Source organism: Coregonus lavaretus (genome assembly GCF_964263955.1).
Source record: "Coregonus lavaretus genome assembly, chromosome: 37".
NCBI classification, from domain to species: Eukaryota; Metazoa; Chordata; class Actinopteri; order Salmoniformes; family Salmonidae; genus Coregonus; species Coregonus lavaretus.
The window spans coordinates 24,561,080-24,705,258 of record NC_140024.1 but is presented as its reverse complement, the minus strand read 5'-3'; the positions used below and the strand labels follow the sequence as shown (position 1 = coordinate 24,705,258).

Here is a 144,179-nt window from a genome sequence, read left to right as displayed (position 1 = left end):
GAACTGGTCCTAGAGCTGTGCCTAAGGGCAAGTTGAACACAACCCTTGTGTCTGAGACGGCAGACGTTTTCAGAGTTGAATGCCTATATACTAATAGGTGTCTGCTGCCATCTAGTGGACTGTGTTCAGATAACAGCTGTAACAACCAACAGCATACTCGTCTGTATCCCACCATTTACAGTACACGTGCACACACTCGTACACACATACACACACTCTCTCATTCTTTGTTTCAAAGATTTTTCAGTCAAAATTATTTCCTAAGGATTGCAACTTCAAGTTGGAGGCTCTGTAGTTATCTTTGACAGTAAGTTGTAGGTACCCCAGTCCCACTGATTTATATAAGCTCTTTTCAATTTTTTGTATTGCCATTTTATTACCCAACAGCAGTCTGTCCCTCCTGAAGTTACTCTGCTAACAGTATATGATTTCTCAGCTTCGTATGGAGCTGAAAATTCAACACATATATCACTTCTTCATTATGTACAGAGATGTATCTAACTTTGGGGCAAACCCTAACTTCCACTGAAGTCGAATTTTCACTTGGTGTCCCATTGACATCAATGCATGACTAAGTGAAAAATCTACTTAACAGTTATTATTCACCCCTATGTTTCTAGTGATGAACTATTACCATGATCTGTGTTTTTCCAGGTATTACTTATGACACTGAAATGACCTGGGAACAGTTTGTATTATACAGTTTGTTACTTTCAGACAGAGGAGCTAATATTAGAGACAGACGACTAGCGAAAATTATGGTAGAGTTTGTTTACAAAAACAAGGTTAAATTCCTGGCCACCTCAAGACACCCTTGTGTCGACCGCACCTCCTGCAGCCGCTCACATAAAACGCTATTTTTACGTCTCACTTTTTTTATGACAGGAAACGCCTACAAAACCGTCCCTGCTCCTCCTCTCCATCGCCCCCCTCTGTCTGGGGCAGGAACTACACTGACTGAGATCACACTTTGGGCACTATTCAATCCAAATGGGTATCCAGTTTTCCATGGTAAAACAACAACAACAACAACATTATTCCTAAACTAAGAAAAATAGAGTTTGTATGTGGTGGTAAATAGAAACTGTTTACTTACAACTTTCAACAGTTGAGTTTTTGTCTGTTCCACATGTTTTAGATGCCGTTGCAATTTTGAGTCTGCTACACAATAAGGATGATGTTTTTGTCTTATTAACCGGGACACCTGGTCTGTGTGTTTGGTTGAACAGTTGGTTGGGGTGTGTTGAGGGACCAGACAGCCTCAGGTTGGGGTGGGGAGTGTTGAGGGACCAGACAGCCTCAGGTTGGGGTGGGGAGTGTTGAGGGACCAGACAGCCCTTGTTTGGGGTGGGGAGTGTTGAGGGACCAGACAGCCCCAGGGTGGGGAGTGTTGAGGGACCAGACAGACCCAGGTTGGGGTGAGGAGTGTTGAGGGACCAGACAGCCCCAGGGTGGGAAGTGTTGAGGGACCAGACAGCCCCAGGTTAGGGTGAGGAGTGTTGAGGGACCAGACAGCCCCAGGGTGGGGAGTGTTGAGGGACCAGACAGCCCCTGGTTGGGTTGGGGAGTGTTGAGGGACCAGACAGCCCCAGGGTGGGGAGTGTTGAGGGACCAGACAGCCCCAGGGTGGGGAGTGTTGAGGGACCAGACAGCCCCTGGTTGGGTTGGGGAGCGTTGAGGGACCAGACAGCCCCAGGGTGGGGAGTGTTGAGGGACCAGACAGCCCCTGGTTGGGTTGGGGAGTGTTGAGGGACCAGACAGCCCCAGGGTGGGGAGTGTTGAGGGACCAGACAGCCCCAGGGTGGGGAGTGTTGAGGGACCAGACAGCCCCTGGTTGGGTTGGGGAGCGTTGAGGGACCAGACAGCCCCAGGGTGGGGAGTGTTGAGGGACCAGACAGCCCCTGGGGCAGTGGTGGTTTCTAAGGTTGTGGTCTCATCTGTGGTCCTCCTTTCCTCTCCACCTCATGTCCTCTTCTCCTTCCACCCTCCTCCTCTCCTCTCCTCCTGTCCTCCCCTCTCCTCTCATTTCTCCTCCTGTCCTCCCCTCTCCTCTCCTCTCCTCCTGTCCTCCCCTCTCCTCTCATTTCTCCTCCTGTCCTCCCCTCTCCTCTCCTCTCCTCCTGTCCTCCCCTCTCCTCTCATTTCTCCTCCTGTCCTCCCCTCTCCTCTCATTTCTCCTCCTGTCCTCCCCTCTCCTCTCATTTCTCCTCCTATCCTCCCCTCTCCTCTCATTTCTCCTCCCATCTACCATTTTCTCCTCTTCTCCTCTTTTCCTCACCTCTCCTCCCTCTTATTTCATCACCTCTCCTCCTTCCCTCCTTTCCTCCTTCCCTCCTCCCATGGTTCTTGTCTCTGTATTTAGAATTTTGGCCGTCGGGAGGAAAAACAAACCTCTCCTCTGCAGCCGCAGCCGCTACCGACTCCACAGACACACAGCTGTAGATGGTGGCATACTGTGTCCATCTGTGTGTGTGTGTGTGTGTCTGAGTAAACCATGATTCAGGATGGTGAGGAGTGGGAGGCTGCGTCTCGGTCCGACAACACAGGGCCTCTCCTCACACACACACACCACCCGACCCCACCCCACACCACATTGCTGGCCGGCCCACCTAAACAGGATATGGCTGTCAGAGGCCACAGTAACAGGACTAATAGATGCTGCATCCTGTTCTTATTCCTCTCATACGTAACGTTACCATTTGGTTGGCATGGTAGTATTCCACACTGCCTGTCTCTAGCCATAATATGATGTTCTGCTTGGTATAGTGGGTAGTGGTGTGGTGGAGCTGGAAAACTTTTCTCCTTGTGTTTTGACCAGAGCAGAGTGAGGAGAGTTTTCCTCTCATCCCAGGCTTGTGTGTTTTCACCAGACCAGAGCAGAGCAGGGCTGAGAGACTGTGGGTAGTTTTCCTCCCAGGCTGGTGTGTTTTGACCAGAGCAAGGCAGAGATGAGACACTGCCTGGGATAGTGGGTATAGTGGTGTGATGGATCTGGAAAACATGTCTGGTTCTGCTGGTGTTTTGACCAGAGACCAGAGACCAGAGACCAGAGACCAGAGACCAGAGACCAGAGACCAGAGCAGGGCATGACAGAGTCAGTCTGCATCCAAAATGGCACCCTATTCCCTCTTTGGTGGGTGCTTATATCTGTCCTATTTCACACATGTACTAGTGTGTATTATATGCATGTGTGAATTGGAAATGTGTTTTATGCATATCCCAACTCCCCCTGAGACACCCTCGGAGAGTTGGGTCACAGCCAGGATCTTTGTGCACTACTCCTATGGGCCCTGGTTAAAAGTAGTGCACTATTTAGAGAATAGGGTACCATTTGAGATGCAACCTCACAGTGAGGCTAGATTTCCTCCCATCCAATGCCTGCCTGGTCTTATATAACCATGACCAGGCCAGACGGGCACAAGGGGAATGTGGGTAATTGAGTTGCCCAGGCTGACCCAACAGATGGAGAGGACTATGTTTTTAAAAAGTTAAAAAGATGTTACAGTCAATGTGCCCTTAGAAAGCTCATACAGTATACTATATATCTCTTCACTGTGAGAGGATAAGTCAGATGTCTCCAGCAAGGTTAAATTCCATTTCATTTCAGTCAATTTAGGAAGTGAACTGACATTTTAATTCTAATTTTCCTCATTGAAAAGCACTGGAATTGACCAGGCCAGACGGGCACAAAGGGAATGTGGGTAATTGAGTTGCCCAGGCTGACCCAACAGATGGAGAGGAATATGTTTTTAAAAAGTTAAAAAGATGTTACAGTCAATGTGCCCTTAGAAAGCTCATACAGTATACTATATATCTCTTCACTGTGAGAGGATAAGTCAGATGTCTCCAGCAAGGTTCAATTCCATTTCATTTCAGTCAATTTAGGAAGTGAACTGACATTTTAATTCTAATTTTCCTCATTGAAAAGCACTGGAATTGACCAAATCCCAGTCCAAAAGGTGAATTGAGATGTGTTGTTATAGAGGTGAGGGTTGTTTGCATCTCAAATGGAAACCTATTCCCTACATAGTTGTTGTCTTCTCTAGGCTAAAGACCTCTTCTCAGTGATAAACAATCTTGTTGTTGTTGTCCCTGTCTGTGTAATTACTGCCCTGATATGTTACACATCTTAGCAGCAACAGACTATGGTGAACCACAGGAGGTATAGAAGACACTTTTACCACCAACCCAGACTCTGGGTTAAACCTTTACTATATCATCCCTGGGTTGGCTAGCCAAGTGCTGGGTTTACCCTCGACTTGGCCTTTGGTTGCAGTTAGTGCTCAGTTAGTTGGATTAGTTAGTACTGTTTTAACTCTCTCTAGCCCTCAGGCTGTACCGGCCTTCAAGGTGGGTTTTTCAAAACAAGTCAACATTTTAAGCTCTTTTTTTAGTTTCCCACAAAAATAACTTCTGTGAGTCCTCAAAACAAGGCTTCAGTAAAAAGCCCATTAGAAACAGCAGGTTTATAAATCAGCCTGGTTTCAGTGGGCTGGGATTTGCTGCTGTTAAACTGGTAAATATAGCAATGTGCCCTACGCAGATGGGTAACTGTGGTGGAGGAAAAGGATGATTTGATTAAACCAATGTGCCTTGCCCTTGTTATTGCCCTACATTGGGTAACAGAGAGAGGATAGAGAGAGGGAGAAGAAGAGAGAAGGAGAGAGAGAGAAGGAGCATGTTGACTATGTACTGTGGGAGAATCAGAGAGTTTGTTTATTCAGACAAACAGATATCTTTCTGTTGTGTCTGCAGATACACAGTCACACAGTCACCTCAGAGGCCAAGGAGAGATGTTGCTGGGTTCTGGTCTTGTGTGTGTGTGTGTGTGTGTGTGTGTGCGTGTGCGTGTGCGTGTGTGTGTGTGTGTGTGTGTGTGTGTGTGTGTGTGTGTATGTGTGTGTGTGTGTGTGTGTGCGTGTGCACGAGTGGACATTTAAGTATATGATATGTGTGCACGTGAGTATATGGCTAGATACTCTCCAGTCTAAACCTAACCTTAAACAGTAGAGCAGAGTTAGCCAGTAGTCTCCACTTCAATTTATGCTGTTGTTTATTCTCTTTCTGAGATTACCACAGACTGACTACTGCTTATCCTGCGGCTTCCCTCAGGACAGACAGGGGAGAGGGGGAGAGGGGGAGAGGGGGAAGGAGTAAAGAAAGAGAGAGAGGGGGAGGTAGAGGAGAGAGAGTGTGGGAGGTAGAGAGGTAGAGAGAGAGAGAGGTAGAGAGAGAGAGAGAGAGAGAGAGAGAGAGAGAGAGAGAGAGAGAGAGAGAGAGAGAGAGAGAGAGAGAGAGAGAGAGAGAGAGAGAGAGAGAGAGAGAGAGAGAGAGAGAGAGAGAGAGAGAGAGAGAGAGAGAGAGAGAGAGAGAGAGAGAGAGAGAGAGAGAGAGAGAGAGAGAGAGAGAGAGAGACCTCTCTCAGACCACAGTAAAATCACAGTGTATCTGAGAAGAGCAGAACCCAACCATGAAGCATCACGGCCCAATAAATTACATGCTTCTAAACAGACCTATAGATGGAGTGCAAACAGTACAGACATCTACCAAAAAGCAATTAGTAGCCAAAAATTACATTCTCTCCTGGACAACTTTTTAGCCTTAACATTCTCATACAGCAATGAAGGTGTAAATTTGGCCGTTTGGAACATAAACTTTATATTTTACAAATTAGCCTCCTTGGCTAATCTAAAGAAACATAAGAGCAAACCAAAAAGTATAGATAATGAAAAATGGTTTGATAATGATTGCAAAAATCTAAGAAAGTCCTTGAGAAATATATCTAATCAAAAACACTGAGACCCAGACAACAAAAATATACACCTTCAATATGGGGAAACACTGAAGCAATACAAACAAAAAAGAACAAAAAAGGAACAGCACATTAGAAATCAGCTGGATGTAATTGAGGAATCCATAGAATCAAACCACTTCTGGGAGAATTTGAATAAATTAAACAAACCTCATAATGAGGAATTGGCTATCCAAAATGGGGATATGTGGAGAAATCACTTTGCAAACCTCTACAACAATATAACAAAAAGCCCAGAACAACAAGATATACAAGAAAAATTACAAATCCTTGAATCAGCAGTCAAAGACTATCAGAATCATGTAGATACCCCAATTACAGAACAATAATTATTGGAAAGACTTTGCACTCTCCAACCCAAAAAGGCCTGTGGTGCTGATGGTATTTTAAATGAAATGATCAAATATACAGACCACAAATTCAAATTGGCTATACTCAAACTCTTCAACATTATCCTAACTGCAGGTATTTTCCTTGATATTTGGAACCAAGGATTGATCACACCAATTTATAAAAATGGAGACAAATTTGACCCAAATAATTACAGAGGAATTTGCGTTAACAGCAACTTGGGGAAAATTCTCTGCAGTATCATAAACAGCAGACTACATCATTTCCTTGATGAACGCAACATCCTAAGCAGAAGCCAGATTGGATTTGTAAAAATATATCGAACAACAGACCACATTAACACCCTCCACACTCTAATTGACAAACAAGTAAACCAAAACAAAGGCAAAATCTACTTGTGACTTCAAGAAAGCATTTGATTCAATTTGGCACAAAGGTCTTTTTTACAAACTAATAGAAAGTGGTATTGGAGGGAAAACATATGATGTTATTAAATCAATGTACACTAAAAACAAATGTGGGGTCCGCTCTCTAATACTGAATTTACCAAATGGGACAAACATCCAATCGAAATACTGCATGCAGAGTTTTGCAAGACTGTATTGCAAGTGCAAAGAAAAACTCAAAATAACGCATGTAGAGCAGAATTGGGCCAATACCCCCTCCTTATTCGAATAGAAAAAAGAGCCATCAAATTTTACAACCATCTAAAAACAAGTCACCCCAAAACATTCCATCACACAGCTCTACTATGTCAAGAGATGAAACAAGAGAAGAGTCCCCTCAGCCAGCTGGTTCTGAGGATCAGTTCACTAACCAAAACCAACCTCATAGAGCCTCAGGACAGCACTCAGAAAATCTGGCCCAACCAAATCATCGCAAAGCAAAAAGAAAAATATATCACCTATTGGAAAGACACCACAAAAAATCAAAGTAAACTTCAATGCTATTTGGCTCTAAACAGACAGTACATGGTGGCAGACTATCTGACCACCGTGACTGATAGAAAACTGAGGAAAACAATGACTAGGTACAGACTCAGTGAGCACAGTCTGGCTATAGAGACCGGTCGTCACAGGCAAACCTGGCTGCCCAGAGAGGACAGGCTGTGCTCACTCTGCCCCCGGGGAGAGGTAGAGACAGAGCTGAATTTCTTATTACACTGTGACAAATACTCAGAGCTAAGATAATCTTTCTCTCCCAAAATTATCATTCAGTACAAAGAATTTGAAACTATAAAAGAGGAATAAAAAATCAAATATTTATTGGGTGAAAAGCCTAAATGTGCAATTTTGGCAGCCGAATATGTGTCCTCCTGCCACAACCTGAGGTACAGCCAGTGAAAAGTGTAATGTAATGTCAATAATATTTCCTGTTTTGTTTTGGCTTTCATACCATGTCATGTGTCCTCTCAGTCATGTTGAGACTGGTCGACTACTATTGCTTTACAGTTTTTCTCAATTGCTAAAACACTAAACCCTATTGTCTGAACCAAATGCTCAGTTGCCTGAACCCACTGATTGAATCAATCACTCTTTTGGCAAAACCATAAGCACTTTTCACCTGTTTAGACATAACTTGCCAACACATTTTCATTGTGATGCACCCGTGCTGCATAATGGTGAGCACAGGTGACAAAAGTCAAACACAATTAGAGCACAGGTGTCACCACTTGAACACAACAACTCAAAATTGATCACACTTGTGGCTAATGATGTGAGGGAACATATACAGTAAGCCAGTTCAGAGAGCACTGGTTTGTGAGGCCCTACAATGGATAGAAATCTGAGAGGAAGAGTTCGTGTGAGAGGAGGTCGAGGTGGTCGAGGTGGTCAGCGAAGACAAAGAACAGTAATATCTGATGAAATCAGAGCTACTGTGATTGACCATGTTCTTGTCCATGGTATGAGCATGAGGGAGGCTGGACAAAGGGTACAACCAAACATCAGTAGATTCACTGTGTCCACCATAATCCGAAGATTTAGAGAAGAGAACAGGTAATTACCTTTTTTTGACATTATAGTACAGTATGTAAATGTTGACAGCAATTACTGTATGACATACTATAAACTGTACCACAGTATACTGTAAGTAAATATATGTTTCAGTACATCACTGTACCAATGGACTGTAGTATTGTAATGGAGGGTTGGTCTAACTGTTTGTAGGCCTAGTATTCCATGTATATTTTTTGTAACTCCATGTTCTCTTTTTGTAGAATTGAAAGACTGCCACATGGGGTGGGAGGACAGGTATGTTCTCCCCACACCAAGAGACCCTAATTGTTGATATGGTCCGTGAGAACAATGCCATTAAACTGAGCGAAATTCAGCAGAAGATCATTGAGGACCATTTAAATGTTGAGGGTATCAACAGTGTCAGCCTCTCTACTGTTGATTGTGTCCTCAAGCGCAACAGACTGCGCATGAAACAGCTATACAGAGTGCCCTTTGATCGCAACTCAGACAGAGTCAAAGAGCAAAGATTCCAGTATGTACAGGTTGGCATATATCCAGACACATTCAATGTTGATTACTCTAAGTAGTGATTTACTGTAGTGGCCTAAATCACTTTTTCCGTATCACTTACAAAACTATATCTATTTCTACAGAGGGTTTTTCAACTGGATGCAATGGAAAGACCCCATCAATACATCTACATGGATGAAGCTGGGTTTAATCTCACCAAAAGGAGAAGGAGAGGCCGTAATGTGATTGGCCATCGGGCCGTTGTTGGTGTTCCTGGGCAGCGTGGTGGCAATGTCACATTATGTGCTGCCATCAGCAATCATGGGGTTGTCCACCATCATGCCAACCTGGGGCCCTACAACACTCACCAGCTCCTCATTTTCCTCAATCACATGCGAGATGCTTTGTTAGGGCAGCAGGATGAGCATCCCATCTATGTTGTTGTTTGGGACAATGTGAGTTTTCACAGAGCCCTCCAGGTTAGAGAGTGGTACAATATGAACCAAGGTTTTATCAATCTTTGCCTTCCACCGTACTCCCCTTTCCTAAACCCCATTGAGGAATTCTTCTCCTCATGGCGGTGGAAGGTATATGAACGCCAACCTTACACCAGGGTAAATCTCCTGCAAGCCATGGGACTTGCCTGTGGTGACATAGGTGTGGAGGCATGCCAAGCCTGGATACGGCATGCCAGGGTTTTTTTCCCCCGTTGCCTGGCCAGACAAAATGTGGCCTGTGATGTGGATGAAGTCCTGTGGCCTGACCCAGTACGGAGACATGATGCTGTGGCTGAGTAATGCACTTATTTGTATATTTGTGTACTTTATTTTTACATGGGCTTACTGTACACAAGTGGCAAACGCATAAGATTTCTGTTTGTTTTTACAAGTGCTACATGTAAATGCATAGATTTCTGTTTTGTCTTTTTGTACAAGTGCTAAATGCACAGGTTTTTTTTGTTTGGCAACACGCATTTAGCCTACAGTGAACAATAAACATTTATTTCTCCAGCTTCATGTCCTGAGCATTGTGTTTTCTATTTTTCTACGTAGTGTTTAGTGACTGTTCAGTAGTGTTTTTTATTTTGATTGACTTGGGGCACGATTTGACAACATAGTTCAGTTTTGAGCACAGATTGAACTGTTTTGAGGTGAAAGTTTGGTTTTGCAAGAAGAGTCTGAGGTTTTGTGAATGTAGCTTGAAAATTGGGTTTTGTGTTCACAGTTAAGAGAAAAGGAGAGCAGCTTTCAAGAAATGTGTCTTAGCAATCGAGAAAAACTGTAATGTATTGTTATTCTCATTAATATTGTTGTTGTAGTTACTGTTAATGGTAATCCCATTTCCACTACTACTATTATTATTGCTGTTGGTCCCCACCATTTTTGTTATATGTATAATTTGACAATGTAAGTAATTTAACTTGCCATGTCAATAAAGTCTATTGAATTGAATTGAATAGAGAGAGAGAGAGAGAGAGAGAGATAGAGAGGTCAGAGGGGGAGAGAGAGAGATCAGAGCGGGAGAGAGAGGTCAGAGAGAGAGAGAGAGAGAGAGAGAGAGAGAGAGAGATAGAGAGGTCAGAGAGGGAGAGGTCAGAGCGGGAGAGAGAGGTCAGAGAGGGAGAGAGAGAGAGAGAGAGAGAGAGAGAGGTGGTGGGAGAGACAAAAGGGCAAAGAGGTACACTCTTAGAAAAAAGGCTTCCAAAAGGGTTCTTCGGCTGTCCCCATAGGAGAACCATTTTTGGTTCCAGGTAGAACTCTTTTTGGTTCCAGGTAGAACTCTTTTGGGTTCCATGTAGAACCCTCTGTGGAAAAGGTTTTACATGGAACCCAAAATGGTTCTACCTGGAACCAAAAAGGGTTCTTAAAAGGGTTCTCCTATGGGGACAGCCGAAGAACCGTTTAAGGTTCTAGATAGCACCTTGTTTTCTATGAGTGTAGAGAGGTAAGGAGACAGAGTGGCAGAGAAAGAGAGAGAGAACGTGAATGAGAGAGAGGTGCAGAGCAGTTTGTAGTCAGGGGGCATTCTGGGGCAGCCAGCCAAGCAGCGCTGCAATTATAGACATGTTTTAATTTTTTCCTAAGAGGAGCACCACTTCTTACATAACTGCTTATCTGACGCTCTCACACGGCCTTATACTATCAGATATACACAGAGAGAGAGCCTTATTCTAATGTATCTCCGGAACATTGTGCTGTAACAGGAAAGGCCTCTTTATCTGTGATGTCTTCTCTTTGACCTAGAACTTTTCCACCTCATTTTAAAGTTATGTCATGCTGGGGTACGAATGGGGGGTTGTGGGAGTTTACTGTATGAGTGGTGGGTTGTGTGAGCGTATGTGTGGTGGGTTGTCTGTGTTAGGGATTTTAAGTGCAGTGTTATCTGAAGCGTGTTTTACTGAGCCCAGCAGTGTAGAGTGCAGTGGAAAGGCTTGGCGTTGACAGATACATAATTTCAGTGTGCAGGATATGGGTAGATGTACTGCTAAATTACATGTGCCAACAGTTGATATGGCCTATTCAGTTATTATGACATTCTGTAACATTTACATTTTAGCAGACGCTCTTATCCAGAGCGACTTACAGGAGCAATTAGGGTTAAGTGCCTTGCTCAAGGGCACATCGACAGATTTTTCACCTAGTCGGCTCGGGGATTAGAACCAGCGACCTTTCGGTTACTGGCACAACGCTCTTACCCACTAAGCTACCTGCCGCCCCCGTCTTCTTCAAGACCTTTAATGTAACACGATTTAATACACATACTGGATATTGTATCATAAATGATACACATGACTTTTATTCATTTAATCATTTATCTCAATCATTAAATCACACATTCACACGTTCCCCATTTGACCTTGTGAGATCTTGTAATGACACAGGATCCACTTGATCTGATGTACTTGATCCAGCTTGCTGGTAGCCATGTTCATTCTCCCCCCTGCAGGGTCGGTTTGTAAAGCGTCATCATGTGGCTCCGGTGAGCTGCTAAAATAGCCACTAGGAAATTCCCGGCGTGGGTAGGATTGCAACAAGATCGACTGCTTACCGCTACACTGCTCACACGCACACACGTACACACACACATACAGTACAATACAATACCCATGTAGGCTACTTCCACAGCTTTACATTGCAATGCCCACAGGCAGGCATGAGAGAAAACCAAGACTGACAAAGTGAGCATGTTTCCATGTGCTAGGGAATCCCTCACAGCAGCTGCTGCAGGACAGTATGTTTCTCTCTCTGTCGCAAGTGGGACTGAAAAGGCTCTCTGTCCATCCATTACATTACACACAAACACGCAGACACATTCACACAAGCACACAACACAGTGAAGCTGTTTGTCTGTGTGTCATCAGACAGGGATTGCCTGTTCAGACACGCTCTCTCTGGTCGACCAGGAGACACAGTGACAGTTAGGTTACACTGTCCTTAACTTAGTTCACCGTTTCAGCTGGTAACTCCCTGGTATTTACTGAGAGATTATGTGCTTTCTGGTATTTACATGCTTTCTGGTACTTCAAATAGTACAACACAATTGATAACTGACAATTGATGATGATTGGTTAGAGATTAATTTCAAAGCAACTAAAGCATGTTTAATTATTATGTAATAACCATTTTCTCCTGATATGATTGATTTTTGTTTTCAGAGGTTGCAACTTTAATTTCATTGTGGTTTGAGGTGAATGTAATGGCATAATTTATACAATGGTGTGAATGTGGGTTACCACATGTTGGGAGAATGCACCTGGCACACAGACAGAGTTATATTATTGTGTTATTTTGTGATGTGTTACATATGGAGTGTGTGTGTTTGTGCCCACCTGGCACAGAGTCAGAGTTGTGTTATTGTATTGTGGTGTTGTGTGGAGTGTGTGAGGGGAGTTATGTTATTGTGGTGTGTGTTGTTGGATGACCTCAGGGTGACTCTGGTGACACATCCAACACACACGCACACATGCAGACACACGTAGCAAGTTCAAATGTGTCAAAGGGGACCGTGTGTGTGTGTGGAAATTGTTGCTGTGCTCTGTCACCGTGTGTGTGTGTGTGTGTGTGTATATACAGTATGTATATGTAGCATATACAGTGCCTTCAGAAAGTATTCAGACCCCTTGACTTTTTCCACATTTTGTTACGTTACAGCCTTATTCTAATTTTACACACAATACCCCATAATGACAAAGCAAAAATAGGTTTTTAGAAATGTTAGGCAAATGTATTAAAAATAAAAATTGGAAATCACATTTACATAAGTATTCAGACCATTTACTCAGTTCTTTGTTGAAGCACCTTTGGCAGCGATTACAGCCTCGAGTCTTCTTGGGTATGACGCTACAAGCTTGGCACATCTGTATTTGGGGAGTTTCTCCCATTCTTCTCTGCATATCCTCTCAAGCTCTGTCAGGTTGGATGGGGAGTGTTGCTGCACAGCTATTTTCAGGTCATTCAGATGTTCGATTGGGTTCAAGTCCGGGCTCTGGTTGGGCCACTCAAGGACATTCAGAGACTTGTCCTGACGCCTGTGTGCTTAGCGTCTTTGTCCTGTTGGAAGCTGAACCTTCGCCCCAGTCTGAGGTCCTGAGCACTCTGGAGCAGGTTTTCATCAAGGATCTCTGTATTTTGCTCCGTTTATCTTTGCCTCGATCCTGACTAGTCTCTGCCTGACTAGTCTGACTAGTCCCTGCCGCTGAAAAACATCCCCACAGCATGACGCTGCCACCACCATGCTTCACCGTAGGGGTGGTGCCAGGTTTCCTCCAGACGTGACGCTTGGCATTCAGGCCAAAGAGTTCAATCTTGATTTTGTCAGACCAGAGAATCTTGTTTCTCATTGTCTGAGAGTCTTTAGGTGCCTTTTGGCAAACTCCAAGCGTGCTGTCATGTGCCTTTTACTGAGAAGAGGCTTCCGTCTGGCCACTCTACCATAAAGGCCTGATTGGTGGAGTGCTGCAGAGATGGTTGTCCTTCTGGAAGGTTCTCCCATCTCCACATAGGAACTCTAGAGCTCTGTCAGAGTGACCATCAGATTCTTCACCTCCCTGACCAAGGCCCTTCTCCACCGATTGCTCAGTTTGGCCGGGCGGCCAGCTGTAGGAAGAGTCTTGGTGGTTCCAAACTTCTTCCATTTAAGAATGATGGAGGCCTCTGTGTTCTTGGGGACCTTCAATGCTGCAGAACATTTTTGGTAACCTTCCCCATATCTGTGCCTCGACACAAAACTGTCTCGGAGCTCTACGGACAATTCCTTCGACCTCATGGCTTCGTTTTTGCTCTGACATGCACTGTCAACTGTGGGCCCTTATATAGACAGGTGTGTGCCTTTCCAAATCATGTCCAAACAATTGAATTTATCACAGGTGGACTCCAATCAAGTTGTAGAAACAGCTTAAGGATGATCAATGGAAACAGGATGCACCTGAGCTCAATTTCGAGTGTCATAGCAAAGGGTGTGAATACTTATGTAAATAAGGTATTTATGTTTTTTTTTATATACATTTGCAAAAATACATTTTAGAATAAGGCTGTAATGTAATTAAATGTGGAAAAAGTCAAGGGGTCTGAATACTTTCCGAATGCACTGTATATGTGTGTATGTACAGTATGCCTGTGAGTGTGTGTCAAATCAAATCAAATCAAATTTTATTGGTCACATGCGCCGAATACAACAGGTGCAGACATTACAGTGAAATGCTTACTTACAGCCCTTAACCAACAGTGCATTTATTTTAAACAAAAAAAGTAAGAATAAAACAACAACAAAAAAAGTGTTGAGAAAAAAAAGAGCAGAAGTAAAATAAAGTGACAGTAGGGAGGCTATATATACAGGGGGGTACCGTTGCAGAGTCAATGTGCGGGGGCACCGGCTAGTTGAGGTAGTTGAGGTAATATGTACATGTGGGTAGAGTTAAAGTGACTATGCATAAATACTTAACAGAGTAGCAGCAGCGTAAAAAGGATGGGGTGGGGGGGCAGTGCAAATAGTCCGGGTAGCCATGATTAGCTGTTCAGGAGTCTTATGGCTTGGGGGTAGAAGCTGTTGAGAAGTCTTTTGGACCTTGACTTGGCACTCCGGTACCGCTTGCCGTGCGGTAGCAGAGAGAACAGTCTATGACTAGGGTGGCTGGAGTCTTTGACAATTTTGAGGGCCTTCCTCTGACACCGCCTGGTATAGAGGTCCTGGATGGCAGGAAGCTTTGCCCCAGTGATGTACTGGGCCGTACGCACTACCCTCTGTAGTGCCTTGCGGTCGGAGGCCAAGCAGTTGCCATACCAGGCAGTGATGCAACCAGTCAGGATGCGCTCGATGGTGCAGCTGTAGAATTTTTTGAGGATCTGAGGACCCATGCCAAATCTTTTTAGTCTCCTGAGGGGGAATAAGCTTTGTCGTGCCCTCTTCACGACTGTCTTGGTGTGTTTGGACCATGATAGTTCGTTGGTGATGTGGACACCAAGGAACTTGAAGCTCTCAACCTGTTCCACTACAGCCCCGTCGATGAGAATGGGGGCGTGCTCAGTCCTCTTTTTTTTCCTGTAGTCCACAATCATCTCCTTTGTCTTGGTCACATTGAGGGAGAGGTTGTTGTCCTGGCACCACACGGCCAGATCTCTGACCTCCTCCCTATAGGCTGTCTCATCGTTGTCGGTGATCAGGCCTACCACTGTTGTGTCGTCGGCAAACTTAATGATGGTGTTGGAGTCGTGCCTGGCCATGCAGTCATGGGTGAACAGAGAGTACAGGAGGGGACTGAGCACGCACCCCTGAGGGGCCCCCGTGTTGAGGATCAGTGTGGCAGATGTGTTGTTACCTACCCTTACCACCTGGGGGCGGCCCGTCAGGAAGTCCAGGATCCAGTTGCAGAGGGAGGTGTTTAGTCCCAGGATCCTTAGCTTAGTGATGAGCTTAGAGGGCACTATGGTGTTGAATGCTGAGCTGTAGTCAATGAATAGCATTCTCACGTAGGTGTTCCTCTTGTCCAGGTCGGAAAGGGCAGTGTGGAGTGCGATAGAGATTGCATCATCTGTGGATCTGTTGGGGCGGTATGCAAATTGGAGTGGGTCTAGGGTTTCTGGGATAATGCTGTTGATGTGAGCCATGACCAGCCTTTCAAAGCACTTCATGGCTACAGACGTCAGTGCTACGGGTCGGTAGTCATTTAGGCAGGTTATCTTAGAGTCCTTGGGCACGGGGACTATGGTGGTCTGCTTGAAACATGTTGGTATTACAGACTCAGTCAGGGACATGTTGAAAATGTCAGTGAAGACACTTGCCAGTTGGTCAGCACATGCTCGGAGTACACGTCCTGGTAATCCGTCTGGCCCTGCGGCCTTGTGAATGTTGACCTGCTTAAAAGTCTTACTCACATCGGCTACGGAGAGCGTGATCACATAGTCATCCGGAACAGCTGGTGCTCTCATGCATGCTTCAGTGTTGCTTGCCTCGAAGCGAGCATAGAAGTGGTTTAGCTCGTCTGGTAGGCTTGTGTCACTGGGCAGCTCGCGTGTGTGTTGCGTACTGTATGTAATAATATAATTTCCTTACTACCTCAAAGTGTATATAGAGACAAAGCATGCTCATAATGTATGGACACATGCACACACACATATTCAATGGGAGAGACAAACAAACAGTTGAACTCTATTCATTTGAAAAGTGGGCCAGAGGCCAATGCTTGTTCTCATAATCCTGCATGCTGACTCACACCCCCATGGCCCAAGACGTTCTGTCTGGTTTAGGGTTCTGGTGTGGGTTGGTGGTGAGGGCCTTTTCCTTCCCCTGTAGCATTACTTATACTTCTGACATCTTATTCCCATTAGAGGGAAAAAATGCTTCACATTGAGTGTATATGAAGGACACATTTAAGACATATATGTGGACATAGTCCTATTTAGCAGAGAGCTAGGAAAGGGATGTGTATCTGGACGTGATCTGCAAAATGCCCCTTATATAAAGTATGTGTACAGTAAGCAGCCTCTAATGCATCATTTGAATAATTTAAGATAGCACATCTACTCCAGTTGTTTGAGCATAAAAAACTATTTTAGACCAGTAGTATACTCCTATCATAGGAGGAGTCCTATGGGGAAATATTTCTGACATTACTAACACTAGTTCTCATCTATTTCAAGTTCAACGTTTTCATTTATCAAATAGCAGACAGCACACCGTCTAAAATATTTGATTTAACAGAAGAAAAGATTCCAACTCCAATTTATAGGCCTATGGTCTTATGCAGTTTCCTTGAAAGGTGTTTTGAAAGGGCCATAGATCTCTGGTCAAAAGTAGCGCACTATATAGGGAATAGTGTGCCATTCGGGATGAAAACAGTCTCTATGGAGCAAACTACAGTTATTTGGACCTCTCCCAGCTGTAGGTCAGTTTGGTCTCTTTCTATAGCCTTGTGGAATACAAACTGAGCTGCCCTGTTTCTTTAGTGAAACAGAGTAATTCAGTGTGGATTCCAGTTTACCGTTTCTCCCTAAACTGACTAGACTGAAGGTGTGGCATTTATACTGCATGTCGTTGTACATGTAGCCTTGAATCCCAGGCTTCTCCCCCACCAGATTCAATTCAGTAAGCAGAGTGACCGAGAGTACACAACATACCAGTGGCCTAATGGTCTGGGGCTAGATCCAAAAACACACAATAGAGTCTTTATTGAACAGTTGCACATGGAGATCTGTTTTACTATTGCATTATCTGTTGAACAAAACAATGTTCTTCCATAGTTTTGGTTGGTTTTAACAGCAAAGAAGCATTTTTAATAAACTCCCACTGTCATCCAAGAGTTGCTGAATTTCCTTTTCAGTAACAAAACAACCTTGACATATAGGCTATCCAGGGACAGCACATAATGTTTTAGTCTAGAATGTACTAAATGTAATGAGCTACTTGTTGCCAATGATTCAGCAATGTCAACAAACAAACGCAGTTGTGACCAGCCAATAGCAACAGAGCATGAGCTGGTGATGTAGCAGTCTTTTCCTGGAGTTCAGTTTGTTCTATATAAGTTCTGGAGTTCAGTTTGTTCTATATAAGTTCTAGAATCCACTATCTATGAAGTCAAAACTCTGTAGAAATAAGCATACTGTACAGCGTGGCTAAATCCTGAGAAAAAATAAATAAAAAAAAGAGTTGATTTTCCAGTGAAGCAGATCTTAAATGGTTGTCAGCAAAGTCACAGGGTAGTCTCGTGATCACACCCTGCTATCACTCGTGCCAACTGTTGCCGGGGGGATAGATAGCGAGCGTTGCCGCAGAGACCTGTTTAGTGGTGAAAGTGCGAAAACCCCAACGAGCATTTAGCTCTGCACTGGCTGGGGATGTGTCTGAGCCAGACGTACACACACTGTCAATGGAAGGGTGGAAGCGGAACTACAAGTCATACTACAGTAAACAAAGTGAAGAGATGTCTATTTGGAGCGATAGTCATGGGATTAAACTCCACTATGTACAGTAGAACTGGAGAGGAAACCTTCATATCCTGCGCCATTTCAACGGTATATGGGTGCACTTCATGTCAACAGGTTGAATAATACAGTGGAAACCAACAGTTATAGAAGACAACAGAGAGTAGAGTCTGTTTAGCAGGAGGATTGTTTATTGGTGTTGTGCTTTGAGCTGCAACCCTCTCAACTGTTCCATTGTCATCTCTGTGACTGACTGCCTGGTGGCCCGTAACAAAGCAATAAATATGGAGGATATAAAACCATGCCAGCATATAATAATAATTTACACTAGAAAATAGTAATATCACGGTGGCAGCAGCAGCCGGTAGAGTGTTGCTAGCTGCAGGTCAGAAAGACGTAGGAACGGTTAAGGCAATGCGCGCCTCTCCTTCTCCTCATGTAGCAGATCCATCCTGCTCTTAGCCGATAGATTGACCTGGAAGAACACAAACCTATTAGTTGCGATTTATACAACACATACACCTAGTATATTTAGATGCACAAGTATTAGTTGTTTGACACAACAAAACTATCTCTCACACGTTTATTTTCACAACGATTAGTTTATTTACACACAAACAACTATTTGTTAGGATTTACAGGTAGTGATGTTTTCATGGTTTTGAGGCTGAAATGAAGGGACAGGAAGGAAACGTACCTTTGTTGCTTACAGACACTTCTGGATGTTGTTCAGGACATCTCCGTAGACAACGTTGTACAGTTGTTCCTTTGACATAGTTCCATCTAGCTGAACTGTAAACACCACACCCAAATAATGACTAACATGAAATCAGATACTACACATGTATAAGTAGGAGAACCAATAAGCCGTGCACACACACACAGAAGAAGCATTACACATTTATCACAAACACCACATGATATACTGTGCACACATAAACCAGACAGACACTTACCAACATCAACGCCTGATGTTTCCATGATGTTCTTGTGTTTGGTGTACATGGGCCAGACGTGACCATCAAACAGACCGGGGGGATCTGGTACCTTGTAGTTTCTTGAGCTGCACACAGGACACACACACACACACACACACACACCTGGGATTAGCTGAAAGGTTCCTTCACAACAGTAAAGCAGCAAAAAGCTGGATGTTCAGGTAGATATGTCTGTGTTTGAATCTCAGAGTTTTTACTTACCACCTCCTCTTTTTGCATTCTTCGTATGGAATGGAAATAAAATAGCGTTGGTTCAGTACGTCGATCAAAGGTCTGCAGGAACACAAACATAATTGGAAATATTATATTTTTAGTTTTATAAGTCTGACAGGTCTTTGACAGAATGAGATGAACGTACGTCTCACTCATGTGAGGAATGCACCGGCCCCTCACCCAGAGTTGTTAGGAGAGAACATACTCCAGACAGGGTTTTCACTTATGTGGGAAAGAATTTCATTTTCAATGTACATGCTTATTACTTATTTAAACAGGAAGAAATATTCAAAGTATTGACCAAGTGTCCTGTTGTTACTACTACCATATTACTGTGGTATCACATTTGACATATATAACAAGATCTAGAACTACTGATGCTCTACTAAGAGACAGACACATAGAAACACATGCTGTCCTCCTCACCCATAGTTCAGGAGCAGGAAGAGAGGGAGGAGAGAGAGATAAGAGTTCTCACCCGTAGGTGTAAAGCAGGAATCCTTCCACGATGAGGATGTGAGTTTCCTCATCCTTGTGGTCAGACTCCGGGAGAATCTCGGTATCCAAGGTGTTGTTGACGCCGTGCGACCGTTCAAACTTCACCGGGTCGTCAAACCAGGCGTAGATGGTACTCATCATGGCGTCCATGTCGAGGGCAGTGATGACTGGAGGGACGGAGGAGGAGGGATGATGGCAGGGAAAAGGCATATAAAGGAGAGAGAGGGTGAGAAACGGAGAGATGTACAGCTAAAATCAGCCTCCTTGGTTAAGAAGCATGATGATTGTATTGAGTAGTAGTGTGTTACACACCCACACACTGTCAATCACACACACACACAAACAAACTCACCCCCCCCCCCCACCACACAACCCTTCCAGAAAGAACCCGTCTTACCATCATACTGCTTAAAGCCATCTTCACCAACTTCAATCTGATCTTGTGGCTGAAACATACATGAATGAGATGTACCCAGGTACATTCTAACATTCTGCCATATGAACACCTCTCAGGGTCTGCCAACCCTCTCTCACGCCTCTCTCCCAACACACACTGAAGGAAACAGGCTAGGCTACTTTCCACACTAGTTCTTCCAAGCAATGATATAGATTCAAAGCTCTGACGAATCTAGCCCATGTGCAATGTGCGTTTAGTCTTTATCACTAGAATAGCGACCAACAACATAGTAATAACAACAGTAATACACTCATAAAAGACTCACCTTGAAAAAGTCATCCTGATGAACCACACAACAGTTGGGAAGGTTCTTGATCAGTTTGTTGGTGAGGGTGGTCTTTCCCCCGTTGGTTACGCTGTAAAGACATACACAATCACATATGGTCAGAAACACCACGAGGGAGGGCGCTGTATTGTACAACGTATCACAAAGGCGCTGGCATTACATATGAATGGTAACTAGCGGGCAGAGGATCAGAGAACTATTTGCACACGTTTGTATTATTTTAGCGACGCTGGCAACATTATTGTAGTGAATTTCGTTACAATGTTACACAAACTTTTAACTAGCCTCTTCGCCACAGACAGAAGGGGTTAGTTATAAATATATTGGTATTCGCTCCCGGAGCGATGAGACTAGGCGGAAACGTCAGAGATATCGAATAGAACATATCAGAACCATATTTTTGATATTTATTAGACAATGGAAATGTACTGCTGAAAAGGGAAGGGCTGTACAGTGGCCACGATGACGGAAAGATAATGGACAAGCCGTCTTTCTATGGAACGCGCCCAGCCCCACGTGCTGCGGCCTAGTAGGCTACATTACAAGTTATTTTAAGACACTCACCCGCCGATGCCGATAATGTACTTCATCTTGTCAGACAGTGAAAGTTCAGGTAACTTGCAAAAAAACGTCAACAAAACCAGGACCGGTCAGCTCACTAGGAACTCAGTGATCAGACGGAAGAAAGCTTCAAAAGAGAAGGTTCAGTTAACGTCAACTACTTGATTCTTCCATGTTTCAGAATATGGTGAAAGGTTGGATGATGTCACTCCGCTGTGCACTTCCACCAAGAGAGAAATGTACTGCTAGGCTCACTTCTACACGTACTGCCTGTTCAACGGTGATTGGCTATATAAACACTTCAAGCCCAGCGGAAACAAAACCCACATCCAATCAGGAAGCGTTTCAGCCTTCAGCCCCCGCTTTCCGCGGCCAACTTTTTTTCTAGTGACTATTAAAATATAATTTATTGCAAAAAATAAAAATAGTTATTTTGTTGTTGTCTGTAAAAGCAAAATAATAAAACACTTGTTCGTTCTTTGTCACCTCCCAATTGCACTATCGTTTGTATCGGTTTGCTATGTATTTGTTATTGGCTTTATCAGATAAATTAATCTGCTGATGAAAATCATAGTTACATACAATCTGTCCTGAGGAGTGACATGTAGGTACGTGTTCATTGTACACAGAGTACACACAATATCTTCAGCCATGCAATGTAACAAGTACATGTCAAATGTCATTTTCTATGTCCTGGACCTTCTTCTCATTTCCTGAGAGACTGTATGTTTTCTGAGGTTGGAAACCAAAATATCTCCTACAGATGGTTTTCTGCCCCCTCAGAACCTCAGCTATGAGGAGTTGGCTGCCAACCGTATGGGGTACTTCCCAAATGGCACCCTATTCCCTACATGGTGCACTACTTTTGATCAGGGCCCAAAGATCTCTGGTCAAAAGTAGTGCACTATATAGGAGATAGGGTGCCATTTGGGACGCTAATGAATAAAATCCGGTTCTGACTTATGTTGTGAGGCGGCTGTCGACATACTTTGTTTAAAAATTTTTTTCCTTGTTAAAGTTTACATTGACCATCAAAAGCAAGCCATTAACAACTAAAATACCAAGATAGAATGTGTAAACATTTTATAGCCACTTTCTCTCTTCCATTTCTATTCTGTGACAAAACAACTTAATCTATGGATGTACCAATTAAAGCCTTTTTAAGTCAGAATTCTGGTTAGAGTACCTTGGTCTTTAGGATTAGCTCCTCACACACTGAGCCTTTCCTTTCCCAACACTTTCATGTTTTATTTGTGAACCTGAATGCATTCCTCTCAACAAACATGAGGGTCGTTCCACCTCAAAAAGCACAACAAAATTGGATTTTGACACCAACCATCTCAGATTGTTTACTGAAATTGCTTCGGGGGTTAGAAACAGATAAGATTAGCATTCCTGCAACATTATTTAGTTGAAATATAATTTGATCTTTGAGAAATTAAGTTAATTGATTGCACCCAATTTGGCCATTTTAATTTATAGGATTCATATAATATTCAATAATTATAGTAATTAACATCTGATTTGGACCAAGCTTTTTTCTAACTTTGAGTAAGACATGAGGAATCCAAAGAAGTGATCAAAAGCCATCCACGGACCCCCCACACCCCACGCTAATCCCACCCCAAAAATGAGTATATACAGAACTGTAGTATCAGTTATCTATGTTTGACAAGTAATATGGAGATGCAGCTTGGAGTATTATTTATTCATCCAATGTAATGTATTCTCAGTGAAATTGTTAAAGGGATAGTTCACCCAAATTACAAAATTATATAAATATTGGTTTTCTTATCGTGTAAGCAGTTTATGGACCAGGTATAACAGCAACCCATGCTTTGGTTTAGTTTACCTGGCCACTGTTTCAACTGCTAACTAAGCGTGGAAATGCTAATATAGGTATCATTCACTTGCATTGGATTTATGCCACAAATGCAAAAAAGTTAGCATTTGAAACAGTAATAATAATAATAATAATATGCCATTTAGCAGACGCTTTTATCCAAAGCGACTTACAGTCATGCGTGCATACATTTTTGTGTATGGGTGGTCCTGGGGATCGAACCCACTACCTTGGCGTTACAAGCGCCGTGCTCTACCAGCTGGGCTACAGAGGCCCACAAAAAACAGTGGCCAAGTAAACAAAATCAAAGCATGGGTTGCTGTTATACCTGGTCCATTGACTGCTTACAGGGTAAGAAAATCAATATGTAATTTGGGTGAACTATCCCTTTAACAATGGGGGTGGGGGAACAGCACCATCTAGTGGTCAGAACCTGGTAATATCAGGATGTAGGATGGGACATAAACCCAACAACTTCAATGACTAATTTCTCTGAACAGGGGAAAAAAACATCACCAAATTGACTTAGAATACATTACATAGGATGAAGAAACAATACTCTGAGCCGCAGCTCCATACTACTTGTCAAACATAGAGAACTGATACTATATACGGCGCCATTTGGGACGTACTGTAGCCTGTCTGTCAGTCCCAGTTTGCAGCGGGACAGATGCCATGGCCATGCTGCTGTACATAGGGCTCCCAAGTGGCGCAGCGGTCTAAGGCCCAGCGTCGTCCAGGTTAGGGGAGGGTTTGGCCGGGGTAGGCTGTCATTGTAAATAACAATTTGTTCTTAACTAACCTAGTTAAATAAAGGTTAAAGAAATAGAGACATGTGGAGCTGATTCAGCTGGCTGCCATTTTGGCAAACTGTGGGGCGCATTAAATTTTTTTTTTTTTAAGGAACTCAGTCCGGCTTTCAACTTACTCTTGAAAGTTGTAATAGTAGAATGCACAAGGTGCAATTTCGAAATTGTAGTGCATCATCAGTTTTCCTCCCTCTTGTCATGTCAGTCATTGCATACCTTGGAGAGCTATTTATAACTTGTCAGAAATGTCCAGATCAACTAGCCCATGTCAGCTAACGTTTTTTAGCTAGGTTTTTTAGCCCATAGATTTTGTTGTAATGTTTGAGTCACTCAAATATCACATGAATAAACATTAGCCATAGCAAAATGTATAGAATTGCAAGAAAATAAGCTTTAAACCTACAACATTTTCTCTCTGCCAACAAGAGGGGTGTGAACAGTGGCGCAGTGGTCTAAGGCAGTGCTAGCTGTGCCACTAGAGATCCTGGTTCGAATCCAGGTTCTATCGTAACCGGCCGCGACCGGGAGACCCATGGGGCGGCGCACAATTGGTCCAGGGTAGGGGAGGGAATGGCCGGCAGGGATGTAGCTCAGTTGGTAGAGCATGGCGTTTGCAACGCCAGGGTTGTGGGTTCGATTCCCACGGGGGGGCAGTATAAAAAAGAATGTATGCACTAACTGTAAGTTGCTCTGGATAAGAGCGTCTGCTAAATGTAATGAACAGTGCTTGTGCCCATATAAATAGATGTGGCGTGTGCAAGGGGGGCACGGGATGTTCCCTAATGCTGGAAGGGGGGCCTGAGTGAAAAGGTTTGGGAACCCCTGATTTACTTTATTACAAAAGTAATACTGAATTGTGGTTGGTTGACAATGCATCCAAATATGCACATTTAAAGGAGATGTATCTACTGCTTGGATCTGTGCCACTGACTTAGTCTGGCATGAATTCCAGTTTGTCTACAAATTAATGATATGTTGGATTCACGTCTACTTTAAATAAAGTTTGATTTGATTTAGTCCTATTCTTTAACTTTGTTTTTTGGTTGAGATGGAGACATGAATCCAACATATCAATTATTAATTTTAAAACAAACTGGAATTAAAGACAGACTAAGTCAGTGGCACAGATGGAACTATCCAAACAGAAGATACATCTCCTTCAAATGTTGATATTTGGTTACGTTGACAAGCAAACACAATTCAATATCACTAAATATCATTCAATTTGAAATAAACCAGAGCTTGAAACCCTAGGCTTATTGAATTGTCTATTTTTAGTTTAATTCTGGGTTGAATTGAAATAATAGCTGTTGATGACTTTGCAAATGCTATTTAGGGCAAATAGCATAATTGATGACATAAGAGTGATAAAGTATGGTCTCATTTAGTTTGCTCTGTTAACCCTTTTGAATGGGTTCGATAGCAACAGTGAATCTATTTAGTTTTTAATTAGAGATCTCTCAACAATCATTCTCACGATAGCACATTGGTAATAGTCAGTGACAAATATCATAGCTTGGGCTTGGTTGAAACCCTGGATGGGAGTAGCTGTAGATAGATAAATTCTCCGGTAATTGTTTTTTTCTCTGCTAGTGGATATAATGTTGAAGATCTGACGTTGTTTTAAAAGTACAAATTCAACATATTTTACAAAAGGTTTATCCATGATGACACAATCCTGTGGATTAAATTTCACCATCAAAACAATGGTTGATAACTTTTTTCAAATCCAATGTATTTTCCACATAGATTCCAAGTCACAATAGGTTGACAAATTACGTTGAAACAACCTTGATTCAACCAGTTTGTGCCCAGTGGGTTCCCTCTGGCTATACACTCATTGCAGGTTTTGAAAATCACTGTTTGTCTTACTTTTAATCCTACCCTGTGATGTCACAGAGAAGCATTTTTAGGAGCTTTCTTCTTATCTTTTTAATCACAGATCATGGAAATGTGTCGTTTTCACATATGTAGACACTGGAATGGTGCTGGAGATAATGAATATGAAGTTATAGTGGTAGAATTGTCCCAAATGGCTATGGGGCCTGGTCATAAGTAGTACACTTTAAAGATAATATGGTGCCATTTGCTACAGCACATTCAAATTACCTAATCACTCCAGGAGCTACACAACTCACTGCAAATCCAAACATATTAGACAAAGGAGGTAGATCTATTCCCTATGCAAAAATGTAATCCTTATGGAAAGAATCCTCAAACTTATCGGATGTTTCAGGGTTTCTTCCCTGTACTATCTCATCTGGTGTGATGAGATAAACCTTGGTCTGTGCATCAGTTTACACATCTAAATGTATCTAGCTACGTTTAATGTATAGCTATCACATGATAGGAGGAGTAAACTAGCTGATGACTATATGTGATGGCATACACTTATACACTCCATGCGTGGTGTAACTAACTGTTCCTGAGTCAAGTTATGCCCAGTTGGAGTCATTGTGTAGAGTGAGTGAGATAGATCGCAATACACCTTCTATTTGGCTACAAACCTTTTTTGATTTTGTGAGTAGGTCTGCCCTCTGCTGGGCATTACTGAGACACCACTAGTGACGTGAATTTGATGAGGCTTGCCTTGCTGTCACCCTCTTTAAAGGTAAAATATGAACCATTTCCTGGTTGCTAAAATTCTAATAGTTCGCCTAATTTCAGTTTATGTGAATCATTGTACCATCTAAACCGCCGTGAAATACATTTTCAATAACCAAAAATATTATATTTTCAGCTGTTTGAAGACTGAAAGTAAAAGATGCAAAAAACGAAACGTAATAATATAATAATAATAAAACAGGAAGCATAGAAATAGCATACATAGAACATACCACTTCTTAGAGTTGCCTTCAATGAGAATGACAAATATATAACTCACATTTCTATGTGAATTTGGTTGGTCACCCAAAAAGTTACATATTGCAGCTTTAATAGAGCTCACCAGCTTGTAGACCAACAACCTGGAAATTAGTTACTTCTGGTAATTCCTATGGTGAAAATGAATGGGGAAAGAATAGGGTTTTGGGATAAACGTTGAAAATAATGTCTGAGGTTAACACAGGCTTAGGAGATCTTGTATGTTTTGTTCTATGCGATAATATCAGTCAGTTAACATTACCTTTATTAATTATGATCCCTTTATGTGCTTTTTTAGGGCGCGTTCGTAAATTCACTCTGGCTATCTACTCCGATTTCAGAGTACTCTCGTCTGAGTGTGCCAGAGCGCAGAATAACTGATGAATTTAAGAACGCTCAACACCCGTTGAATATGGCCGGTGTCAGTAAACATTGGCAAAAAAAGCTTAATTAAATTGTTGCCAGCAGCACAGTTACAGTCACCAACGCTCTGGATAACATGAAAACAGCCTAACCAGCTCTGCTAGGGCAAGTAAAAGGGTCAAAGTGAGGTGTTCTCTCATTTATGTCTGGAAGTAGCTAGCAAGCTAGCTAACTTTAGCCAGTTAGCTTCGGTGCTTGACTGCTGTTGTGAGGTCAGAACGCTCCTCGGCCAGAGCTTCCAGTGTGTGCTCTAAACGCTCTGAATTTACGAACGCACAGAGCGCACTCTGAGCGCTCTCTGGCACCCCAGAGTGAATTTACGAACCTACCCTTTAATTACATAAAGGCTTCAAAATTCACAAAAAGTGACGTTAGCTGATGAAGATGATCTCATAGAACCAGACCTTATTACAACGAAGACGCCATTACTATTGCTCTCTATTCCTAGGATAGAAAACAAAAAACTGAATCAAGCAATAGCTCAAAATTGGGACAATTGGCCATTTCTATTAGTAAAAAAAAAAATGAAGGAAGCACGAGTTTCCAAAAGATTGTCTGTTTTCTATTGGAGAAGTCTGCTTTTAGGTAATATCGTTTCATTGAACACTATATCCCAGAAAGCATTGTGCCAAGGCAAAGCAGGAAGAGCTTTTTCTCGTATGCAACTTCGGGAAGTTAGCCAGCAGGTATGTCTCTTTTACTTTCTTTTTTTTTTTACCCCCCAAAATCTATCTAATTAACCTAAAGCTCATTTGAAATTAGTTCCAACCTTCAAAGTTCACAGCTACGTGTAGATGTATTTCCATAATTGGTCCTCTTTCAAGTTTCTGAGTACAGTTTACTGAGTTAGCTACCGGTAGTTAGCGGTTAGCTAGCTACTTAGCTGTCAGTTTGAAAACCACAAGTCGAAGCTCGCTCTTTCCTGCTTGTGTCTCCTCTGTGCGCTAGAAAGCCTGAAAGAAGTTGCCTCTTCTTGGCCTATTTCAATTAAACGACTTTGGCAATGAAATAGCTATTGAGAGTAAGTACCTTCTACTGTAAGAGATTATCGAGATAGCTACAGTACTACAAATATCGCCCCTCCCTAGTTATTGAATTGTTTGTAAACAATACAACCCATAGTTCAGTCTCATTTGGTTAATCTCTGAGATCAATGATTCTAAACCTCTTTGGGCTTCAATGTCATTAACAGCACCTTAGAATATTGTCAACCAACAAGTATTTTTAGCTACTCAACGACAACCTATCCTGGTCTTGAATTAAACATGTTAATGGTTAGTGGATTTGTAGACTTCTCTAGTTTGTAGTAGAGATGGTAAAAACACTAGTTAGTAGAGAAGACGGTATCGAGTAATGACATAGTCTGTCTCAACTGTTTCAGGGTGAAATGAATAGCCTAGTTCCTTGATTAAACTAAAGTATTTTATTCTAACTCCACCATCTGTGTAGGGTGAGGCAGAGGCGTCTGAGCTCACACCGCTCTGGGTATTTTTATAAAGTGGTCATGTGAAACTACAGACAACAAATGAGAGATGTCTACTGTCTTTTCTTCCTGGGCCACAAGATGAAGGCTCTGTCTGTCTGTCTGTCTGTATGTGTCGGTCGGATGGATCGGTATTATAGAGCGGTATTTGTTAGACTATGTTTTACAACTGAGAAGACTGGGTGTCAGCATGTTATTAAATACAGAATAATAGATGTTTTGAATGTTGAAAACCGACCAGTTAAACTTGCTATTAAATCCGCTATCTATGCCAGTGTTTTTTTTCTTCAGCAGTGGTGGCAAAGGTAGTGTGGGCCGAGGGGTGCATCGCTACTAGAGGGGGGGGGGGGGCGCACCGCTGCTAAATTAATATAGAGGAAACACTGTATGCTATTGTCCATTACTGTACTTTCACTGGGTCCCCCCTAAGTCTCCTAGTCAGTCAGTGGACTATTCTGTAGTATGATATTAAAGGGGAGTTTTGCTAGATTACATTTAATGGGAAATCTACAGTTTCTCTAGTAGGCAGGTACAGTAGTGTGTTACTGGTGCTTGGCGGCATGTTGCTCGAGTTCCTTCCTCTTTTAAGACTCGGTTAGTCTCTCTCTTTTCCAGACCCGCCTCTGTGTCCTTTTTATCTTTACCACAACTACAAATGCACCCCTGTCTAGCTAGCATACCATGCTACAACTAGGCCTACATAGCCAGGTCACAGAATCTCCTGGCCATCACCAAATCTCACTTGATATTTAACATAACTAATACTAAGATATGCCAACTGTCCTCTGATTCTGTGTGTCCACAGGAGTGTGTTGCTCAGGCCCTGTGGACAGTGGTGTGTGTCAGTGTGTGTTACAGAAACACCAGCAGTGAGTGTATGTCTGTCTGTAATCAGCTTCCGCCGGCTGTTTGTGGCATCGGCTGTGAAGTGAACAGGAAGACAGAGGGCTGAAGAGAGAAAGAGAAGAGAGAGGAAGCTGCCGTCAGCATGACTGAGTTCTGGGTGTGTTTCAGCTGCTGCGTTGCAGAGCAGCCCCAGCCTGTGAGTATACACACACACACACACAAGCAAGCAATCACTGTTTTGTTTACTCCTGACCTTTCAGTCTATGAAGTGTGAACACTAAAGGGGAAGGTGCTAGACACTGAAGTAGAACCAGGTCTTCTCATCTTCTGTACTTCTTATCAGCCTGTGTGAGTGTCTGTTAATAAAACAGTTGACTATTGTTGCCTGTAGTAACACTACTATGTCTTTATTGCTTTACAGAAGAGGCGGCGGAGGATAGACCGTTCAATGATCGGAGAACCAACCAACTTTGTTCACACAACACACGTAGGCTCAGGAGACATGGGCATTGGGCTGTCATCGGTACGTACTGACCTCCTACCCTCACACAGAGAACAGAGCCTTATGTCATATCTACTAGGTAAAGAATCGAAGCAGTTACAAACCGTTATCCAAGTCTTCTGTTCATTATGACGGTGTGTGTGTGTAGGTGAACTCTGTTCAGGCCCAGATGAAATCTAAAGGAGGTTATCACGGAGGGTCTGAGAGCAATCAGGAATAATGAGGTGAGACACTTGCTGCTCCCTGTGTTACAATGTGTTATCAACGTGTTACTACTATGATATCAGCGTGTTGTCAGTACTGTGTTACTACTGTGACATTGACGTGTTATCATTACTGTTACTACTGTGATATCAACGTGTCATCAGTGCTTTGTTATTACTGTGATATCAACGTGTTTTCAGTACACATTTGCCACGCTGATCCTCAACACGGGGGCCCTCAGGGGTGCGTGCTTATTCCCCTCCTGTACTGCCTGTTCACCTACGACTGCGTGGCCAAGCACGACTCCAACACCATCATTAAGTTTGCAGACGACACAACGATGGTAGGCCTGATCACTGACAACGATGAGACAGGCTATAGGGAGGAGGTCAGAGACCTGGCTGTGTGGTGCCAGGACAACAACCTCTCTCAATGTGATCAAGACAAAGGAGATGATCATGGACTACAGGAAAAGGAGGCCCGAGCACGCCCCCATTCTCATCAACAGGGCTGTAATGGAGCAGGTCGAGAGCTTCAAGTTCCTTCATGTCCACATCACCAACAAACTATCATGGTCCAAACACACCAAGACAGTCATGAAGAGGGCACGACGCCTATTCCCCCTCAGGAGACGATTTGGCATGAGTCCTCAGTTCCTCAAGAAGTTCTACAGCTGCACCATTGAGAGCCTCCTGACTGGTTGCATCACCGCCTGGTATGTCAACTGCTCTGCATCCGACCGCAAGGTGCTACAGAGGATGGTGCGTATGGCCCAGTACATCACTGAGGCCAAGCTTCCTGCCATCCAGGACCTCTATACCAGGCGGTGGCAGAGGAAGATCCTAAAAATTGCCAAACACTCCAGCCATCCTAGTCATAGACTGTTCTCTCTGCTACCGCACGGCAAGCGGTACCGGAGCGCCAAGTCTAGGTCCAAAAGGCTCCTTAACAGCTTCTATCCCCAAGCCATAAGACTGCTGAACAGTTAATCAAATGGCTACCCGGACTATTTGCATTGTACCCCCGCACATTGACTCGGCACTGATACCCCCTGTATATACCCTCGTTACTTTTTTAGTAAATATTTTCTTAACTCTTATTTTTCTTAAATGCATGGTTGGTTAAGGGCTTGTAAGTAAGCATTTCACGGTAAGGTCTACACCTGTTGTAAATGGCACATGTGACAAATAAATTAGATTTTTGTGTTACTACTGTGATATCAACTTATTATCAGGACTGTGTTGCTACTGTGATGTCAACTTATTATCAGTACTGTGTTGCTACTGTGATGTCAACGTATTATCAGTACTGTGTTGCTACTGTGATGTCAACTTATTATCAGGACTGTGTTGCTACTGTGATGTCAACGTATTATCAGGACTGTGTTGCTACTGTGATGTCAACGTATTATCAGTACTGTGTTGCTACTGTGATGTCAACGTATTATCAGTACTGTGTTGCTACTGTGATGTCAACGTATTATCAGTACTGTGTTGCTACTGTGATGTCAACGTATTATCAGTACTGTGTTGCTACTGTGATGTCAACGTATTATCAGGACTGTGTTGCTACTGTGATGTCAACTTATTATCAGGACTGTGTTGCTACTGTGATGTCAACGTATTATCAGTACTGTGTTGCTACTGTGATATCAACGTATTATCAGTACTGTGTTGCTACTGTGATGTCAACGTATTATCAGGACTGTGTTGCTACTGTGATGTCAACTTATTATCAGTACTGTGTTGCTACTGTGATGTCAACGTGTTATCAGTACTGTTAACATGCTCCTTGTGTCTACGAAAGCTTCATTCAACGTTTGTGTAATGTGTGTTTTAAACTTTACATGAATGTGAATTTGCCAGCTGCATTAATGTGATGTATGTATGTATTCTTTCTCCACAGTCTGATAAGAAGCCTGTGCTAACTACTGCTGTAGATCTGAAGAGGAGGCGTTGTAAAAACACTCTTATCTGAACCAGACAAACGACCAAATGATGAAACAACTGCTCTGCTCCCCAGGAACCTGTATATAATTCATTTATATTAAATCACTGCTATCTGTCTGTCTGCCATGCTGTTGCACTGTAAGAGTAGTGTGTGTGTGTGTGTGTGTGTGTGTGTGTGCGGCTGTGCGTGTGCCTGTGTGAACAAATGTTTCCCCAAAAAATGTTCAGGAGTGTGTGGTCGTGTTTTTAGGTCTTGCCTGTATTTATAGTCGGATTTGTGGAAAAATTACCTTTCGTGTGGTGGCTGGGCCACTGTGGAGATACGAAGCACATGATTAGTAGTATCTGGTTCATTATCAAATCATAAACTAGAGACTTTTTAAACAATGTCTGTTTGCATCCCAAATGGAACCCTATTCCTTATATAGTGTGCTACTTTTGACCAGAGACACATGGGCCCTGGTCAAAAATAATGCACTATATAGGGCATAGGTTGCTGTTGGGGACATAGGCCATGTTAACTGCTTTATTCTGTTAAATATCCCATATTCTTTGAGTTGCCTTCAGGAGTAAATAGAGAATGCTGTTTTCCAATAAACTTGAAATGTGTAGGTAGGGCACACTGGACCATTTTGTTTCTTGTACACACTTGTTCAAAAGCTTTTAAGCTTTTGCATTGATTTCAGCCAATGTGTTTTTATACATGTATTTTTCTCATTCATTAGCTAGAATCGTAATAAAAATTGTTTTCTATGCCATCTTAGAAAAGTCTTTCTTTGTCAGGTTTGACTGTAGCAATATAATAATAATAATAATATGCCATTTAGCAGACGCTTTTATCCAAAGCGACTTACAGTCATGCGTGCATACATTTTTTTGTGTATGGGTGGTCCCGGGGATCGAACCCACTACCTTGGCGTTACAAGCGCCGTGCTCTACCAGCTGAGCTACAGAGGACCACCAATATCTGATCGTCCTCTCTAGGAACACTTAAATGGCACCCTATACCCTATATTGTGAACTACTACCCTATGGGCCCTGGTCAAAAGTAGTGCACTATAAAGGAAATGGTGCAATTTGGGAAACTCAGATGAATGACCCATCACTATGATAAGTAGATTTTATTAACACTTACCCCTCCTACATGGACAATATGGGGACAAGGAGAAAATCTCCTCGTGTTGTCTCTCCTCGCCTCCTCAAAACCCATTGGAGGAGAAGGTCAGAGAGGAGGTACCCCGGGCTTTCTCTTCCAATGGGTTTTGAGGAGGCGAGGAGAGGACGCACGGAGTATGCAATTGAGATTCTACTATTGTCATCTGGCATGACTTTGACATTTGTCTCACAAACCACAGACAGGCTGTGGGTTGAAATGCCGCATTCAAAAAAACTGGGAACTCTGAAATCTCTCACTTCCGAAATCAGTGCGTTCAAGACAACTGGGAACTCTGGAAAAAATCAAGCTCCGACTGGGAAAAATCTTTTGAATGGTCATCCAACTTGGAATTCCAAGTCGGAAACTATGGCATCTTTCTAGAGCTCCTTCTTTCTGACCTGAAGCTCACTGACGTCATGATTTGACCGAGTTCCCAGTTGTTTTGAAAGCGCCATAATCATACAGTCTTTGGTTGTAATGGATGACTTAGTTTCCCATTACACTCACAGACAGAAGGGGTAACTCGGACACATCACAGGTGAACTATCTTGGGTTAGTTATAATTATATTTGGTACACATGCAGACAGTTACATAATAAACAACTTTTGTCATGATATTTATACTGAGAAGAAATATTGACATATAATGATATGGGAACAGTGAATGCATTGATAAAATGCAGTGCATGTCAGCATTTGCCAAGATGTTGTCAGCTTTCACGAGATCCATCCGCATGAGGAACAGGAAGTGAATGGCTAACTCTGAAAACGATTATGCGAGTACAATAAAAGGGACGATGTTGAAACTAGTGTCGTGCCAAATCACAGATTAGCGTTTTCTTTCTGAACACGATTTTTACTCAATCACGGATGTTACCGACATGGCAAAAACTCCGTGGATTATTATTTTATCAGTCATTCTCCTGTCATCTCAGGTAAAATAGGCAGTTAGCTGTTATTGTAGGTAAAGCTAGCTAGCTAACGTTATTTATCATAACAATACAGAGGTAGCTGTAACATGTAGCTAGCTAGCTAGTAAGCAAGCCATGTCCAACTATGTCGACATGTAGACAACTATGTGACATTTATTTCACAAATACTATCGACAAATGGATAATGTCACCTTTACAATTGTCATTTCGAGTGTCTTTATCCTGTTAGGCAGGTTTGCCATCTTCATGTAGCTAGCTAGCCAATTAGCCCTCAGCTAAATTAGCCAGCTGAGCTCTTTTATGGCTTGGCTATGGGGAATTACCTAACTTTCCAGGCAAGCTTCGGAATGGAACAGATACTGACAGTGTAATGAAAAAGTGTTACACTGCTAACACTGATCAGTCTCTGAACAAACGAGCTGTTGTTGTTTCTTATACTTTGTTTACTCTGAAATACATGTTGCGTTCTATGTATTTCACTTAGTTACTGTTTTTATTCCACACAGGTGAACTGTCAAGAGGCAATCTTGCACATCTCAAATGGAGCCACAGATAAAGAATACTGCCTGGTCTACAACTCCTTATGGACCAACCTGTCACTCTCCCTCAGCGCTGCTGTAAGTCCAGTCCAGCAACACGACCATTCTGATATTCAGCTGCCCTATGCCCCCATTTGCTCCAGCCTCGACTTTGTTGGACTTTAGTATGTGTTGGTGAACCCACAGAACTAGGTGAACCTCACCTGACATCTAGCCTGCTGTGTAGTGGCTCTGGGATTCAGCCTTTCTACAGTGACAATACATCATAGCTATTAATATATTGATTGATTGTCTAACCCTACCTGTTGTCCTGTGTTAGACGGCGTATCCCCTGGTGAACCTGTCCTCCAGCCTACTTTGTAGCTCTGCAGGGGTGAGCCCGGCCACAGTGAGGGGCAAGGCGGTGGTGGTCATGAGAGGGAAGTGTACCTTTAACCAGAAGGCTCTGGTAGCCCAGGACCTGGGGGCTGCCGCTCTGATCGTTGCCAGCACTACATCTATGGTAAGGCTTTGATAATGGATCTACAATGTATCAATAGTGTTACCTCCAATGTGTCTATGATGCAGCACTTAATTTACATCTATGGTATAACATGATAGGCCTACATCTTTGAGTGTGCTTTTTCAGACCTGTGTTTTGTTTTATATCTCATCTGATTGGTTCTAAAGAGTCCCCCGGCAGCCAATGTGACAGAGGATGATAAGGTCCAGATTCCGCTGGCTCTGATGAGATACAGGGACTTCCTGGACGCACAGAATGTGAGTTCTCTGGAACTGTAGGTCCTCTGGTATAGTGCTTATTCACGCCATCTGATTTAATGCAAAAACATGTATCTACAGTATATCTTTCAATCAATAAGAATATACATGAGACATTAGTGTGTGTGTCTCCTCAGGTGTGTTAGTGTATGATCTCTCTGTGTGTTTCTCCAGGTGTTTGGTGAGGAGATGCAGGTTAGGCTGTATGCCCCGGCGGTGCCTGTGTTTGATGCCAGCATTGTGGTCATGCTGCTCATAGGAGTAGTGACTGTTGCTCTGGGAGGCTACTGGAGCGGAGCCTGTGAGAGGTGAGACTGCACACACACGTTTCTTTATTTCCTTCGGAAAAGGACAGCCATGCATGCTGTCCACTCTTCAGCCACTCTACACTGTGTAACAGTCTGTGTTTTGTGTGTGTCTGTGTGTCAGAGAGAGGCTGAGTGCATCTCGAGGAGGAGGGGGAGGGGGAGGAGAGGAGAAGAGTGACAGTGGGGACTTGGCTCTGCACTCTCCCCTGAAGGTGGTCATCTTTGTAGCGCTGATGTGTCTGATGCTGGTACTCATGTACTTCTTCTACAAGTACCTGGGTCAGTCTTTCACTCTGGACAAACACTGCTTAATGTATTTGTATTACATTTTCACAATGTGTTAAGTTCATTAACAGTTTATTAACAGTTTTATATGCAAAGCAAACATACCACACCAAAAGCTGTTAGACACTCAGTGATTATCTCATAAGGAGTTCGTTCAGGTGTGTTTTTATATTTTCTCTGTGTATTTGTGTGTTTTCCAGTGTATGTGATCATCGCCATATTCTGCCTAGCGTCTGCCACCGCCCTCTTCAGCTGTCTGGACGCCCTGTTGGACCTGGCCAAGTGTAGCCCCATGAGGTACACCCACCCCCCCCCCTCCCCCCTTTAAAATCATGGTATTTACAGAGTGTCAAGGTTTTCTATGGTAACAACGTAAAGCTTGAGACTATTTCCCTGTTCCATAGACATCTGTCCTCCCTGTCTGTTCCTCTGTCTGTTCCATGGACATCTGTCCTTCCTGTCTGTTCCTCTGTCTGTTCCATAGACATCTGTCCTTCCTGTCTGTTCCTCTGTCTGTTCCATGGACATCTGTCCTTCCTGTCTGTTCCATAGACATCTGTCCTTCCTGTCTGTTCCATAGACATCCGTCCTTCCTGTCTGTTCCATAGACATCCGTCCTTCCTGTCTGTTCCATAGACATCCGTCCTTCCTGTCTGTTCCATAGACATCCGTCCTTCCTGTCTGTTCCATAGACATCCGTCCTTCCTGTCTGTTCCATAGACATCCGTCCTTCCTGTCTGTTCCATAGACATCCGTCCTTCCTGTCTGTTCCATAGACATCCGTCCTTCCTGTCTGTTCCATAGACATCCGTCCTTCCTGTCTGTTCCATAGACATCCGTCCTTCCTGTCTGTTCCATAGACATCCGTCCTTCCTGTCTGTTCCATAGACATCCGTCCTTCCTGTCTGTTCCATAGACATCTGTCCTTCCTGTCTGTTCCATAGACATCCGTCCTTCCTGTCTGTTCCATAGACATCCGTCCTTCCTGTCTGTTCCATAGACATCCGTCCTTCCTGTCTGTTCCATAGACATCCGTCCTTCCTGTCTGTTCCATAGACATCTGTCCTCCCTGTCTGTTCCTCTGTCTGTTCCATAGACATCTGTCCTTCCTGTCTGTTCCATAGACATCTGTCCTCCCTGTCTGTTCCTCTGTCTGTTCCATAGACATCTGTCCTCCCTGTCTGTTTCTCTGTCTGTCATAAACAACTCATCGGTCATAGTTTCATATGGAAGTTCTGAGAGAAGTTTAAAAAAAAGTGAATCACACGCACCCGTCTCCTCGAACATCACACACACACACATGTTTTTGTGAGTCATACGGACCTTTCTGTGGTTGCCTGTGCACTCTCTCTCTTCTCTCATGTGTGCTGTGTTCCTCTAGTGTGACGGTCCTGGGTAGGAGTGTATCCGTGAGGTCGGTGCTGCTGTCTGCTGTGTGTGTCACCGTAGCCGTGGTCTGGGGAGTCTACAGGAACGAGGACAGGTACTGTCTATCACACACACACTGACACAGTCACGCACACTGATACAACCCTTTGGAATGCTGTGGCTGGGACATCAGGATGAAGGAGTCTGGAGGACTCGGACGTCATCAGCAGAGTAGAGGCGTGTTGTTGGTGTTAGTTTAGTTTAGTTCAGCATCCCTCACTGCCTCATTGACTGTCTCTGGTTGTGTCTCAAATGGCACCCTATTCCTGATATAGTGCACTACTTTTGCTGGTCAAAAGTAGTGCACTTATAGGGAGTAGGGTACTATTTGGGACGCACTCTCTGACAGACCGAAACCGTTAGTCCCACTAATGCCCAATAACAGAATAACATCATGGTGGGTAGTGTGTGTGTTCATACAGGCTAGTGACTGTCCTTAGTCCTTAGCGCAGTAGAAGTATTAGTAGACATGATAACTAAATGTCCCCAGTCTACAACAGCAACACACTGTCCACAGATAATGTCGTATGAAACTTTTCCATAAGCAAAGCATGGTGGATAATTATAATGTTCTAGAGAATGTGGTTTCACTTCCCTTTCCACCACCCCACACATTATAACTCACTCAGATTACACATTTACTAGTTCACTGGATCATACTCCCGAGTGGCGCAGTGGTCTAAGGCACTGCATCGCAGTGCTAGCTGTGCCACTAGAGATCCTGGTTAGAATCCAGGCTCTGTCGTAGCCGGCCGCGACCGGGAGACCCATGGGGCGGCGCACAATTGGCCCAGCGTCGTCCATGGTAGGGGAGGGAATGGCCGGCTGGGATGTAGCTCAGTTGGTAGAGTTGTGGGTTCGCTTCCCACGGGGGGCTAGTATGAAAAAATAAAAAAATAATGTATGCACTCACTAACTGTAAGTCGCTCTGGATAAGAGCGTCTGCTAAATGACTAAAATGTAAATGTAATAACTGGGAAAATGCTCTCATTTTTGCTTTCAGAAAAAATTGAACTAAAACTAAACTAACAATGAATGCTTGGGCCATTTCAGGGTAAAGTACAGGAACCATTGTCAATGGTTGTCCTTATGTTTGTGAGGGTGATAAGCTTGACATGCACTTTATAACCTATTTCTTTATGACCTTTATTAAATCAGTTTGGTTGTATTTAATAGTTAGTTGACAGGCTGAAGTGTGTTGTTGAAAAAAACTACTCTACTCTATTGCCAGGTGGATCTGGATCCTGCAGGACCTCCTGGGTGTGGCCTTCTGTCTCAACTTCCTGAAGACCATCTCACTGTCCAACTTCAAGGTGAAATCTTCACTCTGACCTCTCACCTCTGATCTTCAGTCACAAAGAGGGCCACCATAGAGATAGATAGAGATCACTACTTGGAAATAACACGTTTTTGCATGGACATTGCCATTGAGGACTTCCACCGTTTTAAAGTAGTCAGCTGGGTGGGATCAGCCAATGAAGTATACTCGTGAGCAAACATTCCATAACTGCAGGTGGCAGTAAATCGCCAACCTTGGCTTTATACCTGTTCAAACAACACACTACAGGTGGCAGTATGCCCCCTTTCAGTTTGTTTACCAACTCATAAAGTAGTAGAAGAAGAAAATGGACTACTCTAAAATGGAGATGGCCTCAATGGCGCCGCCCATGCCCTCACAGAATGATAAAAATATGTTGTCTAACTAAGTCTGTGGACACGTCTCTAAACATCTGTTCTCACTTTCCCTCTCTTTCTTTCTTCTCTCTTTCTCTCCCCCTCACCTGTCTTCCATTCCACCCCCCCCCCCTCTCTCCCTCCTCAGATCTGTGTGATCCTGTTGAGTCTGCTGCTGCTGTATGATGTATTCTTTGTCTTCATCACTCCTCTGTTCATGCCGGTGAGTCACTTTTCCCTTTAAATACAGTGCAATATTGTCTTATTTTTTTTTATAGAAAGGTTAAATACATTGTCCCTCGTTTTAAATGTTTAATATTTTACAGAATGGGGAGAGCATCATGGTCCAAGTGGCCATGGGTCCAGACGCAGCAGGAGAGAAGGTAACCACTTGTCTGTCTGTCTGCATGTCTGTCTGTCTGCCTGCCTGTATGTCTCTCTCTCTCGATCTGTCTGTCTGTCTGTCAAAACTTGAATCTTCAATCTCTGGATGTTAAAATGGCCTGATTAACAATCAGTAAGGTCAGGAGTTTTCCTTTACTGAGTGTTCCCCGACCCAGTAAACACTCCTGGCCCTGACTATTTTATTTATTTATTTATTTTTGTTATTTAGCAGACGCTCTTATCCAGAGCGACTTACATAGAATCAGGCTGCGTAGTTGTGATCTCATCTGCAGCATTGCGGTGTAGATTAGATTTCCCTCGGGGTCGGAATGGCTTACTATCTGAGGATGTGTTTCAAATGGCACCCTATTCCCTACACAGTGCATTACTTTTGACCAGAGCCCTGATCAACAGTAGTGCACTATGTAGGGAATAGGGTGGCATTTAGGATGCAAACTGACTGCGTCTGGTTGGGGTGTTCTGTCTCGACGCAGGGTAACACGGTGGAGGTGCCAGCCGAACCCTCGACTACATATGAGAAAGTAAGACCCCACCGCTTTACCACTCAGCTTCATATGTACTGTTAATGATCAAATAAATGCATTCATTTATTCACACCCTGCCCGCCCACCTAGCCATTCATCTCTGCGCTATACCATTGTTTGGATTAAGCCCATATGTTTAAAGCCATAGTTTAAAGCTATATGTTGTTAGTTTTACAAATACATTGTTTACAAACAATGAAGTAAAACAACCATATATTTTATGCTGGGGTAAGATGGTTATACTAAGTTCATAAGGCATTTATAAGTCGTATTCTTAAAGAATAAATGGGAATTTATATATTGCTGTAAATATTGTAGATTGTTCCTTTTAAAAGCTGTAGTGAAATGGCCCCATCTCCACTAGTCCCTTACATGACTATCAGCAGAGAGAGAGCAAGAACATACAGCACATACCAACCAACCGTCACATGACTGGCTCTTATGTCATGTGACAACTGTGTTAACATCTGATTCCTCATGTGTGGGGCCAAGAGTTTTTATTCACGTGACCCGACCAGGGAAAAATCCTGTCTCTAACAAACTTTACTGTACTATTATACAATATTACACAATCTCAAGTCATTGCGTTGTAGCCTAAGAGTTTAAATAATGAGGGCTTAATCTGCATTTAATAAAACATTGATATATTTGCTGTGTGATTTGGTGGTGAACTGATTGCGTTCCTGTGTGTCTCATGTTCATGTCATTAACAATCACTATGGCTTGACAGTTGGCATACTGACATTACATGTATGTCTGTTTTCTGTTTTTTTAAATGGAAGTACTGTAGTTGGTTTCGATTCAGAATATATTATAGTGAACACTCCTAATCCTCAGGATGTGTCTCTGTGATTGATTTTAGTTGAGTTTTTATTATGCTTTAGTTTAGTTTTGGTTGAGCTTTAGTTAACTTTTAGTCAATTGTTATTTAACAGAGTGTTAGATGGTTTTTATTTAATCGTTAGTTGACCGTTAGTTGACTGTTGCCTGTGTTCTCTCCCTGGTAGCTCCCGGTAGTGATGCGTGTTCCACGGTTCTCTTCATGGGCACAGAACCTGTGTGGCATGCAGTTCTCCATCCTGGGCTATGGGGACATTATCGTACCAGGTGAGATAAACATGGTTGCATCCCAAATGTCAACTCTATGCAATGTCACCCTATGCCCTATATAGTGCACTACTTTTGACCAGAGCTAGGGTTGCAAAGGGAGGATATATTACTGGAAACTTTTAACATTTACCAGTAAACTACCAGAATTACGGTAACGTATATTTTTATTTTCTATTTTATCAGATGACATCTAGTGGCCTTGGGTACTTCAGATTATCACAGGTGTCTGTAATTATCTCTGGCCCTCTGTGTGGCCTTATCACATGTAAAATATATACAATAATCAAATAAGATGATTTTTTAATAAAAAAATATAATGACAACTGTAAAACATTATAAACCATAAATTTAGTGAATGCCATTAGTGTTTAACATGAGGGTATCAGCATGAAATATCCTTTATATTCTTTTTACACACTTCTATTTATTTTACTATGTTAATATATCTTTGTTGTAAATATTTTTGTGCCAAGCTGGTGTCAGTTGTGAAGAAAGTCAATAGTTGGAAGTGTTGCAGAGTTAATAGAAAATAAATGCTATTGTTGATTAAATACTTTTTTCATGAATTAGGCTATTTTTTCTTGAACCATATGGTCTATCCACTGGATACTCATGGACAATATGGACACAGAAAAATTACCATAGATTACCTGTTAATTACCAAAATTACTTAAGATTCTGGTAACTTTGTTAATTACCGGTAGCTTTGCAACCCTAACCAGAGCCCTATAGGTCTGTGTCTCTAAACAATGATGTAAGATCAGTATTATGCTTCCCTCTATAATGGTTATAATTAGGAAGTTTGGCGTGTAAGCTGATCCTAGATCTGTTCATAAAGTAATTTTTTTCCAGGAGCGATTTTAAAGCCTCAGTATCAGCTCCATGTTCACACCCTTCTGTTCTGCCTTCTCATTGGACGATAGCTTCAGACCTTCATATATTCTGTTTGCTGATTGGTCCAACAGGTCTTCTGGTGTCCTATTGCAGCAGGTTTGATGTGTGGGTCAACAGCCCCAAGAAGATCTACCTTTTCTGCTGCTGCATAGGTAATGACATGGACATTATCAATACATTACTGATCATTATCATCATCATCATCATCATAGTTTTGATCATCTCCTCTCCTCTCCTCTCCCCCCCCCCCCCCCCCCCCCTCCCTCCCTCCCCACCCCACCCCCCCTCCCTCCCCAGCCTACCTGTGTGGTATGGTTGTGACGTTTGCGGTGATGTTGGTGACTAAGATGGGGCAGCCAGCCCTGCTCTACCTGGTTCCAGTCACCCTGCTGGTATCTGCTCTGCTGGCCTGGAGGAGAGGGGAGATGAGGCAGTTCTGGAACGGGACCACGTACGAGGTGAGAGGACGACAAGACACTTTTCCTTTGGGGGGGATTCAATTTATTTAATTTAATTGAATATTTGATCACTTCAAAGGGTTTGGGCCTAATTCCATTTGAATTCAAACAACTCAGGAAATGATTATACATTTGATTATAAAAAAATTTGTTCTCATGATATATTTCTAATATGGAGGGTTGTTATACAGTAGTGTGTGATGTAATGATGATAATTGAATCTCCATCAGGTGTTGGACTCCACCAGGGAACCCTTACTGCCAGGTGTGCTTTCACTCCCTGACCTCTAACCACTGACAACAGTCAAGGCTACTCACGCTCCCTTCTCCTGCATCCTCCCCGCCATCTACCTACCCTGTGTCTCTAGACTAGCATTCTTTTTTCTTTTTTCACAGCCTTTCAGCCTTTACTTTAAACATTTAGCAAATTAAAAACATAACACTGCAATGTCAAATTGAGTTATGTATGTTCATAAAGCTGGTAGAGCACGGCGCTTGTAACGCCAAGGTAGTGGGTTCGATCCCCGGGACCACCCATACACAAAAAAAAAATATGTATGCACGCATGACTGTAAGTCGCTTTGGAAAAAAGCATCTGCTAAATTGCATATTATTATTATGTATAATATAATGTTACATACTCAGATCAGCAGTACCCAACATGGCCACTAGATGTCACTAGAGTCCTAGAAATGCCAGTGGTGCCACAGATTTCACTCTAGCTTGGACACACACATATGACACACACACACATGTTGCTTAGAAAAGTATGTTTCTATTGTTTTATTTCTTTAGTCTGTTTGTCAATGTCTGCATCCCTTAATTGTTTTCTCTCCTAACCAGAATACAACCCTCTCATAACGTTTTCATGGGTTTGAATTGTCCCTGTGCAGCTGTGTTGAGATGTGGGAGCTTTGTTTGTTGTTTATGGTTTGTCATGTGCGTGTCGTCATGCTTTCTGTAAACCTGTGGTTTGCTGCTGTTCAGAAGGGTGAACATTTCAGAACGTTGCAGTTAGAAATGCAATGCATAGAACGGACACAATGGACTATTCTCTATGACAAAGAAGATGAATGTCTGTTCTACATGAACGTTCTGTACAGTTCCACCCTCCTGAATAAACCTGTGCTGTGCACAGCAGACTGTCTGTTGGCTACTGGACTAAGCTTTATGTTGTATCACTGATGTCTGTCTTATACTGATAAACTCCTCTACTCCCTCTCCTAGATGGAACACCTGACTATGACAGCAGAGGAGGAAAGTGCTGACTACAGCTGATCCAGGAGCCAACCAACAAACCAACTGCTGGGGCTCTTTTCTACTCTTCAAATCAAGCATCTAGTTCATCATCCATGGGATGCAAGGGAAATACTATAGCTAGTCTATCAATCAATACAGATTTATACTGGGGAAATGTAGTGGGGAGGGGTTAGGGGTCAGGGGTGGGTTAGGGGTATGGGTTGATTGGACAGTGAGACAGTTAATTTGAGAGGCTTACTAGTGGCTGAGAATGCAGTGTGTTCATATTATGTGGTGTTTGAGGAACTATAATATTAAAATGATGCCTAAACTGTATTGCCTTGGTAACCGATACAAGTGATTTATTGAGAAAGCACTTTAATACTTATGTTAGCAGGTTTGTGGGTTTTTTAAAGTGAAAGTTAAACTGTAGATGAAGTTAGATTTTTTTTTTAAATAACTGCTGTTCTGGGGTTTTCTGTATAACTTGTTTGTATTATTGAGAAACACAATCTTTGATTGCTTTTGTTGCCTTAAATTAGTCCATTCTGATTTCAGCTCTGAGTGTGTCCTTATAATGTGTTCTATGGCCTGTACTTTATCTAACACTTCTTCATGTCTTTTTAAAGCTCACAGTTAGGACTATGACATAACTGATTCAAATAATCATAGACTCCAACAAAGACTCACTGTATTAGTTGAATCAGCTGTGTTACTGCTTGGCTGGAGCAAAAGCCTGCACCCACACCGGCCCTTTGCAGATATCTTTGCCCACCCGTGAGCTAGGTCACTGTGGGGATGGGTCTGGTCAGTGTTACACAGTGCTATATATGTACTCGTTACCACCGGTACTTTAGAAAGAGCAAATATTGAGTTAGTGATCTGAGTTTGGTAAGGCACTGACTGACTGACAACTGAGCCCATGGTACCCATATTAATGAATTACTTTATATTGTTTAACTACCATCCTCATAAATGTAAAGAGAGAGTGAGGAGGGAGGGTGGGGGAGAGAGGCCTGAGGAGGGAGGGTGAGGGAAAGGGACCGACAGGGAGGGAGAGAGATGGAGGTATCAAACTTGACCAGTAAATAGGGAGTGCGTTAGAGAGGTGGCTTTTTGTACTGTTGCAAAATGTTCTTTGTTTGGGTTCATCTGTGGAGTTGGTCATGTTTCAGCCTGTTGTAGCTAGTTACTGGTGACTTGCCACCTCTTGCCTACATACCAGTCAGATTGAGAATGAGAAGTATGTAGATCTACCACATTGACCTAGAAACACACAGCCTACTACCGAGCTATATTTACATAATGCACTTTTTAATTCCAAACCAGAGGTCAGCAGGAAAAGGTCTTCAATAAGACAATGCTCACAGTTTCTTCAGTGTGACTTTGTTTACAGTTCACTCTTATGCCTGTTGCATAATACACTTATCCAAACACCCATCCCATGGCAATAAACTAATATAAATGCGGGTATTAATCAATCAATCAAATAATACATAAATATTCAGGTATTTGACCCCCCCGTCCCCGTCACCCCGTCCCCGTCCAGTCATGTGACGTGCTGCGGGCTCGGGGGCTGACTCAGCTGGCTTCGTCACGCAGCGGCGTCAGTTCGGAGTCGCACAATTATGAAAAAGCAACCTTCCGCTGGAGCTGCAGCTAGGGAAGATCTCACCAGCGACTACTGGACTTTCCTTCCAAGGCTAACAGAAAAGAACACCGCCGATAGATGGATAAAAGCCTCGGAGAAGCTCTTCCTGAGTCTCAACGGTGAAGAGAATGGTACGAGATCCAACCAAAGTGCTTTTCAGCTGGGGGTTTTTGTCCAGGTATAACGTTTCGAGGTAGAATGGGGGCTTCTAGAATGTCAGGTCGGCGGACCGAGCGAGCCAAAGTGGGAGAAATGAGTGGTTGGCAGTTCTTTACATGCTGCTTGTTTGTCTTTCAAGAAGATCATGATCAGTTGGTATCGCGTACTTGTGTTGAGTTATGTATCTAGAATAACGTTAGATATGGTTCAGTGGCACCGACATCTGGGTAAAACATCTGGGCACCTTTACATTGGTAGTAAAAAGGCATCGGCCGAACGTTCGTTGAAATGCAAACTGCGGCTGGTTGAGTTCTGCAGATCCGCGATGCCGCAGCTAGGTAGTTAGCTATCTAACTAACTTTAGCATTACCATCCATCCACATTGGCGTTAGATGCTAACTAGCGAGCCAGCTCCATCTAGCTCTGTCTGCCAAGGGACTTGAGCACAAAGCGATGTGACTGCAGCTCCATGCCAACTCGTGCGTTCACTCGTGCGATGACTTGACAAAGTTGGATTCCAAGAAAAGGGGTGGAGATGACATTGTCCCCGCGAGACAGTACTGGTATCCAGCATTCAAAGCTTGCCTTTATTACTGTCTTGACTAGCTAGCAAATTAGCCTGCTAGTTTTCATTTTGCGGAAGTTATCAGAGATTGTGTCACTAACTCATACTATTGTTGTCTTTGTTATGGCAAGCTGTCACTAAACAATAGCTTAGCCAGCTACTTTAGCTGACGAATTTCTGTCTTTGATGATCCCTTCGGGGGTCTCGGGATTGTTCATCATCTAGCTAGCTAACCACCACTGAGTAGCATAGTTAGGCTATATGAAATCGTTAGAAGCTTGTCATCAGACCTCCTATAAGTCAGTTGAAAACACACCAGATTTTTTAAAGGCATCTCTCTTGAAGAGTTTCAGGCAACATAGGCTACTGTCAAGTCGCCGCCGACTCGCAGTTTGGCCACACAGACAGTCAGGCACTGCATGGCGTCACTAATTGTGCGCGGTGGTCATGGTTGTTATGCTGCTTTGTGTGATGCTTTGTTGTAGTCCCCATGTGTTCACTGTCCAGCGGTTTACCAGGCCAGATGAATGCATGCAGGCTACAGGATATAGAACGGACACCAGCAAATGATCACCAGATTCAATAGAATACCAAAGAAACTGTAGCTCAGTTGGTAGAGCATGGCGCTTGCAACGCCAGGGTTGTGGTTTCGTTTTCCACCGGGGGCCAGTATGAAAATGTATGCACTCACTAACTGTAAGTCGTTCTGGATACGAGCGTCTGCTAAATGACTAAAATGTAAACGTAAACAGAACATAATTGAATTAAACAATAGAACCACATAAGTACTACTTGCATCTGTTTTAGACTACATGGGATCATTAGACCATGCATAATTTGAGTGTCAAACGCCTTTATAAAGCTCTGTCCATTCTATACTGAACAAAAATATAAACGCAAAATGTAAAGTGTTGGTCCCATGTTTCATGAGCTGAAATAAGAGATCCCAGAAGTGTTCCAGACACACAAAAAGCTAATTTCTCTAAAATGTTGTGCACAAATTTGTTAGTAAGCATTTCTCCTTTGCCAAGATAATCCATCCATCTGACAGGTGTGGTATATCAAGATGCTGATTAAACAGCATGATCATTACACAGGTGCACCTTGTGCTGGGGACAAAAAAAGGCCACACTAAAATGTGCAGTTTAGTCACACAACGCAATGCCACAGATGTCTAAAGTTTTGAGGGAGCGTTCAATTGGCATGCTGACTGCAGGAATGTCCACCAAAACTGTTGCCAGAGAATTTAATGTAAATTTCTCTACCATAAGCCGCCTCCAACGTTGTTTTAGAGAATTTGGCAGTATGTCCAACCGGCCTCACAACCGTAGACCATGTGTATGGCGTCGTGTGGGCGAGTGGAGTGCCCCATGGTGGCATTGGGTTTATGCTATGGGTAGGCATAAGCTACGGACAATGACACAATTGCATTTTATCGATGGCAATTTGAATGCACAGAGATACTGTGACAAGTCCTGAGGCCCATTGTCATGCCATTCTTCTGCTGCCATCACCTCATGTTTCAGCATGATAATGCACAGCCCCATGTCACAAGGATCTGTACACAATTCTTGGAAGTTGAAAATGTCCCAGTTCTTCCATGGCCTGCATACTTACCAGACATGTCACCCATTGAGCATGTTTGGGATGCTCTGGATTGACGTGTACGACAGCGTGTTCCAGTTCCTGCCAATATCCAGCAACTTCGCACAGCCATTGAAGAGGGGTGGGACAACATTCGACAGGCCACAATCAACAGCCTGATCAACTCTATGCGAAGGAGATGTGTCGTGCTGCATGAGGCAAATGGTGGTCACACCAGATACTGACTGGTTTTCTGATCCACGCCCTTACCTTAAAAAAAAAAAAAGATATCTGTGACCAACTGATGCATATTTGTATTCTCAGTCATGTGAAATCCATAGATTAGGGCCTAATGAATTTATTTCAATTTACTGATTTCCATATATGAACTGTAACTCAGTAAAATCTTTGAAAATGTTGCATTTTATATTTTTGTTCAGTATAGTTTGAGTAAGGAGGACTTGATGATGATGATGGTGGTGGTGGTGGTGGCTGTGGGTTGATTACTGGGTGTAGGAAAACCAGTCCTGTCTAAACCTGTAATTTCCTTGATGGAGTGAGTGAATGTTATCATTTGTGTTCTCTCAGTTCTTCCTCCCTCTGCATCAGATGCAGGTTGTTGTATTGCTACTCCTTGTTCGTGGAATGGTCACAGAAGGTTCATGAATAATTCATTAGTATTACCTATGATGCATTGACACGCATTGCGATCACTTTCTACAAGACCTCTAAGTGCCTCTTAAATTTACATTTTAGTCATTTAGCAGACGCTCTTATCCAGAGCGACTTACAGTTAGTGAGTGCATTCATTTTTTCATACTGGCCCCCCGTGGGAAACGAACCCACAACCCTGGCGTTGCAAGTGTCATGCTCTACCAACTGAGCTACACGGGGCCACTAAATGGCACTATTTTCCCTATAAAGTGTACTACTTAGTAGTACACTATATAGGGAATAGGGTGCCATTGGGAAACAGCCCTAGATTGTGGACATCAACCATGGGTTTTCTGTCAAACTTTCCCAGAAGAGCCTGGTTCTGCAAGATGTTTAGCAGACACTCTCTTATCCAGATTGACTTACAGTGCATACATTTTTCATACTGTTTTGGCCAGGCCAGGGCAGGTGTTGTGAAACTGCTCCTTGTTTCCCCCAGTCCCCTTTCAGCTTGTCACATGCCTCAGTTTACAGCCACTTAGCATGTTCTAGCAGTAGGGTGGTTTACCATAGCCCTGCTGCAGCCAGGCCAGCGCTGCAGAGATAGTCACACCTACTCAGCATGTCTAGGAGATCTACAAATCACTTTGCATCCCAAATAAATACATTTAAAATATATGGGATCTGGACTAGAGAATCTGCACAGTAACTTGTGTAGGGCGAGTCCCCTCGAATGCACCCCCTGACTGCCAGTTTGCTAGAGGGCTGATCATGGACCAAAGGAGACTCCTACTGTATAGGACTCTGGCCTGTTCTATATACAGTAGCTACAGACTTATCACAGACACTGTTCCAGTGCATGCAGAGCGTGAGAGCAGTGATGCAGTATAGGATTGAAGGCAGCAGTGTGCTTGGGAAGTAGCAGTAGCATCAATAGCTCCCTCTCCTCCTGTTCTACCTTATTCACTGTGAGAGAAGAGTCTCTTCTATTCCACTACAATGCCTACAGGTGCTCCCTGGGAGTGGGAACTGAAGGCTCGTCACACTGCTGTCCCGTGACTTTTCACATGGCTCCACACTTGGCTTAGTTTATAGTTCACGTTTTATTTGTCACATGCACAGGTACAGTGAAATGCTTAACTTGCAAGCCCTACCCAACAGAGCATTATTCAATGTCAAAATAGTATAACTAATAGAAAATACACTAGAAATAAGAAATAAGGGAAATAGAAGAATGTACGTTTTATATACAGAGTCAGTGCCAGTACCAAATATACAATGTGCTTATATACAGGGTCAGTGACATTACCAAATATACAATGTGCAGGGATACTGGAGTAGTTAAGGTAGATATGTACATGTAGGCAGGGATTAGGAGAAAGGTGGTAGTAGTAGTAGTAGTAGTGGATGGGCATAGTCAGTGTGGATAGTCTGTGGGAGAGGGAGAGCAGTAGTTGTTAGCCATTTAACAGTCTTATGGCCAGGGACTACAAGCTGTTTGGGAGTCTGTTGGTCTGAGCCTTGATGCACCGGTACCGCCTGCTGGACAGGAGCATGGAGAACCATCCATGTCTCGGGTGGCTGGAGTCTTTGGCAATTTTTCGGGCCTTTCTCAGACACCGCCTGGCATGTACGTCCTGGATGGCTGGGAGCTCACCCCCAGTAATGCGCTAGGCTGTCTGCACCACCCTCTGTAGGGCCTTCCGTCTGCAGGTAATACAACCAGTCAGGATGCTCTCCATGGTGCAGCTGTAAACGTTTGTTTCAACCTCCTGAGAGAGAGAAGGCACTGCCGTGCCGCCTTCACCACTGTGCTGGGGTCAGAGGACCATATTAAGTCCTCAGTGATGTGGACACTGAGGAACTTGAAGCTCGTGACCCTCTCCACCGTGGCCCCGTCGATGTGGATGAGGGGTGGGCACCCGCCCCTGTTTCCTGTAGTCCACCATCAGCTCCTTGGTCTTGCTGACGTTGAGGGAGTTTAATCTACTTGAGGCAGCTACCCACAGCCAGCTATAGATACTTTTACAACATCATATCATGTTGTAGCTACAGTTAATATAAAGAACATTATCATGTGTGTAGTAGTAGGACTTATAACAACATTATTATGCCAGGTTGGTGGTCCATGCTGCTCTGTCATCGCTCGTCCATATATGTATATATTCTTAATTCCATTCCTTACTTAGATTTGTGTGTATTGGGTATATGTTGTGAAATTGTTAGATATTACTTGTTAGATATTACTGCACTGTCGAAGCTAGAAGCACAAGCATTTGGTAGTTTTTGCTTTAGGTATGAGATCAGTCATACTGACCTGAATCTCATCTTACTTTGCCAATGTCAATGTTTATTGACCTTCATTTATGCTGCCAAATGCCAGGCAATGTCAAATAAGACGATTGGAGTTGTATTACAACTCTGGGTCATTGAGGGCAGCAGTTTATATTGTTTTACGAAGAGCAGCGCAGACATTTATGGACATGTTTATGGTGGTGCCTACATTAAATGTTGATTTATTATGAACGCAGGAGAGTGATACTTCCCTTACAGTAGGCTCCACTGTGCAACTGTTACAGACTGTGCCAATACCTACTGGTGTAGGGTGAAGTTGGACTGTGACAATACCTACTGGTGTAGGGTGAAGTTGGACTGTGCCAATACCTACGGGTGTAGGGTGAAGTTGGACTGTGCCAATACCTACTGGTGTAGGGTGAAGTTGGACTGTGCCAATACCTACTAGTGTAAGGGGAACTTGGACTGTGACAATACCTACTAGTGTAAGGGGAACTTGGACTGTACCACTACCTACTGGTGTAGGGTGAAGTAGGACTGTACCACTGTACCAGATTGTAAACTGTCATGGTCAAAACATATTAATGCAACAGTAGCTAAGATGGGGAGAGGTCTGTCCATAATAAAGTGCTGCTCTGCCTTCTTAACAACGCTGTCAACAAGGTAGGTCCTACAGGCCTTACCTCACTACTTTTATTTGTGAGAAGTATTGACATGTTGAATGCACAGAGCTGTCTGTTTAAACTACTAGTACACAGCTCAGACACCCATGCATACCACACAAGACATGCCACCAGAGGTCTCTTCACAGTCCCCAAGTCCAGAACAGACTATGGGAGGCGCACAGTACTACATAGAGCCATGACTACATGGAACTATTCCACATCAAGTAACTCAGGCAAGCAGTAAAATCAGATTTTAAAAAACGATACAAATACACCTTATGGAACAGCGGGGACTGTAAAGAGACACACACCGGCACAGACACACGCATACACACACACACACACACACAAACGATAACATGGATCTTGTATTGTGGAGTAGTGGCCTGAGGGCACACACTTAATGTGTTGTGAAATGTATTTTAATGTTTAAAAATTGTATTATAATGTATATTACTGCCTTCATTTTGCTAGACCCGAGGAAGGGTAGCTGCTGACTTGGCAGCAGCTAATGGGGATCCTTAATAAATACAAATACTGGTGTATGGTGAAGTTACCCCTAGACGCTAGTCTAGGGTCAGTTTTTTACATTTTCTTTCCCCCACTAATGGTTAAGGTTGGGATTGCATTGTTGGGAAGGTCCTGTAAGTAAGCATTAGTTAGTCTACACCTGTTGTGTACAAAGCATTTGACAAGTAACATTTGATTTAGATTTGATTGTGGGAGGGTAAGCTGATCCTAGATCTTCACTGAGGGGAAACTTCACCCCAGCGTGTACCTACTCTCTAGGTATCCTATTGTCTCTTGTGACATGCTAGTTACATAGGCCTACATGTTAACATGTTTCAAATCGAGTAGCTGGCCACTAGTGCATGTGAGATTCAGTTCTGGGTTCCAAGCACAGGAGTCTGCTGAGGGGAGGACGGCTCATAATATTGGCTGGAATGGAGCAAATGGCATCAAACATGCAAACCATGTGTTCGATGTATTTGATACCATTCCACTTTATCTGCTCCAGCCATTACTACGAGCCCATCCTCCCCAATTAAGGTGCCACCAACCTCCTGTGATTCCAAGATGAGGTATTCTATCTACAGCATTCTAACTGCCTTGTGGGAGACTTGGTGCTGCTCTGACTCAGAGCTCTGAGGCAGATTAGTTGATTATTAGTATCTAGAGTTGTCAGGCACAAAGTTCACAACTGTCTGGTTCTTATAGGGCTTATCTACTGGGGATGTCTGACTGATGCTGGGATCAGGACAACTATACTGAACAAAAATATAAACGCAACATGCAACAATTTCAACGATTTTACTGAGTTACAGTTCATATAAGGAATTCAGTCAATTGAAATAAATTCATTAGTTCCTAATCTATGGATTTCACATGACTGGGCAGGGGCGCAGCCATGGGTGGGCCTGGAAGGGCATTGGCCCACCCACTGGGGAGCCAGGCCCAGCCAATCAGAATGAGTTTTTCCCCACAAAAGGGCTTTATTACAGACAGAAATACTCCTCAGTTTCATCAGCTGCCCGGGTGGCTGGTCTCAGACGATCCCGCAGGTGAAGAAGCCTGATGTGGAAGTCCTGGGCTGACGTGGTCACACATGGTCTGTAGTTGTGAGGCCGGTTGGTCGTACTGCCAAATTCTCTAAAACGTTGTTGGAGGCGGTTTATGGTAGAGAAATTAACATTAAATTCTCTGGCAACAGCTCTGGGGGACATTACTGCAGTCAGCATGCCAATTGCACGCTTCCTCAAAACTTTAGACATCTGTGGCATTGTGTTGTGTGTCAAAACTGCACATTTTAGAGTGGCCTTTTATTGCCCCCAGCACAAGGTGCACCTGTGTAATGATCATGCTGTTTAATCAGCTTCTTGATATGTGTGCACAAAATTAGAGAGAAATAAGCTTTTTGTGCGTATGAAAAATGTCTGGGATCTTTTATTTCAGCTCATGAAACATGGGACCAACACTTTACATCTTGTGTTTATATTTGTGTTCCGTTTAGTTTATTTGTCTTCCTCTCCTCTCTGTTATCTCCTTATCTCTCCCTTATGGTGTGTCCACCTAATCCTTCTGTCTTTGTGTTTAGTAGTAGTCTTCTTAATAATGCCTACTTAGAGGTGAGAAAGAGAGCGGTCTGTCTGTGTCTGCTACAGAGGAAAGGCCAGCACACAAAACACTTTGTGAGAGGTAGGCCTATTCACCTCTTAGGGGACAAAGGAAGTTGATTGAAGTATTTTCAATTTTCTTTATTGTTAAAAAAACACAGAGCATTTTTCAATCAACACTGGCCTTCTGAGGATGACTCAACAACACCTCTTTTACACTTAATTTTTGTTGTCATATAGCAGATGCTGTTATCCAGAGCGACTTACAGGAGTAATTAGGGTTAAGTACCTTGCTCAAGGGCACATCGACAGATCTTTCACATTGTCTGCTCTGGAATTTTAATCAGCGACCTTTCGGTTACTGGCCCAACGCTCTTAACCGCTAGGCTACATGCCTTTTACACCTTATCCTGCTTGACCCTGAGCTTCTCAGCTTGTCATACACCTTGCCTGGACCGCTAGCCTGGCAGGTGACAACAGTATAGACTTTCTCTTGTTATTAACACCCCAGCACCACTACTTCATGCTAATGTCCTCTCTCTCTCCCCCAGTGTATAGACTCATTATGAGTGTGAGAACAGGCTGGCTGGCCAGGTGTTATCAGGAATGATGTGAGTCAGTCAGGCATGTCGGGCCAGAGGAGTGAGAGAGGAGAGGTTAACTAGGGCTGCAGGCCAGGTCTGTGGTGTGCATTTAGCCACCTTTCTCTGTCACTGCCTTAGCCCGCCTACCTGAGAAACGGGTTGGAGAGAGGGTAGGAATTTGGGGGGTGGGGGGTGCTTGATGAAACTGACTCATGTTGTCAGAAGGTAAAGGGTCAACAGAGGTGTGTGTGTGTGTGTGTGTGTGTGTGTGTGTGTGTGTGTGTGCGTTTTATGATGGAAATGTGGGCTGGTTAATTTCCTACAGGAAGACTAAGTGGCCAAAAAGAGCCCTTCCTCTGTTTGGCAGAGAGAGAGGGAAGTACATCTCAGAAAGACAAAAATAATGGTGTTCCAAAAAAGGTCCAGTTGCCAGGACCACGAATACAAATTCCATCTAGACACCGTTGCCCTAGAGCACACAAAAAACTATACATACCTCGGCCTAAACATCAGCGCCACAGGTAACTTCCACAAAGCTGTGAACAATCTGAGAGACAAGGCAAGAAGGGCCTTCTATGCCATCAAAAGGAACATAAAATTCGACAACCCAATTAGGATCTGGCTAAAAATACTTGAATCAGTTATAGAACCCATTGCCCTTTATGGTTGTGAGGTCTGGGGTCCACTCACCAACCAAGAATTCACAAAATGGGACAAACACCAAATTGAGACTGCATGCAGAATATATCCTCAGTGTACAACGAAAAACACCAAATAATGCATGCAGAGCAGAATTATGCCGATATCCGCTAATTATCAAAATCCAGAAAAGAGCCATTAAATTCTACAACCACCTAAAAGGAAGCGATTCCCAAACCTTCTATAACAAAGCCATCACTTACAGAGAAATGAACCTGGAGAGCAAGCTGGTCCTGGGGCTCTGTTCACAAACACAAACAGACCCCACAGAGCCCCAGGACAGCAACACAATTAGACCCAACCAAATCATGAGAAAACAAAAAGATAATTACTTGACACATTGGAAAGAATTTACAAAAAAAACAGAGCAAACTAGAATGCTATTTGGCCCTAAACAGAGAGTACACAGTGGCATAATACCTGACCACTGTGACTGACCCCAAATGTAATGAAATCTTTGACTATGTATAGACTCAGTGAGCATAGCCATGCTATTGAGAAAGGCCGCCGAAGGCAGACCTAGCTCTCAAGAGAAGACAGGCTATGTGCACACTGCCCACAAAATGAGGTGGAAACTGAGCTGCACTTTCTAACTTCCTGCCAAATGTATGACCATATTAGAGACACATATTTCCCTCAGATTACACAGACCCATAAAGAATTAGAAAACAAATCCAATTTTGATAAACTCCCATATCTAATGGGTGAAATGCCACAGTGTGCAATCCCAGCAGCAATATTTGTGACCTGTTGCCACAAGAAAAGGGCAACCAGTGAAGAACAAACACCATTATAAATATATTTATTTATTTTCCCTTTCGTATTGTAACTATTTGCACATTATTACAACACTGTATATAGACATAATATGACACTTGCAATGTCTTTATTCTTTTGGAACTTTTGTGTGTAATGTGTAATGTTTACTGTTAATTGTTTGTTTATTTCACTTTTGTTTATTATCTATTTCACCTGCTTTGGCAATGTAAACATGTTTCCCATGCCAATAAAGCCCCTTAAATTGAAATTGAGAGAGAGACCTGCCTGTGTAATTGGCAGAGAATGAAAGGTGGAGAGGGAAATGTAGAGACCTGCTAGTATAGTTGGTAGAGAATGAAAGAGAGGGAAAGTGAGGGAGGGAGAATGAGAGGTAGAGAGAGAGAGAGATGTGTCTGTGTTCCTGGCTGGGGCTTTAAAGTGCATCTTAAGTGAGTCTTTTGTTGCCTGACATTCTCAGGTGCCATGGTTACAGGTCAGCGGGGACCAAAGCCTCTCTAACAACCCTCTGTTAACACTAACTATCAGACCACCTGAATGAGATGTCCTGTGTTCATTATCTGAAGCATTCAAATCTCCTCCTGTTGTTACCATAATATCACCGTCCTATTGAAGATAGTTTTACCATAATGAATAGGACTGGGAACTGCCAGGGACTCACGATACAATATTATTTTACATTTACATTTTTAGTCATTTAGCAGACGCTCTTATCCAGAGCGACTTACATGAGCAATTAGGGTTAAGTGCCTTGCTCAAGGGCACATCGACAGATTTTTCACCTAGTCGGCTCGGGGATTAGAACCAGCGACCTTTCGGTTACTGGCACAACGCTCTTAACCACTAAGCTATACTTAGGTGCCAATACGATATGAATTGCGATTGTCACGATTCTCTGTGTGTGTGTGTGTGTATATATGTATATATATATATAACACATATGGAATCATGTAGTAACTAAAAAAGTGTTAAATAAATCAAAATATATTTTATATTTGAGATTCTTCAAAGTAGTCACCCTTTGCCTTGATGACAGCTTTGCACACTCTTGGCATTCTCTCAACCAGCTTCATGAGGTAGTCACCTGGAATGCATTTCAATTAACAGGTGTGCCTTCTTACAAGTTAATTTGTGGAATTTCTTTCCTTAATGCTTTTTAGCCAATCAGTTGTGTTGTGACAAGGTAGGGGGGTATACAAAAGATAGCCCTATTTGGTAAAAGACCAAGGCCATATTATGGCAAGAACAGCTCAAATAAGCTAAGAGAAACGACAGTCCATCATTACTTTAAGACATGAAGGTCAGTCAATACGGAACATTTCAAAAACTTTGAAAGTTTCTTCAAGTGCCATTGCAACAACCATCAAGCGCTATGATGAAACTGGCTCTCATGAGGACCGCCACAGGAATGGAAGACCCAGAGTTACCTCTGCTGCAGAGGATAAGTTCATTAGAGTTACCAGCCTCAGAAATTGCAGCCCAAATAAATGTTTCACAGAGTTCAAGTCAGACACATCTCAACATCAACTGTTCAGAGGGGACTGTGTGAATCAGACCTTCATGGTCGAATTGCTGCAAAGAAACCACTACTGAAGGACACCAAAAAGATGAAGAGACCTGCTCGGGCCAAGAAACATGAGCAATGGACATTAGACCGGTGGAAATGTGTTCTTTGGTCTGGAGTCCAAATTGGAGATTTTTGATTCCAAACGGCGTGTCCAACCGGCGTGAGACACGGTGTGGGTGAACGGATGATCTCCGCATGTGTAGTTCCCACCGTAAAGCATGGAGGAGGAGGAGGTGTTATGGTGTGGGTGCTTTGCTGGTGACACTGTCTGTGATTGTATTTAGAATTCAAGGCTACCAGAGCATTCTGCAACGATACGCCAACCCATCTGGATTGGACTATCATTTGTTTTTCAACAGGACAATGACCGAACACACCTCCAGGCTGTGTAAGGGCTATTTTACCAAGAAGAGTGATGGAGTGCTGCATCAGATGACCTGGCCTCCACAATCCCCCGACCTCAACCCAATCTGAGATGGTTTGGGATGAGTCAGATGACTGAGTGAAGGAAAAGCAGCCAACAAGTGCTCAGCATATGTGGGAACTACTTCAAGACTGTTGGAAAAGCATTCCAGGTGAAGCTGGTTGAGAGAATGCCAAGAGTGTGCAAAGCTGTCATCAAGGCAAAAGGTGGCTATTTGAAGTGTGTGTATGTATATATATATATATATATATATATATATATATATATATATATATATATATATACATACATACATACATACATACATACATACATACATACATACATACATACATACATACATACATACATACATACATACATACATACATACATACATACATACATACATACATACATACATACAGTGGGGAAAAAAAGTATTTAGTCAGCCACCAATTGTGCAAGTTCTCCCACTTAAAAAGATGAGAGAGGCCTGTAATTTTCATCATAGGTACACGTCAACTATGACAGACAAATTGAGGAAAAAAAATCCAGAAAATCACATTGTAGGATATTTTATGAATTTATTTGCAAATTATGGTGGAAAATAAGTATTTGGTCAATAACAAAAGTTTCTCAATACTTTGTTATATATATATCTTGCAATAAAATGCAAATTAATTACTTAAAAATCATACAATGTGATTTTCTGGATATTTGTTTTAGATTCCGTCTCTCACAGTTGAAGTGTACCTATGATAAAAATTACAGACCTCTACATGCTTTGTAAGTAGGAAAACCTGCAAAATCGGCAGTGTATCAAATACTTGTTCTCCCCACTGTATATATATAATTTTTTTTACACCATTACTTGGAGTCAAATATCTATATAATATTGCGACATGTAACTGTATTGATTTTTTTCCCCCATCACTAATAATGAACAGAGAGAGCCTTGTGAAACCAGCCTGATCTCGCGATAGCTCACATTCTGTTTCACTTCACGTCGAAACGTGAACGTAGCGGACAGTCTGCTTGACCAGGCTAGAACAGATTTGAATAGCAGTAATGCCAATGAGCAGAGAGTTGGGCCTAGTTTCAGTGGGAAGTGAGTCTCTCCCAGTGACTATTAGTTGTCTGGTGGTAAGCCTGCCATTATAGATGGTCTTACCAAGTCGTCCTGAAGGTACCTAACCTGTGGTCCCTGTGTATATAGCGGAGGTGGTTGGTTGAGTGAACTATTCTCACGTGACGAGTGAGGCTGTGCGTCTCAGCAGGTGGTCTGAAGAAGATATAAATTACTGAGGCCTCTACCATCCTGCCCCTCTTCTCTCTCTCTCTTGTAATAAGCAGTGTGTCTCAGACACATTCATCAGCCCTCTGAGTGTCTCTGTCTTACAGATTAACTCCTATTCACAGTTAGAGTAACACAGGAGGTTTCTCTCTGCTGCTCACTGATCGCTCAGCTTTTAACAGACACAGATTCACAATATGCCATCACCTTTTAGACTTTGAGACCTGAGCTATTATGTGGTGAGAGAGAGGAAGATCTAGAGTTAGAGATGGTATCTGTGGAGATCTGTTGAGGCTGCGGTGCTGGTCTGCGGTGCTGGTGTGGTCTGGTGTAGTTGTTTGGTCAGGAGATGCGTGAAGTTTCTTTGGTATGTTCCTGTACTCAGCCCTTAAACACTACCGCGATGAAGATGAAGAAGACTTCCAGGTAGACAACCTGTTTTATCATTGTTTTATAACTTCTGTTGTTCTAGAAGTTCTGTTCTAGCAGTTTTGCTGCTGTGTTAGAACTTCCATTTGACCTTTGTTCTAGAACTTCAGTTCTTCTACCTCTGTTTCTAAAACATCTGTTGTCCGAACACTGTTTCTAGCTGGTATGTTCTTTCACTGTGGGACAACAACAGGACTACTAGGCCACTTCAAACCTTGTCCTTCCCAGTGTTGCGTAATCTCAGCTCTTTGCCAGTAAACCACTGTACCCAGTACCTCTCTGAGTTAGGAGGAGGTGAAGAATTTCAGGCTGTTTCTTTGTGAAGGGAAGGATTATTGGTGGTAATCGTCTGTGAGGCCCTGCGAGGTTTAGAACCAGGAACAAAAAGGTATCGGAACGACGGAACCCTGGAAATTAATTGAAAATTCTTCTGACATAAAGCCCTCGCTGGACGCTCGGACGCCTGTCTCAGGAGGGAGAGAGTTTGTGGTTGTGAACAGACCGCTGCTGTTCACACACACACTGCTGTCCCCTTGGCAGCACTAGCAGCTCTGGTTTAAAACACAGCAGGATTTAGTCTGATTACATTTATTAGTTTATCAATCAGAACACTGAGCCTCCTGGATTATGGGGTCGCTAGGAGCTCCTGGCTGGCCATTGTAGTTTGGGGGGAGCTAGGCTCTGTGGTTACTGGTTAGTTACCACAGCAAACATTGATTGGACTGCCTTTAACTGTGAAAATATTATCTTGTATACTTTTGTGTTGACTTGAGTTCAAATTGTAAATATGTTTGTTGAATGTTCAGGGTAAGTCAATTAAGCAATCAAGTAGTCCAACTACAGGCCCGTTTGAACTGTACATTGGCCGATGGGTTCCCTACTATAGCGATCTCAGATATAGGGATCCGATGTGTAACGTTGTGATTCATTATATTTCTGTCTCCTTCTCTCTCCACAGTCCCAGAAATCCTGGATAGAAAGCACTTTCACCAAGAGGGAATGTGTCCACATTCTTCCAGTGTCGAAAGACCCCCACAGGTATGTACTGTGTGCGTGTATGTGTGTGTGTCTGTCTGTGTGTTTCACATGTATCTCCCTCCCTCCCTCCATCCTTGAGTGTTTATTACCTGCATGGTGGGGTTAGTACACTGTAATTACAGTGAGTGTGTCAGTAAAGGCCAGAAGGTGAAACTTAACCACTACTGTAGTAAGTAAGATTTGGTGTTCGGCCAGGGTGTAGCCCAACAACTAGGTTAACCTCCAACAGTGAGTCAGTCAGTCATCAGGCAGTCAGCCAGCCAAGGGCGTAACTTTGTGTTGGATATTGAAGGGGTCAGGGTCAATGGGTTCCGGTGTCAACACCCCTCTACCGGGGGCTTGGCCCCCCGGGATATATTTTTATTGCTGTGAAATTGTTATTTCTGGTGAATTTCTAAGGGAAAATGCATCTAAAAATGTCCTGATAATGTGGTCAATATACCCCAATCACAACTGAAAAAACAATATTTTTCTATATTACTTTAAACTGTGTTCCTACTCTTAACAGTTCAGAATGCCACCACCACACCCATTCTTTAACTTCATTTAAATGTCAAAACCCATTATTCTATTTGTGTACCCTTCACCACACTTGGCTAGTACATGATCTTGAATAACTAATTTCTTATACCCAATTAACTTAAAAGGAGTCGAGGCAATCTGAGTCCAGAAACTTCTTACACAATTTAATTTCAGTATTAATTCATAAAATAATTCAGTGTCAGTTCGAAATATAAATCTTCAATATGGATAAAGCAATAGACTTCAAAGTAAACCAATCAGTATGGCGTTAATCCCAAGCAATAGACTTCAAAAATACATAACATTGTCGTTCACCGTCAAGTAAAAAACATACTAATTGAATAACCAGTTGCAACCTTCTATACAAAGGTGGGCATATAGTGGTACAGAGAGGGTCAGATCTTCAGTCTCAATTACCTTAAATGCACCAACTACCTGTTCATGCCAGTCACTGCCAGAAATAAAATGTGGGTATATTGTTTTCCTAGCTATGGTATCCAGCTTCTAATGGTGGATATGACAGACGGCAACATGGTTCAATCTGCTTTGTGTCATTGTTGAGCACAGCCACGTCTTCAACCTCCATGACAACCAAATGAAATCAGAATGCCAGCAACAAAATGTGTTATAGCACTTGGGCTACAGTCAGCAAAGATGAGTTGGACCGATAGTTCCAATCTGTGTGCGATGTAAATAGCTGTGCAATGTGTTTTACCAGACTGCCTTATAACTGAAATTCAAAATGTTTACCTGATGACCTGTTCGTCCTCACCCTGTGCCTCAACATGGGTGGTGCTCTCCCTCTCTCTACTGACTGTCTCTGACACCTGCCATGACAACCAAATGAAATCAGAATGCAGGCAGCAGTTGTTTTGTTATAGCACTTGGGCTATAGTCAGCAAAGATGAGGAGTTGAACTGATAGTGCCTTATTACTCAAATTCTCATCTGATGACCTGTTCGTCCTCTCCCTGCATTATTGTTGCTACCATGGCTAGAAGAAGAGATCTGTGACTTTGAAAGAGGGTTTAAAGGGTGTGTGTCTCTGTCACCCAATTGAACAATTCTGGGAGGTTCTGGAGCGGCACCGGAGACGGCGTTTTCCACCACCATCAACACATTTCTCGTGGAAGAATGATGTCGCATCCCTCCAATAGAGTTCCAGACACTTGTAGGATCTATGCCAAGGTGCATTGAAGCTGTCCTGGCGGCTCGTGGTGGCCCAATGGCCTATTTAGACGCTTTATGTTGATGTTTCCTTTATTTTGGCAGTTACCTGTACATAAATAATTAGCCTACATCTCAAAGTGTAGCTTAGGTGATATGTCCACACCGATGTTGACATGAGGGAGGCATCAGAAAATGTTGCCAAACTTTAATTAGACTTTTAATTACATAAATATAGGACAAACTCCAGTCATGTTTGACAAATATAATGTAGGATCATTAACATTAACATCTAAATCCCTCTCTCTTTAATCATCCCTGTTTCTCTCTCTATTCATTCCTCTTTCGCTCCATGTCTCCCATCCCACCCATAGCATTATTAACCAAAGCTAGCAGAGCGGAAACCAAAGCCTACTGAAGGCACGGTTCATTCAGATCAAGCACAAGAGTGGAGAGAAAGGCCAGTGCCTGTAGCGCACCACGTATCACCCACCTTGCACCTCTGAGTGGAGGCAGTCAGCATTTTGAAACTATTTAACCATAAACTTAATTATTTAAACCCTGGAGGTTTTATGCCATTTTATGAGGCATGTCTTACCTTGTTTCAAAGTAGCCTAGCCAAAATCAGACCATAGAAATGGAGGGAATTATTTGATAAATACTTCCTTATCCCATTGAAAGCAGCTTTCTTTCATTGTCCAGCAGCCAAGGACACAATCCTAGTCATATTAGCAACCCATGCTAGTTGTTGCATCTTTAGATCTCCCCTCTTTCTAAATGTGTGGTGTGCGTTTTTAGTGTGTTACCGCTACTTGCATTCAGGAACATTCGTGCAGAGCCTACTGCCGTGTGCACATTGCTGCACTTACAATGTACAGTGGTTGTATGAATTTTGGATCTGTCGTCCCAGAACTGTCCCAGAGTCTGTTTTGAACCGTCCCAGACATATATTTGTATCGTCCTGGGACGACGGGACACCCTTAATTTCGAGCCCTGTAGCTACGTCTCCTCAGTGAACAGCAAAGAGAGGGAGGTAGTGCACGCTGCTGAACTGTTAATGCAGGGCTGCTGCCTCTGGGGACCGGGCGCAAACAAAATAGTTTTTGGCGGCTGGTGGATCCAATCATAAAATGAGGAACAGGTGTTGTTTTCTATGTTTATAACATTACAATATAATATGAAGGTCTGACATGTAGGCTAGGTTATGTGTGTGTGTGTCTGTGTGGTATGAAGTTTAAGCCTTGTTTGAACTTGAAGGTCTCGTGCAGCTTAGTAGTATTTCCAACTTGAACTTGTTGGAATGTGACATTGCAGTGCTAGAATTCTACAGAGGTCCCATTTGTGCACTTTTCACACTACTGAACCATGCTGGCCTGGTTACAATGCTGCAACTGTGTTGGGAAAGACAATCTGAAAAGAAAATATCAAATCCAGCACAGTACGGTTTGGGTTCGAGACAGTGGGAAAAGGGTGCTAGTGTGTGTCTGTGTGTAAGTGTGTGGTAGGCTACAGTCATTCAGTTCACCACATCTACTGGACAGCTAGACACTCAAACAAGTCAGCTCTCTTCAAAACATGTATTTTATTGTGAAGTACTAACAGAGGATTTCACGCTGGCTATTTTTCCCAATATGACATCAATCGTTGCCAGGTTACCCACAGTGACACAGATTCCATCCCCACACTCTCTAAAAGTAGTGGTTCCCAACCTGGTGTTCCTTGAGGAACTCTCAGGTGTGCCACAAAACTTTTCCTAATCTTGATTTATTTCTTTATTGAACACTTAGTTAAAAGTGACCAGTGGAATGCACATGGGAGCACTAGTGGCGGTCAGATAATACACTAAACGGCACATGGTTACATCAGTCCAGTGGGCTCAGGCTGTTACATTTGTATTATTTGAGGGGCGTGCAATCACAAGCAAAGTCATTTGTATCATTTTACTTCGTCTGTGAAAACCATTAGCACAGGCAAGTTTGATTAGGCTTAGTCAGTCATTTCTTTCTTAATATATGGCTCTGGACTTAGCTATACCACAGCCTTTGCCATAGAACCATATGGAGCATGGCTTTGTGTCTGTGGTTCCACCTTTTACAATGCAGAAAACTGCTCATCTGTAGCCAAAACCATTCAAACCTATTTTACCTGAGCTACAGTTTCTTCTTTCTGGCGCAGGTTGCGAGACGCTCTTAAACAGGTGCACACAAAAATTAACCATCATGAGTGAGGAACTATCAAAACTATGAAAATATTTCAAATAAACCCTATCTAATCTATAAAAAAAGGTTTTCACAGAAAATAAATGGTTTGCAGTATGGATCAGATGAGATGGAGGTCATTACCACTAAATAAATGAATAGGTCAATTTGAGGTCTGACGTTAATTTTATATCCCATCAAGGTGTGCCACGGTTAAAAAAAGGTTGGGAACCACTGTTCTACAGTCTAATGGAATGTTCTACAGTCTGTGGTGGGTTAGCCATCTCTCTCTCTCTTTCTGTTGTTTTTGTTTCCAACGAAAGAGTAACTAATCTTTACAGTTTCCTCCAACTCACACAGTTACTCAGTAATTTATCTCAGTGTATCTTTACATAAATTATTTGCTGGATAACATTTCTCAATACACATCCATTACACAAAACACGAAAAGCAAAACACAAACATATGAAACAAACACATTCTTCAGTAAAAAGGCCCTCTAACATTTACCTAAATTGCCCAAAGAGGCACCAACTTTAGGCACTTTTGGAGATCATTCCACATGAGGCGCAAAAAAACTAAAAGCAAATGTACCTAACTCGGTGGAGATCATATCCAATATCAGCTTTCTGTATAAACCAGAGGAGTCAGTTATATATCGGTGTGAGTGGTACTCAATCAATGCTAGCTGGTTTACTTATTGATCATACTAACAACACTGCTGCTTCCTGTTGAAGTACAACCCAGAGATGGGCTAACAACGGGTACATGATGAATGTGTCTTCAAACGGGACTAGATACAAACGGTTGTCTGAGTTCATCTCTCTTATTTTATAAGGCCAGGTTACAGCTGCAGTATATATACAAAAGTATGTGGACACCCCTTCAAATTAGTGGATTCAGCTATTTCAGCCACACCCGTTGCTGACGGATGTATAAAATCGAGCACACAGCCATGCAATCTCCATAGACAAACACTGTCAGTAGAATGGCCTTATTGAAGAGCTCAGTGACTTTCAACATGGCACCGTCATAGGATGCCACCTTTCCAACAAGTCAGTTCATCAAATTTTTGCTCTGCTAGAGCTGCCCCAGTCAACTGTAAGTGCTGTTATTGTGAAGTGGAAACATCTAGGAGCAACAACGGCTCAGCCGCGAAGTGTGTAGGCCACACAAGCTCACAGAACAGGACCACCGAGTGCTGAAGTGCGAACCACGTAAAAATCATCTGTCCTCGGTTGCAACACTCACTACCGAGTTCCAAACTGCCTCTGGAAGCAACGTCAGCACAAGAACTGTTAGTTGGGAACTTAATGAAATTGGTTTCCATGGCCGAGCAGCCGCACACAAGCCTAAGATCACCATGCGCAATGCCAAGCGTCGGCAGGAGTGGTGTAAAGCTCGCCGCCATTGGACTCTGGAGCAGTGGAAACGCGTTCTCTGGAGTGATGAATCACGCTTCACCATCTAGCAGTCCCACAGACAAAGCTGGGTTTGGCGGATGCCAGGAGAACGCTACCTGCCCCAATGCATAGTGCCAACTGTAAAGTTTGGTGGAGGAAGAATAATGGTCTGGGGCTGTTTTTCATGGTTCGGGTAGGCCCCTTAGTTCCAGTGAAGGGAAATCTTAATGCTACAACATACAATGACATTCTAGATGATTCTGTGCTTCCAACTTTGTGGCACAAAGCGAGGGCCATACAGAAATGGTTTGTCGAGATCGGTGTGGAAGAACTTGACTGGCCTGCACCGAGCCCTGATCTCAACCCCATCAAACACCTTTTGGGATGAATTGAAACGCAGACTGCGAGCCAGGCCTAATCGCTCAACATCAATGCCCGACCTCACTAATGCTCTTGTGGCTGAATGGAAGCAAGTCCGCGCAGCAATGTTCCAACATCTAGTGGAAAGCCTTCCCAGAAGAGTGGAGGCTGTTATATCGGCATATTAATGCTCATGATTTTGGAATGAGATGTTCGACGAGCAGGTGTCCACATACTTTTGTTCATGTAGTGTATCAAGTACTTATGTATATAATGTATGTATAATACTTATATTTTACTTCATACTCTAATGTGAAGATGTGTTTGATGTTGTTTCAGATGCCTTCCAGGATGTCAGATCTGCCAGCAGTTGGTGAGGTGAGTCTTTGGCCCTATTCGGATCTCCCAGACAGACATGAGCTCAGTCCATAGTGCCCCCACTGTATAGTACTGTATATAATACTTCACTGTATAGTACTGTATATAGTACTCCACTGTATAGTACTGTATATAGTACTGTACTACACCCCGGTCCTGTCAAGAAACCATTACCTTCCAGGCTTTGTGTGTCATGAGGAACACATCATCCCTCTGAGGTGACTGAGAGGGTGTATGGGAGAGCAGGACCTAGACTGCTCTGTGTGTATATCTCTCTTTATGGAAGTGTAGAGGGGGAAAGCTGATGATTCCTATGGGGCTGTGTGTGTGTGTGTGTGTGTGTAAAATAATATTTAGCTCCCCCCCCCCCCCTCCCTCCTCTAGATGCTGCTGTGGTCGGCTGGTACGGCAGCATGCTGGGTTTACAGCCAGCCTGGCCATGAAGTACTCGGACGTGAACTTGGGTGGGGGGGCAGAGGGTGGGGTGCAGCCGGAGTTGGAGGAGTGGGCTGTGGACAAACACACAGAGGAGAGCCCTACAGATGCTTACGGCATCGTTAACTTCCAGGGAGGGTCGCACTCTTACAGAGCCAAGGTAGGGTGGAGAGAAGCTTACACACTCAAGCGCACACACACATGTACACACACACACACTCACAGAGACTGATACTCCCTAAGCGCTTAACCCAACAATCCAAAACAGTGTCTAAGTCACATTGTGTCTGTGGCCATCACCCCAAATGTATACATTATAAGACATCCTTTGACCTGGCCTGGCTTAGCATTCTGGAAACTCTTCAGTGCCCTGAGCTGAGCAGCCTAGCCTGTCTAGCCTTCCTCGATAGCCAGTGGCTTCATCCCAAATGGCACCCTATTCCCTATATAGTGCCCTACTTTTGACCATAGCCTATTGGGCTCTGGTCAAAAGTAGTGCACTATGTAGGTAAAAGGGTGCCATTTGGGACGTAGACAACTATACCACCTAGGAAAACACTTTTACGTCAGACTAACTTACTTACTTAGGCCTTTGTATAAACATAGGTAATGTTTCTGATGAGTCAACTACATTTTACATTTTCTTTTTTACATTTTAGTAATTTAGCAGACGCTCTTATCCAGAGCGACTTACAGTTAGTGAGTGCGTGCATACATTTTCATAATGGCCCCCTGTGGGAAACGAACCCACAACCCTGGCGTTGCAAGCGCCATGCTCTACCAACTGAGCTACAGGGGACCTACATCCTGTTCAGACTAAACTAAGTGTTTATTGTTGTGGTTATTCTACATGAAGGAGGTGAATATAATCACATAACGCCATTTAATCTCATATTTTAGAAACAGCAGTGACTATAATAAGAGGAAATCCCCCTCTTAAAACTACAGGTTTATTATGCCTTGGAGCAAGTGAAGGGGTTGGGTGGCTGTGAGACTGAGGATATCCTTTACTGTACTGTACATTCCGCTTTCCATGGCCCAGATTAACACATTTAATGGAGAATCTGTATCAAGCATGTCCATGTAGGTTCGGGAAATCGGCCCTCAAAGACCCAAGAATTGACATTGCAACATCATTAATAATAATGTTGCGCTCAGGGTTCAAACTTAAAATTAAAGCTGGGCGTCTTTTGAAAGGACTACAACATTTTGTTTGTACATGAGAAGTTCTAACCCTCCAATTTCTCCTTTCGGCTCCCCTCTCTCCTCTCCTCTCCTCTCCTCTCCTCTCCTCTCCTCTCCTCTCCTCTCCTCTCCTCTCCTCTCCTCTCCTCTCCTCTCCTCTCCTCTCCTCTCCTCTCCTCTCCTCTCCTCTCCTCTCCTCTCCTCTCCTCTCCACTCCTCTCCTGTCCCCAGTATGTGCGTCTGTCCCATGACAGCAGGCCAGAGAGCATCCTGAGGCTGATGCTGAATGAGTGGCAGATGGAGCTTCCTAAGATCCTCATCTCTGTCCACGGAGGCATCCAGAATTTTGACCTGCACCCCCGTATCAAACAGGTGGTGGGGAAGGGCCTGATCAAAGCTGCTGTCACCACTGGGGCGTGGATACTGACGGGAGGGGTTAACACAGGTGACACACATACACATTTGCATAGAAAAACGCACATACGCTAGCACACACGTGCGCACAGATTTGCGCAAACTCTCTCGCACACTGACACACACACACACTGCTATTACCGTTATTGTTCTTATTAAGCAAAAGGCACACAAGTCGGGTGTTCTGTCTTAGCAGAGTACTACTGGGACCTAAAGACTGTGTTTAACTCATTATGGAGACCTAATGATCATGTTTGACTCATTACTTAATGACAGTGTTTAACTGATTACTTACTGTAGTGGGTTAATTAACCAGGCTGGTGTTTACTCTGACTGGTCCTGATAGTGACACTCCACTGCAGCAAACTGGCTATCCAGACAACTACACTTGTAACTAGTCTGTTTGGATACATTGCTTGTTGTTGATTGGTTGTATTTGAACCCCTGATCTCCAGGTGTTGCCAAACATGTGGGTGATGCACTGAAGGAACACTGTTCTAGATCGTCAAGGAAGATCTGTACAATTGGAGTCGCTCCCTGGGGCGTCATTGAGAACCGCAATGACCTCATCGGGAGAGACGTAAGGAACACACACACACACACACAAGTTTGTTTTACTATCCTTGTGGGGACCAAACAATTGATTAAAATCCTATTTTCACTAACCTTAACCCCTAAACCTAACTCCTAACCCTAAAATAGCCCTTTTCCTTGTGGGGATCGGCGAAATGTCGTTTTCCTTGTTTGACTATCCTTGTGAGGACTTCTGGTTCCCACAAGGATAGTAAAACCCAAAAACCCCACACACAAACAAGCACATCACAATACTTACATACCCAGTATTTATTTTTCAAGTGGTCAAAAATATCTGCTGTCCAGTCAGAATAGTGTGTGTGTGTCCCAGGTTGTAGCCCCCTACCAGACATTGCTGAACCCCCTGTCCAAGCTAAACGTGTTGAACAACCTCCACTCCCACTTCCTGCTGGTGGATGATGGGACCGTGGGGAAGTATGGAGCCGAGGTCGAACTACGCCGCCAGCTGGAAAAACACATCAAACTGCAGAGGATACACGCACGTAAGAGAGACACACACACACACACACACACACACACACACACACACACAATAAATACATTACATTTACATTTTAGTAATTTAGTAGACGCTCTTATCCAGAGCGACTTACAGTTAGTGAGTGCATACATTATTTATTTATTTTTCATACTGGCCCCCCGTGGGAAACGAACCCACAACCCTGGCGTTGCAAACGCCATGCTCTACCAACTGAGCTACATCCCTGCCGGCCATTCCCTCCCCTACCCTGGACGACGCTGGGCCAATTGTGCGCCGCCCCATGGGTCTCCCGGTTGCGGCCGGCTATGACAGAGCCTGGATTCGAACCAGGATCTCTAGTGGCACAGCTAGCACTGCAATGCATTGACCTGCAGAGGATACTTTAGCAATAAGGCATGAGAATCGTGGATTATCGTGAATAACACACCATTTTGGGCTGTTCTTACGCACAACAGGAAGCGGAGTGCCGGTAAACAATACTTGAGTGTGTTATTCATGATAATCCACAGGTTTGAGTGCCTTATTGCTTTTATAAAACGATTACTAACATATTTTTTAAAAAAGATTAACAACATGTTTTCATTTTAACAGTAAATTCATTTGATTTCATCCTTCCACCCAACAATATAGTCTGGTCAAACCCCAGTTGTGAGTTCTATTTCTGAGGTTGCTTGCCAAAAGCACTGGTTGTTTGTTTTATTGGCACATTACATTTACATTTACATTTACGTCATTTAGCAGACGCTCTTATCCAGAGCGACTTACAGTTAGTGAATACATTTTTTTTATTTTTTATTTTTTTATTTTTTTTATACTGGCCCCCCGTGGGAATCGAACCCACAACCCTGGCGTTGCAAACGCCATGCTCTATCAACTGAGCTACATCCCTGCCGGCCATTCCCTCCCCTACCCTGGACGACGCTGGGCCAATTGTGCGCCGTCCATGAGTCTCCCGGTCGCGGCCGGCTGCGACAGAGCCTGGATTCGAACCAGGATCTCTAGTGGCACAGTTAGCACTGCAAAGCAGTGCCTTAGACCACTGCACCACTCACCACTCAGGTGCAGTGGCACCACTCAAAGCAGTGCCTTAGACCACTGCACCACTGCTAGCCAAGCGGACTGGTCGCCAGTTCTAATTGCTAAGGGTTACTATGCCGGCTAGCTATTTTTCCTTTGCTAGCTAAGCAACTAAAGCTAACACAATCCCATCAAGCAGCTGGAATGACAGCAAACTAGCTCAATTTCTGTTTTTCACCTTTGTTTATTGACATTTCTTTGGATATTTCCATAATAATAATGCTGATGCATGAACAGGGCCCGCCCCGCCCATTAGGCAGGATTAGGTGGCTGACAACGGCGGCATTTTCTGAGCTAAACGTATCTCGCCCAATGGCATATGGGCTATTTAGGTGAGTGCTGATGCCAACCCATGATAAGCAGTGCCCACTTTGGCAAAGCCAGGGGCGCAAAATATTTATCTTGTCCATGCCCAGCATGCCTCTCCAGAGTGCTGTTGAAGATCAGCAGCGCTGCGTTGCTTCACCAACACTCAAGCCACCTATCATAAATAATGTAGTCTATAGGAGACTAGTAACCTATGTGGTTTTTCTGTAGCCTACAGACTGGAGACCATATTTATGACAATGTTATGAGACAGACACTTTTGGCACGTGTCTCCGACCACATACCCCTATTAAATAAAAATGCACTTCCATATCCTAAAACCAGGACAGGTCAAAATAAAATGGACAATATGGAATTAAATTAGGCTACTCCCGTCTGCTGCGGGAGTTTCACGCCGTGGGCTAAATTGTCATGAATCAATGATTTCAATTGTAGGCCTATTTGTCAATTTTTTTACGAGCTGATCATAGCGAAGAAGAAAACACGTCTGCATTTACCGCTGTGTAAACACATTGATTCTCACTGAAAATAGGCTCATAACCGCTGTGTAAACACATTGATTCTCACTGAAAATAGGCTCATAACCGCTGTGTAAACACATTGATTCTCACTGAAAATAGGCTCATAACCGCTGTGTAAACACATTGATTCTCACTGAAAATAGGCTCATAACCGCTGTGTAAACACATTGATTCTCACTGAAAATAGGCTCATAACCGCTGTGTAAACACATTGATTCTCACTGAAAATAGGCTCATAACCGCTGTGTAAACACATTGATTCTCACTGAAAATAGGCTCATAACCGCTGTGTAAACACATTGATTCTCACTGAAAATAGGCTCATAACCGCTGTGTAAACACATTGATTCTCACTGAAAATAGGCTCATAACCGCTGTGTAAACACATTGATTCTCACTGAAAATAGGCTCATAACTCCTGATGAACTTGTGTATCTCTCATGCAGATCTTAAATAGACAAAATGATGAGTCTTAAGCCTTGGTCGGGAATCAGGATTAGGCTAATAAAGCCAATGCAAACGGTAGGACACGGATGGGCAGTCATAAAATTGCATTGCGGCCCGTCACTGTAGGCTACACTATTCTAGTTTTTCTCGCCTAGGGTGGAAGAACGGCCAGGACTAGGCCTGCATGAATTCGCCTGGCTCAGAGAAGCTGTCTGTTTCGTCCGAACACGTTCATTCTCATTTTGCACGCTGAAGGTTGCATTCCAACATTGTTGCAGAGATCGGAGAGGCAGACTGCAAGGTTTAGACAAACCCCCACTGTTACAAACCAAATGCTAGGCTAGAAACATGGGGGAAATAATGTCTAGATGCTTTGTCCAGTAGAGATAAAGTTTTGGAATTGCCTGGCTGGGCTGTGGGACAGTGAATGCACGGTGATAATTCAAATAGCACTGTTAACAGGCATTACCCGTGGATTATTGTAAATAACTAACGACTATCAACCAATTAGCATCCAGGATCTAAACGTAACGTTTTATTATTATTATTTTCGCCACAGGCATCTTCTGTGGCTGTGTGTTGAGAGTACTTTGACACCTGAAGGCAATGTCTAAGAATTACGATCCGGTCCAAAATGATTGGCACCCTTGATAAAGATGAGCAAAAAATGTATATCAGTAAGTGTCTCCTACCGTAGTTGCTGTATCTCCCCTGGCCTGTTCTGTCTCTGTGTGGTGGTTCTAAGTGCCAGTGTGTGACAGAAGTAGTTTACCAGAGACCGGCTATTATCACAGTAACCTTAGATACCCTATTATTATAATATCCTAGGCAGACACCCATACAGTATGTACACCCAGTGTAGAAAGCCTCTGTTATTATGGTGTGGCAGTCCGATGACCTGCTGAAACACCCTCTTATAATGGTGGTTTAAGACCTGTGACATGTCTCTCTCAATTAACCCTTTACTGCTTTCCTGTTGTCATCACAAACAGAGACCGATAGAATACAGGATCTACAGTAGATGAACATACAATGTTGATATTTGAGACGTTTCCAATGTTCTTCTACAGCATATTTAGTGATCTTCTGACTCTCTCTCTCTCTCTGTCTCTGTCTCTGTCTCTATCTCTTTGTCTCTCTCTCTCTCTCTCTCTCTCTCTCTCTCTCTCTCCCTCCCTCCCAGGAATTGGTCAGGGTGTTCCTGTGGTAGCGTTGATATTTGAAGGGGGTCCCAACGTAATTCTGACGGTGTTGGAGTACCTTCAGGAGACTCCCCCTGTCCCTGTGGTGGTCTGTGAGGGGACTGGCCGCGCTGCTGACATACTGGCCTACGTCCACAAACAGACTGAGGAAGGGGGGTGAGACACACACATTCCTCCAACCCATTGACCCACATATAATGGGCTTCCACAAGGTTCTGTGCTAGGACCGTTACTTAGAGGATGGATGGTAACATAACTTCCTTTAACCCTTCAGGGGTCTACCTGATGGTGTGGATACGGAAATCATCGCTACGATCAAAAAGACGTTCAACTTCAGCCACAGCGATGCGATCCACCTCTTCCAGACCCTTATGGAATGTATGAAGAGCAAAGAACTGGTAAACACACAGTTAACTCACAGTTAATACATGGAACTCTATTCCACATCAGGTAACTGATGCAAGCAGTAGAATCAGATTTAAAAAACTAATAAAAATACACCTTATGGAACAGCGGGGACTGTGAAGAGACACACGCACAGACACATGATAAGACCCACTCTACACACACGTACACATGGATGTTGTATTGTAAATATGTGATAGTGGAGTAGTGGCCTGAGGGAGCACACTAAATGTATTGGGTGAAGTGTTATGAAATGTAATGTAATATTTCAAATGGCATATTAACTGTCTTAATGTTGCTGGACCCCAGGAAGAGTAGCTGCTGCCATGGCAACGGCTAATGGGGATCCTTAATAAATACAAATACTTAATTAATTTTAAGAGAATGCTGAATCCTACAATGCATACTGTGTCCTCTGTTCATAGTCTGATCATGATCAATATAAAGATACGGATTATAAGAATAACGCTTATCATTTTTCCTAAATACCAGAATGTAATGCATTACTTACGATGAATGACTGCCTGTTTTCTCTCTCTTTCTGTCTTCCCTCTGAATGACAGATCACTGTGTTTCAAATTGGCTCTGAGGACCACCAGGATATCGATGTGGCCATACTGAGGGCATTACTGAAAGGTGTGTGTGCGAAGCGTTTGTGTGTTTGAAGCGTGTGTGTGATGGGTAACTCCATCGCAGTGTCCTGCTGTTTGACTGACAGAATATCTGTGCCCATGACTCCTCTCTGACCTCTGACCTCCTAGAGAAAGGGAGAAGGCAAATGAAAATACCATAATAATAACACAAAGAGAAGGGCGAGACAGTGGGTTGTGTAGCAAAAGTTTTCATTTGTATGTTTTCATTTTGAAACTGATACTATAGAGATGTTTTGAGAAGTCATCACTCTCTTCCCTCCCTGTCTAAATCTCTCTCTCGTCATGCTCTCTCTCTCTCTCTCTCTCTCTCGTCCTCTTTCTCGTCCTTCTCTCTCTCTCTCTCTGGTCCTGCGCTCTCTCTCGCTCTCTCTCTTGATCTCTTTTGGGGTTTCCCTGTGGGTCTCAGAGGGGCTTATTGCTAGGTACTCTGAGGCCCCATTCTCACAACACATAAAGCTGTCCTCTTCTCACTTTTCTCCGTTCTATTCTATCCATTCTGGCTCTAAGACAGAGGGCAAGAGAGAGCTCTGAAAGGATAGGTACTCACCTGTTTTGCTCAAACATGAATGAGTCTGTCCTGGTGTATTCAGTAGTTGTGTGTGCATGTTTGCCTATCTGTTAGTGGTCTTCCGTCTAGATAGAACTGCCAAAGGGGGTGGAGTTGCAATCTACTGTAGAGATAGCCTGCACAGCTCTATCATACTATCCAGGTCTGTGTCCAAACAGTTTGAGCTTCTACTTCTAAAAATCCACCTTTCCAGAAATAAGTCTCTCACTGTTGCCGCTTGCTACAGACCCCCTTCAGCCCCCAGCTGTGCCCTGGACACCATATGTGAATTGATTGCCCCCCATCTATCCTCAGAGTTCGTATTGCTTGGTGACCTAAACTGGGATATGCTTAATACCCCGGCCATCCTACAAACTAAACTAGATGCCCTCAATCTCATACAAATGATCAAGGAACCTACCAGGTACAATCCTAAATCCGTTAACATGGGCACCCTCATAGATATCATCCTGACTAATTTACCCTCTAAATACACCTCCGCTGTCTTCAACCAGGATCTCAGCGATCACTGCCTCATTGCCTGCGTCCGTAATGGGTCCACTGTCAAACGCTCCCTAAAACACTTCAGCGAGCAGGCCTTTCTAATTGACCTGGCCCGGGTATCCTGGATGGATATTGACCTCATTCCGTCAGTAGAGGATGCCTGGTTGTTCTTTAAAAGTGCTTTCCTCTCCATCTTAAATAAGCATGCCCCATTCAAAAAATTCAGAACTAAGAACAGATATAGCCCCTGGTTCACCCCAGACTTGACTGCCCTTGACCAGCACAAAAACATCCTGTGGTGTACTGCATTAGCTTTGAACAGCCCACGCGATATGCAACTTTTCAGGGAAGTCAGGAACCAATATACACAATCAGTTAGGAAAGCAAAGGCTAGCTTTTTCAAACAGAAATTTGCATCCTGTAGCACTAACTCCAAAAAGTTTTGGGACACTGTAAAGTCCATGGAGAATAAGAGCACCTCCTCCCAGCTGCCCACTGCACTGAGGCTAGGAAACACTGTCCTCTGTAGCTCAATTGGTAGAGCATGGCGCTTGTAATGCCAGGGTAGTGGGTTCGATCCCCGGGACCACCCATACGTAAAAATGTATGCACACATGACTGTAAGTCGCTTTGGATAAAAGCGTCTGCTAAATAGCATATTATATTATACTACCAATAAATATACGATAATCGAAAATTTCAACAAGCATTTTGCTACGGCTGGCTGCTTTCCACCTGGCTACTCCTACCCCGGTCACCAGCTCTGCACCCTCCGCTGCAACTTGACCATGCCCCCCCTGCTTCTCCTTCACCCAAGTTAACAAACAGATCACCGACCATTTCGAATCCCACCGTACCTTCTCCGCCATGCAATCTGGTTTCTGAGCTGGTCTTGGGTGCACCTCAGCCACGCTCAAGGTCCTAAACGATATTATAACCGCGATCGATAAAAGACAGTACTGTGCAGTCCTCTTCATTGACCTTGCCAAGGCTTTCGACTCCGTCAATCACCGCATTCTTATTGGCAGACTAAATAGCCTTGGTTTCTCAAATGACTGCCTCACCTGGTTCACCAACTACTTCTCAGATAGAGTTCAATGTGTCAAATCGGAGGGCCTGTTGTCTGGACCTCTGCCAGTCTCTATGGGGGTGCCACAGGGTTCAATTCTCGGGCCGACTCTATTCTCTTTGTATATCAATGATGTCGCTCTTGCTGCTGGTGACTCTCAGATTCACCTCTAAGCACACGACACCATTTTGTATACATCTGGCCCTTCATTGGACACTGTGTTAACAAACCTCCAAACGAGCTTCAATGCCATACAGCACTCCTTCTGTAGCCTCCAACTTCTCTTAAATGCTAGTAAAACTAAATGCATGCTCTTCAATCGAACGCTGCTTGCACCCGCCCGCCCGACTAGAATCACTACTCTCGGCGGGTCTGACTTAGAATATGTGGACAACTACAAATACCTTGGTGTCTGGTTAGACCGTAAACTCTCCTTCCAGACTCACATTGAGCATCTCCAATCCAAAGTTAAATCTAGAATCGGCATCCTATTTCGCAACAAAGCCTCCTTCACTAATGCTGCCAAACATGCCCTGATTATCCTACCGATCCTTGACTTCGGCGATGTCATTTAAAAAATAGCCTCCAACACTCTACTCAGCAAATTGGATGTAGTCTATCACAGTGCCATCCGCTTTGTCACCAAAGCCCCATATACTACCCACCATTGTGACCTGTACGCTCTCGTTGGCTGGCCCTCACTACATATTCGTCGCCAAACCCACTGGCTCCAGGTCATCTATAAATCACTGCTAGGCAAATCCCCGCCTTATCTTAGCTCATTGGTCACCATAGCAACACCCACCCGTAGTCTGCGCACCAGCAGGTATATCTCACTGGTCATCCCCAAAGCCAACACCTCCTTTGGCCGCCATTCCTTCCAGTTCTCTGCTGCCAATGACTGGAACGAATTGCAAAAATCTCTGAAGCTGGAGACTCTTATCTCCCTCACTAACTTTAAGCATCAGTTGTCAGAGCAGCTTACCGATCACTGCACCTGTTCACAGCCCATCTGTAATTAGCCCACCCAACTACCTCATCCCCATATTGTTATTTATTTTGCTCATTTGGACCCCAGTATCTCTATTTGCACACCATCTTCTGCACATCTATCATTCCAGTGTTAATACTAAATTGTAATTATTTTGCACTATGGCCTATTTATTGCCTTACCTCCATAACTTGCTACATTTGCACACACTGTATATAGACTTTCTATTGTGTTATTGACTGTACGTTGTGTTTACCCCATATGTAACTCTGTGGTGTTGTTTTTATCGCACTGCTTTGCTTTATCTTGGACAGGTCGCAGTTGTAAATGAGAACTTGTTCTCAACTGGCTTACCTGGTTAAATAAAGGTGAAATAAATAAATAAAAAATGAAATAAGTAGATCAGACAAAGGCAGGAATGTGTTCCTGGTCCGCCCTGCCCAGCGTTTCTACCAGCTATGTAGATCGTCTTTGATCCCGTAGTATAGGTCCCCTGTAGCTCAGTTGGTAGAGCATGGCGCTTGCAACGCCAGCGTTGTGGGTTCGTTTCCCACGGGGGGCCAGTATGAAAAATGTATGCACTCACTAACTGTAAGTCACTCTGGATAAGAGCATCTGCTAAATGACTAAAATGTCAATGTAAAATGTAGAGGAACCAGTCCAGTCAGTCTAGAGTTCAGGACATTCTGACTGAACATAATAGATCCCTAGCCAGCAGGAAAATACAAGCCTGTCAAACCATTATTAGTCCTGGTCAACCAGTAACACATCCTCAATAGGAGGCCTCCAATAGCTCATTAGACCCTAAATGATACATACACAAGCATATAGAAATACCTTTAAAATAGCTGTCCAGTGTTTCCAGATTTCTATGAAATATGACCTATAATGAATTACAACATGAGTGAAATAGTTTTACATCCAAAAATGGTAATTAAGTATGTATGTTAAAAAGCAGCTTGTCTGTGTTTGAATGGTGTGGGCTTACTGCAACAACAGAATGGTGTGGGTGTAAATGGCTGATCAGCCACCTCGGTGATAATGAGAAGTCTCCTCTATGAGGAACTATGAGACGTCTCCTCTGAGGAAATGGCAAGCATTTTTGAAACAGTCTGTTTGAGATACAACTTTGAGGTGGGGTTTTTGAAGTGTTTTTTTTTCTGTAATTTATGCTTTGGCCACAAATATGAGTATAGGACAAGTCAACAACATTATTTGGGTTTGAGTTAACAGATTATGAGCTATTAAAAGTGAGATTTTCACTGGACAGTTACTTTAAGATTTCCTCCATAAACATATCAGATGAACCGTAAGGTTACAGAGACATGTTTGTAAATATGGAAATGTACCTCCTCCCACATCAGGACTTACATCCTGAAAATACAACTTGAACTTTAAATCCTGTAGGAAATTCTCTCTCCATGGTAGTTGTATTTGACTGTGTATTAGTATGCACTATATATATTTTTTTTTAATAAGGTACACTAAACAGGTACACATAGACAGAGAATCAAGTGACAAGGCCAAACAAGTTCCCTTCCCATCCACAGGACTTCCCCAACCCAAAGTTAGATTAGTGGTTCACAATAGCAGTCTTTTTACAGAGTCATACATTTGATGAAAGAGCAAATATGTTTATTTTTCTCGCCCCATGCATGAGTCCTACATATATTTCCATGTTTTTAATGTCCATGAATGATAGCAGCCACTGCTGTCTGCTTAAAGAATGAGGAGCCTGCCAACGTGATACTATCATTCTTTGGTCTGCTGTCAAGCCAGCCAAATAGGTCTAAAGTAGTGTCTTCATTTAACAATAAAATAGATGGGGAACATGGTACATTTCTACCCATTATGTCAGAAAGACAGGATGAAACACAACTTGAGAAATGTAAAGCGCCTGGGCACTCCCAAATCATATGAAAGAATGTATCAGGAGCCCACTGAGGGCACAGAGAGCAACTTGGGGATTGTCTAGCTTTCATGCAGTAGAATCCTAACTTCAAATTGGTGTGTAACTCTGACATCATGCATGGATTTATATGGACGATTAGTGTTGGATGTTAGGATATGGTCCTGTGTAAACTGTAGTGGTTAGTATGGGATTGAATCTGTATTATTCTGTATGGTTGTTTCTGTAGTCCGTCCTCCCCCTAGCCCTGTTATCTTAATCCTGCTGCTAAGTCAACAGGAAACACTGCATTAATGGTAATGTTTGTGTTTTGCGTGTGTGTTGTTTGTATGCTGTGCATGTGTGTGTGCTTACGCTGCTGCTACTCTGTTTATTATATATCCTGATTGCCTAGTCACTTTTACCCTTACCCACATGTACATACTGTATTACATCAATTACCTCAACTACCTCGTACCCGGCACAGGTACTCCTTCTATATAGCCTAATTATTGTTTTTATTGTGTTACTATTTCCTTTTTTATTTAGCAAATATTTGTCTTACTTTTTAACTTTGCATTGTTGTGACCAATAACATTTGATTCGTGTTCTACTCCTCCAGGCACCAATGAGTCTGCGTTTGACCAGCTGGTTCTGACTCTGGCCTGGGACCGGGTGGACATCGCCAAGAACCATGTGTTCGTCTATGGACAACAGCTACTGGTACGTCTGTCTGTGTGGCTGGCTGGCTGGCTCTCTCTGTCTGTGTGGCTGGCTAGCTGGCTGGCTGGCTGGCTGGCTGTCTCTCTCGTGTCTCTGTCTCTGGCTGGCTGGCTGGCTAGTTGTCTGTCTGTCAAGACTGCATCTATTATGAATGTGCTGTTCACCAGTATCAGCCTAAATGAAAACCTTTAATTTAAACCCCAAATATCTCCTAAGCTAGCCACTCCAGAGTCAGTGGTCCTATATGACCCAAGGGACAGGCTACAGGAAGGCTGCCAGTAGACTGTTTATTTTGACTAATCTGAACTGGTCTGGTATATTTATTCAGGATATAGAAACGTCCAGTCACTTGTTAGTGCAGTCAATGTTGGATCCTTGTTGAGGTGTGTGTGTGTGTGTGTGTGTGTGTGTGTGTGTGTGTGTGCGGGCGCAGGTGGGTTCGTTGGAGCAGGCCATGCTGGATGCCTTAGTGATGGACCGTGTGGAGTTTGTAAAGCTCCTGATTGAGAATGGAGTCAGCATGCACAGGTTCCTTACCATCACACGACTGGAGGAGCTATACAACACGGTAACACACATACACACACACACACACAGCTCACCAATTTCACACACATACACATAATGATGCTCCACAGGGCTCTATGCTGGTACCATTACTGTTCTCATCACACGTGCAACCTCTCGAATCTAACGTTTGATTTGTATTCTGTCAAAATCATTTCTAAATGGTCTGTTTGTCCATGGTCCTGCTGGGCATCGTGTTTTTATCTGTGTCTTTTCTGTTCCAGAAACAGTCCCCTACCAATCCAACGCTCTTCAACCTTGTAAGGGATGTCAAACAGGTACACCTTTGACTTCCTGTCAACCATTGATTGTCAATAAAGTTTTTATTAAATTGAACAATAGTAATTGATGATGATGGTGTTGTTGATTAGATTAGTATGGCTCACTATGACTCTTATTATGATTCTTTCCAGGGTAATCTCCCCCCTAACTACAAGATGACGTTAATTGACATTGGCCTGGTGATAGAGTTCCTGATGGGCGGGACTTACAGGTGCAACTACACCAGGAAACGCTTCAGGATCATCTACAACAATCTCCACGGCAACAGCAGGGTAAGGGTTAACGGTTAGTGTTAAGGGTTGAAGATTACAGGTTAAAAGGTGAGGTCGCTTCAGGGTCAAGGGATAAACTAATTTTGATTTTGATCTTCCGGTTTCACTGATTGATTCACTTAGAGTAATGGTGAAGGTAAACTTTTCTCTATCTCTTTCTCTCGGTCTCGCTCCCTCCCTCACTCCCTCCTCTCTCTCCAGAGGTCAGGTCGCCACTCTGCGGGGCCTGGGTCCCACCTGAGGAAGAGCCAAGAGTCGTTCAGTATCCAGGCCGACAAGAAGGAAAAGACCAGGCACAACCACTTCATCAAGACTGCACAGCCATACAAACCCAAGGTACACACACAACACGGAGAGTCGTTTGAGAACACACTGGCTACGCCGATGACTGAGCTGTACCGTGCTATAAGGCTAGCAAGCATTAAAAATTACACCTCAATGGAAGAGAAGGTGAAGTAACTGAAGGAATGGGTGGCAGGTATCAACATGCTTCTTAATGTAAAAAAAATAGTATTTTTAACTAAGAATTTGCTATTCCAAAAATCCTCCCCAACCAGCTCCACTAATCCTGGGTTGACAGGCTGTTCCAGTTGTAACAAGCACAAAATACCATGGCTTCCACTTGGACAACTAACTCAGTGGGGAGTAGGGACCAACACATTGACCAGGCAGTGAAAAACGCTTCAAAGCGTCTCTATTTCATGACTGTGACTTGTGTGATGGCAAGGAACGGCCTGTCCACTGATGACCTTGTGGAGATCTACACCACTGTAATCCGACCATGCCTGGAGTATGCCAGTGTGTTGCTGGTGGGCTGCACAAAGAAGCAGCAAGATGCACTGGACAGGTTAGAGAAAAGGGCAAGCAAGATAATAACAAAAAAACCGAGACATCCCACTGACCCTTCCACCACTACAGTCATGGAGAGAGCAAGCAGCAGTAAGATTGGTCGTTGACATGCACCAACCTGACCACCGTCTACAGGATCTCCTACCACAGAGAATGGGAGATTACTGGCAGAGTACTCCGCAACCAGAACCAACTGTCCAGCATCAACGCAAGGACAAATAGGCTGAACATTTCTAATCAGACTTTTTAATAACAAAATGTGACTTTTTAAACTGTAATTTCTTGTAAGATAGGACCTTTTTAATTTAATGTAGTATTTTGTGTTTTTGAAGTATTGTCTAAATGTAACTGTGCATTCTGCATTACTCTTGTTGACTGCGAGCATGAATTAAATCAATCAATCAAATCAATACAAATCCAAGGTACACACATACACACGATCAGTCATACAAACCCACGCCACAGAACTGAGCCATCAGATTACATTAAACTCCCCCTCTCGACACCCACCCCTCTCCCTCTTAGTTGGAGTCGGCGACAGACCAGTCCAAGAAAAAAGCCAAGGAGGAGATAGTTGACATCGACGACCCGGAGACGCGCAGGTTCCCGTACCCGTTCAACGAACTGCTGATGTGGGCCGTCCTGATGAATAGGCAGAAGATGTCTCTGTTCTTCTGGAAGCATGGGGAGGAAAGCATGGCCAAGGCCCTGGTGGCCTGTAAACTCTGTCGCTCCATGGGCTATGAGGCCAAGAAGAGTGACGTGGTCGACGACACCTCTGAGGAACTCAAGGACTACTCAAAGTATGTATGACACATTACACACCAAATAACTATGACACTTCAATCCTCACTAATTCTCAGAGTATAATATGTGACAGATGACATACTAATACTTTGAGTACTCCAAGTATGACGCATTACTACTAGTAGTCACTAAAACGTAGTCACTAATACTCAAGGCTACTTGAAGTATGAGTATTACTGAGTATTAGTATGTAATGTGTCAGACTATTATTGTGAGTGAGGTGCTGACAATGAGGTGCTGTGTTGCAGTGACTGATGATGATGTTTATGATGGTGTTTTTAATGAGTTTGATACCCTGTTATGCGTGTCATGTTTGCAGTGATGATGATGTCTGGAGTAATGTAGATATTATTATTTTATAGTGAATTTGGCACTCTAGCAGTGGACCTCCTGGAACAGTCGTTCAGACAGGATGAAACCATGGCGATGAAGCTGCTGACCTACGAACTGAAGAACTGGAGTAACAGCACCTGTCTGAAGCTGGCAGTGTCGTCACGGTTACGACCCTTCGTGGCTCACACCTGTACCCAGCTGCTGCTGTCAGACATGTGGATGGGACAACTCAACATGAGGAAGAACTCCTGGTACAAGGTGACACTGCCCAGCAATGCAGTGTATACACACACACACACACACACACATAATGGTGTTCTACAGGGCTCTGTGCTTAGACGGTTATTATAGATGTATTATGTTTTTTTCTCATTTTTTTCTCATTCTCATTTTCCTGGTCCCTCCTGAGTAAACATAAATAAAAATATATAATAAATACATATAAAAACGAAATATAATCTGAATATAATAATCTATATATTTCTAGGTGATCCTCAGTATCCTGGTGCCTCCTGCCATCCTCCTGTTGGAGTTCAAGACAAAGGCAGAGATGTCCCACATCCCTCAGAGTCAGGACGCCCATCAAATGACCATGGAGGATAGCGAACACAACTTCCATAACACCACCGACAACATACAGATGGTCAGAATCAATATGACAGAGTTCATCACATCTGTTATCTTAGTTTATGTTGTATTTTCTTATCTTACTGTGTCTGTTCTGGCATGTACACTGGTGCTACTGGTATTCTGATGGTCCTGGTATTTAACTATGAGGGGTAGCTATGATGGTCCTGGGGCTTAGCTATGAGGGGTAGCTATGATGGTCCTGGGGATTTAGCTGTGAGGGGTAGCTATGATGGTCCTGGGGATTTAGCTGTGAGGGGTAGCTATGATGGTCCTGGGGATTTAGCTCTGAGGGGTAGCTATGATGGTCCTGGGGATTTAGCTGTGAGGGGTAGCTATGATGGTCCTGGGGATTTAGCTGTGAGGGGTAGCTATGATGGTCCTGGGGTTTAGCTATGAGGGGTAGCTATGATGGTCCTGGGGATTTAGCTGTGAGGGGTAGCTATGATGGTCCTGGGGATTTAGCTGTGAGGGGTAGCTATGATGGTCCTGGGATTTAGCTCTGAGGGGTAGCTATGATGGTCCTGGGGATTTAGCTCGGAGGGGTAGCTATGATGGTCCTGGGGATTTAGCTGTGAGGGGTAGCTATGATGGTCCTGGAATTTAGCTATGAGGGGTAGTTATATGAGAGAGAGGGTTGGACTGCAGTTCTCGCTTAATTGATGGTTTCTTAATTTCTGGTGCTGTAGTCTTTTCAGTCTACATGTATATACATGGACATATACACATACATATACATATGCGTACATGTCTATACAGTCTATTAAACATGCGTTATTAAACATGATTCTTCTCCAGGACGTGTTCAAGGAGGCGAAGGCGGATGACAACGTGGAGGTGAAGGATGAGGCGGAGACACAGGTCCGCTCCCGAAGACTTCCTCTAACCAGGAAGTTCTACGCCTTCTACCACGCCCCCATCGTCAAGTTCTGGTTCAACACGGTATGAAACCCTAGCCGCTAGACCAGGGTTCTTCAATTCCGGTCCTGGAGGGCCGAAACACTTCTGTTTTTCATTTCTACCTGGTAGTTAATTGCACTCACCTGGTGTCCCAGGTCTGAATTAGCCCCTGATTAGAAGGAGAGGATGAAAAACAGAGGTGTTTCGGCCCTCCAGGACCGGAATTGAAGAACCCTGCGCTAGACCCTACTTCTACCCCCTCCATGTGAACTGACCAGCAGAAACTCTGGGCCCTACTATGTTTAATGGTACAGCATAGTTCTGACCATCATGGTTCTCCCTGTGGAGCAGCTAAACAGCTTGAATGGAAGGGATGTTTCCTTTCTCCTCATGGGATATTTCCTGTATCCTGTCCTGTGTGTGTGTGTGTGTGGATGAGTTCGTTTTGCATCGCTCGGTGTCCCGGGTGGGTGGAGATTTCCCTTTAGAACCAATGTAATGTAATGGTCTGAAAATAAGCTAAACTCGTCCAGTGTGTGTACTCTGAGACCAGAGAGGGCTGACATGAAACGTGTTCGTGTTGAGAGGACAGAGGGAGGCTGGGGCGTGTGTGTACTTTTCCAGAGCTCTACCTCCCACCCCCTGCATACTTCTCACACACACACACACACACGTACCCTCAGGTGGTTTTCCAGATGCCCTGGCCTCATTTACATGTCCTGATAGCATCAGTAGAACAGGCCTTAACATAACTATTGCTGCTGTACCCAGATCAATGCGCTTATCTACCCCACAATCAACATCAACATAATGATGCTGCCTGCCACACAATGATCCTGCTCTGACTGCATATCTGTCACATCATGATTTCTGCTTCCACATAATCACCCCTGCCTGCCTCAGTCAGCACTGATCCCAACACTGATCAGTCTCAGTTTAGTCATGGCCCGCCAACTGCCCCACACACCCTACCTAACCCCCGGGGCCATAGTTAGAATGACTGATGTCTAGGGGGGTGGGGGGGTTCTGTATAATGGCTGAGAGGTGTTGTTGAATGCTGTAGTTTCCTTCACTTCAAGCTTCACTAGTCAGGCTCACAGTGTTCACCTCTAAAAAGACCTGGGGGTATGTCACAAACCAGGAACAAAGTAGGACTGCTGATATAATGACTCATACAGATCAGCCTTTTTAAACCCCTCCTCTGGTAGCCCTAAACTAGCACACCTATTTTACCTCGGCGAGGGCTTGATGATTAGTTGACAAGTTGATTCAGGTGTGCTAATTCTGGAATATCTGGGGAAAGGTTTGAAAAGGGCTAATATAGATTATGAATTAAATAAGAATATATGGACGGGGGGGACCTGATCCTAGATCAGCACTTTTAATGTTAATATGGGCCCTGGGCGTTGTCTTGGACAAAGGTTTAGTAACCACATAGCAGCTTTACTCTATGTGGGTCATTCTGTATTAGAGCCTTGGTGTACAGGGGTGTGTGTGTTAAGGTGAGTGTTGTCACGATACCAGTATCACAATACTACAATACCAGATTTTCATTGACAAAAAAACAAAACACAAAGCAGACTTCTGTGGCGCTGTTGTAAAACAGTGTGCTATAGCTTGCAAAATAAACAAATGTGACTGTGACAACATAAGGCAGTTTTTTTCCAACATGAGGACGGTTTTCCTCAAGAGATGAAGTCAGCTTGTTTCCTTTCCTTCCTTCCTTACTGGTTTCACAGTACTGGTATCGTGATAACACTAATTAAGGTGTATGTGTGTTGTGTGTCTTCTGGCTAGCTGGCGTACATTTGTGGATCTGTATAATAACCTGTGTTAGGTATGTAAAGGTGTGTGTCGAGGGTCTGTATCATAGCCTGTGTTAGGTATGTAAAGGTGTGGGTCTGTATAATAGCCTGTGTTAGGTATGTAAAGGTGTGTGTCGAGGGTCTGTATCATAGCCTGTGTTAGGTATGTAAAGGTGTGGGTCTGTATAATAGCCTGTGTTAGGTATGTAAAGGTGTGGGTCTGTATAATAGCCTGTGTTAGGTATGTAAAGGTGTGGGTCTGTATAATAGCCTGTGTTAGGTATGTAAAGGTGTGGGTCTGTATAATAGCCTGTGTTAGGTATGTAAAGGTGTGTGTCGTGGGTCTGTATAATAGCCTGTGTTAGGTATGTAAAGCTGTGGGTCTGTATAATAGCCTGTGTTAGGTATGTAAAGCTGTGTGTCGTGGGTCTGTATAATAGCCTGTGTTAGGTATGTAAAGCTGTGTGTCGTGGGTCTGTATAATAGCCTGTGTTAGGTATGTAAAGCTGTGTGTCGTGGGTCTGTATAATAGCCTGTGTTAGGTATGTAAAGCTGTGGGTCTGTATAATAGCCTGTGTTAGGTATGTAAAGCTGTGTGTCGTGGGTCTGTATAATAGCCTGTGTTAGGTATGTAAAGCTGTGTGTCGTGGGTCTGTATAATAGCCTGTGTTAGGTATGTAAAGCTGTGTGTCGTGGGCCTGTATAATAGCCTGTGTTAGGTATGTAAAGCTGTGTGTCGTGGGTCTGTATAATAGCCTGTGTTAGGTATGTAAAGCTGTGTGTCGTGGGTCTGTATAATAGCCTGTGTTAGGTATGTAAAGCTGTGTGTAAAGGTGTGGGTCTGTATAATAGCCTGTGTTAAGTATGTAAAGGTGTGTATCGTGGGCCTGTATAATAGCCTGTGTTAGGTATGTAAAGCTGTGTGTAAAGGTGTGGGTCTGTATAATAGCCTGTGTTAGGTATGTAAAGGTGTGGGTCTGTATAATAGCCTGTGTTAGGTATGTAAAGGTGTGTATCGTGGGTCTGTATAATAGCCTGTGTTAGGTATGTAAAGGTGTGGGTCTGTATAATAGCCTGTGTTAGGTATGTAAAGGTGTGTATCGTGGGCCTGTATAATAGCCTGTGTTAGGTATGTAAAGGTGTGTGTAAAGGTGTGGGTCTGTATAATAGCCTGTGTTAAGTATGTAAAGGTGTGTATCGTGGGCCTGTATAATAGCCTGTGTTAGGTATGTAAAGGTGTGGGTCTGTATAATAGCCTGTGTTAGGTATGTAAAGGTGTGGGTCTGTATAATAGCCTGTGTTAGGTATGTAAAGGTGTGGGTCTGTATAATAGCCTGTGTTAGGTATGTAAAGGTGTGGGTCTGTATAATAGCCTGTGTTAGGTATGTAAAGGTGTGGGTCTGTATAATAGCCTGTGTTAGGTATGTAAAGGTGTGTATCGTGGGCCTGTATAATAGCCTGTGTTAGGTATGTAAAGGTGTGTATCGTGGGCCTGTATAATATCCTGTGTTAGGTATGTAAAGGTGTGTATCGTGGGTCTGTATAATAGCCTGTGTTAGGTATGTAAAGGTGTGTATCGTGGGTCTGTATAATAGCCTGTGTTAGGTATGTAAAGGTGTGTATCGTGGGTCTGTATAATAGCCTGTGTTAGGTATGTAAAGCTGTGTATCGTGGGTCTGTATAATAGCCTGTGTTAGGTATGTAAAGCTGTGTATCGTGGGCCTGTATAATAGCCTGTGTTAGGTATGTAAAGGTGTGTATCGTGGGTCTGTATAATAGCCTGTGTTAGGTATGTAAAGGTGTGTATCGTGGGCCTGTATAATAGCCTGTGTTAGGTATGTAAAGGTGTGTATCGTGGGTCTGTATAATAGCCTGTGTTAGGTATGTAAAGGTGTGTATCGTGGGTCTGTATAATAGCCTGTGTTAGGTATGTAAAGCTGTGTATCGTGGGTCTGTATAATAGCCTGTGTTAGGTATGTAAAGCTGTGTGTCGTGGGTCTGTATAATAGCCTGTGTTAGGTATGTAAAGCTGTGTGTCGTGGGTCTGTATAATAGCCTGTGTTAGGTATGTAAAGCTGTGTGTCGTGGGTCTGTATAATAGCCTGTGTTAGGTATGTAAAGCTGTGTGTCGTGGGCCTGTATAATAGCCTGTGTTAGGTATGTAAAGCTGTGTGTCGTGGGTCTGTATAATAGCCTGTGTTAGGTATGTAAAGCTGTGTGTCGTGGGTCTGTATAATAGCCTGTGTTAGGTATGTAAAGCTGTGTGTAAAGGTGTGGGTCTGTATAATAGCCTGTGTTAAGTATGTAAAGGTGTGTATCGTGGGCCTGTATAATAGCCTGTGTTAGGTATGTAAAGCTGTGTGTAAAGGTGTGGGTCTGTATAATAGCCTGTGTTAGGTATGTAAAGGTGTGGGTCTGTATAATAGCCTGTGTTAGGTATGTAAAGGTGTGTATCGTGGGTCTGTATAATAGCCTGTGTTAGGTATGTAAAGGTGTGGGTCTGTATAATAGCCTGTGTTAGGTATGTAAAGGTGTGTATCGTGGGCCTGTATAATAGCCTGTGTTAGGTATGTAAAGGTGTGTGTAAAGGTGTGGGTCTGTATAATAGCCTGTGTTAAGTATGTAAAGGTGTGTATCGTGGGCCTGTATAATAGCCTGTGTTAGGTATGTAAAGGTGTGGGTCTGTATAATAGCCTGTGTTAGGTATGTAAAGGTGTGGGTCTGTATAATAGCCTGTGTTAGGTATGTAAAGGTGTGGGTCTGTATAATAGCCTGTGTTAGGTATGTAAAGGTGTGGGTCTGTATAATAGCCTGTGTTAGGTATGTAAAGGTGTGGGTCTGTATAATAGCCTGTGTTAGGTATGTAAAGGTGTGTATCGTGGGCCTGTATAATAGCCTGTGTTAGGTATGTAAAGGTGTGTATCGTGGGCCTGTATAATATCCTGTGTTAGGTATGTAAAGGTGTGTATCGTGGGTCTGTATAATAGCCTGTGTTAGGTATGTAAAGGTGTGTATCGTGGGTCTGTATAATAGCCTGTGTTAGGTATGTAAAGGTGTGTATCGTGGGTCTGTATAATAGCCTGTGTTAGGTATGTAAAGCTGTGTATCGTGGGTCTGTATAATAGCCTGTGTTAGGTATGTAAAGCTGTGTATCGTGGGCCTGTATAATAGCCTGTGTTAGGTATGTAAAGGTGTGTATCGTGGGTCTGTATAATAGCCTGTGTTAGGTATGTAAAGGTGTGTATCGTGGGCCTGTATAATAGCCTGTGTTAGGTATGTAAAGGTGTGTATCGTGGGTCTGTATAATAGCCTGTGTTAGGTATGTAAAGGTGTGTATCGTGGGTCTGTATAATAGCCTGTGTTAGGTATGTAAAGCTGTGTATCGTGGGTCTGTATAATAGCCTGTGTTAGGTATGTAAAGCTGTGTATCGTGGGCCTGTATAATAGCCTGTGTTAGGTATGTAAAGGTGTGTATCGTGGGTCTGTATAATATCCTGTGTTAGGTATGTAAAGGTGTGTATCGTGGGTCTGTATAATAGCCTGTGTTAGGTATGTAAAGGTGTGTATCGTGGGTCTGTATAATAGCCTGTGTTAGGTATGTAAAGGTGTGTATCGTGGGTCTGTATAATAGCCTGTGTTAGGTATGTAAAGGTGTGTATCGTGGGTCTGTATAATAGCCTGTGTTAGGTATGTAAAGCTGTGTATCGTGGGTCTGTATAATAGCCTGTGTTAGGTATGTAAAGGTGTGTATCGTGGGTCTGTATAATAGCCTGTGTTAGGTATGTAAAGGTGTGTATCGTGGGTCTGTATAATAGCCTGTGTTAGGTATGTAAAGGTGTGTATCGTGTGTCTGTATAATAGCCTGTGTTAGGTATGTAAAGGTGTGTATCGTGGGCCTGTATAATAGCCTGTGTTAGGTATGTAAAGGTGTGGGTCTGTATAATAGCCTGTGTTAGGTATGTAAAGGTGTGTATCGTGGGCCTGTATAATAGCCTGTGTTAGGTATGTAAAGGTGTGTATCGTGGGCCTGTATAATAGCCTGTGTTAGGTATGTAAAGCTGTGTGTCGTGGGTCTGTATAATAGCCTGTGTTAGGTATGTAAAGGTGTGTATCGTGGGTCTGTATAATAGCCTGTGTTAGGTATGTAAAGGTGTGTATCGTGGGCCTGTATAATAGCCTGTGTAAAGGTAAGTGTTGTCTCCTGGCTAGCTGGCGTACCTGGGCTTTCTGATGCTGTACTCGTTTGTGGTTCTGGTCCGGATGCCCGAGTTTCCGTCTCCTCAAGAGTGGGTGGTCATCCTCTACATATTCACCTCCGCCATCGAGAAGATACGAGAGGTACGCTAATGCTGCTCCCTACTCTCTAGGTCAATATGGTTATGTTCCAATTGGCACCGTATTTACTATATAGTGCACTGCTTTTGACAGTGCACTCTGTAGGGAATGTTCCCTTCATTAGTATGAGAAGAACAAGACACTTACCCAGCTATCTTTGGCTCTCAGAGGATTCAATACAATTTAGTATAGTTCAGTTTGCTTTAAAAAAGGTCCTTATTCCTTATTCTTCTAGTCGACAGCTTAAACAGAGAAGTACTGAGCCCCCATTCACGTTGGTAGAATATCTATCTCAATTTCTATCACTATTTGTTTACATTTTTTCTGTCTGCATGTTATTGTTGATTTGATTTGAGCTCTCAGTTTACGCGAGGCACTCATCTCCTATTTCTGTGTCCTGTTTTCTGTTCTGTTTCTTTCTTTGTAGATGTTTATGTCTGAAGCTGGGAAGATTAGCCAGAAGGTTAAAGTCTGGTTCAGTGACTATTTTAACCTCTCAGACTTCCTGGCTATTGTCACCTTCTTTGTGGGCTTTGGATTGAGGATAGGAGGAGAGGATGTGCTTGTCCCGGGCCGGACTGTGTATTGCTTGAATATCATCTTCTGGTACGTGAGACTCCTAGATATTCTGGCAGTCAACCAGCAAGCAGGACCGTATGTGATGATGATCGGTAAAATGGTGAGTTCATTTTTTTCGAATGCTTTACTAATCCAAATTAATTTTTCAACTGTGTAATATACATTTCAATGTATATCTCCCGAGTGGCGCAGTGGTCTAAGGCACTGCATCGCAGTGCTAGCTGTGCCACTAGAGATCCTGGTTCGAATCCAGGCTCTGTCGTAGCCGGCTGCGACCTGGAGACCCATGGGGCGGCACACAATTGGCCCAGCGTCGTCCAGGGTAGGGGAGGGAATGGCCGGCAGGGATGTAGCTCAGTTGGTAGAGCATGGCGTTTGTGTATGAAAAAATTAAATAAAAAAATAATAATGTTTGTACTCACTAACTGTAAGTCGCTCTGGATAAGAGCGTCTGCTAAATGACTAAAATGTAAATATCTAAATGTTTTATATATCAATGATAATGTATATCAACATATTTTATATAGTGATGATAATGTCAATATCTATTACAATTGAGTTGTCAATTAAATTGTCTATTACAATTACATTATATTAAATATAGAGCTGACATTGTACAGGTAACTGCCAAAATAAAGGAAACACCAACATATAGAGACATTGAACACTAGTCACTTTAACAATGTTTACATACTGTTTTACCCACTTTTAGAGCCCTGCACAGGCATGAATTTTAAGTCCAAGCTCTACCCATGCTCGTGACGTTCAGGCCTTACCCTACCCAGGCCCGATTGCTTCTGCCAAATTAAGAGCCGGCCCTGCCCGAAACCAGAAATAACTTCCTCTGTTAGTAAATCCCTTAGCTGCTCCTCTCTGTCTGTCACTCGCTCCCTGCGCGAAGCTTGCTCTGTGCATGTACACTGCGAGTAGCCATAGCAACGGCTCCACTTGGGCTGCTCTGCTCAATGAAGAGACATAAGAGAGCATTCTCTAAACTCTGACAAAACTCAAGGAACATTATTATTTTCTCTGAAATAATCTCTCCTGTCGTATATATTTGACGAGGTTGAAGCGCTTCTGACACCATGGTATGATCTTAGTCAGATATGACTGTACTGCGCAGTAGAACACGCGCAAATGGCTCCGCTTCCAAATATTAGTGATCAATTTAGTGATACCTGAGCCCTGCCCGTAGTTATTGATGAAGAAACAGGCCCCACCTGGCCCTAATGTTGGGGCCCGTCGGGGTCAAGTAGCAGAGCTCTACCCAATTTAAATGTATATACTGTATTCTAGTCATGGTTAATTCTATTTACAGTAACTACTGCTGTACACATCTTTTCTATTCATATACTGTCCATACACACTGAAAAATAGCGCAAAGAAACTAAGGGAACAATGTGTGTCTGTAAAAGGCTCTACACAGTCTACGCAACGGATCCGCAACCAATCCGACGGAGGTTTGTTTGCTTAGACTGTGAAATCACTGTGGAGTGCCTTTAAGAACAAGGTGAGAGGAGGGTAGCCTTTGACCAACTTATTTAGGTAATGGATGAAGGTAGATTGGATGGTTTTCACTCAATAGCACATCTCTAGGGTTCCATGCTGGTTTGGTTTGAAAGAGGATAATGATTGCAGGTGGGGGTATTTAAAGGGGTAGCCCTGGCTCTTTCATGTGGACATGATCTGGTTGATTACATTGAATGAGGTGTGTGGGGACCAACAGGTGGCAGGCTCCGCTCCAGGGTAGGAGGGATGTGGGAGGAGTTTTCTACGCACACTATTTAATATAATATAATATAATATGCCATTTAGCAGACGCTTTTATCCAAAGCGACTTACAGTCATGCGTGCATACATTTTATATTCCGGACTCTGATATTGCTCCTTCTGATATTTCTTAATTTCTTGTTTTTTAAAAAAAAGTTTTCGGATTATGTATGTATTGTTATTGTATTGCTAGATTTTACTGCCCTGTTGGAGCTAGAATGGTGTTTTGTTGATGGTGGTGGAAAATGTCTCAGGCACTGCTCCAGAATCTCCCATTAGTGTTCAATTGGGTTGAGATCTGGTGACTGACACACACACACACACACACAGACACACACACACACACACACTTTAAACTCCTTATACTCTTTTCAGACCCCTCTTTCAAAGTCAAGAAAGATATCTTCTAGCCATGGTAGCCAAAATAATGGCAACTGGGCATTTTTATTTGTATGTTAATTGCTTAATTAACTCAGGAACCACACCTGTGTGGGAGCACCTGCTTTCAATATACTTTGTATCCCACATTTATGCAAGTGTTTCCTTTAATTTGGCAGTTACCTCTATATATCAACATGTTTTGCATAGTGGCAATAATGTCTACTATCAACATGTTTTGATAGACTAGCACCAGTTCTTTTCATTCTGAGTCTGGAAATTCTCTCAGTATTTTCTGGGAACTTGGACGTTTATAGACCTGGTTAACTGCATGTACATGCCCTTAATATAGTGGTGGTAATGTATCTATTCATACAGATGGCCAGCATGTTTTATGTTGTTGTGATAATGTATAGGATAATGTGTATATTCCTCTAGGTGGCGCTGGTGTTGCGTTATGGCATGAAAGCCATCCTGTAATAATGTGTGTATATATTAGGATAATGATAATGTATAGGATAATGATTGTGTGTGTGTGTGTATATATATATATATATATATTCCTCTAGGTGGCCAATATGTTTTATATTGTGGTGATCATGGCGGTGGTGTTGTTGAGTTATGGTGTGCCCCGAAAAGCCATCCTGTACCCAAATGAGGAGCCCAGTTGGACGCTGCTCAAAGACGTGGTCTTCCAGCCATACTGGATGATGTACGGGGAAGTGTATGCATATGAAATCGACGGTAAGGAAGACGAGCCTAGTATAAACGACTACGATGGTAAGAGAGTTTTCTTAAGGATTCTCACCACGGCATGAGAAGCTGATTAGCACTGGAAATCAATCAAAAACCCATGTTTGGTCTAATCAACGCCTCGCACCACACAGTCACCTCACACAGTCGCTGTGTTACAAAATCTATTTATTTATTTATTTATATAGATTGAGATGCTAGTCCCTTGGTTGGAGAGGCATACGTTTCACTATGCCTATCCAGTTCTTTCATAAGTAATCAAGTCCCTAGGAGGTAGGGGCTAGGAGTTGATTGTGGACACAGCCAGTTGGCCCCTGTTAGGGGAGGTATAGCCAGCAATTGTAGGGAACAGCAGCTATTAACCAATCAGGGCTTTAGTTTAGGTTATTGTACACATGTGTCCAGATTTCTCTCTTGAGGCATGTCAAATGTAAGTGATTTGCTTAAAGTACAGGCTCAGTGCTTCAAAATGGTGTATCGTACACTGTAGTTGGAGGAAACATGGGAGTCAGCATGGCATTGTCCTCCAGAAATTAGTCTCTCTACTTAAACCCAGCTAAATTCAGGGCAGCAATGTTTTTGAGAGCTGTAGCAACACTTTTGCAGTTGTCCATAGCTTTATCTTTCCAAAAATCTGTGGTAAAGATGATCTATATACTTACCAGAGAAGAGCCCATTCTGTTATAGACAGAAGCCTGTGACATGACAGACCAATCAGGAATCGTATCTCAGCATACCCAACCACTCTAAAATCTCAGCCAATTATGACTAGCCAGGAAGGATCCTGTCTTTCTCCCTGTATCAGTGCTTTCTCCTTGGCTAAACTAGGCACAAAAAAAAGTAGAAAGCTTAATCTGGCTGTGCAAAACCAGTCCATGGAGCTTAGAGCTGTAGTTTGTGTGTGTATGTGTGTGTGAGAATGATCTACACTTGTCACTGTGTGTTTGGGATGTGTGTGAATGTAAGTGCGTGTGTTTTTTGTGTTTTGATGTGTGAAGCACCGCGTGTGTGTGTCTGACCCAGTCCCCTCTCTCCACAGTGTGTGCCAATAATAGTGAACCGAATGTGAAAAACCTGTGCTCAGCTTCAGTGTGGATCACTCCGTTCCTACAAGCAGTCTACCTCTTTGTCCAATACATACTGATAGTTAACCTTCTCATCGCCTTCTTCAAGTAAGACTACACACACACACACACACACACACACACACACACACCGGTGTTCTGTAGAGCACTCTGCTGTGACCAATACTATTCTCATTATTATTCATTAATAACATTATTATTATCATGTTTTTCCCCGATTTCTACATCACTGTGTATATCCATTTTGCAATCTCTCTCTCTTCTCCTCAGTAATGTGTACCTCCAAGTGATGTCAATCAGTAATCTGGTATGGAAGTATCAGAGGTATCATTTCGTCATGGCCTACCATGAGAAGCCAGTCCTCCCTCCTCCCCTCATCCTCCTCTCTCACCTAGTCTCTTTCTTCTCCTGCATCTGTCACAAGAGGAAGAAGGACAGTCACTCTTACGGACCAAGTACGGGAACTACCCATTTATCTCTCTAAAATGCAGATATGACAGAACCACTTGGTGATCTGCTCCTGTAAGTCGCTCTGGATAAGAGCGTCTGCTAAATGACTAAAATGTAAATGTAAAAAAATGTGATCAGCTAGAACAAGAGAGGACCTAGTACCGAGCTCTGGGGGACACCAGTAGTCTATGAACAGACTATAAAACGTATAAAGGTGTCCCAGGGCTCTCTAGTTTATCAGCAAAAAGATATGCAGCTACAATAAGTTATTTGAAAATGTTTACCAGAAGTTACATTGAGATCTGTAAAATGCCTTGTTGAAACTAAACTCTTCATCCTCTCCCTTTTTCCCCCTCTTTCCTTCCTTCCCTACCTCCTCCCTCCAGAGTTGTTTCTAACGGAGGAGGATCAGAAGAAGCTCCATGACTTTGAGGAGCAGTGTGTGGAGACGTACTTCCATGAGAAAAACGACCAGTTCCACTCAGGGAGCGAAGAGCGCATCCGCCTCACCTCTGACAGGTAACTGTTACCATAGTTACCGCTCACCACAGTTGTTATTTTACTCTTACATTGACAGTAACAGTCATAGTGTCTATATAACATAAGAGGATTAGGAGGTTAATTGAATAGTGAATGTTGAACTCTATGGCAACATATCAACAAAGTTCAATATTCAATAGATCTAGATTTTTTCCCCCTTTATCTCCTCAGGGTTGAGACGATGTGTATCCAGCTGAAGGAGGTCGGAAATCGAGTGAACTTCATCAAGCGTTCCCTCCACACGCTGGACTCCCAGATCGGCCACCTCCAGGACCTGTCAGCTCTGACAGTGGACACCCTGAAGACCCTGACCGCCCAGAGGGCCTCTGAGGCCAGCAAGGTCCACAACCAGATCACCAGGGAGCTCAGTCTGTCCAAGAACTTTGCCCCCAGCCTGGCCCCCACCCCCCAGGACCCTAACCCCCAATCCAAGGGGGTCAAACGCAGCGTGGGGGCCTACTTCGGTTCGTCTTTCCCCCAGGTGTCCGGGGTGGTGGTGGGGGGCAACTTGGCTGATTCTCTGTTTGGGAGTGGGGTGGAAGGGAGGTTGGAGATGCTGGGGCTGGGGAGGAGGCCTCCTGAGATGGGAATGGGGTTGGACTCAAACCCGCCCCTGACGCTCAGTCCCCCAGAGCAAAGAGGAGACTGGGCTGGGCTGGGGCACCAAGCTACTGCTGCTATAGAGGCTGGATCCTCCACAGGTGGCAGCGCCAGTGCCAGTCACAGTGCCTTCTCCCTCGTCCCAGCTCCAGCACCCCCTACTGTCAGTCCTCCAGAGCTGCGGCTACGCGGCCACTCCTTCACCCAGTGGCAGCTGACCCGTCCAGAGCAGCCGGGCCTCTCCGACTGCCCCTCCAGCCTGCCCAGCGTGCCCTCTGCTGGGGCTGCTTTCTACGTCAGCTCTACCCCCTCCCAGCCCTTCGGCTCCAGCCACCCAGAACTCAGCCTGCCTCTGCCAGACAAAGACACAACCTCTGCTTCCACCTCTGCCTTTGCTGTAGAGTTTGGTGCGTTTGTTGGTAAGTATAAGTGTGAGGAGAAAGACGAAGACACTAGCTGTGTGTACCCCACTATTGTTGTGTCCAAGACTTCTGACATTGCTCGCCCCATTTGCCTGCCTGCTTCCATTGAGAAACGGGAGGGAATTGGTGAGAAGGAGGGGAGGGGTGAGTTGGAGAGGAGGAGGAGTGAGAGAGGGGGGAGGGCGAAAGGGATGTGTGAGAGGGAGGGGAGGGCAGAGGGGGAGGGGTATGTGAATGAGGCATTTTGCAATGATGAGGGAAGATCCGAAGGAGTTCTGATTGGTGGTCAGGGCAGAAACGCTGAGCTTCCATTGGCTCCTGAGACCACCCGTCAGGCCGCCCCCTCGCCGCATGCTGACGCTCACAGGAACAGCCCCCTCCCAGGCTGCACCCTGGCCCCTGCAGTGGTGCCCAGGAGACCCCGCTGCCAGAGGACCAGAGAGGTGGGGTCCTCAGGCCCCGTGGCCCAGCCGGGGGCCCCTCAGCAGGGGGAAAGAAGGACTGAAGCCCATCTGAGAAGTGACAGGAGGGACACTACCAGAGATAGAGGTTTGAGTCTCAGTCTGAGTTTAAGTTGGCAATGGGCAAATCTCAGATCACTCTCTACCTTTCACCTGTAACACACCTTTTCCTAACCAGGGTGAAGTATGGTTGTTGGTATAAAGGGGTGGTCTGGGGTCTAACTAAAATGAAATAACCACAGGTGTGTTCTCAAACCCTATTCAAATACACTGAGCATAACCTGATATGGGACCATGCTTAATCAATAGACTTCAAAATAAACCAATCAGTATGGCATCATGCTCAATCAATAAACTTCATAAACTCATAGCAACAACTCATTGTCATTCACCAGTAAAACATACACATTCAATAAACAGTTGCAACCTTATACAGTGGGGAGAACAAGTATTTGATACACTGCCGATTTTGCAGGTTTTCCTACTTACAAAGCATGTAGAGGTCTGTAATTTTTATCATAGGTACACTTCAACTGTGAGAGACGGAATCTAAAACAAAAATCCAGAAAATCACATTGTATGATTTTTAAGCAATTAATTTGCATTTTATTGCATGACATAAGTATTTGATACATCAGAAAAGCAGAACTTAATATTTGGTACAGAAACCTTTGTTTGCAATTACAGAGATCATACTATTCCTGTAGGTCTTGACCAGGTTTGCACACACTGCAGCAGGGATTTTGGCCCACTCCTCCATACAGACCTTCTCCAGATTTCGGGGCTGTCGCTGGTCAATACGGACTATCAGCTCCCTCCAAAGATTTTCTATTGGGTTCAGGTCTGGAGACTGGCTAGACCACTCCAGGACCTTGAGATGCTTTTTACGGAGCCACTCCTTAGTTGCCCTGGCTGTGTTTCAGGTCGTTATCATGCTGGAAGACCCAGCCACAACCCATCTTCAATGCTCTTACTGAGGGAAGGAGGTTGTTGGCCAAGATCTCGCGATACATGGCCCCATCCATCCTCCCCTCAATACGGTGCAGTCGTCCTGTCCCCTTTGCAGAAAAGCATCCCCAAAGAATGATGTTTCCACCTCCATGCTTCACGGTTGAGATGGTGTTCTTGGGGTTGTACTCATCCTTCTTCTTCCTCCAAACACGGCGAGTGGAGTTTAGACCAAAAAGCTCTATTTTTGTCTCATCAGACCACATGACCTTCTCCCATTCCTCCTCTGGATCATCCAGATGGTCATTGGCAAACTTCAGACGGGCCTGGACATGCGCTGGCTTGAGCAGGGGGACCTTGCGTGTGCTGCAGGATTTTAATTCATGATGGCATAGTGTGTTACTAATGGTTTTCTTTGAGACTGTGGTCCCAGCTCTCTTCAGGTTATTGACCAGGTCCTGCCGTGTAGTTCTGGGCTGATCTCTCACCTTCCTCATGATCATTGATGCCCCACGAGGTGAGATCTTGCATGGAGCCCCAGACCGAGGGTGATTGACCATCATCTTGAACTTCTTCTATTTTCTAATAATTGCGCCAACAGTTGTTGCCTTCTCACCAAGCTGCTTGCCTATTGTCCTGTAGCCCATCCCAGCCTTGTGCAGGTCTACAATTTTATCCCTGATGTCCTTACACAGCTCTCTGGTCTTGGCCATTGTGGAGAGGTTGGAGTCTGTTTGATTGAGTGTGTGGACAGGTGTCTTTTATACAGGTAACGAGTTCAAACAGGTGCAGTTAATACAGGTAATGAGTGGAGAACAGGAGGGCTTCTTAAAGAAAAACTAACAGGTCTGTGAGAGCCGGAATTCTTACTGGTTGGTAGGTGATCAAATACTTATGTCATGCAATAAAATGCTAATTAATTACTTAAAAATCATACAATGTGATTTTCTGGATTTTTGTTTTAGATTCCGTCTCACACAGTTGAAGTGTACCTATGATAAAAATTACAGACCTCTACATGCTTTGTAAGTAGGAAAACCTGCAAAATAGGCAGTGTATCAAATACATGTTCTCCCCACTTTATATATTCACAGCTCTGAAACTTTATATAGTCTTACTACATTGCAGGCCTGTGCTTCGTACCTTAACAGGGACTAGATGAGGAAGAGCAGTCCTCGCGCTTCTGTGTGCAAATGTGCATGTGTTTTCTGGAAGCGGGAGTTCCAATGCAGGCGAGGGCGGATATAGTCTTACTACATTGCAGGCCTGTGCTTCGTACCTTAACAGGGACTAGATGAGGAAGAGCAGTCTTCGCGCTTCTGTGTACAAATGTGCATGTGATTTCTGGAAGCGGGAGTTCCATTGCAGGCGAGGGCGTTCTGTAGCCAGTGCTACAGTTTGAAGCTAGAACTACTCAGGCTTCTATAAAGTTTCAGTTATCTTCACATTCCAGCTCAGGCTTCATCCATACTAAGGTGGATATTGATCATGCAGCTAACGCAAGCAGGCTCAGAGGGGATTTCCACATAACACGATAATTCGGGATAGCCACTTTTGTATGACCGGTTATCCAAAATTGAGCTCCGAGTTGACCACACTTACCTCGCTAACTCTTCTTTGTAGTATAGGGCTCGGGTCTCGTCACTGTCATCAACTCTTCTTAGCCACTTATACAGGTCACATGCTGGTATGTTACATATACAACAGATATTTACTTTACAGCTAAACAGTTACAGCAGTCTGCTGTAAAGTGGGAATCAAAATCACCTCAGAACTAACTATTGTAATTTGTTCCCTTCACTTCCCCTACGTACTGATTTGGCTAAGGGGGACCTTTTAAAGACGCTGCATGGTCAATCTGACGTCTGCATTGGCCATGCAGCATTTATGGTGGTACGACCTCTACAGACGTCAGGGCATTCATACTTCTTACATTTCGCGGAGCAGCGCAGAGCTGTTAAGGAAGTGAGTTTGTGTTTATACAGGCCCTCCCACCCTCACCTACCGTCAACCAATCATGTCAATGCTGAGCTATACTGAAAATTACAACATTTGAGAGGCGCACGGGATGCAGAGCTCAATTTGGCCTCTGCATGCCTCCGGAGGCTCCGCAATTGCGTCACACTATCCATACGGCGCCTCCGACTACATTTGTGGATCAAGCATAAATTGGCACTTAGTCAGCAACAGGGAATAATGCTGCGTTCATAACCAAGTGGGAAGTTGGTAGGCCAATTTAGCACATACGACTGGGTTAAAATGAGGGGGGAACAGTTGCCCCCTTACATTGAAGCCATGATGTTTAAGGCTGATCGGGATACTGCAGGCTGTTTTATCCAGAAAGCAGGATACCTCATTATAGTCAATGGGAAAATGGCAATCTTTGTGGTCAATATTCGTGAGAATTTCTTTTTATCCAAAACAATCATAGTACGAATAATTGCTTCTATTACACAGATGTATGTCCTTGCACCAATTTTTTGTAAAATAATTGGTTCAAGGACATGCATCTGGTATAATAGAAACAATTATTGGAATTGCACACAGAATACTGTAAGTTAATGATAATTTATTTGCTACCGGCAGCCTGCAGTATCATCCAGTTGAACGCCCCTCCAACTCAATAATTACTGGTGGGAAACTTGTCTCATCCCTGAGCTCCGACTTCTCGCACATGCTGATCTCTGACTTTGATAACAGCATTTTCAGTAGTTAAATGTAACAATTATTCATAAAAAGCTATTTACTAATATGATTTTTGAAAACTATATAATATGTTTACAAGCATGATAGCTGTACATTTAGTTTATGGTTGACACCACTTGTTGGCCATTAGCCAATCTGTGTTTCTCAACGAGTTGAAAGTACGTGAACACCTCCAACTGTTATTAACTTCACAACTGGTAATTACCACCTTTCCACTTGGGTATGAACGCGGTAGTGCACTACATAGAGAGCAGGGTGTGATTTGGGAGGTTGCCTAGGAAGAAGTGCCAGGGATGTAGGGTGCTAGGATCAGCTTTGTAATTGACTTGTCGTCATTGTCTCTCTTTCAGATCTGTCTCTTTCTTTCTTTCTCTCTCGCTCTCTCGCTCTCTCTCTCTCCCTGTCAATTAGTGTGTCCACCTTTTGTCTTGTCTAACGTCGTTGGGGTGTTGGCCTCTGGTTGCAGGGGACAGGGTTGTGACTGTATCACCATGGATTGATTGATTGGTTGGTTGAGATTTGCACCCTTTCCTGAATTTGTCTGTATTGGTTAAAGGGTTTGTCACATGGAAAGGTGAAAGGTTGAGGTACCTACCCTCCGTCCGTCTGTCTTCCAGTGACTGTCCAAGAGGTCTAAGATGTTCTCTCTAAGGCACAGAACCAGGTGTGGCCAACCCCTGACCTGGGTCAGGGTTGGGGTCAATTCCATTTTAATTCAGGAAGTTATCAAATTTGAATTGAAATTAACCCCAACAAAAAAGCCTGCGACTCTGCAGCCTTCCAGGACCAGTGTTGGCCACCCCTGGTGTGATGCTGTCTCTGTATCTGTCTGACTAACAGTGTTCTGGTCCTCCAGGTCATAAAGACAACCTGCCCCTGGACCTGCAGCGCTCCTTCCCCAGAGACATCTCCTCCAGACAGCTCAGCCCAGCCACACGGCACAGGGAACAGGTGAGAGAGTATGTGGGATTATGTGTGTGTGTTCCTCCTCCTAGGTATTGAGGCAGTTATTTACTTTCTCTTAGTTCCCGTTTGGGAAGTGGTTGTTGGTTGGTAGAATGTTAGTCATTGTTATGACCATTTAAAAAACCAGAACCTGTTAGTTCTAGTTCGATATTTCTACCAGGGCAGGGGGCAGAGCAGTTTAGTTCCATGTGATCAATTTATTTACATGAAACATCACAGAGACACTTCCACAGAACAAACCAGAATTCCTCAATGGCTTCCTGTCCAAACACATTGTCCCCACAAATCCTAACCTTAGCCTCACTATGTGAAAAACAAGAAAACTGATCTCATCAGCAGAGCCCAGTAGGAGGAAGTTGCTCCTAGAGACTGATGCCGGTGTGTCTTTCTCTCTGTCTACAGGGTCATCCTGAAGGCCAAGGTAATATGAGGACGGTCAACTCGTACGCTGGCTTCACTGAGTTTGACCGGAGTCCCTCCTTCCTCCACCCAGACTCCTGTAAGTCCAGGAAGTTAGAGCTGTGTTGCTAGACACATGAATACACTGCAGAACCCTGACAAGACCTGCCAGAGGTCAACGACATGTATACCATGTCTGTTAACTGTAAGTATCTTTGGTTGTTGTGTGTCTCTGCAGCTCTGAGTAAGAGAGAAAGGAGCAGAGTGTCAGCGGAAGACATCCTCATCCAAGAAGACCCCCGAGCTGCACTACTACTGGTGAGAACTGTTCCATAACTATATGATGTCTCACACCCCTTCAGGTCCTGAAATCACTTCTGACTGTATAACTGACTGACTGACTGGTATGTTTTCCTGTCTCCTCAGGAGAGGGCTCAGGTCAAGACAGCTCAGGCCAGCAGTCTGTAAGTACCTGACATGCATTCCTACCTTCATCCTGGTTTTTCAGCTGGGGTCCACTTATACTTAGAGCCCTGGATCTTACAGCCCTGGATCTTACAGCCCTGGATCTTACAGCCCTGGATCTTACAGCCCTGGAAGAGTAGAGTAGATTCATTCACCTACAGCCGTGGGTCTAGTAGAGTATAATAGATCTCTTGATTGTTGATCAGTTCAGTGTTTCCACAGCGTGGTTTGTAACCCTGGGCCAAGCCTGGCTTACCATTACCATGGTGACAGGAAACAATGTTCCAATCACATTTCCAACACAGCCATTAGGGTTAGGGTGAGTGGGTGGTTCGTAGGCTCCCTGCATTATAGCTTCAGAATCTATGAAAGTGTTAGTTCGTTAATGAATAGGTGAACAGTGTTGTACTACTACTGTTCTACTGTATAGGTTAATGTGTTGTGTAGTATCAGCTGTAGAGGTGGATCATAGACTTGGACAACACATCTTTGTATCAGTCCCATTATGGCGTCTGTGAGGGCATGGGCAGCGCCATTGAGGCCTTCTCCATTTTAGAGTAGTCCATTTTCTTCTTCCACTACTTCTATGTGTTGGTAAACAAACTGAAAGGGGGCATACTGACACCTGTAGTGTGTTGTTTGAACAGGTATAAAGCCAAGGTTGGCGATTTTACTGCCACATGCAGTTATGGAACATTTGCTCACAAGTATAATTCATTGGCTGATCCCTCCTGATGACCTGGATGGAATTGTGTGATCCTTCCTTAACCCATAGGAAGTCCCACCCAGTTGACTACTTTAAAACGGTGGAAGTCCTCAATGGCAATGTCCATGCAAAAACGGTTTATTTCCAAGTAATGATCTCTATCTCTATGAGGTGGATGTTAATGTCCGTTGTGTGTTCTCTCTCTCAGCAGGGCACCAGGGGAGGACTCAGGAATAAATGGTATGTGTCCATTGGAACTTGCTGTCTCTACGATTACTGTAAATTGATAGTTCCTGATTTCTTTCTCTGAGATGAACAAGGATGACAGGCTATTCACCCCTGTGGTCATGTCTCTGGCTGATGATCTCTTCTCTCCTTCCTCTCAGCTGCATCATGTCTCTACAGACACGCCCACCTGGGGAGCAGGAAGGACTGTGAGTGGATGTGAACTATCCCTTTAACCACTTCTAACTCATTGGGATGTGAACTATCCCTTTAACTACATCTAACTAATTGTGATGTGAACTATCCCTTTAACTACGTCTAACTCATTGTGATGTGAACTATCCCTTTAACTGTCTAACACATTGTGTTGTGAACTATCCCTTTAACTATGTCTAACTCATTGGGATGTGAACTATCCCTTAAACTATGTCTAACTCATTGGGATGTGAACTATCCCTTTAACTATGTCTAACTCATTGTGATGTGAACTATCCCTTTAACTATGTCTAACTCATTGTGATGTGAACTATCCCTTTAACTACGTCTAACTCATTGGGATGTGAACTATCCCTTTAACTATGTCTAACTCATTGTGATGTGAACTATCCCTTTAACTATGTGTAACTCATTGTTCATCCACCTCTTCACCTCAATGTACTTTTTCATTCTTATTCTCTTCTCTACATGCTTATTTCTTTCTTATTTTTTACTTGTACTTTTATTAGCAAATGTCATGAGAGGAGAGCTTGCAAGTAAGCATTTTGTTGTATTGTGTACATTTGCTGTAAACCATGCATATCACAAATACACTTTAGATTTGATTGGACAGGATTTGAATAACTGATCTTTATTATTATTTTTGTAGCAATTGGTTCCCCGTTCAAGCCAATGGAAAGCTACCAATACTCAGGTGAGGTTTGGTCCTCTGTAGCTCAGCTGGTAGAGCACGGCGCTTGTAACGCCAAGGTAGTGGGTTCGATCCCCGGGACCACCCATACACAAAAAAAAAAATATTTATGCACGCATGACTGTAAGTCGCTTTGGATAATAGCGTCTGCTAAATGGCATATTATTATTATTATTATTATTATTATTATTATTATTATTAAATCATACTTTAGTCAGTTGCAGGTCACACCCTATTTCCCACTACATGGAGTAGGATGTCAGTTTACTATGTTGTGTGTATTTGACCTATGTGTGTGTATGCACCTGTGTGTTCCCTCCCTGTAGCTGTGGAGCGTAACAACCTGATGAGGCTGTCTCAGAGCATCCCCTTCACCCCAGTGCCCCCTAGAGGTAAGATACAACATTGCACATCCCATTCATCCCAGTGCCCCCTAGAGGTAAGATACGGTATGACACCACACCTCTCCCCCTTGACCTGGGTCCTTTTCATCAGGCACCACATGGAAAAAAATGGGCTGATAAGAAACGCTCATTGTCCCCTACGATTGAATCAGAGTGTGACTATGGATTTGTCTCCGTCCGTTTGTGCGTACATTAATCACACGCGATATCGCTCGTCCATATATGTATATATTCTTAATTCATTCCTTACTTAGGTTTGTGTGTATTGGGTATATGTTGTGAAATTGTTAGATATTACTTGTTAGATATTACAGCATTGTCGGAACTAGAAGCACAAGCATTTCGCTACACCCGCAATAACATCTGCTAAACACATGTATGTGACCAATAACATTTTATTTTATTTGATATCTCAGACACCACTGACCCGATTTTGAGGAAACTTGGTTGAATGATGCTTCTTGCCATAGAGATCCGGCATTTACAAATGTACACTGATTGGCCAAGGGGCGCGCAATAGTAATCAACTGAAATGTCTAACTTTGAACAAGCATATCTCCTCTCCCATTTAAGCTACAGTCATGACATTTCAGTGAGGGAAAAAAGTATTTGATCCCCTGCTGATTTTGTACGTTTGCCCACTGACAAAGACATGATCAGTCTATAATTTTAATGGTAGGTTTATTTGAACAGTGAGAGACAGAATAAAAAAATTCCAGAAAAACGCATGTCAAAAATGTTATAAATTGATTTGCATTTTAATGAGGGAAATAAGTATTTGACCCCTCTGCAAAACATGACTTAGTACTTGGTGGCAAAACCCTTGTTGGCAATCACAGAGGTCAGACGTTTCTTGTAGTTGGCCACCAGGTTTGCACACATCTCAGGAGGGATTTTGTTCCACTCCTCTTTGCAGATCTTCTCCAAGTCATTAAGGTTTCGAGGCTGACGTTTGGCAACTCAAACCTTCAGCTCCCTCCACAGATTTTCTATGGGATTAAGGTCTGGAGACTGGCTAGGCCACTCCAGGACCTTAATGTGCTTCTTCTTGAGCCACTCCTTTGTTGCCTTGGCCGTGTGTTTTGGGTCATTGTCATGCTGGAATACCCATCCACGACCCATTTTCAATGCCCTGGCTGAGGGAAGGAGGTTCTCACCCAAGATTTGACGGTACATGGCCCCGTCCATCGTCCCTTTGATGCGGTGAAGTTGTCCTGTCCTCTTAGCAGAAAAACACCCCCAAAGCATAATGTTTCCACCTCCATGTTTGACGGTGGGGATGGTGTTCTTGGGGTCATAGGCAGCATTCCTCCTCCTCCAAACACGGCGAGTTGAGTTGATGCCAAAGAGCTTGATTTTGGTCTCATCTGACCACAACACTTTCACCCAGTTCTCCTCTGAATCATTCAGATGTTCATTGGCAAACTTCAGACGGCCCTGTATATGTGCTTTCTTTAGCAGGGGGACCTTGCGGGCGCTGTAGGATTTCAGTCCTTCATGGCGTAGTGTGTTTACCAATTGTTTTCTTGGTGACTATGGTCCCAGCTGCCTTGAGATCATTGACAAGATCCTCCCGTGTAGTTCTAGGCTGATTCCTCACCGTTCTCATGATCATTGCAACTCCACAAGGTGAGATCTTGCATGGAGCCCCAGGCCGAGGGAGATTGACAGTTATTTTGTGTTTCTTCCATTTGCGAATAATCGCACCAACTGTTGTCACCTTCTCACCAAGCTGCTTGGCGATGGTCTTGTAGCCCATTCCAGCCTTGTGTAGGTCTACAATCTTGTCCCGGACATCCTTGGAGAGCTCTTTGGTCTTGGCCATGGTGGAGAGTTTGGAATCTGATTGATTGATTGCTTCTGTGGACAGGTGTCTTTTATACAGGTAACAAGCTGAGATTAGGAGCACTCCCTTTAAGAGTGTGCTCCTAATCTCAGCTCGTTACCTGTATAAAAGACACCTGGGAGCCAGAAATCTTTCTGATTGAGAGGGGGTCAAATACTTATTTCCCTCATTAAAATGCAAATCAATTTATAACATTTTTGACATGCGTTTTTCTGGATTTTGTTGTTGTTATTCTGTCTCTCACTGTTCAAATTAACCTACCATTAAAATTATAGACTGATCATTTCTTTGTCAGTGGGCAAACGTACAAAATCAGCAGGGGATCAAATACTTTTTTCCCTCACTGTATATGCAGACCCTCATGAGCAACAAGTTTCCCATAAGGACATGTAAGATCCGCCCATTTGATTTTCTGCAAATGAGACTTTTTCTCCCCCACCAAACTTTGAACAAGCATATCTCCTGTCCCGTTTGAGCTACAATCATGTAATTTCGTACATATGCATCTCCTCATGAGAAATACGTTTCCAATAAGGACCTTTTTTCTCTCTCATTAATCCATGCAACGTACGTTTGAATAATTTTCACTAATTGGCCCAAGAGGGTGTGGGTGGGGGGCGCTGCATAATTTGTGAGTACAACATGTTTACTGGTGCCTTGTTTTAATTTTCCACAGTGAAATGCTTTTAACCGTTTTCCATTGCGTGACGTTTTCCATTGCGTGAACACGACCCTAATTACGCTTTGCCCTTTTCAACTGATTCGGGATCCATTTTCTTCCACTGTGGTGGTTTCACGGACCGTGTCCTACTGTCTGACTCAGCTATAGTCTAGCTAGTTGAAAGGACTGCAGTGTTGGGGTCAATTCCGTTTCAATTCAGGAAGTAAACTGAAATTCCATTCCCAGTGTTTCTAATTTATAAACAATGAGATTGAACTGTCCCACCCCAACCCTGGAGAACTGGACAGGTGCAGGCAAGGTGACCCCACCCAGCCCCAGCCCCGGGACAGGAGACTGGGCAGGTGACCTTGTCCTTGTCCTATCACCGGTCTGTTAGAATGAGGACGTAAAGTGGGACATATCATGGCCAGTTAAGGAAAATAAGGAAGCCAGTTTAACCAATAAATAATAGGTTAACTCCCCCTGACACACCCTCTGAGAGTGGGTTCACGGCCAGGGTCAAAACCAGTTTAACCTATAAACGCCCTATCCTGTGTGGCCGCAATTATGTATTTAACACACACCCATACAACACTGTCTGTGTGTGTGTGTGTGTGTGTGTGTGTGTGTGTGCTGCCCCCTGTAGGTGAGCCAGTAACAGTATATCGTCTGGAGGAGAGTTCTCCCAACACCATCAACAACAGCATGTCCTCCTGGGCTCACAAAGGTCTCTGTGCCAAGATAGAGTTCCTCAGTAAGGAGGAGATGGGAGGGGGGCTGCGGCGTGCACTCAAGGTATAGTTGGTGTGTGTGGGGTCACTACTGTGCACTGTCTTCTACATGTAACTGAACATGGAAAAGTATTGCTATTGGTTTGTTGCTTTTGTTGTTGTTGGTTTGTTGCATTGTTGTACAATAATGTATTTCTCAGAAGGAAAATAAACTATAACTATTGTATTCTACTCTAGGTGCTGTGTACGTGGTCGGAGTATGACATTCTGAAGCCAGGTCACCTGTATATCGTTAAGTCCTTCCTACCAGAGGTGGTCCAGACCTGGCAGAGCATCTACAAGGAGGACACTGTGCTGCTGCTCTGTCTCAGGGTAGAGGAGAACGCGCTTCACCCAACGATATATACACTGAGTGTACAAAACATTAGGAACACCTTCCTAATCAAGGCTTTAAAATCCTTCTTTAACCTGTCTCCTCCCCATCATCTACACTGATTGAAGTGGATTTAAAAGGTGACATCAATAAGGGATTATAGCTTTCACCTGGTCCGTTTGTCATGGAAAGGGCCATGTTTTGTACACTCAGTGTTTCCCTGATTCATTCCCATTACTCAAAGCCCCGAAAGGAGGACTAGGAATATGGCGACCTGGTGGCTTCAAAGGCTCTTATTGGCCAAGACATAGTGTCAGCTATCCAGGGCTTACAGTGCATTCGGAAAGTATTCAGACCATTGACCTACACACAATACCCCATAATGACAAAGTGAAAACAGTTTCTTTTTTACATTTTTGCAAATGACAAAAAAATTTAAAACAGAAATACCTTATTTACATAAGTATTCAGACCCTTTGCTATGAGACTCAATATTGAGCTCAGGTGCATCCTGTTTCCATTGATCATCCTTGATGTTTCTACAACTTGATTGGAGTCCACCTGTGGTAAATTCAATTGATTGGACATGATTTGGAAAGGCACACACCTGTCTATATAATGTCTCACAGTTGACAGTGCGTGTCAGAGCAAAAACTAAGCCATGAGGTGGAAGGAATTGTCCGTAGAGCTCTGAGACAGGATTGTGTCGAGGCACAGATCTGAGGAAGGGTACCAAAACATTTCTGCTGCATTGAAGGTCTCCAAGAACACAGTGGCCTCCATCATTCTTAAATGGAAGAAGTTTGGAACCACCAAGACTCTTCCTAGAGCTGGCCAGCCAGCCAAACTGAGCAATCGGGGGAGAAGGGCCTTGGTCAGGGAGGTGACCAAGATCCGATGGTCACTCTGACAGAGCTCCAGAGTTCCTCTGTGGAGATGGAAGAACCTTCCAGAAGGACAACCATCTCTGCAGCACTCCACCAATCAGGCCTTTATGGTACAGTGGCCAGAAGGAAGCCACTCCTCAGTAAAAGGCACATGACAGCCCGCTTGGAGTTTGCCAAAAGGCACCTAAAGGACTCTCGGACCATGAAAAACAAGATTCTCTGGTCTGATGAAACCAAGATTGAACTCTCTGGCCTGAATGCCAAGCGTCACGTCTGGAGGAAACCTGGCAACATCCCTACGGTGAAGCATGGTGGTGGCAGCATTATGCTGTGGGGATGTTTTTCAGCGGCAGGGACTGGGAGACTAGTCAGGATTGAGTAAAAGATGAACGGCGCAAAGTACAGAGAGATCCTTGATGAAAACCTGCTACAGAGCGCTCAGGACCTTAGACTGGGGGTGAAGGTTTACCTTCCAACAGGACAACTACCCTAAGCACACAGCCAAGTTAACGCAGGAGTGGCTTCGGGACAAGTCTCTGATTGTCCTTGAGTGGCCCAGCCAGAGCCCGGACTTGAACCCAATCGAACATCTCTGGAGATGTGCAATGACGCTCCCCATCCAACCTGACAGAGCTTGAGAGGATCTGCAGAGAAGAATGGGAGAAACTCCCCAAATACAGGTGTGCCAAGCTTGTAGTGTCATACTCAAGAAGACTCAAGGCTGTAATCGCTGCCAAAGGTGCTTGAACAAAGTACTGAGTAAAGGGTCTGAATACTTATCTAAATGTGATATTTCTGGTTTTTAATTTTAATAAATTTGCAAACATTTCTAAAATCCTGGTTTTGCTTTGCCATTATGGGGTATTGTGTGTAGATTGATGAGCGGGGGGGGGGGACAATATAAGATTTAACATAACAAAATGTGGAAAGGGTCTGAATACGTTCCGAATGCACTGTATATACGTAATTGGCTTCACCTCTGTACGTATACACACACACACACACACACACACACAATAGCAGGACACAACTCTATGGTTAGTTTTCCACCCTCTCTTCCTCCATTCTATTCATCCATCCTTCCTCCTCTACTGTCTATTCAAGGCTATTTCATGTGGAAATATGGAAATACCTCATACACTGGGATCATCTCTCTCTCTCTCATTCATTGATTTCTCTTTTGACAGGAAATTCAACAGCAGAGAGCTGCTCAGAAACTGACATTTGCCTTCAACCAAATAAGGCCCAAGACAATCCCTTACTCTCCCAGGTACACACACACACACACACACCAGAGCTATATGGCACAGTTCTCATTTAGCTGTTTGGTTTCAGGTGTTTTCAGCTGCTAACATTAAAAATGATTTTATTTTGGCATTTTAAACATGAATTTCAGAAGACAGAGTGCCCACCTCTCTGTCTCTGTGTCTCTGTGTGTAGGTTTCTGGAGGTGTTTCTGTTGTACTGTCACTCAGCAGGCCAGTGGTTTGCTATAGAGGAGTGTATTACTGGAGAGTTCAGGAAGTTTAACAATAACAACGGGGACGAGATTGTCCCGACCAACCTTCTGGAGGAGACCATGCTGGCCTTCAGCCACTGGACATACGAGTACACCCGGGGAGAGCTGTTAGTGCTGGACCTACAAGGTAATACTGACCTTCAACCCCTAACCTTTAACCCCTGACCCTTCAGTGACTGGACATACAGTACCAGTCAAAGGTTTGGACACACCTACTAATTCAAGGGTTTTTCTTTCTTTTTTACTATTTTCTACATTGTAGAATAATAGTGAAGACCAAAAGTGTTAAACAAATCAAAATATATTTTAGATTTTAGATTCTTCAAAATAGCCACCCTTTGCCTTGATGACAGCTTTGCACACTCTTGGCATTCCTAACCCCTGACCTCCAACCCCTAACCTTTAACCCCTGACACTTCAGTGACTGGACATACGAGAACACCAGGAGAGAGTTGTGCTGGGCTGGTCAAAATCCTGTAAATACAAGTCCCTCCCATTAGTAACTGCTATCTCTGTGTTTGTGTTTTTTAGGAGTGGGGGAGATTCTGACTGATCCGTCTGTCATAAAGAGTGGAGAGAAGGGGTGTGTAAACCTGTTTCTGTTCTCTCAAATTCAAAAATCATGTTTCACTTTGTTGTAAAACCTTTATAACATTCCCATTTTAATCCATAGATCATACAACACAATATTTGGACCTTTAGAATGCTCACATAATTAATAATAATAATGTTGTCTTGACTAATCTGTAGGTCATATGACATGATATTTGGTCCTGCCAACCTGGGAGACGACGCCATCAGAAACTTCCGTGCCAAACACCACTGTAACTCCTGCTGCAGGAAACTCAAACTTCCCGGTAGGGAATTCTCTCTCTGTTTGTTTTCCGTTTGCATCTGAGTGTGTCCGTTACTATGGAGACGGGGTGAGCTTATCTGTTGCTATGGGGACAGAGGACTGTGGGCGAAAGGGGACAATGCAGATTCGAATATAAGGCTCTAGGACAATGGAGTAGTGACATTGTTACAGTGCCTTGCAAAGGTATTCATCCCCCTTGGCGTTTTTCCTATTTTGTTGCATTACAACAAATTTAAATTGTACTGCAAATTTAAATTGATTTTTATTTGGATTTCATGTAATGGACATACACAAAATAGTCCAAATTGGTGAAGTGAAATGAAAAAAGTAACTTGTTTAAAAAAAATCTAATAAATAACGGAAAAGTGGTGCGTGCGTATGTATTCACCCCCTTTGCTATGAAGCCCCTAAATAAGATCTGGTGCAACCAATTACCTTCAGAAGTCACATAATTAGTTAATAAAGTCCAATCTAAGTGTCACATGATCTGTCACATGATCTCAGTATATATACACACACCTGTTCTGAAAGGCCCCAGAGTCTGCAACACCACTAAGCAAGGGGCACACCAAGCAAGCGGCACCATGAAGACCAAGGAGCTCTCCAAACAGGTCAGGGACAAAGTTGTGGAGAAGTACAGATCAGGGTTGGGTTATAAAAAAAATATCCGACACTTTGAACATCCCACGGAGCATCATTAAATCCATTATTAAAAAATTTAAAGAATATGGCACCACAACAAACCTGCCAAGAGAGGGCCACCCACCAAAACTCACGGACCAGGCAAGGAGGGCATTAATCAGAGAGGCAACAAAGAGACCAAAGATAACCCTGAAGGAACTGCAAAGCTCCACAGCGGAGATTGGAGTATCTGTCCATAGGACCACTTTAAGCCGTACACTCCACAGAGCTGGGCTTTATGGAAGAGTGGGCAGAAAAGGCCATTGCTTAAATAAAAAAATAAGCAAACACATTTGGTGTTCGCCAAAAGGCATGTGGGAGACTCCCCAAACATATGGAAGAAGGTACTCTGGTCAGATGAGACTAAAATTGAGCTTTTTGGCCATCAAGGAAAACGCTATGTCTGGTGCAAACCCAACACCTCTCATCACCCCGAGAACACCATCCCTACAGTGAAGCATGGTGGTGGCAGCATCATGCTGTGGGGATGTTTTTCATCGGCAGGGACTGGGAAACTGGTCAGAATTTAAGAAATGATGGATGGCGCTAAATACAGGGGAATTCTTGAGGGAAACCTGTTTCAGTCTTCCAGAGATTTGAGACTGGGACGGAGGTTCACCTTCCAGCAGGACAATGACCCTAAGCATACTGCTAAAGCAACACTCGAGTGGTTTAAGGGGAAACATTTAAATGTCTTGGAATGGCCTAGTCAAAGCCAAGACCTCAATCCAATTGAGAATCTGTGGTATGACTTAAAGATTGCTGTACACCAGCAGAACCCATCCAACTTGAAGGAGCTGGGGCAGTTTTGCCTTGAAGAATAGGCAAAAATCCCAGTGGCTAGATGTGCCAAGCTTATAGAGACATACCCCAAGAGACTTGCAGCTGTGATTGCTGCAAAAGGTGGCTCTACAAAGTATTGACTTTGGGGGGGTGAATAGTTATGCACGCTCAAGCTTTCTGTTTTTTTGTCTTATTTCTTGTTTGTTTCACAATAAAAAAATCCATTTAAATTCCAGGTTGTAAGGCAACAAAATAGGAAAAATGCCAAGGGGGGTGAATACTTTCGCAAGCCACTGTATTTCAGCTGTATGTAATAGATGGATGCCTGTCTGTCTGCCTCATCTCTCTCCTCTTCCTGTGTCTGTTCAGATCTGAAGCGGAACGAGTACACGCCGGACAAACTGATGCTGCCTCAGGACGAATCACACGACCCCGGAGGCGGGACCCGCCCCTCAATGAGGCTCATGCTCTGATCCTATTGGACAGATCAGAGAGAAGAGGCCAGTGCTGTTATTCTATTGGCCAATGCCATAGAGGAGGAAGGAAGAAGTAGTGCGCAGACCTCATCGGTCATGGCTAGAAGGGATCCAGCTTTTGTCAAATTAGCTTCAGATTTGACTTTTCATAGCAGGTTAGGAGAATTAGGTTAATGTTAGGAAAAGAGTTAGGGTTAGCTAAAATAAAATAAAACGTTTTACATTAATTTGACAAAAGCTGGATGAGGTGGGTCTAGCCATGACCCACCTCATCCAATCAACTGGAAGAGCCACGCCTGTGTTTCCATGGAGACCAATGCATGCATGCAGAACTGTGTTACTTTTGTATCTGTCCTACCAGAAACTGTGTCCAACCAACACCAATCAGCAACCAAGAAGATTAATTTTTTTTATGTGTAAATGGGGAACAAAACTTTTAAATCTGTTTTTTTTACTACAAGTTTATATGTTATGAGTGTGTGTGTATATATCTATATATATATATATATAAACATAAATGGTTATTAACAGGTACAATATCATTGCATAAAGAGACGGTATAGTACTTATTCTGAACTATGAAAAGCCTTGTACAGTGGGGGAAAAAAGTATTTAGTCAGCCACCAATTGTGCAAGTTCTCCCACTTAATTTTCATCATAGGTACACGTCAACGATGACAGACAAAATAAGAATTTTTTTTCCAGAAAATCACATTGTAGGATTTTTAATGAATTTATTTGCAAATTATGGTGGAAAATAAGTATTTGGTCAATAACAAAAGTTTCTCAATACTTTGTTATATACCCTTTGTTGGCAATGACACAGGTCAAAGTTTTCTGTAAGTCTTCACAAGGTTTTCACACACTGTTGCTGGTATTTTGGCCCATTCCTCCATGCAGATATCCTCTAGAGCAGTGATGTTTTGGGGCTGTCGCTGGGCAACACGGACTTTCAACTCCCTCCAAAGATTTTCTATGGGGTTGAGATCTGGAAACTGGCTAGGCCACTCCAGGACCTTGAAATGCTTCTTACGAAGCCACTCCTTCGTTGCCCGGGCGGTGTGTTTGGGATCATTGTCATGATGAAAGACCCAGCCACGTTTCATCTTCAATGCCCTTGCTGATGGAAGGAGGTTTTCACTCAAAATCTCACGATACATGGCCCCATTCATTCTTTCCTTTACACGGATCAGTCGTCCTGGTCCCTTTGCAGAAAAACAGCCCCAAAGCATGATGTTTCCACCCCCATGCTTCACAGTAGGTATGGTGTTCTTTGGATGCAACTCAGCATTCTTTGTCCTCCAAACACGACGAGTTGAGTTTTTACCAAAGAGTTATATTTTGGTTTCATCTGACCATATGACATTCTCCCAATCCTCTTATGGATCATCCAAATGCACTCTAGCAAACTTCAGACGGGCCTGGACATGTACTGGCTTAAGCAGGGGGACACGTCTGGCACTGCAGGATTTGAGTCCCTGGCGGCGTAGTGTGTTACTGATGGTAGGCTTTGTTACTTTGGTCCCAGCTCTCTGCAGGTCATTCACTAGGTCCCCCCGTGTGGTTCTGGGATTTTTGCTCACCGTTCTTGTGATCATTTTGACCCCACGGGGTGAGATTTTGCGTGGAGCCCCAGATCGAGGGAGATTATCAGTGGTCTTGTATGTCTTCCATTTCCTAATAATTGCTCCCACAGTTGATTTCTTCAAACCAAGCTGCTTACCTATTGCAGATTCAGTCTTCCCAGCCTGGTGCAGGTCTACAATTTTGTTTCTGGTGTCCTTTGACAGCTCTTTGGTCTTGGCCATAGTGGAGTTTGGAGTGTGACTGTTTGAGGTTGTGGACAGGTGTCTTTTATACTGATAACAAGTTCAAACAGGTGCCATTAATACAGGTAACGAGTGGAGGACAGAGGAGCCTCTTAAAGAAGAAGTTACATGTCTGTGAGAGCCAGAAATCTTGCTTGTTTGTAGGTGACCAAATACTTATTTTCCACCATAATTTGCAAATAAATTCATAAAAAATCCTACAATGTGATTTTCTGGAGAAAAAAAATCTCAATTTGTCTGTCATAGTTGACGTGTACCTATGATGAAAATTACAGGCCTCTCATCTTTTTAAGTTGGAGAACTTGAACAATTGGTGGCTGACTAAATACTTTTTTCCCCCCACTGTATATACTAAAGCAAAACTAAAGTGCATTGCCTGTGTCTGTAGGGCTGGACTGTAAGGGTTAACCCGCTGAGATACAATTTGCAACACTTTATACAGAATGTCACCAGATACTTTTTTATAAATGTAAAATACCTGTTATGGCATTAGTGGTTCATATTTAATGAGAAGACACATTAATTAGAAAGTCTTGTAAAATATGGGCAGATTGCAATGCAACTTTTACAGTACATATGTAATAATTGTATTCTGTTGAACTCTTCTAAAATGTGTCCATCAAATATTGCTGATAGTTTTTAAATGTTACAAAGCTGGTACTATTATTGTTATTTCTTTGTCATCACGTATTGTATGAGCAAATACCAATCTAGTGTATCTTATAGATACTTATATCTGGTACTGAGCAGAAGCAGATGATATGTTATGCAGGGGAGTGTAAGGTTCTATTACTCTACATTTTCTACTGTATATTATTTAAACTAATAAAATGAAAAAATGACAGTTATGTCCCATTCCTTGTACAGAATGAGGCTGATACTGTCTTGTGGGGATGAGGCCCCCACATTCTTCAGTATGACTGCAGCTGCTGGCAGAGACACACACCTGTTGATGAGCCAGCTGATAAAGAACCCAGTAGGCAACAGTTATTCAACAGACTATTTGTCTGTAACCCAACACCATTACCCTACAGTTAGAAGGTCTGGATGGGAACTCTGCATATTTCCTCCTTTTCACAAACTTCATCTCCACCTATATCTTTAGCAGTTTAGGAACATCGATCAACGGTGATGAAACTCTTCTCGGTGTTGTCACATAAAGTCCAGTGGAAAGCAACATTATGTAAAATCAGTATGTATAGTGATATGTCCATGTTACTGCCACATATCTTTGTCAGAGGTGGAACTGCCTTAGAGCTGTCAAATCCACAAGCGGCTCCTGGCATTATACCTAAAGTGGACATTGCCATTGAGTTAAGTTCCAACACTGGAATGTGAGATGTAATCTACACCTTGATTAGGATGATAAAAAAACGTATTTAGTTGAATGATTTTTCAATTTGACTAATTATTTCTATATAGCCTACACTTTCTCGTTCTGAACTTCCAAAGCGAATGGGGGCGGGTATGGCTTCATGAAGAGGCAAGAGCAGCTGCTCACTGATTTGATGGCTCCAACACAGTTCCACCACCAAGTCATCCGCTATGCGGGTGTCTGCTATCGCTGGTTAAGGCTTGATTGAACCTAGGCCTTAGTAGTAGTAAGTTAGCAGTAGTAGTTATTAGTAATAGTAGGACTCCATATGTTTGTGTTTGTTGTTTTTATGTCCTATGAATTTGTATGACAATTATTTCACACATTTCTGTGAAAATAGACAAAATCCTTTTTGATCTTCGGCAAATAGAGAGCAGAGTACAGTATATTGACAGTCTGTTGGTCAAATAGCAGAAGGATTTTTTTTAACCACTTCCTGTCTAGGCTAGATAAACCAGTCTACTTGTTACCTGGAAAGGCGTGGTTAGATGGGGGCCAGTGACTCTGCAGTTTACTCAGCTTATCTGTAACAGTGCTCACCTGCTTTCACTTCTGTCTCTTTCGCATTGCTCACACACACTGGTTCTAGAGAGGAGAAACTACCAAGAGATAAGAATCATGTCTGTGGAAATCCACATAGAATATTGGTAAGTTATTGTCAAACGTTTTACTACATCTGTTAATGTCTACTCTAAAATGTTATTAGGAGATCTGGTGTTATACCCAAGAAAACATCAACAGTGAGTCCATGTACAAACTGTCTGAATGTGTTGGTGTGGAACCAATAGACTTCCTATTGCCTCAGGTTATTGATTTAAAGGGATAGTTTACACACACAAAACATTTTTTTAACATGATTTTCCACTTAGACTGATGATGTAAATAATGAGTTTCTCTAACTTTTACCAAAGTTTCAGCCACCCTCTCCATTTCTATTGTCCAGTGTAAAGTTAGAGATATGACATGCCATGTGCAGCCTGTGTGACAGTGTGTGTGTGACCGTATGTGTGTGATGGTGTGTGTGTGACAGTGTTTGTTGTAACGGTGTGTTTGTGTTGTGGTCTGCAGTAGTGGATGAGGGTACGAGTCTCGCTATCAGGACCTGGCATCCGCCATCAAGCGGAATGTTCCTGATGCGACGGTGACGGGAACCACAGGGCGGCGTTGTAAGTTACTCACACACACACAGCTTGAAGTTACCCTGTCAGATACAGTGACGTCATAGCTGTGTTTTACACACAGAACAATGTCACAGATCCCATCGGACTTCAACTGACTACACTATGATGGTCCATCCATCAGATTTGATCAATACCTCAGATTATTATTTTATATTCTAACCTAACTGCTCATGGTTTGTCCCACAGCCAGTTTCGAGGTAACAGTGAATGGTAAACTGGCTTACTCTAAACTGGAGGCAGGAGGATTCCCAGACACCAAGGAGGTGGGTGTTGTTCCTGTTCTAACCACCAGGTGGCACCATACTCAATGTATCTTCATGTTATGTCTGAGGTCAAGCCATGCTATCTGAACCTGAACAGTAGCTCAGAAGTGTAAAGTCAGGGAGCATGGATAAGACGATAAGGCATGGGATCCAATCCCAGCCAAGTCATACTATTTATTTAAGCATTTCATTGTACTGTATAGTATACACCATGTGTATCCTGTGCATATGATATGACAAATATACCTTCATTTGATTTATCGCCTACATGCTCTCTGTAACATGCGCTACCATCTGACCAGCTGGTGGCGATGGTGAGGGAGGTGAGCCACGGAGGAAAGGTGGAGAAAGTGAAGAAGAAGGATAAGTGCGTTCTCCAATAGATGAGTGGAGAGAGAGAGATGAGGAGGAAATGAGAGAGCTGGACAGGAGGAGGAAGAGTGTTTTCTAAGATCCTGGGTCCTGATCTGATTCTATTAATGATTGTTCACAATTAAACTAGGGATGTGCAACATGATGAAGACTAGTCATTTCAACTGTCTGGGATCTGAGGGAAATACTCTGTTTTATACAATCATGGCATTTTATGTTATTCCTTATCTGTCTTTCTTTCGTTATACAGACACAAATATTATATTCAACTGACCAACATTTAGATTTACATTCTATAAATTATATTGTACTCAATGTAGATCTCTGCAGTTGTATAGGCTTTACGTGTATTTTTAAATGATCTAATAAATTAAATTAATCAATTGGTATTGAGTTTGTGTGTTGGGAGGGTGCTGTCTGACATTTATTGGTGTTTTGTTTTTATATGGCTGTATAAAGATTAAAGTTTTTATTGAACTTGTGACACTTCATCCAAGAGGGGGATTTATTCCAGTTGTGGAGTGCGAGGGAATTACCACTCTGCCATCTGGAGTTTTGCTACATTTTACCACCCAATGTATTCCATGGAATTTAGAGCTGATTTATTATTCATTCTATCCACTCTATAAGCCTCTGTCAAATGCACTTTAAATTGTAATACATCTGTTCTGTGATAGCCTCCAGCATATTGGAGAATATTGTAGAATCTGATCCTTTCTACCCCTCTATCCCGCTTTCTCCCTCTCTATCCACCTGTTACCTGAAAGGGTGTAGTTAGATGGGGGCCAGTGACTCGGCACACAAAAAATTAGGGATTCAACAAGGGTTCTTCTAAGATCCTCAAAGTTCTTTGAAGAACCTTAGGGTTCTTGGCACATAAAATTGGACCCAAAAGGTTCTTCCAAGAACCCCATAGGAGGTGGGGTTCATCGAGGAACCTCATTAGTTGGTGGGGGTTCTTGCAGGAACCTAACTGCCCAACTGAAACATTTGGATTTGAAAGGACAGCAGGTGCAGGCCCTTAACAAAAAAATTTAAAGATCTCCTCAATTTAAGGTAAGGTTTGTTCCTTGTATGATCTAAATTTATATTGTTGAACAGTAGCTCAGCAGTGTTAAGCATGGATTTCTTTTATTTATTTTTTATTTCACCTTTATTTAACCAGGTAAACCAGTTGAGAACAAGTTCTCATTTACAACTGCGACCTGGCCAAGATAAAGCAAAGCAGTGCGATAAAAACAACAACACAGAGTTACATATGGGGTAAAACAAAGTCAAAAATACAACAGAAATACATATATATACAGTGTGTGCAAATGTAGCAAGTTATGGAGGTAAGGCAATAAATAGGCTATAGTGCAAAATAATTACAATTAGTATTAACACTGGAATGATAGATGTGCAAGAGATGATGTGCAAATAGATATACTGGGGTACAAATGAGCAAAATAAATAACAATATAGGGATGAGGTAGTTGGGCGGGCTAATTTCAGATGGGCTGTGTACAGGTGCAGTGATCGGTAAGGTGCTCTGACAACTGATGCTTAAAGTTAGTGAGGGAGATAAGTGTCTCCAGCTTCAGAGATTTTTGCAATTTGTTCCAGTCATTGGCAGCAGAGAACTGGAAGGAATGGCGGCCAAAGGAGGTGTTGGCTTTGGGGATGACCAGTGAGATATACCTGCTGGAGCGCAGACTACGGGTGGGTGTTGCTATGGTGACCAATGAGCTAAGATAAGGCGGGGATTTGCCTAGCAGTGATTTATAGATGGCCTGGAGCCAGTGGGTTTGGCGACGAATATGTAGTGAGGACCAGCCAACAAGAGCGTACAGGTCACAGTGGTGGGTAGTATATGGGGCTTTGGAGACAAAACAGATGGCACTGTGATAGACTACATCCAATTTGCTGAGTAGAGTGTTGGAGGCTATTTTGTAAATGACATCGCCGAAGTCAAGGATCGGTAGGATAGTCAATTTTACGAGGGCATGTTTGGCAGCATGAGTGAAGGAGGCTTTGTTGCGAAATAGGAAACCGATTCTAGATTTAACTTTGGATTGGAGATTCTTAATGTGAGTCTGGAAGGAGAGTTTACAGTCTAACCAGACACCTAGATATTTGTAGTTGTCCACATACTCTAGGTCAGACCCGTCGAGAGTAGTGATTCTAGTCGGGTGGGCGGGTGCAAGCAGCGTTCGGTTGAAGAGCATGCATTTAGTTTTACTAGTGTTTAAGAGCAGTTGGAGGCTACTGAAGGAGTGTTGTATGGCATTGAAGCTCGTTTGGAGGTTTGTTAACACAGTGTCCAATGAAGGGCCAGATATATTCAAAATGGTGTCGCCTGCGTAGAGGTGGATCTGAGAGTCACCAGCAGCAAGAGCGACGTCATTGATATACACAGAGAAAAGAGTCGGCCCAAGAATTGAACCCTGTGGCACCCCCATAGAGACTGCCATAGGTCCAGACAACAGGCCCTCCGATTTGACACATTGAACTCTATCTGAGAAGTAGTTGGTGAACCAGGCGAGGCAGTCATTTGAGAAACCAAGGCTATTTAGTCTGCCAATAAGAATGCGGTGGTTGACAGAGTCGAAAGCCTTGGCCAGGTCAATGAAAACGGCTGCACAGTACTGTCTATTATCGGTTATAATATCGTTTAGGACCTTGAGCGTGGCTGAAGTGCACCCATGACCAGCTCGGAAACCGGATTGCATAGCAGAGAAGGTACGGTGGGATTCGAAATGGTCGGTGATCTGTTTGTTGACTTGGCTTTCAAAAACTTTTGAAAGGCAGGGCAGGATGGATATGGGTCTGTAACAGTTTGGATCTAGAGTGTCACCCCCTTTGAAGAGGGGGATGACCGCGGCAGCTTTCCAATCTCTGGGGATCTCAGACGTTACGAAAGAGAGATTGAACAGGCTAGTAATAGGGGTTGCGACAATTTCGGCGGCTAGTTTTAGAAAGAAAGGGTCCAGATTGTCTAGCCCAGATGATTTGTAGGGGTCCAGATTTTGCAGCTCTTTCATAACATCAGCTGTCTGGATTTGTGTGAAGGAGAAGCGAGGGGGGCATGGGCAAGTTGCAGCGGAGGGTGCAGAGCTGGTGGCCGGGGTAGTGGTAGCCAGGTGGAAAGCATGTCCAGCCGTAGCAAAATGCTTGTTGAAATTCTCGATTATTGTAGATTTATCGGTGGTGATAGTGTTTCCTAGCCTCAGTGCAGTGGGCAGCTGGGAGGAAGTGCTCTTATTTTCCATGGACTTTACAGTGTCCCAAAACTTTTTGGAGTTAGTGCTACAGGATGCAAATTTCTGTTTGAAAAAGTTAGCCTTTGCTTTCCTAACTGCTTGTGTATATTGGTTCCTAACTTCCCTGAAAAGTTGCATATCGCGGGGGCTATTTGATGCTAATGCAGTACGCCACAGGATGTTTTTGTGCTGGTCAAGGGCAGTCAAGTCTGAGGAGAACCAGGGGCTATATCTGTTCTTAGTTCTGTATTTTTTGAATGGGGCATGTTTATTTAAGATTGAGAGGAAATTACTTTTAAAGAACAACCAGGCATCCTCTACTGACGGAATGAGATCTATATCCATCCAGGATACCTGGGCCAGGTCAATTAGGAAGGCCTGCTCGCTGAAGTGTTTTTGGGAGCGTTTGACAGTGATGAGGGGTGGTCGTTTGACCGCGGACCCGTTACGGACGCAGGCAATAAGGCAGTGATCGCTGAGATCCTGGTTGAAGACAGCGGAGGTGTATTTAGAGGGTAAGTTAGTCAGGATGATATCTATGAGGGTACCCATGTTTACGGATTTAGGGTTGTACCTGGTAGGTTCGTTGATAATTTGTGTGAGATTGAGGGCATCTAGTTTAGATTGTAGGATGGCCGGGGTGTTAAGCATATCCCAATTTAGGTCACCAAGCAGTACGAACTCTGAGGATAGATGGGGGGCAATCAATTCACATATGGAGTCCAGGGCACAGCTGGGGGCTGAGGGGGGTCTGTAGCAAGCGGCAACAGTGAGAGACTTATTTCTGGAAAGGTGGATTTTTAGAAGTAGAAGCTCAAACTGTTTGGGCACAGACCTGGATAGTATGATAGAGCTCTGCAGGCTATCTCTACAGTAGATTGTCTACAAAAGAAGGAAGATAACCTTGTTCCCCAGTACAGGGTTTCCAAAACTCGGTCCTGGGGCCCCCCTGGCTGCACGTTTTGGTTTTTGCCCTAGCACTACACAGCTGATTCAAATAATCAAAGCTTGATGATGAGTTGGTTATTTTAATCAGCTGTGTAGTGCTAGGGCAAACACCAAAACGCACCCAGGGGGGGCCCCAGGACCGGGTTTGGGAAACCCTGCACCAGTAGATGAGTGGAGAGCAAGAGGTAGGAAGAGGAGGATAAAAGGAGAGAGGGGGAGAGGAGGAGGACGAGGTTTTCTAAGATCCTGGGTCCTGACCTGTTTCTATTAATGATTGTTCACATTGAAACTAGGGATGTGCAACATGGAGACTAGAGTCATTTCAACGATTTAAGGAAAATACTCTTATACTGTTATGTTATGTTGTTATGTGATGTTATGTAATGCTGTTGTTATTCCTCTGTTTTTCTTTCATGATACAGACAGGGATATTATATTAGACTAGCGTTTAGATTGATATTCTATAAGTTATATTCTACTCAATAAAGATCTCTGCAGTTGTACATGTATTTTTAAATGATCAAATAAATTAATTCAATCAGTTGGTATTGAGTGTATGTGTTGGGAAGGTAGAGGTTGGGGGATCAGGGGCACACACAACCACTGCACTTTACCTTCCCAGGTAACATCCACACACTCCAGCAGCATCACAGACTGGCCTACCAGGTGACAGTAGTGCGTGCACCATGGACAGATAAAATCTCACACCACCTGAGATCAGAGCACCCATCTACCGCAGGCTTCCTGTCCAGATCCTCATCTACCCTGCTCTCTGTTTCTCCTTCACTAGCTCTCCATCCCTCTATCCCACCAGGTTTTGAATGATCAGAGATGGAAATAGCTGTTCTATACACAAATCAACATCCTACTGCTATCACACAGTGACACGCTGGCAGTGCCAGCAGGGGTGTAAAGTATTTTTACTTAAGTCGTTTTTTGGGGTATCTGTACTTTACTTTACTATTTATATTTTGGACAACTTTTACGTCACTACATTCCTAAAGAAAATAATGTACTTTTTACTGCACACCCAAAAGTACTCGTTACATTTTCAATGCTTAGCAGGACAGGAAACTGCTCCACTGCTTCACGCATTTATCAAGATAAATAAATCCCTGTTCATCCCTACTGCATCTGATCTGGCGGATGCTTCATTTGTAAATGATGTCTGTGTTGGAGTGTGCCCCTGATTATCTGTAAATTAAAATAAGAAAAAGAAATGTGCCGTCTGGTTTGCTTAATATAAGGAATTTGAAATGATTTTGATACTTAAGTATATTTTAGCAATTACATTTACTTTTGATACTTAAGTATATTTAAAACCAACATTCCAAACACCCATGCACACACATACACACTCACCTGCCACATGTAACACAGCTACTGTAAGCGCAGAGATGTCACAAACTCACAGCACAAAACCCCCCAGAATGAAATACGCCCAAGAGAAGCAAACCAAGCATGCATATCTAGTGACATTCACTGTCCACAGTCTAGAGATATAATTCACTGTCCCCTGTCCACAGATAACATCATTCACTGTCCACAATCTATAGATAACATCATTCACTGTCCCCTGTCCAATCTAGAGATAATATCATTCACTGTCCCCTGTCCAATCTAGAGATAACATAATTCACTGTCCCCTGTCCAATCTAGAGCTAATATCATTCACTGTCCCCTGTCCAATCTAGAGATAATATCATTCACTGTCCCCTGTCCAATCTAGAGATAACATAATTCACTGTCCCCTGTCCAATCTAGAGCTAATATCATTCACTGTCCCCTGTCCAATCTAGAGATAACATAATTCACTGTCCCCTGTCCAATCTAGAGCTAATATCATTCACTGTCCCCTGTCCAATCTAGAGCTAATATCATTCACTGTCCAGTCTAGAGATAATATCATTCACTGTCACCTGTCCAGTTTAGAGATACCAACACAGCATGACTAGCATCAGTCCCCAGCCCAGACATCAGCCGGTCAGTGATCATTCTGCTGATACTGGGTGTCTGGGTATCTAAGGTCAGTGATCATTCTGCTGATACTGGATGTCTGGGTATCTAAGGTCAGTGATCATTATGCTGATACTGGGTGTCTGGGTATCTAAGGTCAGTGATCATTCTGCTGATACTGGGTGGCTGGGTATCTAAGGTCAGTGATCATTCTGCTGATACTGGGTGTCTGGGTATCTACGGTCAGTGATCATTCTGCTGATACTGGATGTCTGGGTATCTAAGGTCAGTGATAATTTTACTGATACTGGGTGTCTGGGTATCTAAGGTCAGTGATCATTCTGCTGATACTGGGTGTCTGGGTATCTAAGGTCAGTGATCATTCTGCTGATCCTGGGTGTCTGGGTATCTAAGGTCAGTGAGGTCAGAGAGTTTAACACATTTCTCAAACCCCCGGACCTCTGTCTGTCTGACTCCCTGCCTCTCCCTCCCTTGCGCTCTCTCTACCCTGGTCTCTCGCCAATTCTCCCCCCCTTATCTCAGTCTCTCCCTTTGCTTGTTTATGAGATCCAGTCCCGAGAGTCCCATCTGGAGGCCAGTAAAGATGTCCCCCTTCATCAGTAATCTCTATAATCCATCATCTAAACAGACAGTGTGCGTCAATAGAAAGAGTGATAATAACTAGGCATTAATATGTCAGCCAGTTCACCATGATGAAGCACAGCAGTGAGGTGCTGCTGTTAGTCTACTGGGAGAAAACATGTCAACAGGATATAACAAACAGTCACACGTTGACAACATCAGCTCTCAGCCATGTGAGTGTGTGTTGTATGTGTTCTATGGTAGCAAATCAGGTCCGTCTCATTGTTGCATGTTTTGAGGGTCTGAGAGGCCGAGGGCAACACAGACTCTTTGATGGTTCAGATATACAATGGCTTGTCTCACGCTTACCTCCTCCATCCCTCACTCCGGAACCCCTCCTCCATCCCAGACCCTATTGGTGACATAAAACAGTCACTCTTAGAAGGAAATCTATTCTGGGGCAGAGCGAAAGAGAGGGGCAGAGAGAGAGAGAGACTTTGTATGGGAAGCAGGGAAAGGGGGTCAAACTCGTTCGCAGGGTTTACTTGGCTGCTTGGGGTGAAATATGGACTCTGTCACAGAGCTTCCTCCTCACCTGATGTTCTCAATGACCCCACAAAGCAGCTGAGTGCCGGCTAATCAGAGAGCAAGGCTTGTGTGTATGTCAGCAGACAGAGTGCTGATAGTATAAACAGATTGGAGAGAGGGGAGCAGATAATACTGCTCTTCCCATGGCTCAAGGGTGTGTGTGTGTGATAAATGTGATGAAAGTGTGTGTATCAGATGGAAAGCCAAAACAGTTCAAAGCCGGCATAGCAGAAACGACTAGCTATCAACAAGATGAGGCCAGATAGTGACTGAGACACTGGGATAGCAGAAACTACTAACTATCATCAAGATGAGGCCAGATAGTGACAGACTCTGGAATAGCAGAAACTACTAACTATCATCAAGATGAGGCCAGATAGTGACTAAGACACTGGAATAGCAGAAACTACTAACTATCATCAAGATGAGGCCAGATAGTGACAGACTCTGGAATAGCAGAAACTACTAACTATCATCAAGATGAGGCCAGATAGTGACTAAGACACTGGAATAGCAGAAACTACTAACTATCATCAAGATGAGGCCAGATAGTAACAGACTCTGTATGTCTGTCCATCCTGGTAGATAAGGATAAAATAGACAGACATAGAATGGTTACAGCCCTCAGGACTGATCTAATTCCCCCATCACAGACACACACCTCTCATTGCTGTAGTATCACTGAGTATAGGACTGAATTCTCTGGCTTGGAGAAACCACTGGCTGATACTTCTAAATTCACTAGAAATACATTTAGTAAAAACGATTTGAGAGGCAAATGTGACTCAGTGAAAGACAAAGTTGTGTTTTTCCTAGCAATGGCTGTTTCTTAGAAAGCTTGCTGTGGCTATGTGTATAGAATAGCAGTAGCTACAGCTTTGTATGGGACTGAGACCAAAGTGCTGAGTTCCATTAGATGTGCGTGTGTCTAAAATAGCGGTAGCTGCATTTGTGTAACAGGATACAAGTCAGCGCTTTTATTTCTGACGATTCTGAGAAGCGTATCGGAGAGACAAGATGTGGAGCACAAGGCCTGCCTCGACAAGACTATGATGGGGGAGGAGAGGGGCAGTGTGTAGGCTGATAAACACACACAAACTAAGCACTTAAGTGACAGTAACAAGAACAGAGCACTCAAAAGGAGTCCTGATGCCATAGTGGAGTGTGTGTGTCGTGGTTTACATGGGGTGTGTCAAAGTAAAACCAAAAGGACTCCTGGGATATCAGTGTCTTCACTATCCTGCAGTCTCACTCACTCTGTTTTAACAAAAGACAGAACTGTAACTCAATGATTGCAACTTTTTATTTAGAAAAAGACATAAATAAATAAAAGTAATGCCCTGTAGGGAATAGGGTGCCATTTGGGATGCAGTCCATGTCTAGTTAATTGGTCTAAGGTGAGGCAGACATGATGTCTGTAATATCATATCACACTGTAGCACCACTGTCTGTAAGACAGAGACAGAAACATACATACCAAGGATATTCAACTGCAGGCCTGGAGGACCTAAACACTTCTGGTTTTCATTCTCTCCTTCTAATCAGAGACGGGAGGCGGGATGTATGTAGGCTCTCTGGCCAATCAGTGACAATCAATTACCAGGTAGACAATAATCAAGCAGTACTGTGGACTGCCGGGCCTGGAGTAGAATAACCCTGTTGTAAACCATAGATGTTTAACATGACGAGACAGAGAAAATAGGTCAAAACTAAAAATTAACAATGAAATCTGCCAAGTGTCAATTCAAAGATGGCCACTGTTTACATTTTTATTTCATATAAATATAATATATTAATGTATATGTTTATTACACTAAAAAAGGCTTCTTGCCACACACACACACACACACACACATTTGAAGTAGAAAGGCAAGAGACATTAATACATTTAAGACAGGACACTAAACCAATGGACAAAATGATGGGGTTCGTCCCAAATGGCACCCCATTCCTATATAGGGCAGGGATATTGAAATCTGGACCACCAGGCCAGTTCAACTGTTCATTTTCATTCTTCCCCTCTTACTAGGGACGGCTTTAGACCTGAGACACCAGTTGGGTGCAATTATTTATCAGGTAGAACAGAAAACCAGGACTACTTGGAAACTTCAGGCTTGGATACCCCTGATATAAGGAAGAAGTCGCCATTAGGGAAGCGGCCATCAACATCAAAATGGTCATCTATGTAGCTGCACGGTCGAACAGAATGCTACCAACCATAGTGGTCCAGTTGTGGTCAACACAACATGTGGTCCCTGTGCGCTCGCTTTGACAAAATACAACATTTTAATAACATAACAGGGGAAAGATATGCAAACTAATAATATTCACATACTCCATCATTTCAGAAGGCATTTAGTTTGTTGTGTTACAATCTCCAGGTATGACTGAATAATAGAGTTGGTAATAGTTGAAGGTATTACTGCGGGGCTGAAAGATGTGGAAACATTCAGTTGATGGTTGAACGAATGAAACAACTAAACCATGTAATGGAATCCTGCTTCAATGTGACATAATTCACCGGGGGTGAAGGGGGACATGTCCCAACCACTATTCTCTCTCTCCCCCCTCCATTTTCAAGACACTGTTTCGCCCCTGTTGTGACACCATTTAACCCATTAAAGACCTACCACACTGTCATTACTTTGAAATGAGACTGATGATGCAGCAGGTGCTGTGTGTTAGCGGACCAGGAGGAAGGTTAACCCTGCGATGCCCATGCCAGCGGCAGCAAACAGAGCAGTCTTCATGGACAAGTCCTGTTTCACCTCTCTTGCTGTGTGGAAGAACTTACAGAAGCCCTCCTAGAAGAGAGCGGAGAGGGTTAGGGTTAGATCCATATATTTTATTGAACACGTACGTATTCAAGGCACAACAGTGTATCAAAGGAACAGGCTAGAGGTCAAAATAAGGAAGTCAAGAAAGTGTTTTAGTTCAATACTGCTCAAAAAGCCCCATTTCCTCTCATGTTTTCAGACAGAGACAGCTGCCTGTGGACAGTCCCTAGTCCCTGCTATAACAGACCTGCGTTGTGATTAGTAAGGCCCATTTCAAAATGTGGTTGTGTTCATCAGTCTAGTTGATGTACTGATCCAGACCCAGGTGGTTGTGTTCATCTGTCTATTTGATGTACTGATCCAGACCCAGGTGGTTGTGTTCGTCTGTCCTTATTTTGTTGTACTGATCCAGACTAGTATTTGAGTATTAATGATTGTTGTGTGCTTGGAGGTCACTAGAGTGTTACGTTAGAGACAGTACATATGGCTGTTGGGACCAGCTGGCTAGAGGAGGGGGGTGTGGTTAATTCACAAAAGCAGTCAACAAATGGAGCTGCAGCTGTGCTTGTTGCTACCCCAGTTCTTCACAGCACTACAGTCCTATGTTGTTTTGGAGTACCCCAGTAACCCCACTACCCCTGATCCACTTTATATGACTATACTGGCTGTGTGGCTACCTTGTACAAACCCTCCTCTTTTAAGTGACAGGTAGATCTCTGACCTCTCAGACTACCAGGGTTTATAATCCACACCACAGTAAAACCCCTGAGTGTATTGACATGTATAATCTACTGTGACACACTTATAACATCCTACTGATATGTAACACATTACAAATCAAAGACCCATTTCTAATAAGCATTAAAAAAAACCTTAGGGCCAGTTTCCCAGACACAGATCAATCATTTTCTAATGGGAATTCTCCATTGAACTTGCTCTTTAGTCCAGAACTAGGCCTATATTTAACCTTTACAGTCATTTAAGTCATTTAGTAGACGCTCTTATCCAGAGCGACTTACAGGAGGAATTAAGGTTAAGTGCCTTGCTCAAGGGCACAGACTTTTCACCTAGTCGTCTCGGGGGATTCGAACAAGCGACCTTCCCGTTACTGGCCCAACGCTCTTAACCGCTAGGTTACCTGCCGCCCCTAGACTTAATCTGTGTCCAGGAAACTGTCCCCCAATATTGTCACATTTTGTGTAGCATAAAAAGCCTGTGTGTTGAACAGTCATTCCTGGGTTAGACCTGAACATCATCTTGGTAGCACAGACACACATTCCAGACATTCTTGGCTGACGCCACTCTCTAATTGACATAAACACAGCAAGCAGCAGCCACATAGCAAGAAGCCACAAGGTGTCTGAATCATAGACATTATTATGACAATATAGAATGTGTCTGAATCATAGACATTATCATGACAATATAGAATGTGTCTGAATCATAGACATTATCATGACAATATAGAATGTGTCTGAATCATAGACATTATTATGACTATAGAATGTATCATTGTCCAACTGCTTCTTTTAACTTGACAGAGAGGACTAGTGCTGCTGATATGAGCCCAGATTCCCATATCTAATTCCCACCAGTTTGGTCAATTATCCTGTGTGTGTGTGTGTGTGTGCACGTGTCCATAAGCGCATGTGTGTGTGATGCTCACTGCTCAAACCTACCCAGCCTTTGTTCTGCAGCATCCAGTCACTCTTCTCTTCTCCTAGGTAGTCTGCTATGGTCTCTGCCAGCGCCCTGCAGCTCTCCTTCCCCCCCAGCCCCATCCCATTCCCCTGGTCAGTGTCCTCTCCCTGTAGTTCTCTGACCAGCACCCCAGTGAAGGTGAACAGAGAGACCACCCTCCCCCAGTTCATCTGTCCGTCTCCCACCAGCTCCTCCATCACCCTCCTCAGACAGGTGCAGGGGTCCGGCCCGCACTGGCACAGGAAGCTGTGTGCCAGGGTGTGGAAGCGGGCCTGGTGCTGGGCCTCCATGTCCCGGGCCAGGCGTCGCATGGCTGCAGCCGATTCGCTGGGAGGAGGAGGGGGCGGGGCTTTCTGGGACCCACTGGCAGGGACGATACTGCAGACAGACAGGTAGTCCTCTGCTACAGCCAGGGTTTCTTTCCACAGCCCGCATGACATGGTCTACAGGAAGATATACATTATCATCACATACAGTTAATACATTATCTATAGCCTATATATCAGAAAGGTCTTCTGCTACAACCACCGATTTTCTCACAGCCAGCATGACATGGTATATACAGGAAACATTATCAATACATTATGCTCAAACATGACCAGTACATTATCACATGCAGTAAATTTTTCCCACCCTGTACTACAGGGTCTAGACTCAAAAGGAAACATCATCAATATTCATATAGTTAGGCCTAAAGGTAAGATATTATACAGCAGGCTTCTTTCCACAACCCATCCAACATGGTCTATTGGAAACAACCTCAATCTAACCCCAAGAGGTGACATCCTGTGTGCAATACCAAGAAGAGGCTTGTATTCAAAAGAAAACAAAGCTAAGTTTCCCAATGAGCTGCATAGACCACATAGCAATATGATGCAAGCAGCACAGTGACTTGAGGTTAACATGTAATGTCTAGTCTGAGGCCTGCTTGAACTAATCAGTAGGTAGAAAGGTAAACCGTTGGTTAGCTAAATAACTGGCTATGTGAGCAAGCCAGTAAAGTCTAACTTAAGAGCCCTTGCAGGCTGGAATGATTCAGGACGTGTCATGAAGGAAACAAGGTTGTAGCTAGAGCTAATACGTTAGCTAGCTACTGTATAAAGCCAACTGAATTGACTTGAAAACGGACATCTTTGTACTTGCTAGCTTGACTGTCAAATCGCAGGCAAATCATCACACAATGATAAATCGCAATCTAGCTACTGTAGCCAGCTAAGTTAGATATCTAGCTAACGTTAAGTGGTTGGATTGTTTTACATTTTTTTGTCAACATCAACATTGGAAAATAGACAACCAGTCTTGGTTTGGATATGAGTAAGAAAGCCTTCTCGCGAACGTTAGCCGTTTCTGGCTAGCAGCTGATAGCTAACTAGCGTAGCTGGATCTGTCAATGAATATTGACACACAAAGGACCAGAGAAACCGGGGAAGCGAACAACGTCAGTATATCAAACCGCATCGATCCATTCACTCAAAGTTTATAAAACCGAAGCTTTACTAACGTATACAAGAATAGTTGGAGTTGAAGAAAAAAATATGTAGAATAGGTAGAAAAAGGTTTTTCAAAATCTCACCCTCCCAGCGATCAGACTGCTTTCTCCAAGTACAAACGGAAGAAGGAAGATCGCTGTCGTCAACGGTATTTCCCCCTCACCAGCCTCTCGCCATTCTTTATACTGTCGGTTCCGCCTCACCAAGAACGTCACAAAAAATGGCATTTCCCTGAATTGTATTTTCTTCCGCTAGAAGAGAATCAGATGTAATGGAAATACCACAGTCTCCATACTATCATCATCATCATAACCATAGCATAAAACACACTTTTAACACACCATTCATCAATCATTTAAATAACATGTATTTATTTCACAAGAAGAACACTATGATTACAAATTAACAATATTTCAAACACTCCCTCTTTCTCCCTCTCTGGCTAACCACAGTCTATGGTCTGATTGTATATAACAGTAGTATTGCACTTTCGATCTGAGCGATTGTTAGACTCTGGGCAGACTGACTGACTGGTAAACTACAGACTGTGAAGCAGGTAACAGGGGTTTAAAGGGGGACTAGGGTGTATAAACATTGACCTGATGAGCATTTGGTATAGTCCAACTTCAATCAAATAAATAGTTTCTGGGAGCCAAACCTAGATAGTTTATTATTGTGTGTGTGTAACTTAATAGAGTTTCTATAGGCAGACTCTTTCTGCGGCAGTGTGTGCTCCAGGGGCACTCTGGGTCTACTGGTCACATGACTCTGGTCCTGACCCTTAACCTCTGACCCCTGACTTCCAGCGGTTCGGTCTCGCTCTGATGACATCACAGCAGCTCTAGGCCCATATCTGTTAGAGAAAGAGCACAGAACATCAGTAAATCACATTGTATTCATTAAGACATTTGAACAACAACACAAAAAGTACATTACAGTAACCCGGTCTAGACCCCAAAGAGAAAGCAGCAGCATAGTGGCAACGAAAAACTCCCTGGAAGGAAGAAACCTTGATAGGAGTCAGATTTTTGGGGAGATGGAGAATCCTAAAATGCTAAAATGACTAAAATGTCAAATGTAAGTGAGATCACCAGAGGGAACACTAATGCTGTGTTACTGTACTTCCACAGACATTAATGAAGAACAACTACTACAGTATCTCTCAGTGGGTGGTTTCCATGTCATATATTGTGGCTACAGAGGAAAACAGAAGTATGTACTAGATTATTGTGATGTGGGGATTATCTGATGCATGACTCTGCAGAACCAGGGTTTACCACAAACTCTCCCCCTCTCTCTAGCCCATAAGGTGTTGTCCCTCCTTGTTTCATCTCCCTTCCGACCCCCCTACCCCTCTCTCTCTCTCGTGTCTCACCCGTAGAGTGTTGTCCCAGGACCCAGAGCAGAAAGCGGTTCCATCAGGAGAGACTCTGAGTGAGCTGACTCTGTTTTCATGACCAAACAGGATGGCTACTCTGGTCCCCTTCAGGACGTCCCACACGTTGATGGTGTAGTCATTATAGCCAGCAAACAACAGACGACCTGAGAGAGAGAGAGAGAGAGAGAGAGATTCTAGAATATTAGCTAGAGGATATCACAGAACAGATTTATTACAGTTTAAAGTGCATTTGACAGAGGCTAATAGAATGAATAATAAATCAGCTCTAAATTCCATGGAATACAGTGGGTGGTCAAATGTAGCAAAACTCCAGATGGCAGAGTGGATTAAATTCCCCATCTTGGCTGAAGTATGATCTCTATCACAAGTTTGATAATTAACTTTAATCTTTATACAGCCATATAAAAACAAAATACTTTGTACCGCTACAATCATATAACACACAGAGAATTAACGTTTTTTGGGGGTATAATCCAGTCTCGGCCTACACACAAAATCAGATAAGATCAAATAAAATCCCTTCACGGTTATCAAGGCCATGGCAGTATATCTATTGCATCATCACACCCGGTAAGAAAGAAAGTGAAAGAGGCAAAGTGAAGATGGGAAAGTATTGCCTGGGACAACAACATCCAATAATAACAGCACAACAACACCAGTAAATGTCCAACAGCATAATTGTAAATCTGTTCACGATCGGGGGACCAATGCATGTTTAGTTGACTCTAGTCTCTGTTTAGAGGAAGCTAATAAAAATAGGTATTATTTGTCAAATAGTTGATGACTTTTGTCCACATCTTACCACTAAGAGAGAAGTCAACACTGGCGGCTCCAAATATGATGCTGTCTTTGGAGTAGATGGACACCTCACGATCAGCCCTGAGATCAAACAGACGGCACTGGAACACACACACACAATCAATGGGACATTAAAAAATATATTTATTTTTTAACCCATCACATGCTAGTTTAATTCTGTGTTGTGAACTCAAAGGCCCGGCATTTTTTCTCATGAGAGACAATAAAGTCACATTGTAATTTTCCCATGAGGTACAATAAAGTTATATTGTAATGTATTGCATTTTTGCTCCTTGGCCCGAATAACACTTCTCAAAACAATACAAACCTGTGTAGTAATGTAAAACAGTGGGATGCTTTGACACATGTACTGTATGATGTGGTCAAAGAAAAGAGTGGTCTTTGACCAGTGACATCACAGTAAGATAACATAATCTCTCTGAGATAATCGATTAAATCAATGGTGTTATTGAGACAGACTGTCCGACTGCCACACACAACACACAGAATCACATCAAAGGTAAATCATCTCTCAAGTGTCACCATATTCCCTTTATAGTGCACTACCTTTGATTACAGCTTTTTAGTGGCAACTATGTGGCTTTGCTCAAGAGTAGTGTACTAAGTAGGGTGTATAAGTGTGTTATAAACTCACTGTAGAGTCGTCAGAAGCAGAGGCAAAAGCATCGCCACTGGGGTAGTACCTGGAGAGAGAAAGAGAGCGAGCGAGAGTGAGAAAGAGAGAGAGAGAGAGAGCGAGAGAGAGAAAGAGAGAGAGAGCGAGCAAGAGAGCGCGAGAGAGAGAAAGAGAGAGAGTGAGAGGACTAAAGAGGATGACATGGGCACTAAGCTGTATGAAGGGTTAGGTTTAGGGTCGATGGATGCTGTACTGTAGAGATTATGTGGATACTATAAAGATAGGAGATCTGTAGACAGTGAGGCTGTATAAAGGGTTGATGTGGATCCTGCTACTTACTTGACACAGTTGATGTCAGAGTCGTGGGTATCAAACGACTGGACGTTCTGCCCTGAGCGCAAGTCCCAAACGTTAGCCTTCTTATCAGAACCCTGGAACGAACACACAGACAGGTTAGGGGAGGGGGGAGAGAGAGAGAGAGAGAGAGAGAGAGAGAGAGAGAGACAGAAAGAGAGAGAGAGAGAGAGAGAGAGAGAGAGAGACAGAAAGAGAGAGAGAGAGAGAGACAGAAAGAGAGAGAGAGAGACAGAAAGAGAGAGAGAGAGAGAGAGACAGAAAGAGAGAGAGACAGACAGACAGACAGACAGACAGACAGACAGAGACCCCGGAGACGAAGGTGTTTCCAGTCTCAGAGGGGGCGAGGTCCAGAGTGAGGACATCAGCAGAGTGACCGTGGAAACTCTGCAACAGCTGACCACTCTCCACGTCCCACAGCGCACTGGTACCGTCACCACTGGACGTCAGGATCTACACATACGCACGCATGCAACGCGCACACATGCACGCATGGACACACACGCACAAGCAAACACACAAACAGTTTGTCAGAATACTGAAACACACACTATGATGTATTCCTAAACATGGGGCAATGTGTGATCCTCCTACCCTTTTGTGGTAGTTTGGGGTAATATAACTACAGTGCCTTGCAAAAGTATTCATCGCCCTTGGCGTTTTCCTATTTTGTTGCATTACAACCTGTAATTTAAATGGATTTTTATTTGGATTTAATGTAAAATGGGCAAACACAAAATAGTCAAAATCGGTGAAGTGAAATGAAAAAAAATAACTCCAGTCTCGGCCTACACACGAAATCAGATAAGATCAAATAAAATCCCTTCACGGTTATCAAGGCCATGGCAGTATATCTATTGCATCTATTGCACCCAGTAAGAAAGAAAGTGAAAGAGGCAAAGTGAAGATGGGAAAGTATTGCCTGGGACAACAACATCCAATAATAACAGCACAACAACACCAGTAAATGTCCAACAGCATAATTGTAAATCTGTTCACGATCGGGGGACCAATGCATGTTTAGTTGACTCTAGTCTCTGTTTAGAGGAAGCTAATAAAAATTGGTATTATTTGTCAAATAGTTGATGACTTTTGTCCACATCTTACCACTAAGAGAGAAGTCAACACTGTAATTTAAATGGATTTTTATTTGGATTTAATGTAAAATGGGCAAACACAAAATAGTCAAAATCGGTGAAGTGAAATGAAAAAAATAGCTTATTTAAAAAAATTCAAAAAAATAAATAACGGAAAAGTGGTGCGTGCATATGTACAGTGAGGGAAAAAAGTATTTGATCCCCTGCTGATTTTGCACGTTTGCCCACTGACAAAGAAATGATCAGTCTATAATTAATGGTAGGTTTATTTGAACAGTGAGAGACAGAAAAACGCATATCCAAAATCGTATAAATTGATTTGCATTTTAATGAGGGAAATAAGTATTTGACCCCCTCTCAATCAGAATGATTTCTGGCTTCCAGGTGTCTTTTATTCAGGTATTAAGCTGAGATTAGGAGCACACTCTTAAAGGGAGTGCTCCTAATCTCAGCTTGTTACCTGTATAAAAGACACCTGTCCACAGAAGCAATCAATCAATCAGATTCCAAACTCTCCACCATGGCCAAGACCAAAGAGCTCTCCAAGGATGTCAGGGACAAGATTGTAGGCCTACACAAGGCTGGAATGGGCTACAAGACCATCGCCAAGCAGCTTGGTGAGAAGGTGACAACAGTTGGTGGGTGATTATTCGCAAATGGAAGAAACACAAAATAACTGTCAATCTCCCTCGGCCTGGGGCTCCATGCAAGATCTCATCTCGTGGAGTTGCAATGATCAAGAGAACGGTGAGGAATCAGCCCAGAACTACATGGGAGGATCTTGTCAATGATCTCAAGGCAGCTGGGACCATAGTCACCAAGAAAATAATTGGTAACACACTACGCCGTGAAGGACTGAAATCCTGCAGCGCCCGCAAGGTCCCCCTGCTCAAGAAAGCACATATACAGGGCCGTCTGAAGTTTGCCAATGAACATCTGAATGATTCAGAGGAGAACTGGGTGAAAGTGTTGTGGTCAGATGAGACCAAAATCGAGCTCTTTGGCATCAACTCAACTCGCCGTGTTTGGAGGAGGAGGAATGCTGCCTATGACCCCAAGAACACCATCCCCACCGTCAAACATGGAGGTGGAAACATTATGCTTTGGGGGTGTTTTTCTGCTAAGGGAACAGGACAACTTCACCACATCAAAGGGACGATGGACAGGGCCATGTACCGTCAAATCTTGGGTGAGAACCTCCTTCCCTCAGCCAGGGCATTGAAAATGGGTCGTGGATGGGTATTCCAGCATGACAATGACCCAAAACACACGGCCAAGGCAATAAAGGAGTGGCTCAAGAAGAAGCACATTAAGGTCCTGGAGTGGCCTAGCCAGTCTCCAGAACTTTATCCCATAGAAAAACTGTGGAGGGAGCTGAAGGTTCGAGTTGCCAAACGTCAGCCTCGAAACCTTAATGACTTGGAGAAGATCTGCAAAGAGGAGTGGAACAAAATCCCTCCTGAGATGTGTGCAAACCTGGTGGTCAACTACAAGAAACGTCTGACCTCTGTGATTGCCAACAGGGGTTTTGCCACCAAATACTAAGTAATGTTTTGCAGAGGGGTCAAATACTTATTTCCCTCATTAAAATGCAAATAAATTTATAACATTTTTGACATACTTTTTCCCCTCACTGTATTCACCCCCTTTGCTATGAAGCCCCTAAATAAGATCTGGTGCAACCAATTACCTTCAGAAGTCACATAATTAGTTAAATAAAGTCCACCTGTGTGCAATCTAAGTGTCACATGATCTGTCACATAATCTCAGTATATATACCCACACCTGTTCTGAAAGGCCCCAGAGTCTGCAACACCACTAAGCAAGGGGCACCACCAAGCAAGCGGCACAATGAAGACCAAGGAACTCTCCAAACAGGTCAGGGACAAAGTTGTGGAGAAGTACAGATCAGGGTTGGGTTATAAAAAAATATCAGACACTTTGAACATCCCACGGAGCACCATTAAATCCATTATTAAAAAATGGAAATAATATGGCACCACAACAAACCTGCCAAGAGAGGGCCGCCTACCAAAACTCACGGACCAGGCAAGGAGGGCATTAATCAGAGAGGCAACAGAGACCAAATATAACCCTGAAGGAGCTGCAAAGCTCCACAGCGGAGATTGGAGTATCTGTCCATAGGACTACTTTAAGCTGTACAAAAAAATAAGCAAACACATTTAGTGTTCGCCAAAAGGCATGTGGGAGACTCCCCAAACATATGGAAGAAGGTACTCTGGTCAGATGAGACTAAAATTGAGCTTTTTGGCCATCAAGGAAAACGCTATGTCTGGCGCAAACCCAACACCTCTCATCACCCAGAGAACACCATCCCCATTGTGGTGGCAGCATCATGCTGTGGGGATGTTTTTCATCGGCAGGGACTGGGAAACTGGTCAGAATTGAAGGAATGATGGATGGCGCTAAATACAGGGAAATTCTTGAGGGAAACTTGTTTCAGTCTTCCAGAGATTTGAGACTGGGACGGAGGTTCACCTTCCAGCAGGACAATGACCCTAAGCATACTGCTAAAGCAACACTCGAGTGGTTTAAGAGGACACATTTAAATGTCTTGGAATGGCCTAGTCAAAGCTCAGACCTTAATCCAATTGAGAATCTGTGGTATGACTTAAAGATTGCTGTACACCAGCGGAACTCATCCAACTTGAAGGAGCTGGAGCAGTTTTGCCTTGAAGAATGGGCAAAAATCCCAGTGGCTGGATATGCCTAGCTTATAGAGACATTCCCCAAGAGACTTGCAGCTGTAATTGCTGCAAAAGGTGGCTCTACAAAGTATTGACTTTGTGTGGGGGGGGGGGGGGGGGGGGGGGTGAATAGTTATGCACGCTCAAGTTTTGTTTTTTTGTCTTATTTGTTTCACAATAAAATATATTTTGCATCTTCAAAGTGGTAGGCATATTGTGTAAATCAAATGATACAAACCCCCAAAAAATCAATTTAAATTCCAGGTTGTAAGGCAACAAAATAGGAAAAATGCCAAGGGGGGTGAATACTTTCGCAAGCCACTGTAATCTATGTCCATTCCACAGAGCTTAACTACTGGGGTGTACCCAGCTAGCGTACAACGTTCTGAGAACCATATGTTTCTTAGAGCTTGGTGAGAGAGTGGTTGTCCTATGGTTATTTTGCATACAACCTTCCCACAACTTTCTGTGAACGGTGCAGGATAGTTGCTTGGCTTTGAACATTCTCAGCACATTTAAGGAACTTAACAAAAAAATTATATTTTCTTGGTATTTCATTACTTTAACAGAAAGTTTCCTAAAAGTTCAAACATGGTTGCATTTCATTTCAATTTTGGTAATGTTCTTGACATTGGGAATGTTCTCAAATAGTTCTGAGAACGTTAAGAAACAACGTTCTTCTGTGGGAATTTCAGTACTTCAGCATAACGTTTCCTACAGGTTTCCTTATTGGTTCTATTTAAAGTAATGTTCTCAAATTGTTCAGAGAACGTTAATAAAACTTTCCATAAAAACCACCAGAAAACTTTTGTAACATTCAGAGAACATGCCAAGAATGTTATTCAAAAACATATACATTCTGTTCTTAGCATCAACAAAACTCTCTCTATCCTCTTGTTAATTGTGTTCAGGTGTTTTGGCCGCGCCCATTAATTGGCCACACCTGATCTTAATGAGTGCTTGTTTCCTTTGAAATGGGGTCTGTTTGAATAGACACAAATTAACAGCTTTGTATGTGTGAAACAACATGGCATGCTAGCGCCATCCTGGTGGCGCAGTGGACTAATTCCATGGACAGAGAACAGAAGATTATAGGTTCAATTCTCACTGATGCCGTGTCACACAAAATACATGTATTTGCTTGATTAATGCCTAAGGAAATTAATTTCCAAGTGTCCATTCATGCTTGGACGTCAAAAAAGTTAACCCAAAATAAGCTAGCAGTGTTATTAAACGTCTTATTGAAACATTCAGAGGACGTTATTCAAAAACCTCCAAATAACCTATAATTAAGTTCGAATTATAATAATAATGTATATTCTCAGAGTGTTAATAAAACCTCCCAGGAAAACGTTCAAGGAACCAAAGTAAAACATTCTCACAACCTCCCTGCAACCTAAAAATGAAAATTCCCAGAACAGGACACATTTTTATTTCTGTTCTCAAAACGTTGACATTTTTTCAGTTTTAACGGTCAGGAAATGTATGGCTTCATTCTCACAACCAATGTGAAACCAAAATCACATGTTCCCACAACTTCCAAGGAACCAAATGTGCTAACTGTATATTCACTAGGAAGCAAACAGAACCAAACGGAAGATATGAAACATCCCCCTGTCAGTCAGACAAAGATATGAAACATCCCCATCAGACAATAAAGATATGAAACTGAGACTGAACTGAGACTGACTGGGACAATGTAGTCTCAACTCTCCACAGCCCTGTGCTTTATTCCTGTTAGAGGAGAGGAGATGTGTCTGTCTCTGTGTGTTTCCTGTATTATATTACAGCTTCCTCTTTACAGGTCCCTCTCCTCACAGATGTGGCACTTAAAACTCTTGACCACTTCTATCTCTTCCTCTACATCTCCTCCACTCTTTCTTTCTCTCTCGAGAGAGCGCAAGCTTGACACACACACAGGCAAACACACAAACACCACCCCACGTTCACCCCGTCCACACGCACACAGGCAGCAACAGCCACTAACAGACCCCAGTACATTAGGTAGACAGATATTGTGAGCGTGTGCCCGTAGGTATGAGTTTTCAGCTCTGACAGATAAAGGCCTCTTAATGTCTAGTAATACACTCATAATGGAGGGCCATCTCTCTCTCTCATCACCTTCTCTCTCATCACCCTCTCCTCTCCTCTTCCTCATCCCCCTATCATTCTCAACAGTTCCTCTCTGTCTAGCAGAGATGAATTATTAACAGCCTTATATCCTCCATCTAATATTACCTTCCCTCTATTCCTCCCTCTCTCTATCCATTCTCACCTCCTTGTTCTGAAAATCTCAAATCGATTTCCTTCTCTCTCTCTCCTCGTTGTGTTGTGTGCGCCTGTGTCTGAGTGTGTTTGTGTCTGTGTGTGCGTGTGTGGGTGTGCGTGCATGTGTCTAGTCCCTAACCTGCATGTCAGAGTTGGTGAATGTGCAGCCGGACAGGTAGTTGGTGTGCATGGCAACCGACTTCTTCTTAGCCGCCAAGTTCTCGTCCTTGTCCAATGAGAGAGGGTACACCGAACACTTATTATCCAATCCCCTGTCAGACAGAGAGACAGACAGAGGAGAGAGATATTTGTTGGCCTTTACTTTAACATCAAGCCCTCAAGCCAATACTTTAGCATCAAGCCAATACTTTTCTTGGGGCTAAGGGGTTAAAGGTCAGAGGTTAGGGTCAGACCCACCCACAGGCGATGGCACAGCCAGAGGGGGCGTAGGCACACGCCATCACCCACGTAGTCGGCATGGTCACTGCATGTTCCTAGAACACATTGTGCATATACATTAACGTAAATAAGCACACTCACTCCACTCTCTAGTGTTAATGGAACTATGCTCTTAGCAGCCTGGTTAAGACTGCTCCACCATGGGACTGGATTAGGCAGCCATTAGCGCACTCACACACTCAGGCTGCTTTTACTAACCTTATTGGTGGTGAAAGCATCCCACACGATAACCTTCCCATCCTGGTAGACAGAAGACAAGGAAAAGAAGCATACAGATCACATGGACATACAGGGAGAGATTACCATTAAATGCCTGGTGAGAATAACATGTTCAGTGTGTCTGAGAATGGAGGAGGCAGGGAGGGAGGGAGAAATGAAGAAGGGAGGTGGGAGGGAGGAAGAGGGGAGGTGGGAGGGAAGAATGAAGACGGGAGGAGGGAAGAAGGGAGGGAGGAATGAAGATGGGAGGAGAGAGGGGGAGGAGGGAAGAAGGGAGGGAGGAATGAAGACGGGAGGAGAGAGGGGGAGGAGGGAAGAAGGGAGGGAGGGAGGGAGGAATGAAGAGGGGAGGAGAGAGGGAGAGGAGGGAAGAAGGGAGGTAGGAATGAAGAGGGGAGGAGAGAGGGAGAGGAGGGAAGAAGGGAGGGAGGAATGAAGAGGGGAGGAGGGAGGAATAAATAAGGGATGAGGGAGGGGGGAGGAGGGAAGAGTAATGGATGAAAGTTGGGTGTCAGGGAGTTCAGCGCCATGGACAGGGCTGTGACTAAAACACACTAATTACAGTAGAATAGAAGGAGGATGGAAGGTTAGAGGGAGAGGGGGAGAGGGTGGAGAGAAAGGGGAGGGAGAATAGGGGGAGAGGGGAGCTGTTCAGGCCTAAAGTTTGGGATAGCGTGTGTGTATGTATACCTGTGAGGAGCTGACAATGCGTCGTTTGTCTTTGCACCAGTCCATACAGAGCACCTTGTTACCATGGCCCTTCAGTGTCCTCCTAGTCTTCATGTTTAACTCACCCAGAGCTTCTGCCTTCTCAGCTACCTTCTCCACTACACACACACACACAGTTAAAAACTCCAGTAATGACAATGAATTGTCGTGTAAATTAATAAATAGGATCTTTTTTGATCACCCTGTTGCAGGAGAACTTTCCTGCAATGCACTATATTAACTATATTCTGGTAGCATATCTAATGCGGTTTCATAGCCACGGGCAAATCTCTGCAATAATGGACCTTACATATCGGATATAATAACAGTTTCAGCGCAACATGTTTGGGGTACAGTCGGTAAACATTTAGCGCATCGCGAGGCCCCTCTCCCTCCCTCCCATTAAACACTCACACTCCACATCGTGCAGCTTCTTCCGCTCCTCCTCGAGCTTCTTCCTCAGCGTCTCGCTCTCCGCCTTCAGCGACTTCAGAGTTTCGCCGCTCGCAAGGCCCTGGCACGCCATCTTTAGAGGAGAGGAGGAACAAAAGAAGGGAACCGGGGAAAGGAAAGAAAAGGGACCGGCAAGACCATGTTTTTAGTCGCGCACTGGCTGCGCCTGTCAAGGCGGCTGTCTGCTTTCCCACAGCTGGGGCGTATTCATTACGCCAATTCTGTTGCAAAACGTTTCTTAAACGGAAGCAAACGGAACGAAATGGGGAGAGACCTACCTGAATTTGTCCAATATAAACTCTCGTTTTACTTCCAAAACGTTACGTTTTGCAACTGTTTGGACTAATGAATATGCCCCCAATGCTGCTGCCGCGCTGACGTTCTCCTTCTCTCCCCCTCTTTCCCTGTCTCTTCTCTCACTTGCTCTCAGGCAAGTCTCTACCTCTTTCTCTCTCTCCCTCTTTCTATATCTGTCTTTCTCGCCCCAGAGATGCCACTATGACTGTCTTTGGTAGTAATTTCACTAAATATAGCCTAATTTTTTCTCTAATAATATTAATTTAAACACTTTACAGGAAAAGCACAGTTTCCTTATTTTATTGAACCACATTGCAATGAGTTTACTTGTTGAAATGTATGTGTTTTCCCTTTAAAAAGTGTATTTGCACCTATAGTAGGCCTATTGCTGTTTAGAGAAGTGAAAGACAAGGTTGCTATCCGTGTGGATGAGCTGCCAGAGAGAAGGGAGTACAGATAAGA

General features: G+C 43.5%; 6 protein-coding genes across 8 annotated transcripts in view; 3 read left to right on the top strand and 3 right to left on the bottom strand.

Moving 5' to 3' along the window:
- Window positions 1-18,216: 18,216 nt before the first annotated feature.
- Window positions 18,217-21,435, bottom strand: LOC311111122 (nicotinamide riboside kinase 2-like). The gene is made up of 8 exons (XM_084153808.1): window positions 21,064-21,435; window positions 20,479-20,569; window positions 20,154-20,202; window positions 19,737-19,923; window positions 19,247-19,318; window positions 19,004-19,110; window positions 18,745-18,839; window positions 18,217-18,522 (listed from the first exon to the last, which is right to left on the bottom strand). The coding sequence occupies exons 1-7, from the start codon at window positions 21,087-21,089 to the stop codon at window positions 18,754-18,756; spliced, it is 618 nt and encodes a 205-aa protein (XP_084009934.1). The 5' UTR covers window positions 21,090-21,435; the 3' UTR covers window positions 18,217-18,522; window positions 18,745-18,753.
- Window positions 21,436-33,873: 12,438 nt separating this feature from the next.
- LOC311111852 (signal peptide peptidase-like 2A) lies at window positions 33,874-44,248 on the top strand. 3 transcript variants are annotated; one of them, XM_084154753.1, is made up of 17 exons: window positions 33,874-34,072; window positions 34,576-34,686; window positions 34,928-35,110; window positions 35,278-35,367; window positions 35,542-35,675; window positions 35,797-35,954; window positions 36,161-36,257; window positions 37,342-37,443; window positions 38,620-38,701; window positions 39,211-39,285; window positions 39,389-39,445; window positions 39,941-39,988; window positions 40,999-41,098; window positions 42,067-42,147; window positions 42,293-42,453; window positions 42,684-42,717; window positions 43,680-44,248. In XM_084154753.1, exons 1-17 carry the CDS (start codon window positions 34,019-34,021, stop codon window positions 43,718-43,720), a joined length of 1,608 nt encoding a protein of 535 aa, XP_084010879.1. In that variant the 5' UTR covers window positions 33,874-34,018; the 3' UTR covers window positions 43,721-44,248. The 3 variants fall into 3 exon arrangements, with proteins under 3 accessions (XP_084010879.1, XP_084010880.1, XP_084010881.1); XM_084154754.1 differs by lacking the exon at window positions 39,941-39,988; XM_084154755.1 differs by lacking the exons at window positions 39,941-39,988; window positions 42,684-42,717.
- Window positions 44,249-45,334: 1,086 nt separating this feature from the next.
- Window positions 45,335-114,607, top strand: LOC311111746 (transient receptor potential cation channel subfamily M member 7-like). The gene is made up of 41 exons (XM_084154560.1): window positions 45,335-45,473; window positions 60,093-60,172; window positions 66,161-66,199; window positions 66,584-66,794; window positions 68,051-68,264; window positions 68,689-68,813; window positions 69,138-69,309; window positions 72,864-73,038; window positions 73,157-73,280; window positions 73,851-73,923; window positions 79,562-79,662; window positions 80,096-80,230; window positions 80,454-80,507; window positions 80,643-80,783; window positions 80,985-81,119; window positions 82,158-82,435; window positions 82,802-83,030; window positions 83,260-83,415; window positions 84,198-84,341; window positions 90,314-90,442; window positions 90,867-91,118; window positions 93,736-93,910; window positions 94,959-95,091; window positions 95,275-95,459; window positions 95,841-95,973; window positions 96,166-97,013; window positions 101,988-102,082; window positions 102,500-102,596; window positions 102,735-102,814; window positions 102,923-102,960; window positions 103,876-103,907; window positions 104,054-104,101; window positions 104,758-104,802; window positions 105,126-105,191; window positions 108,357-108,505; window positions 108,679-108,813; window positions 110,889-110,971; window positions 111,142-111,347; window positions 111,752-111,803; window positions 111,971-112,077; window positions 113,910-114,607. The coding sequence occupies exons 1-41, from the start codon at window positions 45,471-45,473 to the stop codon at window positions 114,011-114,013; spliced, it is 5,781 nt and encodes a 1,926-aa protein (XP_084010686.1). The 5' UTR covers window positions 45,335-45,470; the 3' UTR covers window positions 114,014-114,607.
- A 2,783-nt stretch (window positions 114,608-117,390) lies between these two features.
- On the top strand, window positions 117,391-119,070 carry LOC311111383 (migration and invasion enhancer 1-like; the record flags this gene model as incomplete). The annotated part of the gene is made up of 4 exons (XM_084154100.1): window positions 117,391-117,412; window positions 118,300-118,386; window positions 118,588-118,664; window positions 118,967-119,070. The coding sequence occupies 4 exons, from the start codon at window positions 117,391-117,393 to the stop codon at window positions 119,045-119,047; spliced, it is 267 nt and encodes an 88-aa protein (XP_084010226.1). The 3' UTR covers window positions 119,048-119,070.
- Window positions 119,071-127,637: 8,567 nt separating this feature from the next.
- On the bottom strand, window positions 127,638-132,562 carry LOC311111707 (anti-apoptotic protein NR13-like). Its single transcript, XM_084154509.1, has 3 exons — window positions 132,404-132,562; window positions 130,809-131,273; window positions 127,638-129,156 (listed from the first exon to the last, which is right to left on the bottom strand). The coding sequence occupies exons 1-3, from the start codon at window positions 132,545-132,547 to the stop codon at window positions 129,034-129,036; spliced, it is 732 nt and encodes a 243-aa protein (XP_084010635.1). The 5' UTR covers window positions 132,548-132,562; the 3' UTR covers window positions 127,638-129,033.
- Window positions 132,563-132,671: 109 nt separating this feature from the next.
- Window positions 132,672-144,179, bottom strand: part of LOC311111706 (guanine nucleotide-binding protein subunit beta-5b) — a gene marked incomplete at its 5' end in the record, with an annotated part of 11,900 nt that continues 392 nt past the window's right edge. The window contains 11 exons of the mRNA XM_084154508.1: window positions 132,672-133,173; window positions 133,696-133,862; window positions 134,522-134,618; window positions 135,173-135,221; window positions 135,494-135,585; window positions 135,818-135,961; window positions 141,721-141,853; window positions 141,999-142,075; window positions 142,239-142,280; window positions 142,950-143,086; window positions 143,382-143,493. Of these exons, the coding sequence (XP_084010634.1) occupies window positions 133,162-133,173; window positions 133,696-133,862; window positions 134,522-134,618; window positions 135,173-135,221; window positions 135,494-135,585; window positions 135,818-135,961; window positions 141,721-141,853; window positions 141,999-142,075; window positions 142,239-142,280; window positions 142,950-143,086; window positions 143,382-143,493 (1,062 nt within the window). The 3' untranslated portion in view covers window positions 132,672-133,161. The remainder of the gene's footprint in view (window positions 133,174-133,695; window positions 133,863-134,521; window positions 134,619-135,172; window positions 135,222-135,493; window positions 135,586-135,817; window positions 135,962-141,720; window positions 141,854-141,998; window positions 142,076-142,238; window positions 142,281-142,949; window positions 143,087-143,381; window positions 143,494-144,179) is intronic.

Coding starts and splice junctions, on each gene's coding strand:
- LOC311111122 (XM_084153808.1), bottom strand. CDS start 21,089: ATGAAGTACATTATCGGCATCGGCGG. Junction 19,319..19,736: donor TTCCTGCTTTACACCTACGG/GTGAGAACTCTT, acceptor GTGTTCCTGCAG/ACCTTTGATCGACGTACTGA. Junction 19,111..19,246: donor GAATGCAAAAAGAGGAGGTG/GTAAGTAAAAAC, acceptor TCCTGTGTGCAG/CTCAAGAAACTACAAGGTAC.
- LOC311111707 (XM_084154509.1), bottom strand. CDS start 132,547: ATGCCATTTTTTGTGACGTTCTTGGTGAGGCGGAACCGACAGTATAAA. Junction 131,274..132,403: donor GCAGTCTGATCGCTGGGAGG/GTGAGATTTTGA, acceptor ATCTTCCTGTAG/ACCATGTCATGCGGGCTGTG. Junction 129,157..130,808: donor TGCTGCAGAACAAAGGCTGG/GTAGGTTTGAGC, acceptor GCTCTCTTCTAG/GAGGGCTTCTGTAAGTTCTT.
- LOC311111852 (XM_084154753.1), top strand. CDS start 34,019: ATGGCAAAAACTCCGTGGATTATTATTTTATCAGTCATTCTCCTGTCA. Junction 35,111..35,277: donor TTGCCAGCACTACATCTATG/GTAAGGCTTTGA, acceptor TTGGTTCTAAAG/AGTCCCCCGGCAGCCAATGT. Junction 35,955..36,160: donor CTTCTTCTACAAGTACCTGG/GTCAGTCTTTCA, acceptor TGTGTTTTCCAG/TGTATGTGATCATCGCCATA.
- LOC311111746 (XM_084154560.1), top strand. Junction 66,200..66,583: donor ATCTGCCAGCAGTTGGTGAG/GTGAGTCTTTGG, acceptor TCCCTCCTCTAG/ATGCTGCTGTGGTCGGCTGG. Junction 66,795..68,050: donor CGCACTCTTACAGAGCCAAG/GTAGGGTGGAGA, acceptor TCCTGTCCCCAG/TATGTGCGTCTGTCCCATGA.